Source organism: Furipterus horrens, unplaced genomic scaffold (assembly GCF_987537825.1).
Source record: "Furipterus horrens unplaced genomic scaffold, mFurHor1.1.pri manual_scaffold_3, whole genome shotgun sequence".
NCBI classification, from domain to species: domain Eukaryota; kingdom Metazoa; phylum Chordata; class Mammalia; order Chiroptera; family Furipteridae; genus Furipterus; species Furipterus horrens.
In genome coordinates this window covers 47,201,255-47,345,433 of record NW_028327173.1, presented here as the reverse complement: position 1 = coordinate 47,345,433, position 144,179 = coordinate 47,201,255, and the positions used below count along the sequence as shown (strand labels likewise).

General features: G+C 36.7%; 1 protein-coding gene and 1 pseudogene across 1 annotated transcript; both read right to left on the bottom strand.

Moving 5' to 3' along the window:
* Positions 1-42,752: 42,752 nt before the first annotated feature.
* Positions 42,753-136,861, bottom strand: LEPR (leptin receptor). Its single transcript, XM_090269572.1, has 20 exons — positions 136,763-136,861; positions 136,375-136,419; positions 107,859-107,918; positions 103,695-104,009; positions 101,348-101,471; positions 88,810-89,018; positions 81,622-81,767; positions 78,636-78,780; positions 75,382-75,672; positions 75,103-75,220; positions 74,058-74,257; positions 71,469-71,617; positions 70,545-70,704; positions 70,344-70,426; positions 66,934-67,150; positions 64,631-64,813; positions 63,138-63,233; positions 59,680-59,785; positions 58,714-58,789; positions 42,753-43,568 (listed from the first exon to the last, which is right to left on the bottom strand). Exons 3-20 carry the CDS (start codon positions 107,896-107,898, stop codon positions 42,753-42,755), a joined length of 3,474 nt encoding a protein of 1,157 aa, XP_090125698.1. The 5' UTR covers positions 107,899-107,918; positions 136,375-136,419; positions 136,763-136,861.
* LOC150015041 (coiled-coil domain-containing protein 62-like) lies at positions 112,242-137,215 on the bottom strand (annotated as a pseudogene).
* Between the last annotated feature and the right edge of the window lie 6,964 nt (positions 137,216-144,179).

Sequence of the window (144,179 nt, the reverse complement as noted above, 5' to 3'; positions counted from 1 at the left end):
TTCACTTGCCAGAGCTTCTGTGTCCTAGGTCTTTCCTGGACAGATAAGACTGTTTCTATTTTTTTTTTATCCTCTCCCAAGGATATGTTTATTGATATGAGAGAGAGAAAGAGAGAGAAAGACATTGACGTGAGAGAAACATTGATCGATTCCCTCCCATACATGCCCTGACCGGGGATCAAACCCACAACCTAGGTAAGTGCTCTGACTGGGAATCAAACCCATAATCTTTTGGCGTATGGGACAGGATGACATTCCTACCAACTGATCTACCCATTCAGGGCAAGACTGTTTCTAATTTTAATTCGTAGGAGTCCTTCTCCAGATAAGAAATTCTGTGATATCTATGAAACAGACATGCTTTAGTTGTTATGAGGACCCAGTAAGATAGCACAGGTGAAAATGCTGAGCACCATACCTGGATCAGAGTAGGTGCTAAAAAACAGTTTCTTTTCCTTAATAGTTCAGTTTGGGGTAAAGTAGGTAATCAGAGCAATTCTTCTAAAATTGTTCATGATTATTTTTAAACATTGTCCTGGGAATATTTACTAGGCCTGATTTAACATTATGTATGATTTTCTTTTTCATGTATTTTTACATTCAAATGTTAGAAAAATATCACTTTATCTCTTAATTATATTTCACAAGCATACCTAAATGGAGATCACAATTTATCCATTAATTCAACAAATATTCAGTTAGTGCTTTGAGTTACACCCTGTTTTAGACATTGGAAATACAGTCGAAAATGCAACAAGTTCCTTGCACTTACAAACTCGTCATTCTAGAGGATGTTATGAATAAAGACATAAGATATTCCTAAGTTCATTTTATGGCTAGAACCAATTAACTTTCTTCTCCTCTCTCCTTTTTAAACTAGATACCATCTCTTTATTTCCTTCCTTATTTTATTCCTTCCTTCCTTCCTTTCCTCCTTCCCTTCCTCCCTCCCTCCCTCCCTACCTCCCTTCCTTCCTTTCTTCCTTCCTTCCTTCCTTCCTTCCTTCCTTCAATTAATAATATCCAGTTATAACCAGATACCTTTCTTAGAAATAGAGATAGAGCAGAGAACAAAAAAGACAAACATTCTGTAATTCTGGGGGCTATATTTTAGCAAGAGAGGATAGATAATAAATAGTTAAAAATAAACAAATACTGAAATTAATACCTAGTGCAAGAAAAGAAATAAACTACATGATTTGATTAAAAGAGACTAAAGGATAGGAGGATACTATTGTCCTTTAGATAGGGCAGTCAAGGGAGCTAAGAACTGAAACAAGGGAAGCAATTAGCCATTTAAAAGCTATGAAGAAGGCATTACAAACAAAGAATAGCAAGTTCAAAGACCCCAAAGCAAGGACATTTGGCTTTTGAAAAAAGGAAAAGGAAATGATGTGGCTGGAGCTCAGTGAGCTAATGGGAGAGTGGGAGAGATGAGATTGCAGAGTGGGCCATGGAATTTGGACTTTATTATAAGTGTGTTGAAATACATCAAAAGGACCTTGCTCTCATATACTTGTCTTTTCCATCTGCAAACCCCTTGTGGTTCCCAGACGTTGGGACACAAGAGTATTAAATATGCATGTCAGGGTATGTAGAATAAGGCCCACATAAGAATGCCAACTTTTTTATATCAAATCAGAGCATTAAAAAAGAAAAGTACCATAAATTATTATCATCTTATTTTTTTTTCAAAAAAGCATTTTTCATTAATACCAGTTAAGCAAGAACTTAAGAATTTTCAGAATTTTTTTAATTTAATTTTTACTGTATTTTTCTCCCTTACCATTTAGTCTGCTTATACTGCCCTCCTCTCAGCAATCACTGCTCTGTTGTCCATGTCCATGAGTCCTTTTCCTTTTAGTTTCCCAAATCTAAAGTCACCTTTGCAAGGGAGGAGATTTAGACCATCAGTGGATTCAGGAAACTAGGACAGGGCAGCTGATAGCAATTGGGATCACTGTGTGAGATCCCGAGGTGCCTAATTGAAAGCAACTGAGGTGTCACTGTCCTATGTGCAATGTTTCTTGTATCTCCTTCAATAAATGTCTCTATTTTTAATATTACATGGATGGATATCTTCTGGACAAACCTCATATTCTATGGGTTTAGACAAATGCATAATGACATGTATCTATCATTATAATATCATACAGATTATTTTCACTGTCCTAAAAATTCTCTATGCCCTGCCTATTCATCCCTCCATCACCACCATCCCTGCAACCACTGCTAGTTTTACTGTCTCATTATCTTAACCTTTTTCAGATGTCAAATAATTGGAATCAGTGCATATGCACCCTTTTCAGATGGGCTTCTTTCAATTAGTAATGTGCAGTTCAGTTTCCACCGCGTCTTATGGATTAACAGCTCATTTCTTCTTAGTGCCGAATGATATTCAATTGTCTGGATGTAACACAGTTTATTTATCTATTCCCGTACTCAAAAACACTTTGGTTGCTTCCAAGTTTTGGCAATTATGAATAAAGCTGCTGTAAACATTTTTGTGTGGACATTAAGTTTTCATCCCCTTTCGGTGATTACCAAGGAGTATGATTGCCGATCACATAGTAAGACTATTTTTGTAAGAAACTGTCAAACTGTCTTCCAAAGTGGAAGTTAATTTTGAGTTAATTTTTGTCTTTCCACCAGCAACATATGAGAGCCTCTGTGGCACCACACCTCGCCAGCATTTAGTGTTCTCAGTGTTCTGGATTTGGGCCATTGTAATAGGTGTATAGTGATATCTCACCTCAGTGTTTTTTTAATTTTCATTTTTCTGATGACTTATGATGTGGAGCACCTTTTCATATGCTTATTTTCCACCCATGTATCTTCTTTGATGAGGTATCTGTTAAAATATTTAGGCTATTTTTTAATGGAGTTGTTTTCACGTCATTGAGTTTTAAGAGATCTTTGTCTATTTTGAATAATTCTTTTATTAGATACATCATTTGCCAATATTTTCTCCCAGTCTATAATTTGTGCTTCCATTTTTTGACATTGTTTTTTGCAGACCAGAATTTTTAATTTTAATAAAGTCCAGTTTATAAATTATTTCCTTCATGGATCATGTCTTTGGCATCGTATATAAAAAAGCATCATCATAACCAAGGTCATCTAATTTTTTCCCCATTTATCTTCTATGAATTTTATAGTGTTGTCTTTTACATTTATATCTATGGCTCATTTGAGTTAATTTTTGTAAAGAATGCAAGATATGTATCTAGACTCATTTTTTACACAATAATTTTTTAAATGGAGTTATAATTGACATATAACATCATACTAGTTTTATGAGTACAACATAATGATTCACTATTTGTATATATTATGAAATGACCACAGTAACTCTAGTTAAATCCATCATCTACAAAGTTATAAGTTTTTTTCTTATAATGAGGTCTTTTAAGATCTACTCTCTTAACTGTCAAATATGCAATACAGTATCATTAACTAGATTCATTTATTTTTTGCATGTGGAAGCCCAATTGTTCCAGCACCATCTGTTGAGAAAACTAGCTTTACATAGTATTGCATTTGCTCTTTTGTCAAAGATCAATTGACTATATTTATGGAGATCTATTTCTGGACTCTCTAATCCATCCCATTGATCTACTTGTCTTTTCCCAATACTGGACTGTCTTGACTACTGTAGCTTTACAGTAAGCCTTGAAGTCAGGTAATGTTAGTCTTCTGACTTTGTTTTCTCCTTCAGGATTGGGCTGACTATTCTCAGTTTGTTCAGTTATTCTATACACAGAATTTAGTTATTAATAGCTGTTCTCTCTTTTAAGCCAGGGCTTCAGATTAACTGTAAAGAAAGAGCAACGAGGACGAGAGAGAGAAGGATGATAGATTAAATAAATATATTCTGAGAAGCCAGTATGGCCTTAATGTATTAGCTCTCTCCCTTGCCCTTTTAGAAGAGACCTGCTAATGATTTCCCATTTATTCCCATAAACACTCTCTCTCTTTCATGGTTATAGCTAAGAGGTAATATGAGGACATTTCTCTCTTTTGCATGCATAACAGAATTAGGACATCCCTTTTTATTACTGGTCTCATCCTGGATATTGACATTAACACTTATTTCATTGGGCCTGAAACAATCACATTCATTATTAATGGGTGTGTCTTTTTCTCCATTGGATATAAGACAGTACATTTTGAGCTTTTCCATTTCCATAAATTTTCCTTAGAGACATTTGCTTTTGTAGACGAATATACTTGCGGATGAAAATGTTTGGTATAAGAACCATTCTGGAGAGTTTAGCTGAATTCAAATGGAATGAAACCACTATGGCTAATATTAATTACACATAACTGATACCTTCTACTGTAGGAGGGAAACATGCAAAGCTCAAATACCAACCTTACCAATTCAATTTTTAAAAATAATAATATAAAATTTAGAATTGATTGACATTAGTAGATTAATTATTGGGAAAAATATTTATTCAGAATCTAGAAAATTTAAACTTTTTTTTCCAAAATATATACACCTCTATGTCCTTATTTTTTTAAATCTCTTTTAAACTTTTAATCTTTTTGCCTTATGTATCTCAGGGATTCTCTGCTGTACACAACCATACAATTAACTGGTGATCAATAATATCCATTGAAAAGAAGATTCCAGTTTTGTTTTTTCCATTAGAACTAAGCTATATTTTTCTTATACTCATCTATATGTAATGTTGAGTGGACGCATTTTCTCTTTTTTATGTATTTCTTGATTGTGGATCACATAAAATTTGTTCATAATTCATATCTCTTATGGAAAAATTAGAAAACACAAGTAGAAAAAGGAGGTGTATTACTCAAAACCCACTACTCAGAGATAACCACTGTTAAAATGTTGGTCCTTCCTGATCTGTGTATCTTATAGATAAATATTTAAATTTTAAAGCATGGAATTTGATTCTACATATTCCTCTGTATGTGCTTTTCTTTGAACATTTATAGACTCAAATTAAAGAAATCCACAAAATTTTATTATATGTAATTAATTTAGTAAAATCTTTATTGCTGACTGTTAAGACTGCTTAACTTATAAAAATATTTGAAAAAATATCTTTGCATATTTTTTTCTTTCTTTAGGATAAATATTAGAAGAGAATCACTGGACTTAAAGAGTATGTAATTTTTAAGGTGGTTGATGCATTTTCTCAAACTATTCTTCATAAAGGCTATAACAATTTGTTAGGAAATTTTACAAGAGAAGTCCTGGAACTGAACTCCAGAGGTGGATGTGCCCAAGAGACCAAAGAAAGAGGCTTGTAACTCCAGAAATAATGAAGGGAACTTATAGACAGAAACAGAATCTTGAGCAGCAGCATAACAGTGGATCTCCTCACCAGAAAGGGGATGAAGGCTTGATATATACAGCCTCCAGGAGCACAGGTGATTTGCAGCCAAGTGGCACATGCTTTTAAGTGCTGTATATTCCAAAGCAGTAAACAACTTAATGGGCCTATTTATGTATGAAAGAACATCCCTTTCAGGTGATACGGCACACGGGCCCATGTTAAGATGGCATCAATCATGTCAAACACCAGAAACCATTTTGCCTAATACAATTACACTTCCTCCTGAATTATGTAAAAGTTCCTACTTACCCACACCTCACCAATACCAAGTATTTACATAATTATACAAATTTCATTCTAGTGAGTTATTTTTATTCTGAAGTGGTTAATGTGAGAAAAAAGAAAGAAAGACCAATAGAACTTTTGAGAATCCCAAAAGGATCATTAATTGTTCTCTATTTACTGAGCCATCAAAGAGCCTCACATCAAATCTTTAACTTGCATTTATATAAATCCATATTCCTAATTATTATTGTACTTAAATGTATTAAGAATTACTTGTTTTCAGCAAAGCCACTATTAAACTCAAAATGTTATTCATTTCAAGATCCTGTAGCTATCAATCGAAAAGGCTTTTAACCAAGTCCCTATGGCTAAGTATTGGCATTCTGTCCCAGTGGCTTAATGAAATAAGGAACAAAGAAAATAGGCTTAGATTGAGCTGCCAGTTTAACTCGGGACTTCTGCCATCTTCTGACTGAGATTTGACCCAGCTATTTTTTTACTTCTAATTGCTTCTTAGTAAGAAATTATTCTCCAGTATTCTTTAAAATTTTTCTTCAGGGGAATCCCCAGCTCCTCAATATAGCAAAAGGAAGGAAAAAATAAAACACTGTGGGCCTTTGTATTCCCAGTTGTGAGTTTAAAAAAACAAAAATAAACAAACAAAAAAAAAACCCAGAATGTTAAAATGAGTATTTTTTAATCTCAGATTTGACTAATGTGGTACATAGATATCAAATTGCAGGTACAACTTATAAAGGGGTTGAGAAAGCAAATATAGAAATGGAAGGATTTGAAAAGAAATTTCTTTGGAGACAGTGTGGCTTTGCTTTTATCCCAAAATGGGAAGAAGGTTTATATTTGTCATCTTTAGCCAGAAGACTACAGGCAATTCAACCTTCGTGGTCCAGAAGAGACCATAAGCACTTAAGATGGTATCTGAGCCACTGTGCTCCATGGAGAGACATCCCACCGCCCAGGACACAAATAAGGAAAATCACCCAGGACACAGGACCCAGGACCCAGATAGAACATCACCAGTCAACAAATGTAAGGCTGTTAGGGAAATTGCTGCACTGCAGGTTTTACCTGATTAACCTCTTTCCTGAATTCTAAATCCCTTACTTACACTTTTTCCTTCTTATAAAAAGAACTGGTTTGAAAGGAAGTATAAGACGGTCTGTTAATGTACATAACCTGCCATCTTCTCAGATCGCTGGCCATCTGAATAAAACACCCAATAAAGATTCAATCCCTGTCTTCCCTTATTGGCTCTAGTAGTGACAGGCAACATGAACGCTGACTTTTCCAGTTTCAAAAACACTAAGGAATGTTGCCTTGACCCTCGGGAGAGAAGGATGATGTGGCCTGCAGCTAAAGGTTAAATGCTGCTGCACTGCAGTAGACCAGCGCTCCCAGGTTGTCAGAGCAAGGGATGAGTGCCCTTCCTTGTGGTCCTGATATGAGCCAGGAGAGAAGGCCAACCTGGAGCCATATTATGTTCTGTCAGCAGAATTGTCTAGAAAGATGAAGTACTCCAACAAGGAGAATCCAGTGGAGATATAGCTGAAAAACTAGGGATAGGGCAGTGTGGAATTGGTCGGTGAGTCAAGACAAACTTGCCTGCATGAAGGAAGTAGTTCTGAGAGGCCACCAAAGCTCCCAGAAAAGCAAGTTTGCTTGAAACACCAAAATCACGAAGCCATCTGGTCAAGATCAGAAATAGCACCTAGCTTACTCGGGAGAAAGAGAACAAAGAACAGCTCCCATGGGGGCTGGTAGCTCACCAACTAGGGGAAGTCTGAACATTTAATTAATATGTAAGGGAAAATCAGTATCTTGGACTGCGCATTTTAAAATTATAACCCAAACTGATTTGAAACTTAAAGAGACAGAATTGTCTCTTGAGGCCTGACAGAGACAAAGTTCTACCCAGGAAAAGGACAATATTTTCTCCCTGAAAAAAATATTTAAAGAAACAGACAGATCAAGAAAACTAACACATTTAATAGGGATTCCTATGTGCCAGCACTATTCTAAACACTTGACCAATTTTAACTCTTGTGATTCTCACCATGATCCCAGGAGGCAGTCATTAAGTTTACCCCTACTTTACATATGAGGCATCTGAGGCCCAAAGTTGAATGCATCCATTAAAATTTATAGAGCACAAATATCTGAAACATAAATGGACTTGGTAAGGAAAAAGATTTAGGAATCATGGACTGTCTATCCAGCCTCCTGGCACACAGTAAAACAATACTGCTAATAGCCAAGTGATAATTAATTTGAGTGAAAAAGATCATGTTTCCCAAGTTAAACAGTAAGCTTCTTGAAAGTAAAGAAAATGTAGTGAACTTGTTTGCATAAATATTGCATATGGAGGACTATAATTAACATCTGTGGATGATGACTTGTGAATTTAAGGGGAAAAGGTTATTCTTATTCCAATTCTTTTTGATATATATGGACTTGCTGGGTCACATGGTAGTTCTGTTTTTAATTTTTTGAAGTCCCTCCATATTGTTTTGCCTAGAAGGTTCGCCACATTACCTTTCCACCAACAATGTACAAAGGTCCTAATTTCTCTACATCCTTGCCAACATGTGTCTTTTTCTTTTTTAATGATAGTCATTGTAACAGGTATAACATGCTATTTCATTTTGGTTTTAATTTGCATTTTCTTGATGATTGATGATGAGAAATTTTTCATATATCTGTTGGCCATTTGTATGTCTTCTTTGATATCTGCATCCCTGTGTTCATTGCAGCCTTCTTCACAACAGCCAGGATATGCAAACAATCTAAGTTTCCATCAACAGATTAATGAATAAGAAAATGTGGTATTAAGTCTTAAGAAAGAAATTCTACCATATGCGACATACTGTTCATCTGGATGATCCTGGAGGACATTATGCTTCATGAAATAAGCCAATCACAAAAGGAAAAAAGACTGCATGATTCAATTTAAATGGCTATCTAAAGCAGTCAAACTCATAGAAACTGAGAGTAGAATGGTGGTTGGCAGCAACTGGGAGTAGGGAGAAATGTGTAGTTCTCGCTCAATGAGTATAAAGTTTCAATTATGCAAGATGAATGTGTTCTAAAAATCTGCTATACAATATAATGCCTATAGTTATCATTAATGCATTGTGTACTTAAAAATGTATGAAGAGAGTAGATGTGTTAAGTGTCCTTACCACAAAAAATGTTGGGGAAAGGTATAAAAGGACATTTTGAAGGAGATAGAAATATGTCTTAGCTTGACTGTGGTGATGGGTCCACAGGTATATAGGTATGTCCAAACTCAAGTTATATTCATTAAATGCATGTATTTTGGTATATAGATTATACCTTATAAAGCTGTTAAATAATAAACATTAAAAATAAATAAAAAACAATAAAAGACAATGTCTTTTCTACCAGTGAGTCCAGCTTGGTTCAAGATAGGTTTCCAATGAAGTATGAACATAGGTTAGATCTAATGATAGTGAATTACGCTTTGCTATTTCCATATTTTCTATTGTAGTCTGGGAGTTATTATTGACTAGGAAAATAAGGGAGTCAATAATTACTAAGTATCTATTCTATACTAGATTATTTCTTTTTAAACATCATTATTGTATATTTTCCATTACCATTTAGTCCCCTTATACCCTCCTTCCCCCAGCAATCACCACACTGTTGTCCATGCCCACGAGTCCTTTTTCCTTTTTGCTCAGTTCCTTCACTCCTTAACCTCCCCTGCTCCACTAGCTGTCATCTGCTCTCCATCTATGAGTCTGTCTCCATTTCCCTTGTTAGTTCAGTTTGTTCCTTAGATTCCACGTATGAGTAAAATCATACGGTATTTGTCTTACTCTGACTGGCTTATTTCACTTAGCATTATGTTCTCCAGGTCCATCCATACAGTCACAAAGGGTAAAAATTTCTTCTTTATTACGGCTGAGTAGTATTCCATTGTGCAAATGTAACATAGTTGTTTTACCCACTTATCTATTAATGGACACTTGAGCTGTTTCCATATCTAGGTGATTGTAAATAACACTTCAATGAACATAGGGGTGCTTATGTTCTTTCAAAATAGTGTTTTGGGTTTCTTTGGATATATTCCCAGAAGTGGGATTGCTGGGTCAAAAGGCAGATCCATTTTTAATTTTTTGAGTTATCTCCATACTGCATTCCACAGTGGCTGCACCAGTCTGCATTCCCACCAACAGTGCAAAAGGGTTCCCCTTTCTTCAGATTCTCACCAGCACTTGTTGTTTGTTGATTTAGGGTATTAATTTTGTATCCTGCTACCTTTCTGAACTCATTTATCAGTTTCAGTAGTTTCTTGGTAGAATCTTTGGGATTTTCTATGTAAAATTCACCTGTGAAGCCATCTGATCCTGGGCTTTTCTTTGTTGGGAGCTTTTTCTTATTACTATTTCAGTTTCACTAGGTATAATCTGTCTATTCAGATTCTATGATTCTTCCTGATATAGTTTTGGAAGAGTGATTGTTTCTAGGAATTTATTCATTTCATCCAGGTTGTCCAGTTTGTTGGCATATAGTTGTTCATAATATTTTCTTTGAATTCTTTGTATCCCTTTGGTGTCAGTTGTTATTTCTCCTCTTTTATTTCTGATTTTATTTATTTGGGTTCTTTCTCTTTTTTCTTCATGAGTCTGGTTAAATGTTTGTCAACTTGTTTATCTTCTCAGAGAACCAGCTCTTGGATTCATTGATCTTTCTTATCATTTTTTTAAAGACTCTATTTCATTTATTTCTGCTCTGATTTTTATTATTTCCTACCTCTGTTCACTTTGGGTTTTGTTTGTTGTTCTTTTTCAAGTTCCATTAAGTGTGAAGTTATATTGTTTATTTGATCTTTTTCTTGTTTTTTGAAATAGGCTTATAATGCTACGAATTTCCCTCTTAGTATTGTTTTCCCAGAGACCCACAGATTTGGGGTTGTTGTGTCCTCATTTCCACTTGTTTCAATGTATGTCTTGATTTTTTTTCTTTGATCTCATTGTTGAGCCATTCATTGTTTAATAACATGTTATTTAGCTTCCATGTCTGTGTGTTTTTCAGTGTTCTTGTGATTGATTTCTAGTTTCATAGTATTGTGATCAGAGTAGATGCTTGATATGATTTCAATCTTCTTAAATACACTGAAACTTCTTTTGTGCCACAACATATGGTCTATCCTAGAAAACCTTCCATGTGCACTTGAAAAGTGTGCATATTCTGCTGCTTTGGGGTGAAATGCTCAGAAGCTATCAATTAAATCCATTCGATCTAGTGTGTCATTTAAGGCCACTGTCTCCTTGTTGATTTTCTGTCTGAAATATCTATCCAGTGAAGTCAATGAAGTGTTAAAATCCCCAACTATGACTCTATTTTTGTCGATCTCTCCCTTTATGTTCATTAAGATTTGTTTCACATATTTAAGTGCTCCTACGTTGGGTGGATAAATGTTTACTAGGGTTATATCCTCTGGTTGGATTGTTCCCTTTGTCATTATGTAGTATCTTTTGTTGTCTCTTACTATAGCCTTTGTTTTAAAGTCTATTTTGTTGGATATAAGTACTGAAACCTTAGATTTTTTTTCTTTTCTATTTGCATGAACTATCTTTTTCCACCCCGTTGCTTTTAGTCTGTGTGTGTCTTTCAGTATGAGATGGGTTTCTCGAAAGCAGCATATATGTGGGTCTTATTTTCTCAACCGTTCAGCCACCCTATGTCTGATTCAGTCCCCTGCTTCCTCTAATCTACCGTTTATTCCTTTTAGTGTATTATTTATTTCATATTTTGCATTCTTTATTTATTACTGGTCCTTTTTAAAGGTTTCTATGTCTTTTTTCATGCTATTGAGTATCCTTATAATCATTATTCTAACCTCTCTATTTGATAAATTGCTTGTCTCCATTTCATCTAGTTCTTCTCCTGGACAACAATTATCTTGTTCTTTCATTTGGGGTCCTTTTTTTTTTTTTTTGTCTTCCCATTTTGGTTGCTTCTTTGTATTATCCACCTTAGTTATTAAGCTAATCAATGATATAGCCTTAAGCTGTAATCAGGTTCTTAAACCACAGGATGGGACAGAGTAATTCCTATGAGTGTGGCTCTTGTTTCCCCTCAGGCTGCTGCAAAGGGACCCTGGAGCTGTTCCTTTGGTTCTCTTTCCAGAGCCACCAACCCCAGATTCTCCTCAAGCATCTCTAGTCCACTCTGCCCTCCCTCTGCTGAAGCCCAGGGTAAGGGGCTGCAAATGAAATTTTGTGCATTGGCTCTCTGCATCTCCAGCCATCTCTCCCTTATAGACAGAAACCCTGCTACTTTTTACAACTGGATGTTATCTGGGTTTCCTTTCGGCTCTGGTTCTGTAGACTGGGGAGACCAGTTAGGGGTTTAGACCCCCACACTTCTCAAAGGAGCCCTCTAGCCACTGAAATATCCTTTTGGAACTTCATCTGCCTTGCTTGGTAGCCCAGCCAGCCCTCTTGCATCTCCTCTGCACGCCGTAGCAGTCATATTGTGGTGAAGTGGTTTCTTCTGTCAGTCCATGGTTATAAGGCTTTTCTCCAGCTGGTGTTCAGGATGATTTCTCTACAATTTAGTTGTAATTCCCTATTTGTCCTGGGAGAAGGTTAGTAGCTTCCACTTACTCCTAAACCATCTTTGATCTCCCAGATGATTTTATTCTAAGCTATTACTTTGCAGAATTTACATAAGAAAGATAATTAAGAGGTAATTGTTATTATCTCTATTTGGCCTGGTTTAATAACAACTAACATTTCTTGAGGACTTTCCTCTCTACTAAGTATTATTTTAATGTTTAAATAAATTCATTGATTCCTACAATATTATGAATTGTTATTTATCCCATTTTACAGATGGGAAGACTACATCACCAAGAGGTTTAAAAAAGTTCACACAGAAAGAGTTTGCCACAAAAACATGGTGGAGTGAGTATTTGAACCCAGGTATTCTGTAACAAAACCCATTCAAGTGTTCAACCACGGTAGTTACTCACAGTGAAATAAATAGATTCTGGATGAAATGGACTGACTATACATTCCTGCAAAATTCTTATCTTGAAACCTGCTGTCTACAGCCATGATGGTATTAAGTAGAGGGGATTTTGGAAGTTGCTTAGGTTATGAAAGTGAAGCCCTCATTAATGGAATAAGTGCTGTTATAAAAGAGACCCTACATTGCTCTCTACCTGTTCTGCATGTGAAGTTACAGCAGAAAGAAAGCCATCTTGAAGTGTGCCTTCACTGGCCACCAAATCGGTCTGAATCTTTATTTTGGGCTTCCCAGGCTCCAAAACTATGACAAATAAATCCCTGTTTTTTCTAAGCCACCCAGTTTGTGGTATTTTGTTATAAGCAGCTCAAATGGACTAAGACATTGGGCATTCTTAGAATTTAAAAACCCTAATAAAAGACAAAGACTAGATTTAAAATCTAGTCTCTTGGATTGGCATGATTTCTTTCATGTGTTCCCTTCCTGATCTAAAAATGTCACACACACCCACTTCCCCCAAACAATATCTAGCTTTACCCCTAGATGTCCTATGTGAGACTTTATTTCTGTATCTTGCTCATTGTAGGACTCATTGGTCATCTCCCTGAGCATGTATGAGTTCAAAATGCTACTAGAACTTAATAAAACTTGTTCTTAGGGGGATTTTTTTGCCTTTTTTTATTGTTATTCTTTCACAGTTGTCCCAATTTTTCCCTCATTACTGTCCACTGTCCTGCTCACCCCCTACTCCCAGAGTCAATTCCCTCCCACCCTGTTGTCCATGTCCATGGGTCATTTATAGGTGTTCCTTGACTAGACCCTTCCCCTTATTTCCCCCATCTCCCCTGCACCGCCCACCCCGGTTACTGTCAGTCTGTTCTTTGTTTCCATGCCCTAGTTCTATTTTGCTTGTTTGTTTTGTTCATTAGTTTTCTGCTATAAATGAAATCATATGGTATTTGTCTTTTGCCACCTGGCTTATTTCACTTAGCATAATACTCTCCAGTTCCATCCATGCTATTGTGAAAGGTGGGAGTTCCTCTTTTTCTTTCTGCTGCATAATATTTTATTGTGTTTATATACCACAGTTTTTTGATCCACTCACCCACTGATGGGCACTTAGGCTGTTTCTAGCACTTGGCTATTATAAATAGCACTGCTATGAACATAGGGATGCATAGGTTCTTTTGAATTGCTGTTTCAGGATTCTTTGGGTATAATCCCAGCAGTGGAATCACTGCATCATAAGGCAGTTCCATTTTTAGTTTTTTGAGGAAACTCCATACTGTTTTCCACAGCAGCTGCACCAGTCTGCATTCCCACCAACAGTGTACTGGGTTTCCCTTTTCTCCACAGCCTTGCCAGCCCTTGTTGTTTGTTTATTGATTTGTTAATGATGGCCATTCTGACTGATGTGAGGTGGTATATTATTGTGATTTTAATTTGCATCTCTCTGATAGCCAAAGCAATCTGTAGGTTCAGTGTGATTCGTATCAAAATAGCAATGACATATTTTACAGATTTAGAACAAATATTTCAAAAGTTTATATGGAACCAAAAATGACCCCAAATAGCATCAACAATCTTGAGAAAGAAGAAAAAAATAAGAGAAACCACAATACCTGATACCAAACTATACTACAAAGCCACTGTAATCAAAACAGACACATAGATCAGTGGAACAGAATAGAGAGCCCTGAAATAAACTCAGGTTTATATGGTCAATTAATATTTGACAAAGGTGACGAAGAGGGAAGGAGCATAAAATGGAAATACGCTGATCAACAAATGGTGTTGGGAGAACTGGAACAGTATCTGCAAAAAAAAAGAAACTAGACCATCAACTTACACCATACAGAATGAACTCTAAATGGGTAGAAGACTTAAACATAAGCTGTGACACCATAAAAGTCCTAAAGGAAAACATAGGCAGTAAAATTTTAGATATCCCACGCAGCAATATTTTTGCTGATACATCCTCTAGGGCAAAAGATATAAAGGAAAGAATAAACAAATGAGACTATATCAAACTAAAAAGTTTCTGCTCAGTTAAAGAAAACATCAACAAAATGAAGAGGGAACCAATGGTATAGGAGAGCATATTTGCCAATGATTCCTCAGACAAGGATTTGATCTCCAAAATATATAAAGAATTCATATGAATCAATGCCAGGAGGACAAAGAATCAATGCCAGGAGGACAAAGAATCAATGACGGGAAGACAAAGAATCAATTAAAGAATGGGCAAAGAATCTAAATAGACACTTTTCCAAGGAGTGTATACAGAGGGCCCATAGACATATGAAAGGATGCTCAACATTACTGTTCTTAGTTTTAAATACAAAAGAAAGCTTGTTAGTGTTCTAGAAAAGGACACTCAAGAGCAAAATTTCACTTCCACTTTTAATAAGCATCTACCTAGCAGACTTTTAGAGTTGGAATTTTGAAACCTTCTGCTGATTTATAGTCATTGCCATTAGATGGACTTGGCTGTTAGACACACTGTGTTCCCAGTATTTTTTCATCATATTATTGACCTAATTTTTCCTTCAAGGTCCAACTCAAGTCCTATCTCCATTGTGAGAAGTTTCAGCGATTTCTACTTCTCTGAATTTCTGCATGGCTCCGTCTATACCTCTTTGCTGGTGTCTTGTATAAGCTACATCAAGTCAGGCTCTATCTATCATATCCTATGCAGGTCCTGTCTTAACAAGATAGAGATGAAAGATTTTGTTTTGTTTTCTTTATCTCCTGTGGCCATGTACCCTCAGTTGTAGGACTAGTCGAGAAGGAATAGATCTAGAACTAGATGGAGTGGCATCATGGAGCTTAACTACATAGCAGCTTCTAAGGGATAGTGAAGATACCCCCTCACAATGTTCAAGGGGAAGAACTGATATCCAAAATATTTATGCAGAATGGACTCCCAACCAATCAGAAAAGACACTGGCTACTAACAGTTATCAGTGTATAATGGCTAACTATTCTTCCTACCTAAAGGAATACTAGTATGGCAACTCTTTAGGGATGTGAGTTCTGGAATTAGATAACCTGAATTGAGTCAAGCTGCTGTTCAACCTAAGGAAAGTTTTCTCTACCTCTCTAGACTCAACTTTCTTATGTTTCAAAATAATACAATAAGAGTACTGCCTTCATAAGGTTGCTATGAGCATTAAATGTGCTAGAATAGACAACACATTTAGAATCATGTCAAGCACATTAGTGTTCAGTAAGTATTGGTTATTCATATTAATCTTTCTGGGATACAGGATCCAGTCTATGCATGTAGTTATAACTTTTCTGTTCTTCCCTTCTAATTTATTTGGCTAATCTAATAATCAAATTGGAATAGATAAACAGGAAAAAAAACAAATTTCATACATATGGTCACCCTAAAGTTATGAGACCAAAAGAGAGTCAGGCAACTGACATTTATACAGGGTGGTGCAAAAGTAGGTTTTCAGTTGTGAGTATGTAAAACACAGAGTTTATTCTTGTATTATTATGTACTAATTACTGTATTATTTTCCATATGAACAACTAACTGTAAACCTACTTTTGCCCCACCCTGCATGCCATCCTGAGCTAAGAAGAAGGAGGTGAAGAGTACAATTTACAGGAAAATAAGAAGAGCAAATGTTTGGTAAACAAATATCTGCTGTGCCATGCAGAGAAGTCTTTCTGATAAGAATATCTTTGGTATTACCTCTCTCCTGTACATGCCCTCCATCTAAATTATTTTAGGTAGTTAAGAGGACGGTGAAGAGCTCTTCTCAAGTCTATAGGTCCTTGCTTGTCTCCAGTTCAAAATAACCCACTTGCTAAGGTGTCATATTTGGGATCATGCAGTCTGGAGGCACCAGGCAGAGGTAAAACTTGCTGTCACAATGCCCATTAACTGAGCACTGTTGAAGCAAAACCCCTGACAGACAGAAAAAAAGGGACGTACTCCCAGGCACAGGAATGAGGCTGGAAGCATCACTCTGAGGTTTTATCAGGCACAGCAGATAGATGCTGAGCTCATAGCAATGAGGTTTACTCAAGAATCCACCCACTGGTGAGGATGTGACAAACGGCGAAGTCATTTAACACAGTTCAGGGATGGGGTAAGCTGCTACAGGCTGATGGTCATTGGTGTCTCTAGCTAAGCATAACTGGAGAAACAAGAACCTTCTTGAGTTCCCTACAAATTTCGAATACTCAAAAGGATAGTGTCAATAATGATCCTGAAAAAACATAGGGACTGCTACGATGTAGGCACTATGTTTTACAATGGAATTCAACAGAAAACAACAGACATGGTTTAGCAGGTCTAGGTAAGTTCTATGCTAATTCCAAGCTTACCACCCTTAAACTTGTACTGACAATCTAGAAAAGTAAATGTTCTTTACTTTGATGGGGATCTGCTAGCTTCTACAAATTTGTTTGGCTGATAACCTATAAATCAAGTGAAAAACATTTCAATTATAAATTTTGCAATCTGACCCCAAAGTTCTCAACCCCAGCCAGCACCCAACATTCTAACTCTTCTAAATTCAAATCATTAGAGCTTTTTAAAAAGATTTTTTTTAACCTCTTAATCCTTGTAAGTGCTAGTAATGTAGAACAGATGTGATGTTCAGAGTTCAAATATAAATAGCCATCTCACACATTTTATTTTTCTTTCTTACAAGAATTATTGCATACTGAGTACTTTCTTTCTTTTCTCCAGGGTCAGTGCAAAAGGGTCTTACAAAGTAAACATGGTGTGCCCAAGGGAGAAAAGCTTGGTACTTCTCTTGGTCTTCTCTCTGTCCTTTTTTGGTGAAAAATCATGCCTTTAATAATGTGTTACAGGATGGAACATATACTCTGCCTCTCTAGATTCTAGCTTTAACTGGAGCCAGAGAAGTGAGAGACCAAGTTGATAAAGGACACCTGAGCTTCAGGTCAGTGGTGCCTTCAAGAGCCAGCATGACAGCCACAATTTCAATTTCATGATATTGAATTTGCCCACAATGATAGATGCTTTAGAAACAGAGAAGCCCAGATCAACACTGCTGCACAGACATACATACGCTTTTGTTCTTAACCCTCCAACTGGTCAGAGGATGAAAAACACACACCTAATTAAATTTTTTTTCCCTCTGGCCTCCTAATGGGCTGATCATCTCTCTCACTTGAAGGAGTAAATGTCATCATTTTTATAGCATCAGGTAGCAAAAGGCTTCCTAGCAGGTATGTGGTAGCTCAGCAAGAAACACAGCTGGTATTAGGTTCAAGAAGATGAAACTGAGAAAAAGTTTCATTTCCAGCTCTAATCAGTGGCTCTCACAGCACCCAGACCAACAGGCAGTCTGTACTCTGTGTTCGCCTTTCCTCCTACATGAAGGAAAATGGAAAGTAGTAATGAGAGAAGGACGGTAGCCTGCTGGCGGTCCATGGCCCAGCCATTCTGGGACTGTTGCTCCCCTTTATTATCTGCCCAACATACATGTGCTTTGCTTTGTCTCATCCTACCTCCGTATGAACTTTCCTAGAGCTGAGCCCTGACAACAGATGTGCTGAGCGTATTAAAATCCATTCTGAATATCCATGTGCCCTGAGCAAAATAGTTGCTCCAGAAATGTTAGATCGCTGATCATGAGAATGGAGAATGAGGAACGGAGAATGGAAGGCTTAGTAGACTCTCAGTTTTCTGCCTTGAACAACTGAATGAACTCCAGGGTTAGCTACTCACACTAGGAACACAGAGGATGGGAGAAACGGATGATTGGCTCAGTTTGGGTTGCTTGGGTTTAAAGCAGATCAGATGGGCTTTCTAGCCACACTCTGTATTAAAACCAGGTCTCCCTCCATCACAATACAAGCTGTCTAATGCTAAGTAGAAAAGGAATATTCAAAAATGTGTGTCCAGAAGGCATTGCACAAGTTGAATAAATTAACCTGCAAACTGCAGAGAAATTTCTGGGCTAAGGACATGAAAGTATGCTTCTTCAGAAGTCAGTAACCAAAGCTATGGGACTAGAGCAGCTATTCCAGGGAAAGGTATAATTGAAAAAAATAAAAGGGCTACCATCAAGACATTAAGAAACACCAGGATAAAGAAAGAAGAGTTCTTCATAGACACAGAGAATAGACTGATGTTGTCAGAGGGGATGGAGCTTGGCGGACTTGGTGAAAAGGTAAAGGGAGGACTTCTAGTCAAGATGGCAGCATAGGTAAACACAACTCACCTCTTCATGTTACAGAAACAGGAGAGTCCAAAAATCCCCGGAGTTTGTGGCTGGGGGATGGGGAGAAGGAAGCAGCTTTCAGAATCCCTCCACATGCCTGAGGCTGATGGCCAGTGTCTTTCATTATGTAAATTGCTTTAATACATCCAAGCCTCAGGTGGATGGAAGGAGTCTTGAACCAGGTGATGGTATGGAAAGCACACAGAGCCTACGTGGGGTTCTGTGAATGGTCAGAACTATTGGCAACACCCACTGCCTGAAAGGATGCAGTCAGGGATATACAGGCAGCTGTGAACACTTTAGGGGGGGCACGCTCTGGGGCTGTCTCCCTCGCTGGTGAGTGTTCGCAGAGGTGCTCTGGAGAAGAAGAGGAGATCCACTCAGTTTACAGAAAGAAGACAGTTCGCAAGGAGGCTGAGAATCCAGGCGATTCTGCATTGAGAGCTGGAGGGCACCACAGCACAGAAAGGACCTCGCCAATCAGATTGAGTGATTGGCAGCTGCTGGTAAAGCTGAACTGTGCCTAGGAAGTAGGGAAATGGTGTTTCTGACCCCCCCCCCTAAAATTGGTTATGTTTGGTAGAGGGGAGGCAAGGATAGGTGTAACTGTTAAATAAACAATTTTTCTTTTCACTCAAAATATAATATTCAGAGTTGTAATTTTGGCAGCGGGCAATCGGACCCCTAACTAAAGAGCCCGTGGGTTTGTTTTCAATTGGAGCAGCCCAGGGGTTCTGTAACATTCACACAACCGCATCAAAATTACAATTAAATTATACAACAATCATTACTCAGAACTGTCCTAAGTTGAGCTGTATAAAGTCCAACAACGAGGAAATTTTTAAAAAACCACATCCATCCAGACGGGTAGGAGGGGCAGAGACATGGAGACATGGAGTGGGCTGGTCCCACACCCACCTGTGGTGGATAAAATTTCAGGAAGCATATCTTGGAAGTGAGGAGTCCCAACCCCACACCAGGCCCCACAGCCCAGCGTTGCAGTGCCAGGAAAATAAATCCCCATAACTTCTGGCTGCAAAAACCAGTAAGGATTGACTCAGTAGAAGAAATTTCTAGAGTCCCAAGCAGTTCCTCTTAAAAAACCCACACGTGGACTTACTCAGACTCACTCCCTCTGAGCTCCAGCATTGGGGTAGCAGCTTGAAAGGTACCAGCAGTATACAGGGAGAAACTGAAGTGTCTGGCTTCAAGGTGAGAGCTGAGTTTTCTCCTAGACAGAAAGGCAGAAAGAGGCCATTGTCACTTTTCTGAACCCTCCCCCCACAGAACCACAGAGCCAGCAGGAGGGTCCCATATCTGATACTCCATTAACCTGGCTAACACTGTTTTCCCCACCCTGGAGATCCCCTGAGACTCCATCCTACTCAACTGATGGGCCCACCCAAGCTGTTAACAGCAACTTTTCTATATGAGTGGTTGGTCTTGGCTCATGCTTCACAACTTCTTAAATCCTCTCAAACAAGCAACAGCCAGCCTCAGGGAGCCCCCAACCACCATAACTATTTCTAAGTGGCCCCAGGCACAGCACTAGCAGCAGCCAGCCTAGATTCATGGTTTGGCTTCACCTGGGAATCTCAAAACCCAGTACAAGTAGCAGCCATCTCATATTGCTTTATAGCTCATGCAGGGTGACCCTGGGAAAAACACAGGTGGGGCCTGACCTTGGCTCACACCACCTGGGAAACCTCAGAGTCTGTGTACCCAGTGGAGAGCTACAGATCACATTGGAGCACCACACTCTGCCTTTGCACAGCAGATCCTCTACAGAAGGCCAAGATTGGTGTTAAGTGGTCACAGCCAGTCCGTACAGCTGATTGGCCTGAGTAAATCTCTCCCATTGACCTACCAACATAATCAAGGCTCAACTACAAGAAGGGGTACTCAGCCCACACTAAGGGCACACCTCGAATACCCATATTGGATGATAGGGGAAGTTGTGCCACTGGACCCTACAGGACACCTATTACATTAGGCTATGCTACCAAGACAGGAAGTCACAGTAGCTCTATCTAATACATAGAAATAAACACAGGGAAGCTGCCAAAATGAAGAGATGAAGAAATATGGCCCAAATGAAAGAGCAGAACAAAACTCCAGAAAAAGAACTAATTAAAATGAAGATAAGCTATCTATCAGATGCAGAGTTCAAAACACTGGTCATAAGGATGCTCAAGAAACTTAGTGAGAAACTCAACAGCATAAAAAAGATTCAGTCAGAAACAGGATACACTAATTAAAATAAAGAACACTTTACAGGGAAATACTTGTAGAGTGGATGAAGCTGAGAATCAAATCAATGATTTGGAAAACAAGGAAGCAAAAAAACAACCAATCAGTACAAAAAGAAGGAAAAAGAATCCAAAATATAAAAATAAGTGAAGACAGTGTAAGCAGCCTTTGGAACAACTTCAAGCATTCCAACATTTGGATCATAGAGGTGCCAGAAGAAGAGAAAGAGCAAGAAATTGGAAAGCTATTTGAAAAAATAATGAAAGGAAACTTCGAAGGAAATAGATATGCAAGTCCAGGAATCACAGAGACTCCCAAACAAGATGGATGCAAAGAGGCCCACTCCAAGACACATCATAATTAAAATGCCAAAGGTTAAATATAAACAGAGAATTTTAAAAACAGCAAGAGAAAAAATGTTAGTTACCTACAGGGGAGTTCCCATAAGACTGTCAGCTGATTTCCCAAAAGAAACTCTGCAGGCTAGAAGAAAATGGCAAGAAACATTCAAAGTCATAAAAAGTAGGGACCTACAGTGAAGATTGCTCTACCCAGCAAAGCTACCACTTAGAATTGAAGGGCAGATAAAGAGGTTCCAAGACAAGTAAAAACTAAAGGAGTTCATCATCACCAAACCATTATTATATGAAATGTTAAAGGGACTTACTTAAGAAAAAGAATATCAAAACTATGAACAATAAAATGGCAATAAATACGTATCTATCAAGAACTGAATCTAAAAAACAAACTAAGCAAACAAGAACAGAGACAGAATCATGGATATGGAGAACATTTTGATGGTTGCCAGATGGGAGGCAGGTGTTGGGGAATGGGTGAGGAGGTGAAGAGATTAAGAAGTACAAATAGGTAGTTACAGAATAGCCATGGGGATGTAAAGTACAGCATAGGAAATGGAGTAGCCAAAGAACTTATATACATGACCCATGGACATGAACAATGGTGTGGAATTGCATGAGGGGGGCAAAGAGGGGAAATTGGGACAACTGTAATAGCATAATCAATAAAATATAATTTTTTAAAAGGTGAAGGGAATAAGAAGTACTAGTTGGTAGTTATAAAATAGTCTTGGAGATGTAAAGTACAGCATAGGATATATAGTCAATAATATTGTAATAACTATGTATAGTGCCAGCTTTGGATACTTGAAATATTGGGGGAACACTTCGTGAAGTGTATGGTTGTGTAACCATCTGACACCTGAAACTAATACAAACTAATATTTAATGTAAACCGTTATTGAGAAAAATTTAAACATGAAAAATGAAAATAATCCAAAAAGAGAGAGAGAAAGGAGTCTTCACAAGAGGCTAAGAACAGTGGCCAGAGAGGTGGGGAGTGAGGAGGGGCCACAAGAGTACAGCACAGAAGAAGCCAAGATGATACACTGTTTAAAGAAAGAAAATGTTGTCAAAGAGTGAAATGCTGCCAAATGATGAAATAAATTAAGATCTGCAGCAAGGAGTCTATTTTTTACTCAAATGCCTTCAAAGACTCATCTTTCCCTACAGAGATATATTCATGAGCATGTCAAGGTCTGCTCGGAGAGAAGACACATTTATTATTTAAGAGAAGACATTTCATACTGGGACTTGGTTACACAAATGTTGGAAGTCTGAAAGAGCAAAGGAGAACCCTGCAGGAACCCAGAGAATGAGAACTGCAGGAAGCTAACCATACACACCTCCTAGGAATGAGGAACTGGAAGGGAAAAAGCGCTGGTTCCAGAGCTGAAGAGCTTTCGGGAAAAGTCCTAAGGGCCTGGAATTCAGACTCCTGGAAGAAGCTTTGGGAAGCTGGAGCACCCAGCAGAGGCCTGTATTGATTTTCAGGGATTCAAGACCTCTGGTGAAGGCCCAGGGCATGGCTGGTTCACTAATGGCTGCTGGCAACCAGGAGGCCAACTGTTTGCGACTCTAGAGAAACAGGGACAGGATTAGGACAGCCAGAAGGGAGATGGCTTTCTCCCTCTCTTCCCTCTTCTTTGTAGCACCTCCCAATGGCAAATTCTAACAGAATAGCAAATGACAAAAAAGTCTGGGAAATGCAATTTGCAAAGTCCCAGGCCCAGCATCACAAATTATGTATAAAAAAATATGTTTGTTGTTGAGAGATGACAGATTTTAAAAAGCAGCCCCGTGGCACGTTAGATCCTGTATAATCTGCATCCACGAGTGATGTAGCTTGAGCTGCAAAATCCAGCTTTACCATCTGCCAGCCGCGCAAACGCAGGTTCCAGGCCTCTCAGCTCCTGTTTCTTCTTTCGTAAAATGAGAATTTAATAGTACCGGTCTGCTACTGCACTCCATATACAATCCTGAAAAACCTCATGTTCGACAAAAGCGCACACTAAATATAAAAGGACTGAGGGGAAAAATAAAATTGGGCAGATCTCTCAAAAGCTGTGGAGCATTGCAACCACAGCACTAATAAAAACAAGAGCTGGAATCTCGGGATATAACTCAACATGATCCAGGCAGGACATTCAGCATCGTTGAAGGCTGCTTCAGGGTATATTTTAAAAGCCTAAAATTATAGAGTGGAGATATTATGTAGGAGCAAAAAAAAAAAAAAAAAAAGAGCAGATAGAAGCAGACCTCTGAGTCAGGGGCCTGCAGTGAATAGATAGAGAAGGATGGGTACCTGCCAGAAGCCAGGAGCCCGTGCAAGGCGGGGCTACCCAAATGGGAACCCCAGGGCAGGCTCCTATTTTTTAATTTTCTCCAAATAGAGCAGTAAGTGCCCAGTCTAAAACATAGTAAGGCTGAGGGCTCTCTCACTTCCTGCTGAAAGCTCTAATTTTACTTCTGCTCTGCCCATTTCCCTGGCCTACAGAGAAAGGGAAAAAAAGTGTTTGCACCAACCTTCCTTCATTACGTAGAAATCAGTCCCCATTTTCCAGTCACAGGTGAGTTAACCAGGGTTATATTGTAGCAGAACAAATTCTATTAATATCATAGTGTTTTGTGAAAAGTAAAAAAGAAAGCCCATGGGAAGTGTTGCGCAGAATACCAGGCCCCTGGGAAGATATTGACATGAATGCTGTTCTTATGGCTTCAGCATCACCTTCAACAGTTTTCTCTCATGCAACCGAAGCTCCAGCTGTGCTAAACCTGTTGTAGAAGCGCCTGCCATGTATTCTTGCTGTTCCGGGCAACTGCATGGCTCCTGCCTCCATTTAACTTATTCACCAGTCCTCCCACCTATTCTTTATCTGCTCTTGGCCTGACATACTCTGGCCCAGACTCCTGGAGAGCTCTGGACATCCCCCCAGAGCACCTGTTATGCTATGGGCTGTCTCTGCAACAAGACCTGGAGCTGCTGGAGGGCAATCACTGTGTCTCACTCATCTCTATAGCCTCAGTGCCAGTTGTAGTGCCCGGAGCATAGTAGTCAAATGTGGCTGCTGGCAAGAAGGAGAGTCATAGACCACATGCCTGGGATAGGACTGGGGAGGGGCTTAAATGCCCCAGTTCGGAATTCAGATTTACTTGTTCAAGACTGGGTAACGTGTGAATGTTTTTGGCAGGGCAGTCAAAACTGGCCCTCCACAGCATCTAAGTCAGATGGGCTGAAAAAGGGTAGACAGGAAGCAGGAAACCTCTAGAGGCTGGTGCTGTCGGGGGAGTAGAGGCAATGGGAAGATGCAGGAGAGGCACAGCAGGAAGGAGAGAAGAAGGTAGAGATGTCCTGGAGACAGAATCATCAGAACCAGGCAGTTGTTTACATGGTGGGAAGAGTGAACAGTAACTCCCAGACTTTTGCTTAGGTTTCTGGAAAGATGATGGCCCAGTCTTCAGAAAGGGAAGGAAGAAAAGAAAGTTTATTGGGTGTGGGGAAGAGGTGATTTCACTCATGTGGTATTTCATTGGCTAATGGAGGAGCCTAGAAGTTAGCCCCTCTGAGCTCCAGTTAACTGTATGGGTTAACATGTCTTAAATCTTGACAACTCACAAAACTCTCCAGTGACAAAAAAAAGTCCTGTCATCTCTTCCCTCTCTCCTTTGACTTAATATTGAATGAATAATATCTGTTTCTAGCCACTTGCTTGTGGTCATTTGACGTGGCAATGGAAAGAGAGGTTGGAGTGAGGACGGGACAGTTACTGTGAGTAGGGAGGGCTGCAGACAGAGGTGGTGGCAGCAGAGCACCGGTGAGGCAGGAAGGAAAGCAGGTGGGGACTCGAGGTCAGTGCCAGGTCTCTGGACTCCAGCACCAGCAGCGTGCCATCCAGCCAAGTGAGTGATGGCATTAGAGAAAACTAGTAAGTCTGTCCTCTGTCTTCTAACTGCTGCCATGAGTGAGCTGCATAATGAAATGGAGCTGGGCCTTCCTGCCTTGGCATCTCCTGCCCAGGAGACCTGCATCATCTTATGCACACCAAAAAAAGTCCCAGGTACACAGGTCTCAGATTAAGAGACTTTTTTTTCTTAAAAAATATTATACCATTTACCCTGGCCAAGTGGCTTCGTTGGTTAGAACATCAACTTGTACACCAAAAAAGTGACAGGTTTCATTGCCCATCAGGGTACATACCTAGGTGGTGGGTTCCATCCCCTGTCTGGTCAGGGCATGTACAGGAGGCAACAGATGGAATTTTCTTTCTTCAGGTGAGGATTAAATATATATATATTATATAATATATAATATATTTATATGTTATATATATATTATATAATATATAATATATTTATATGTTATATATATATATATATTACACCACAAATAAATATTCACGTAGGGAAAAAAAACTAGGAAATACAATAAGATAAAACAACAAGCTCACCAAATAAGGACTGTTAATATTTGGTCTTCTTTCAGAAATAGTATATTCTTTGCATATGTGTGTGTATCTATAGTGTATTCACACATTATTTCTTAACATATTTCCCAGATTTGGGGTGGAAAAATAATGAGCAGTTTTCTAAAGTGCTTAGTGGATGGTTTCCAGCCCACTGGACAACTTGGAGTCTGAGTCCTCTCCTGACCACAACAGCCCACCTAGGCGGAGCCCTGGCTCATCCGGGTCGCTGCCTACAGATCTTCTAGTGGCACACAAACCCCAGGTAAAGGGGCTCCCTCTTGCGGGAGTCCACGCACTGATGTTTTTAGCCAGGGGAGTCATAACTGCCAAGAGAAGGCCCCAAGTCCTTGGGACTATGTCAGGCTCTGGGTGTGCTGCAGCTGAGAGGACTGCAGGGTCAAGCATTTCCTGGGGGAACCTGGGGTGCAAGGAGAAGAAAAAGAACTCTTTATTTGGAAAACGCCCACTAGCACTGCAGGCCGCTGAATGAAAACCATCCATCTCCTTTATACCACAGGTTTGGAGGACCCAGGGGCGAGTCCTCTGCCTGCATCCTGTTTGTAAGTTGGAACTTCAAATTTTGGAGCAGAGGTCCTTCACTCAGAACTTTTCAGAGGCACCTGGGGGCGGCGGCCAGGGTGGGGGTCAGAAACATTCCAAAGATCTCAAAACAAGCTCCTTGAGAATCACCACCGGTGGTGAAGCTTCCTTCTGCCTTCCCATCAATAACCAGCAGGTGGCAGAAGAGCACAACTCAAATCAGCATGGCTGGAGGCAGGACCTCTGCGAAAGAAGTTGAAACCATCATACATTTTTTGTGTTATTGATACTTTTTTTCACTTCTTGAATAACTTGATGCAGCGATTTTCAACCTTTTTCATTACATGGCACACATAAACTAATTACTAAAATTCTTTGGCTCACTAAAAAGTATATATTTTGCCAGTCTGACAAAAAATAAGTATACTTTTTCTTCATTCACACTGGATAGCTGTTGTTGTGCTGGCGGTTGTCATTTTTTTATTTGACGAACTAACGGAAAAGAGGATTGCATGTTTTAAAAATTCTTGCAGCACAACAGTGTGCCACGGTGCGCCGGCTGACAATCGCTGATGTAATGAGTTTTTCCCCAACTGACCAGCCCGTAATTGTTTCCTAACCCTTTGGAGATATGGAGTCCAGGAATCCTCTGTCCTCACCCACTGCCACTCCAGTTTTCACACTCCAAGTTAGGACATCTCTCCTAATGAAAAGCACGCTATTTGACAAGGTGGTTTCGATGCTGACCTGTATTTAGGCCTGGACTACTTACTCACCCATTCACTAGTTCTGAGTTGTTGGAAAAGTGACTAAGCCCCGATTTTCTCACTGGGAATACCAGGCAACACTAGCCACATGGGAAATCCTCAATAAATGACAATTATCTTGTCCCATTCAAAACAACGTAAAAATAAAGTGAATAAAGAGACTAGTGAGAGGCGTCATTTCAAAGTTTAAAAAGAAGCAGAGAAAATGATTCTGAAACCAGAATTTTCTGTTAATTCATTTTTAACTCTCCTGTGCAGTGCAAGTAGTCTCAACACTTCTTTATCCTTAACATTTCGCTCAAATTGATTTTGTTCAATGACATTCAATGAAAACTTACCAAAGACCTACTAGGTACCAGGTACTATCATAGACACTAGACGTACAAATGTAAGTAAGACATTTAATTCATTAATGCCTTCTTTCTTGTAATGTCTTTGCCATTTTTGGCATTGGGCATTACCAAGCAAGAGATCGGTACCTGATGCTTCGAAAGACCAAAACTCAAAACATCAGAGTCTGGAGTAAGGAAAGGGTTATTGATCAAGAAGGCACCAAGCAAGAAGATGAGAGAACTAATGCTGCCCCAAATCCATCTTGCCCACCTGACTAGATTAAGGGTTTTTAAGGGGCTGGGGGGACAAAAGGGCAGGTTTTCATTGGAGAACCTTGAAACTTGGTCACTTATGGTAAAGGGGCATCAACACTGGAACTTCCTGGACTGGGAAAAGAGACACAAGACAAACCTGAGGTTCAGGCCAAGACTCCATCTGTCACTGATTTGCATAAATGCTAACCTGTGAAGCACAGTGATGTTTCTGATCTCTGAGAATCAGTGTGAATTCAGAGCCAGTATCTAATAACCACTGGAAGATGTGGGTTTTTTCCTGTCTTTGGAACACTATTAATTGGGTAAATGTCTGCAGTTGCTCTAGTTGAGGGTCTTCTGTAAACTGACTTAGTCCTTAGAACTTGCTAAGACCCTGTGAATCTCTACTGTGGATCCACATGTCTTCTCAGCCGACCCCAAATTTTTCTTCCTATGTATGTCAAGCAACATCTTACTAAGCTGACCTTCTATTTCATTTCTGGTGCTTTGCTCTGGTTGAAACAATCTAGGAATTCTGTTTTTGATCAAGTTAGAAGGTATATCACAGAAGAGGGAAAAAGTGTTCCTTGGTTAAAAGTTTGAGGGTAGAACATGAGAAATATCTGAGCGTCATTAGTGATATACACACCATTTGAGTTTGCTGATTTTGAGGGAAAGTTTGTGAGTGTATGGTAAGTTTTTAGGTTTACAATAAAAAATTTGCAAGGTTATCTATCATTTTATATAGAGGAATTTCTCCCTGTGTGTTAGTCAGCATTGTTTAAAATATTTTATTTATTTATTTTTAGAGAGAGGGGAAGGGAGGGAGAAAAAGAGAGAAAGAAACATCAATGTGTGGTTGCCTCTTGCGTGCCCCCAACTGGGGACCTGGTGCACAACCCAGGCATGTACCCTGACTGGGAATTGAACAGGTGACCCTTTGGTTTGCAGGCCGGCACTCAATCCACTGAGCCTCACCAGCCAGGGCAGTCAGCATTTTTATTATTGTTCACTACAGTCAGTTTATCCATATGCTTGCTCAGGTATTCGCTGAAAAGTACATCTTGTATCTCATTCTGTCCTTCTGGGTTTTTTTGTGTTTTTTTTTGTGTGTGTGTGTGTTTTTTTTTTCTTATCTATGTCATTTGGTAGTTTTTTTCAGTGACGGTCTATCAGGGGTAAACTCTAGTGCACTGTCATTTTCTCTCATGACTACAGATATTCTATTCCGGCCTCCACTCTTGCATTTGAGAAGCCTACTTAAGAGTTTAATTGTTCTTCCTTTGTAGATTGTCATGTTTTCTGGTTTCTCTTAATATCTTTTCTTTCTGTTCATAGTTCGGATATTTCATCCTATGTCTGGGTATGAATTTGGTTTTATTCACAATTTGGTTGTGATTTCTGGATCTTATGAGTCTCCCCCCCCTCCCAACACCCCCCCCCCCCCAATAATTCTAGGTTAACATTACATGTCTGGAAGGAATTCTTATTTTGGAAAACTAATTTCCTCAAATGTAATGTTTTAGAGTTCTGTATTTTTCTGGCTTCAGGTATGTACATTTCTGGCGAAGTGAAGGGTGCTATGACTGACCTCCATCACTCATACCTTCAGGTACTACTTGGAAAATATCTCTGCCTTCCATCCAGGCCTGATTTTTCTCTTAAATATTTTTTTCTCTCTTTTACGATGCCTTTACTCCATACAGCTAAACATCTCTATTAATTCCCTTATTCTCCAGCCCCCTTGGCCTCCAGCTCTGCTGAGCTATTAAGTCCAGCTATGAATCTCAGGTGGGAGCAGTTTCTCTGCCCAGTCTTCATGACCCAAGCATGCAGGACAGAAAGCCTTGTACCAGACAATACTGGGCACATTGCTGAAGTTGTTGAAAGGGGAATGTAGGGAATTCAAGTCATGTGCCCACCACTCATTTGCAACAAGTATTCTAATGAGTCAGTTGCCCTGGAAAAAATAATGAGTATTTCTCATTTCAAGTGCCATCTACTGCTGAGCCAATACCTCTCAGCTCAGAAAAATTAGCCACCTCCTGTGTACCTTTCACCCACTTCATGATTTTACTTCCTTTCAGCATTTTCCTATTTAAAAGGCATCATTTGTTAGCTATGAATCAACCTTTTTTTCTGATGTTTTGACAACATTGTGAAGAGTAAGCAATGTGATAATCGTGTCTATAGGTGCTGTAGGGAGCCTTAGAACACACAGCATCCAGGGTCACCTCCTACCCTAAGGTTCCCCCCACTGCCACCCTGGGGACAAGGTAACGCGATTCTTTCCTCAGTGATAACCAATGATTGGATCAGTGGTGGGCACATGACTAAGGGTGGCATGCAGCCAAACATAAATCATCACAGGAGTGCTGCAAATTATGGAAACCAACCAAACTATCTTCCTCTGGTATCTAGACTGTGCAATGCAGAGAAGAACTTGAATCTACACTGATTCAGCAATAGAGATTCCGTGAGAAACAGCCAGTGTGTGGGTTAAGGATAATGAAATTAGTGTCCCCTGGAGTTGTCTCAGTCTCTGACAGATTTCCAGTTCCAGTTCCAATCTGGATTGGGAGTAGCTGGCTGGATAGATAAATGCTCATGGATCTTCACTGGGGCACTTTGAGCCCAGACCCTCAGTTCAAAGATGACTAAGAATGTAATTTTTGAAAGTAAATCTAAAGTATACCCATTTACTTTGTTAAATAACATCAGTTCTTCAAAGATTAAAGATTTTACACTCAGAACCAACTAAAGTAATAAGTGATTTTAGCATATTTTCTTGAGTTTGAAAGATTTACATTAGGTCTGAAATAGTAAAGTTGATAAAGTAACTTTTTTGCAGCTCCATGATTCCCAGAATGTTAAAAACATATCACAGAAAATCTATTTAGCTAAAGTTATTTCCTTAAAATGAAAGCGTATTTCCTTAAATTGACATAAATATTCTTTGAAATCAAAAGAATTTATCCCACTCAGAGATATGCAACAACAAAAGGTAATAGAATGGGGTCATATACTGAATAAAGTATTAACTGAAGGTATTATATACATAAAGCAGAAGGCAGGGATTCTCCTTTTAATGGGGGAGGAAAGGTAAACTAGATATTCTCAAATGGACATCCGACTGCAAAACATATAATACTGGACAAAAAGTTAATGTAATCCTCAAGGTCAAAAAACTTGGGCAGAGAGTTGAAACTGAAGATGCAAGAAAATAAAAACTCAGATGCTAAATTTATCAAATAAAAATAGAGACCACCCAGTTAAATTTAAATTTTAAGTGAAAAAAATATATATTGCATGGGACATAATCCTACTAAAAAATATCCATTGTTTACCCAAAATTCAAATATAAGCAGGTGACCTGTATTTTATCTAACAAGTCTATCTCAGGGCCATATTGTAAGGGCTCATGTGATCCTGGGGAACTAGGCTTTGCATTTGCAAACAGTGGTTGCTAAACCTGAGAGTTTCACACAAACTAGGATATGGAAATTTATCTGTCTCTCCTACACCTCTGGGTAGAGAATAGAAAATGTAGCCTTAATAAGTCTCCTCATGTGAACATAGGACTGGAATTCAAATTTGTATTTACAGTGTGGTGAAACTATAAAACCGAGAAATTAAATTTCTGAAAGATTGTTATTACCCCTGGTGCTAGGTAGGGAAAAAATGCAAGTTCACTCCGAAGGAAAGCTTCCCTAATTCAGATCTCTTAAGAGTTTCCAAAAGTGAAGTTCAGAAAAATATAATTTCATAATTTAAAAATATACAAGGGTAAACAAGTCACTGTGAATTACAGTTAGTGGAAATAATCGATTTAGGTGACTTAGGATTTCAAATATTGGCATTATCAACTACAGGTTATAAAATGATTACTAATAAGCTCTGTTTAACATAGATGCTGAGATTTTTTTTTTTTTTTTACATAAGCTTGGAACAAGATGTAATAAAAATGACTAGAAGATTTGAAAGAGAATTTCTAAAATTAAAAAGTCATTGAAATTTAAAATTCAATAAATATTTAATATGGTAAGTCTAGGCTGCTCTAACAAAATGACCCAACAATAATTCAAAGCCTTTGAGGATACTGGAGTTTATTTGCCTCTCACATAATAGTCTGAGGGAAAATTCAAAGTAAAACATTGGCTTCCTTCATTTGGCCATTCAAGAATACAATATGTTGCTTTGCTATCCTCTAGGTCTTTATTTCCCCACTACTGTCAGGATAGTGGGTTGTCATGGGTTCACCAACGAGCCAGAATGGAAAAGAAAATGGAAGAGGTACGGCTAGGCCTTACATTTCAGTCCTGGAATTGTATACATCATTTCTGTTCACTTCTGTTGACTCAAACTTAGACCTAAGCGTGCTCCATGGCAATTCTCCCTCGCACCCCCCACCAAACCACTGACCCCCTGGCAAACATTGACCATAGATTACTTTGAATTTTCCAGAATTTTAAATAAATAAAATTATATACTATTTACGCTTTTTCTTTTTGGTCTGCCCTTTTTCACTCAGTAAGATTATGTTGCAATTCATCCATGCTATTTTAAATATTATGGACAAAGAACATTGGCATCCTAATCTTTGCATGGACATGTGTTTTTGTTTCTCTGGGTGAAAAGCTTGGGTTTAAGAATGTTATAGCAACCATGCATGTTTGGAATAAACCCCATGTGGATAGAATGTATAATTCTTTTATATATTATTGGAATACGTTGCTAAAAATTTATTAGGAATTTTGGAATTTACATTCAGGGGGGGTATTGTTCCACAGTTTTCTTTAGTTGTAATGTCTTTTCCTTGATTTTGGCATCAGGAGTAGGCTGGTCTCATTAAATGAGTTAGAAAATAGTCCCTTCACTTCAGTTTTTCTTGAAGAATTTCTGTAGAATTGGTATTACTTTTTTTCTTAAATGTTTAGTACAATTCACTAGTGAAGCTACGTGGACCTGGAATTTTCTTTGTGTGAAGATTTTTAACTGCAAATTTAATTTAATAAATATTACAATGTTTAGGTTATATATTTCTACTTGAGTAAGCTTTGGTACTTTGGGTCTTTCAAGGAATTTATTCATGTCTTCTAAGTATTGAATTTATTGACATAAAATTATTTGTAATATTGCCTTATTTTCTTTTTTATATTTGTCAAAACTGTTGGATACCACCTCTCTCACTCCTGATTTGGGTAACTGTGTCTTCACTTTTTTTCAATCCAGTCTAGCTAGATTTTATCGATTTTATTGGTCTTCTTAAAAAACAGTTTTGGATTTCATTGGTTTTCTCTTTTGTTTTTAGGTTTTCTATGTCTTTGTTTTCTGCTTAGATCTTTATTAGTTCTTATCTTCGGTTTATATCAAATTTTATATGCTATTCCTTTTTTAATTTCTAAAGATTGAAGATGTTTATTTCAGAGCCATAAGTTTTCTGCTAAGTTCTTTAATTGAATTCACAAATTTTGATATGCTGTTTTTAATTTTATTCATTTAGAAATATTTTATATTTTCTCTATTGATTTCTTCTTTGTCCATGGGTTATTTATAAGTACACTATGTAGTTTCTTTGTGTTAGGAAAATTTCCTAATTTTAAAAAATAATTTATTTATTTGTTTGTTTGTTTTCAGAGAGAGGGGAAGGAGAAAGAGAGGGAGAGAAACATCACTGTGTGCTTGCCTCTCACGCGCCCCCAACTTGGGACCTGACGTGCAACCTAGTTATGTGCCCTGACTGGGAATCGAACCAGCGACACTTAGTTTGCAGGCCGACGCTCAATCCACTGAGCCACAGCAGCCAGGGCCTTATTTTTTTTGTGTGATTATATTTAATTCCATGAAGAAAAAGAACATATTTTGAATGATTTAAATAATTTTCAATTTATTGAGACTGCTTTATGGACAATAATGTGGTCCATATTGGTGAATGTTTTATGTATGCTTTAAAGGAATAAATATTCTGCTGTTTGGTGAGTGTTCTATAAAAGTTGATTAGGACAGGTTGCTTGATAGCATTGTTCAAGACTTTTATATGCTTACTGATTTTATGTTTATTTGTTCTATCAGTTTTTGAGAGATAGGTGCTAGAACTCCAGATATAATTGCAAATTTATATATGTCTCCACGCAGTTCTACCCATTTTTCTTCATGTGTTTTAAAGCTCTGCTTTTAGACACATGCACATCTAAGATTGTTATATCTGCATAATGGATTTATGCCTTTATTACTATGTCATTTCCCTTTTAATATTCTTTGCCCTAAAACCTGCCTTGTCTGATATTATGATAGACACTCCAGCTTTTTAAAATTAGTGTTAGTGTCATATAACTTTTCCATCCCTTTACTTTTAACTAATTTGTCTTCATGTTTAAAATGTGTTGTTATCATCAGATAGAGTTCTTACATGTTTCATTCTGACAAAATAAACTCCATAATAACTCCTACAGAATATTATACTTAATGGAGAATTTCTGAAAGTTTTCCCTTGGGATTGGTAATGAGATAAAGGTGCCTACTCTCACCACTTCTATTCAACATTATAATGGAGAAACTAGCTAGTACAATAAAGCAAGGAAAAGAAATAAATATATTAAGAGTTATATGAGAACAAATAGAACAAATGGAGCTGCTATTATTCAGAAATGACATCATTGTAGATGTAGGAATCTAAAAGGATCTACAAACCTTTTATTCATTAAAATTAATCAATATATTTGGAGGGTTATCAGCTAGGAGGGGGAAGGGGGAGATAAGAGGGAATGGTGCAGGGATCAAGAAGAATAACTAGTAGGGACAAAATAGGCAGGGGGAAGTTAAGAATAATATAGGAAAGGGTGAAGCCAAAGAACTTACATGCATGACCCATGGACATAAACTAAGGGATGAGGGATTTCTGGAGGAAAGGAGGGTACAGGGCAGAGGGGGGCAAAGAAAAGAAGGGGACAACTGTAAAAGCATAATCAATAAAATATGCTTACAAAATAAATAAATGAAAACAGGAAAAAAATATTTTGAAAGAATATAAGGCATATATATACAAAATCAATTGTATTTCTATATACCAACATTACTAATAGAAAATGATTATTTTTAAACTATGATAGCATCCAAATAATCAAATATCTAGGAATAAACTTAAGAAAATTATATATGAATCACCACACTGAAAAATCAAAGCATTATATAATAAAATCTAAATAAATGAAAAGCTATTTTTACCGTGTTTATAGATTGGAACATCAGATTTTTTTTTAATAAAAATGTTTTCTAATTGATCTATAAAGTCAATGAAATCCACCCTGAGCTCCCCTCAAATCCCAGCAGATTGATGGGAGAATTAACTGATTGATTCCAGGGCTTATGTGGAAATGTAAAGGGTCAAGAATAGTCAATGAAATACTAAGGAAGAACAAAGACGAGGGACTTACACTTTCATGAACCAAGATTTATCATAAAGCTGCAGTCATTGAATAATACAGGTATTGGCACAAGAGAAGACCAAAAGATCAACAGAACAAAATAGTGTCCAGATATAGACTAGACATATATGGTTAGGACAAAGTAACATTATAATTCAGTGGAGAAAATGATAGATAGTCCTGTTTGATAAAACGGACTTGGATCAATTGTAAACAATGGGGAAAAATAGAAAGAGAAAATACAATAGTAGGCGGAACGTCAAGATGAGCTGCCATCATTACTGCTTCTGGTATCCATGCCATGGTAAATTCTCCTCTTTTGAGTGTTGGCGGAGCCTGTAACTTACTTTTAATTAATAGAATATGGCAAAGGTGATGAGATTTTTAAGATGTAATTAAGGTGTCTAAACTGTTGACTTTAAATTAATCAAAAGATGAATTATCTTGGGTGGGGCCTGATCTAATCAAGTGAGCCCTTTACAATAGGATTTGGGAGTGACCAATCTGAAGTGCCATTATATCCTTCTTTCCCTTGCTCACTTTGAGGAAACAAGCAGTCATAAATTCCCCAGCTGCAAGGAATACATTCTGCTAACAATCATGTGAGCTTGGAAGAGGGCCTTGAACCTCTCATGAGAACCCAGCCCAGGGAACACCCAGAATGCAGCTGTGTAAGACCCTGAGCAGAGAAGCCAGCTAACCCATTCCAAGTTTGATAACCCAAGGAAACTCTGAGATAATAAAACATGTTGTTTTAAAGCTATGTGATTTGTTGTGCAGCAATAAAAACTAATATAGATACCCTTACTGCATACCATACCCCCAAAATCAAACTAATTTTAGATTATAAAAATAAATAGAAGAATAAATTTGTAATCCTAAACTATGTTAAAATTTCTTAAATAGAACTCAAAAAATGTTAACCATAGAGAATAATAATAGCTTATAATACAGTTATGCATTCTGCTCATCAAAAGATTTCATTAAGAGAGTAGAAAAGCAAGCCAGAGTGGTGAAATATGTTTACAATTTCTGTATCTGACAAAGGAGTCATATCTGAAATATATAAAGCACTTTTTGCAAATCAATTGAAAACAAAAGCAAACAACCAAGTAGAAAAAAAAGTAGACAAAACAACTTAATCAAGTACTTTTAAAAAGTGGATGTCTAAATGACCAAAACATATATGAAAAGATGCTTAATCTCCTATCTCATCAGAGAAATGCAAAACGATGCTACATTCACTCAAATGCCTGAAATAAACAGACAATTTCTATCATCTACTGAGATTTCATGGAAGCTCAGCCTAGAATGGTGATAGAAGGGGTTGAAAACTGTGGATAGGTTCAGGAGACACTCAGGAGATAGAAGTAGTAGGATGTGGTGATATATTGGGTGTGATGAGTAAGAGAGATGGTAGAGTCAAATTCCCTGGCCAAGTGCCATACCTTTAATGCAGAATTTAATGGCCCTGCAGCAGAAAACTGGCCATCTGGCCACCTTGGGGATTTAAGAGAAGTCTGGCACCATGTCACTAAAAAGTATTTATCCATTACAGATTCAAAAATTTTCCCTGACAGCCTTCCCATGAAATTACCTTGCCTTGAAATGCCAGGCTTTAAGGTAATAGACAAAATATTTACTAAAGAAATTTTCATAAGGACAGGCCATCAGCATTGATTTGAGGTGCTGTTATGTCTTTTTATATATGGAGAGATTTGGATATATAGATCTTGCTCTAAAATTTATCTATCTATCATCTATCTCTCTTCATCACTTATGTAGTTTTGTCAATGTAGTTTATGAGAAATTGCAAGCCATTTCACCTGTCAATATCTCTACCTCCACCTACGTCAAGCTGTTGAGAGTTCCCACTTCTGTCCACGTGAAACTTCTTTTCCCAGCTGTTTAACTCTCTATTGTGGCGGCAACACATTTGTTGCACATGGCCCTTCTTCAAAGGCAGCTGCAGGAGAGCCCTTGAAATTAAGACCAACACAGCAGAACCCAGAGTGTTGAGTCAAAAAAGAAAATATCCAATTGGGAGTGAAAAATGCCCCCTCTTGTCTTTACTGTTAAGATTGGTAAACAGGGTAAAAGGAAATAATGGTAAAAGAAACATGGTCTTAGAAATCTGGAGTTGAAAGACACCTCAAAAATTAAGTAAAACAAGTTTCTTATTTATCAGTAAAGAAAATGAAAGACCAGAGTACATAAGTTATACCTCAATTAGTAAAAATTATAATAACTCAATAGAAAATTGGGTAAGGAATATGAAAGTAGACAAATAGCTCAGAAACATAAAAACATGCTCAACTTCATTTAGTTAAAATTAAAATATCGAAAGCTACTTCAGATAATTTGAGTTGGTTTCTTACACTTGCAACCAAGAATCCTGACAAGTGTATTTGCAAAAGTAAGCCAAGATTAATTATTTATGAGAATGCTCACTTCAATATTGCCCATGATAGTAAAGGATTGGAAACAAATGTTCACCAATTGTGACCTGTTTACATAAATCATTGTACTTTGATACGATGGTATACAATGCAACCATTAAAAATAGTGAATTAGGTATATTTGAGTTTATATGGAAACACCAATAACATATATTAAGGGCTAAGGGTAATTTTATAACAGCAAACAGAATACAATCCCAACCATATAAATTTCTAAGAAAGTATTTGGTATGAAAATAACAGATTATTTTGGGAAATACAAACTAAGCGTTGGGAATGGAGAGACTTACACTTTTTATTTTCTATTTCTTGTACTGTTTGAAATTTTTCCTGTGTATTCATTTTATTTACATCTTGAAATTAAAAACAAGAAAGGGAACATGTTTAAATACTAGCCCAAGTAGTAGCTAAAAACTCAAATTGCTAGAAACCAGACAAAATCAATGTTCACAAATTACTGTAAATCAACATTTCTTAAGAAACTAAAGAGATATCGATGTCTAAAATGAGTAATTTTTCATTGTAAGTAGCTATAATTCCAGCAAGAATTTGGTGTGGGGTGATGTATTCAGTAGGCACCAGAAAAACAGTAAATGGAGAGCACTTGGATCTAAAATGTTTTCAAATCTCTTCCAAAGGCAAGGCATAATGTTTGTAAAAATTTTGAAGACACAAAGCCTAATAATAGATAAAAATGTTATATTAAGTATATAAACTACAAGGATTGTTTCTTTATATTTTCAAATATTTGCTGAAAGTAGTAATCATGCAATAGATAAAATAATCCCAAAATAACTTAAGTTCATAGTAATTCTATTTGGACTTCCATTTCTAAAATTTCTGACATTGCTTATAATTCATAATTACAAAAATTAAAACAGTTATAATTAATATTTATGACTTTAGGAACATAAAGGAAAATTAGGACAATTAAATCTTAGAGAACAATTAGTGATATATTTCTCAGCAGTTGTGTTTATAACATTTATTAACATACCAGTTGTGACTAAAGAGAAAATGTTAACTGCATGCCAAATACGTAATAACAAATATTAAAAGTACAATATCTACAATATAGGTGTTTCATTACAAAATTAAATATCTTCCAAATTTGTTCTCAGTTACAAGTTTTTTGAATGAACATGTCATTTAAAATACCTGTCAAAGATCTTCACGAAGTTGAATTTAACACCGTACATCTTAAGCGTAATTAATTGTGAAAAATAGACATCAGCAACTTTTCATTGAACATATTGAGGTGACATTGGTTAATGAAATTGTATGTTTAGGTATACAATTCTACAATACATCTCTATATATTGAGAAACCAGTAGCTTTTCAAAATAAATATTGATTGATAAACTTTGTATAAAAATAATTCAATCAATATAAATACCTATGGAAACCATTTCTTAATGCTCATATAAATACATGTAACAATGACTCAGTTCCAGCACAGACCTTTGTATTCTAAGTTGCTCTAAGTTGCTCTTTCAACATTTTGATTAGGTGGAGTGCTTTACTGTTTTAAACTAGTTGATCAAGAAAGAGTAAAACAACTGACATATCTAGTTTCCTCTTATCAATAATTCTTCACATGGGGGGGGGTAACTATATCTGTTTGTTTTTTGTTTTTTTAATGCAGTTTTTTTTAACCCTATTAGAGTGGACAATTTTAGTTCTGTGTTTTAAAATTTGAGAATGTGTTTTATCAATAATGGATACTATAGAAGAGTTTGTAACCATTGAGATGACACTTGAAAGATTAAAACAAATTTCTTTTAAAAAACTGCAAAAAATAATTAAGACAAAGATCTTTTGTTCATCCACATCGAGGTGACACATGGGTGCAGTATGTCTTGATCCATTTCGCTCCCTGTCCAATCCACGTGAGCCCCAGAGACACACCTCTTGAAGCCTAATGTGTCCTGTGTCAACCAATGTGGCTTTGGAATCCGGTACCAATTTGTGAAGGAAATCAATCTTTCCTCAGCTTTTGAGTAGTTAAGATGGATACTTCTAAGAGAATATGGCCATATGTTTGATATTTGAAAAGAGGAAATTGGTTTTATTGGAAAGGGATGAGAAGAAGTAGAAGAATATCAGGCTTAGGGCCATAAAACTGTTCCACGTCCAGGATCACACACTGGTTTGGGAATTTTACCCACGTCCTTTCACTACTTGAAACCAGGTTTAAAAATAATATCTGTTCCTATTTCTTTTATCAATATGTAGCTCACCTCTAAATGGGACCATAGGGTTCCAACAGGAGGCCCCTACTCTTCCTAAATGTACCTTGACTTTTTTTTTTCACCTTTGTTCTTGGGGGTTTTAACCTAGGAAACCTATAATTTCATTAACCTTGAAAAATACCTTATTTTCAAATGATTCTTTAAATTCGAAGTCATAGTTCAAATTACTAATTTCCGAGGGGTTTTTTTTTTTCATGAATTTCACATTTATTGAAACTGAAGAGTTACAATTTAAGGCCTTTAAGTAAAATACTCAAAAATTCCTGATGTATCCTAAGTTTAAGAGTCCAAACTCATATTTCAGCACCTTTCTCCCTCAAATTTTGTTTTTTACAGAATCTCTGGGAAGAAATGGGGAATATCTGATCATCCTGAAGTATAAAATATTCTAAATTTTATGTAAATTTTTGTGAAAATTCACTATTTAATGGCACATAATTTTCATTGAGACCCAGTAACATATAGTAATAGAATAAAATGAACTTTCAAAAGTGAAAATAGAGCCCTAGCTGACACTGAGCATATGATGTAAATCTAATAAGAGATACCAATAGGCCAAACTGTACCACTTCTCTCTCCATGAAGGAAAGTCCCTTGAAATTTCAATATTTTTTAAATGTTTGTGTTTGTTTTTGGAACTGAAGCTGCCCCAGGATGGTGTCAAAAATCTCAGGTTAATAACCTCCTTTAACTCACATCTGCAACACTCCAGCCATCCTGGGACTTCTGAGTTCACTACTGCATCCACACAGCGTGGTGAACCTTGTGCTAACTGAAACATCCATCAGTGTCTCTTCCATGTTGTTGTGAGTCCCAGACCACAGGCAAATGTTGGGTCTCAATGAACGTGCTCACGCAGATGGGGCAGAATGTAACTTTCTCTCTTCTATATACTCTATCCTCACATAAATGGCTATATTCTATGAGCAATATTTAAAATACTGCTCAATTTTACCAAAGCTTTCATATATGTAATAATTTCTGCTTTTGAATGTGTAAACCACTTACAAATCAGTGAGAAAAATATCTTTTCTCAACTTATGTTTGTATAGAACCAAGGCGTTCACACCACACTGATTGTTCAGTGAGTCTATATGGGCTCTCCATCTTCCTCTTGTAAGAGGTCATCAGTTGAGTATGTGATTTCCTGAGACATCTCAACAATACTTATGTCATGAAACAGCTTTATTCATTTTTAAGTGGCAAATGATCATGAAGTGTGAAATAATATCTAGCGACTGGGATCTGAGATCTTTGTCATTGTTTAGAACTGCTCACCTGGACTAGAGATGGCACGTAGGATTTTATTTGGCGTAACTGTTAAATCAGCAGACCGTTCTCAGTTTATGTTTGAAATTTGTGATGTTTAATAACCCATCAGCATATTTTTGAGGACTAAAGCATTTCTTTTGATGATGTTGATAATCTTCAAATTCTTACCTGTTGCCATTGAACATCTACCTGTGCAGGCTCTTAATTTACAGTAATTTGTTGACTGGTTTGCTGTCTTTCAATTTCCTTGCCATACCAAAAGCTGAAATAAATAAACTTTAAAGACTTTAAAGGCAAAGACAACATCTGGGTAATTCTCACTTAATTTTCATCCTGCATTATATTTCTACTTACTAAATTTTATTTGATTACACACCAGTTTTTGTAGGTATTTTTTTAATGGAAGGCAATGCAAGGTCTAGGTTAAAAATATAATCACTAGCATTGAAAAGACACAGGTTTAAATCTAAATTCAGGTTCCATCTTCCACTAACCCTGCGACCTTGGGCAAATTACTTAATTTCCTAATCTTTAAAAGAAGTATAATAGTAGTAGATGCCTCATACAATTATTTTAATAATTAATTGAGTTAAAGTATGGAAAGTATTAGCACAGTGGTTGGTTTACATATAGAGAGTGTTTAGTTATGTGAGGAAAACGTGTACATGCAAGTTGGGATGGAGGGAAGACAATGATTCTGGAATGATATACGGCAACCTCTGGCAATCCAACTGTATGTAGCAGTAAATGAACATTTCAACACCTTTATAGAGAAGAGTTAAGACAGACTTTTTCAAAAGTGCTTGTGTTGTCCTCAAAATACTGGCTTGTGGATATTGCCATCATAATAAGTGGTTTCATTCTATGGTACATATCTTAGATTTAATACAAAAATATTGGTTTACTTGTCAGACCAGGGCTGAATCCTCTATTTATATGCAACATTTAGTGGAGCGCTTAACATAAAGTAAGTGCTCAAGGCAAATTTGTTAAATAGAAAAATCTCTAAATCACAAAGTCTAGTAACACAAAATACAAATACATCACCTACTTTAAAAAAAAAGCATAACAATGCCTAATAGGTGTCTGTGTATGCATGTGCATGCACACACACATGCTCATAAATTATTGTAAAACAGACAACTCAAAGTAAAACAACCACATCACTGAAATAAGTTATATCTCACAAGGGTTAGTCTTAAGTCTTCTTTCAGATGTAGGTGTAGTTCAGAGCTCTTTCTACTCAAGTCTAATGTTCACAAGAGCTATTTGTTGGGCTTGTTTTTAGCTACAAACAAGCCATTGGAGACGTTCCCACTGTAGCTTGTTAAAAGAATCATTAGAAAAGTCAGTATACATTGCTAGTCTCATAAAAGTGTCTCACTTTTTTGTAAAATCTATATATGACTAAGGATAAACAGATACCATTAATTTTGAAAGTCACTTTCAAATTGGGCTGACTTTTTTTTCTCTCCCCTATCCACAGCTATAGTGGAATATATTCCACTTTTATGATTCATTGTGACATAATCTGAGATGTTTCTTGATTGAAATTAGACAGTTAGGTCACACATTTTGTTTTCCATTATCTTCTGAGTCTGGGAAGAACAAGTCTGAAATTGAGGCATGTAAGATACAGAAGTCTTCTGACCAGAAGTTCCTAAGTTGAAATTATTTTCTACAAGGTGGGAGCAACTGTCCTGAAGAATTCTGATGTCAGTGAATAAACAGTGCGCTGGAAATGGATACAACACCCTTGACTCATCGGTCAAAAACATATCACTCTCTTTTTTAATTGAGGTGACTCCTAAATAATAGACAGATTTTTCATCATTATTTTCTTCAGAGAAATTTTCCTCAAGGTTCAAAAGTTTATCCCATCCTTCTGAGAATGTAAGCTGTGGTGAAATTATATTGGGATGCTGATCTGAGAACATTAAAAATGCCTGTGTTTCTATCTCCCATGAGAAAGAATCCTTTGATAGAGAATTTTTGCTAGAGAAACATTTGCTGCCTGAGCTATTTCTAAGCCCTTGCTCAGTGTCAATGGCACTTGATTTTGAGTTGCAGAGCACAGTGGCATATTTAACAGAGGGCTGTCTCCTGCTTTCATCCTCACAGGTTATCCTGGTGCGCTCAGCCTCAGACAAGCTAGCACTATTGTGTTGGTCATTAATACAAACAGAACCCTTTTCAAGATCCGGAGCTGTCAAAAGTAGAGAAACCATAGTTGTTGGTGCCTTCTCATCTTTATTTTTCCATGATGTATCAACACTGATATCTTCTGAAATGGTTTCAGGCTCCAAAAGAAGAGGGCCAAATGTCACTGATTCTGTATGCTTGATAAAAAGATGCTGAAATGTTTCTGGCTAAAAGAAAAGACACATTTTAATGTACAATTGTATTACTTTTTTTTTTTTTCTTCACTATGACATGCATAAATGGAAGTGTGAAAGGTTAATGCTAAAGGACATAAGTCAACCCAAAATAGCTAGTTTGGGACTGACACAGATATATCAAAAATCATAAAGGAAAACCAGTAATCTTTAAAAGTAGGATAAGACTCATTTAAGTCTGAGTCCTATTTCTGTGGCCATGGATGAGGACATTAATCTCTCTGCCTTTCATTTCAGTTTCCTCATCTGTAAAAACATGTTCAATGCTTACTTCATGATATTGTGGTAGGGAATAAATTAAAGTGTCCAAAAGTGCGTAACTCTCAATAAAGATTAAGTTTTGTAATTAGAAAGCCCTCTGAAGAAGTCCTAGTATTTAATAGCAAATTTTATTTTCACAAACTAAGAACTTAAACCTCAACTAAAAAAAGTAAACTGAAATAAAATCAAATGTTGCAAAAGACTTGTCCCACAGATAGTAAAAATATCTACTGCATGACATAAGATATGATGTGTTGGTAAAATATTTGTGACTGCTAAGAACTCATCTGCCTTACATCATACTGAGAATCTTTTTAAGACTACCAGAAAATAAGAACTAAGAACACCTATTTGTTGAAAACAAAGATGATCACAGACTTTAAAATTACTATTCTTTAAAATAACTTCATATAAAAATACATACTATGGAACATGTGAAATGAAGACAAAGACACAAAAGCAAATGCATATCATATTTTTTATAAGAATGATGGTTATAGCACAAGAAAAAAAAAATCCTCCCAAGCATCTATATAACAAGAATATGTGTGCAAAAGCATAACTCATACAATGTGAACATGTTGAGAAACATAAATGCAAAGTAAATAATACTGTGGACACATCATATTGAAAAATTCACACAACTAAATGAAATGCTATTGAAAATGTGTTGAATTTATATATCATACATACAACTGAACTTTTGAATATTACAATTTTAAACTAATAAAATGAACTAAAGATTTATTGCCTGAATTCAAAATGGCAAACCTATTCTGTATAAAAATATAATTCACTTGTCATAGTTTTGAACTCTTAAATGAAATGTATTGGTGATTATAACCATAAAAGAATAAATACACCAAACACTAAATATAATAATAATGGGATAGATTTATATAGATATTAAAACACTGCATAATGACAAATACCATGTTAACATAACCTTTTCTATTATTCTATAAACATAATATATGACGAGAAACAGCTTCTGTGCCTATTTTCTTTCTGACAGAGATTTATAATCAGATTTATGATTTCCTTCAAATATTTGCTTGTTCATTTTGTTTTTTCTTAAGGTTACTACTATATAGGTATTGAATTTCTTAAGATTTAAATTAACCTAGAAATTAAGATAATCAAATAAAGGAATTACATAATATCAGTGTGTAAACAAAAAATATAGACAGCCCATAGCATGCAACTACTCAAATGGCATGTTTGGTGTATTTCATTCCCTCTAAAACTTCACAATTGGTAACTAATTATTGACACCAAATAATTTACATGTCATCAAATGCATTCATTTCAGATGGAAGATTTGACAAATAATTAATTAGAAATCACATACCCATATATTATTGAACTATATTTTATGAATAGGTCATAAACTTTTATTAAAAGTATTCTCATTAAAAATCATTTAAGTTATTATATGCTTCTAATTTTTTGAGATTTTAGAACAGTCTGGGAACATATTAAATATGTGTACACCTGGTAGGAAATAAATCTATTTAAAGTCAATGAAGGGGATTAAGGATACAGTTCTCCTGATATTGTGAATTTTCTTCTTTTTACATTCAAATAAAACTATGAATAAAATCTAAATGCAAGTGATCCATGTATCCATGTATTACCTAAATTTGAATTTTATTTATTTTTTGGTTCATCAAACAAAGACTTTGTTTTATTTTGAATATGAGCAAAATAGCACAGTTAGTATGCTAAGTTCATAGAAATAGCAGGTGGTCTTTTTCAGGGAGAAAAGTCCTGTCTTTGCCATAAAATATTTATAAAAAGCTCCAAATAGTCTCCATTTTCACATCACTGCAGACTCCCCTGCTTGCCAGAAGCTTTGAGAGGTTCAGTGTAAATAAGTTAAATTCAAGCAAAACATTCAGAAGGAGACTGAATTGAAGCTAATGTGTTTTCTGGCCAATCTGACCTTAGATATGTTGGGTCATCCTGTTATGAACTAGAACTTCCACAAGCCTATGACCAGCTCAAACTGTAATGTCTGGCTTTCTTTGAAATGAAATGGAAATTAGCACTTGAGCCATTTTTGAGATTATTGAAATGGAAATTCCCAGACTGACCACACTGAAGTGTCTAGAAAAGAATATAAAATGGAAAATTTTGGACATAGAAGTATAAACTAAATACTTTTGCTGTGTTCTGTAATTAGTCAATGTATTTATAAAGCTATGTGTCAGCAGCTGCTGTTTTCACCTAGTTACAGCAGTTTACCCCATATTTGATGATATCTAATAGATCTATAGTAAAAGCAAGTTATAATTTTTCAATGTTTTATGACCAAATGATAAATCAAAAGCCAGGTATCATGAATACTGGTTTTTAAACTTTAGATGACCTGAAAAGTAATTATACATCCAAACTGAATTGGACTCAGACCTTTATCTTGGTCCCAAATTTACCCATCTCTTTTTAGTTCTAAATCAACATAATCCATCATATTTTAGTTCTAAATCAACATAATCCATCATATTTTAGTTTTCCCCTTCTTCAAAGCGTAAGAATCTTCTAATACTCTATAGAATGTTGGGAAGTTGGTACATTGGGTTCATCTGTAGTGATCATGATTAAACTTCAAAGAATGTCCGTATGCTGTTTAGATAAAATAAAACAAAATAAGAAAAGAAAAATAAAAAAATTACTCAGAAAACAAAATATAAAAGATTTCAAACATTTTCTGTCAGGCATAGGTTCTGGATTGTAAATTCTTGAATTATACTACAATACTACATCTTTTTAGAAAAGGGTAAAATTTTGAACTAAGGTGGCTTCTTCCAATTTCTTAATATGTGCCTTAATATCACACTCTGAGGACAGTTTCCTTTCCCCAGCAATGAAAAAACTATAGAGGAATAACATAATAAATAAGAGATAGAAATACTAAGAGCTGGAACAATAAGAAGTCTGGGAAGAATAGCAATATAAAATAGTTTGGAAGAAGAAAAAAAGTAGAGCAGTGAAAACAAATAATGAAAAATTAAGAGAAAGAAGGGCTGAAGTAGTGAAAAATAGAATCACAAAATCATTATCATGATTTCTTTAATCTAGAAAAACGATCTAAGAAATCATGTGATACAACTATCCGACTATATGCAATTATCCAACTATATATACAGGTATGTACAACTATTCAACAATATATGCAGCTATATACAACTATTAACTACAGATCCAGCTTTCTCCAACTTTTCAAGTATATATACAACTATATAGCCATATACAACTATCTAAATGAATATATAGCAGCTATGTACAACTATTCAACTATATATAACTACATGAAATATCCAGTCACATTTACAGCTATATACTACTATTCAACCATATATAGTTATATACAACTATTCCACTGACTATATGGCAGCTACATACAACTATATACAACTATTCAACTATATATACAGCTATTCAACTTAATATACAGCAGCTATATACAACTATTCAACAACATATAAAACTATATACAACTATTCCTCTCACCCAAAGAAAAACAGAGAGAAAAATCATCTGGCCCATGTCTTTTCCCTTTTTTAGACAAAATAATTGAGACTTAAAGTTACACAGCTAATTAGAACAGAGTGAGGACCCTAAATTAGTTTTCTTTCCAGTCCAGCAATCTTTTTATAGCACAGTGGAAAATGAAAAGATATCCCAAATACAAATAGTCAGGAGAACATCTTTTTTGTTTTGTGATAGATATGAGTTGATTAATTCATATTCTCTTCTGGTTCCTTATAACCCAAGGGCACATGCATAAATATTAAGAAGAACAAGAAAATAAACAAAACTGAAGTCATATTTTAGAGAACTGGAATATACATTTCTAAGCTCAGGAATGTGTGAACTTCCAAATAGAACTTCTAACTCAAAAATTGCACCAGCTCTTCCATGCTTTTCAAAGCCATGCTAGCAATGTCAGGATGCTCCACCTCAGAGACTTGAGGGTGGTTCTTCCACGGGTTGTTGAGCTTCTTCTTTGGAGGCCTAGAGCAGGCTGAGGAATCTAAAATAGTCTTCAAATCACAAGGAAAAGTCCATTTTGTTTTAGCTTTAACACTCCTAAAGGTTGTTAAGTGGAGTATACTCTTATGAAAACTGACATAAACATAGACAAAAAATGAGCAGGATTAGATTTTAAAAGGCAGGTGATTTGGAATTAGAGAAAGAAAATCATAGATTTGGTAAAAATGCTAAAGAAAAGGATAAAAATTGGTTAAGGTCTTTTAAACACTGTGAAATTTCAATTAGAAGAAAAGCAAGATAGAGTCACTATGTTTTCCTACAATACAATTCAACCTTTGTCTAATATTCTAATTTTTACTTTACTTTTTAAATTATTTATTGAATTTATTGGGGTGACATCGGTTAATAAAATTATATAGGTTTCAGGTGTACAATTCTACAATATGTCATCTGTATATTGCATTGTATGTTTTAAGATTCTGATTTTTTAAAGTATCAAGAAAAAAATAGCATAGGGAAGTAATCTCATTCAAGAAGGAAGATTGGGCACATGCATTTATCTCTCATCTCTGTAAAGACTCTGTTAGAATAAAAATTCATGAATAAATCAAATACCCACAACAAAGAAGATAATCTAAGAAGGCTAAGAGGGAATGAGATTTTGAATTAGTTTTTTATAAATGGAAAACTCTTAAATGAGTTTAGACCAAAGATGATGAGCAAAGGAAGCTGCAGAACAGAATGTCTCCAGAAGGGATTATAGCTGAAGGGAAAGCCAGTTTGCCAAGATGCATGCAGTGGAGCTGGTAGGTGAAGAAATGGCAAGTAAAAACAAGGAAGAGATGAGAACTGAAACTGAAAACTGGAAACTCTACATATGGAATGGGGCTCTTTTACTCTGCTGCTGTGCATTGAAAACCTTCATATTAGAACTACCCTTCACACTCAGCTTGGGGTTTTTGTTTTAAAAAGTAACTGAGGGCAACCTAAGCCTACATCTAAAAGAACTAGAAGACAGCAACACGCAAAGCCCAGAGTGAGTAGAAGGAAACAACTGATACCACAGAAATACAAAGGATTGTAAGAAATTACTATGAACAACTATATGCCAAGAAATTGGACAACCTGGGTGAATGGGTAGATTTCTAGAAACATAATTTTCTAAAACTCAATCAAAAAGAAGCAGAAAACCTGAATAGACCGATAACAACTAGTGAAACTGAAGCTGTAATAAAAACTCTTGACACACAAAAGCCTTGGACCACAAGGCTTCATAGGCAAATTTTATCAAACATTCAAAGAACTAACACCTACCATCTCAAACTATTCCAAAAAATTCAAGAAGAGAGAACACTTTCAAATTATTTTTAACAGGCCAGTATTATCTTAATTTCAAAACCAGGTAAAGACACAGCAAAGAAAGAAAATTACAGGACAATATCTCTGATGAACATAGACGCTAAAATCCTCAACAAAATACTGGCAATCCAGATTCAGAAATACATTAAAAAGATCATATGCCGTGACCAAGCAAGATTTTTTCAAGGGATATAAGGATGGTACAATATTCACAAATAAATAAACATAATGAATCACATAAACAAATTGAAGTACGAAAGACATATGATCATATCAATAGATAATGAAAAAGCATCCGATAACATCCAGTACCCATTTATGATAAAAACACTCAATAAAGTGGGAATAGAGGGAGCATACTTCAACATAATAAAGGCCATATAAAAAATAATCTACTGCCAATATCACCCAATGGGCAAAAAATAAAACCATTTCACTTAAGATCAGGAAAAAGACAAGGGTGTCTGTTTTCACCTCTCCTATTCAACATAGTACTGTAAGTTCTAGCCACAGCAATCAGACAAGAAGAAATAAAAGGTATCCAAATTGGAAAAGAGGAAGTAAAACTGTCATTATTTGCAGATGACATGATAGTGTACATAAAAAACCCTAGAGATTTCAGCAAAAAAAACTACTTGACCTCATAAATGACTTTGGGAAAGTAGCAAGATACAAAGTCAATATTAAAAAATCAGCTAGCCAAGATGGAGGCATAGGTAGAATGCTGCAGCTCCCTGCACAACTAAGAAAGAATACAACAATATCAAAACTGGAGACAACCAGAAATTCCAGAAGATCAAGCTGCATGGAAGGCCAATAAACAAAGATATAAAGAAGTAATATCCAGACAGGTAGAAGGGGCAGAGTTAATGTGGAGAAGATGCAATCTGAAGGTGATGGAGGTGGTGGAGGCAGTGACAGCAGTGGCAACAGTGGTGTGGCCACCCGGCAGAAAGTGCAGTCGCACATTAAAAAAATAGGGAGGGATACCTGGAGAGGGGATCCCAGCCCCAGACAAGACCAGTTCCAATGCTGGGGAAAATGAGGCTTCATTGCTTCTGACTGTGAAAACCAGTGGAGGTTGGGGCAGACGAATAAACTGCCAGTCTCTCAGCAGAGTCCATTTGTTTAAAGGGCCCCCACGGTCCTAGAACATCAGCAGACCAATCTGCTCTGGGAACCACAAGCAGGGCAAGAGCTAGAGGGGTGCCAGTCCCATACAGGAAGTGGAGGAAGTGCCTGGAAAAGGGGTGAGTGCGGAGCAAGTGGCATTGTTCCCACTCAGACCCCTCCCCCACATATAGCACCACAATGTGATGAAACATGTCACCCCATACTGACAAAGGCTCCACCCCTTACAATATAACAGGTGGGACAGCTCTACCTAAGACACAGAGGCAAACACAGGAGCTTGTCAAGTTGAGGAGACAGAGAAGTATGGACTAAAAGAGAGAATGGATCAAGGTTCCAGTGGGAGAACCAAGTGAAGAGGAGATAGCCAACCTAACAGACAAGGAAATAGCCAACCTAACAGACGTAGAGTTAAAAATACTGGTGATAAAGATGCTCAAAGGCTTGACATATATGCTTGAATATGGCAAATGCATAAGGGAAGAAGTGAAGGCTAGGCTAATGAAACAAAGGGAAATCCAGATGAAACCAATGGTGAAAGGAAGAAAATGGGTTCAAATCAACAATTAGAAACATAAGGAAGAAATAAACTAGTCAACCAGTACAGAATGAAGAAACAAGAATTGAAAAAAATGAGAAGAGGCTTAGAAACCTAGGGAACAACTTTAAATGTGCCAACATCCAAATCATAGGGGTGCCAGAAGTAGAAGAGAAAGAGCAATAAATTGAAAACTTATGTGAAAAAATAATGAAGGGAAACTTCCCAAATTGGTGAAGGAAACAGACATATAAGTCCAGGAAGCACAGAAAATCCCAAACAAGCTAAACCCAAATAGGACCCCATGAAGACACATCATAATTAAAATGCCAAAAGTTAAAGATAAAATCTTAAAAGCAGCAAAAGAAAAGCAGAGAGTTACCTACAAATGGGGTGCCTATAAGACTATATCAGCTAATTTCTCAAAATAAATTTTGCAGGCAAGAAGGGACTGGCAAGAAGTATTCAAAGTGATGAAAAGCAAGGACCTACAACCAAGATTACTCTATCCAGCAAAGCTATCATTTAGAATGGAAGGGAAGATAAAGTGCTTCCCAGACAAGGTAAAGCTAAAGGAGTTCATCATCTGCAAGCCCTTATTATGTTATATGAAAAGTTAAAGGGAATTAATTAAGAAAAAGAAGATCAAAACTATGAACATTAAAATGACAATAAACACAACTATCAACAACAAAGCATAAAAAATTAAAAACAAAACAAACTAAGCAAACAACCAGAATAGGAACAGAATCATAGATATGAGGATGATTTGGAGGGTTATCAGCTGGGAGAGGAAGGGGATGAAATGGGGAAATGGTTCATGGATTAAGAAGCATAATTGGTTGGTACAAAATAGACAGGGCAAAGTTAAGAATAATATAGGAAAGGGTGAAGCCAAAGAACTTATACTCATGATCCATGGACATGAACTAAGTGGGGTGGGATTGCTGGAGGGAAAGAGGGTACAGGGAGGAGGGGAGCAAAGGGAAAAGAAACTGGAACAACTGGAACAACATAATCAATAAAATATCACTAAAAAGCAAAAATAAAAATAAAGAGAAATCAGTAGCATTTTTGTACACCAACAATGAACTATCAGAAAGAGAAATTTTTTTTTAAAAATCAACACCCTAGGAATAAATTTAACCAATGACATAAAAGACCTATACTCAAAATCTATAGGACACTGAAGAAAGAAATTGAGGAAGATACAAATAAATAGAAGCACATACTGTATTTATTGATGGGAAGAAATAACATCATTAAAATGTTCATACTACCCAAAGCAATCTATAGATTCAATGCAATTCCTATTAAAATACCAATGGCATATTTCACAGATCTAGAACAAATATTACAAACATCTATATGGAACCAAAAAGACCCCAAATAGCCACAGCAATCTTGAGAAAGGAAAACAAAGTTGAAAGGATCACAATACTTGATATCAAACCACACTGTAAGGCCACAGTAATCAAAACAGTCTGGTACTGGCATAAGAACAGACATACAGATGAATGGAATAGAATAGAGAGACCAGAGATAAACTCAGGTATATATGGTCAACTAATATTTGACAAAGGGGGAAGGAATATCAGATAAAGTGAAAAAAGCCTCTTCAACAAATGATGTTGGGAGAACTGGACAGGAACATGCAAAAAGAAATGAAACTATACCACCAACTTACACCATACACCAGAACAAACTCAAGATGGATCAAAGACTTAAATGTAAGCTGTGGCACCATAAAAGTCCTAGAGGAAAACATAGGCAGAAAAATTTCAGATATCCCACATATCAATATTTTCACTGATATAACTCCTAAGACAAGGAAAATAGAGAAAAGAATAAACAAATGGGACTACATCAAACTAAAGAGTTTCTGCTCAGCAAAAGAAAACATCAGCAAGATGAAAAGGAAACCAATCATATGGGAAAACATATTTGCCAATGATACCTCAGACAAAGGATTGATCTCCAAAATATATAAAGAGCTTATATGACTCAACACCAAGAAGACAGACAACCCAATTAAAAAATGGGCAAAGGTCCTGAACAAATACTTCTCCAAAGAGGACATACAGAGGGTCCATAGACACATGAAAGAATGCTCAACATCACTAACCATCAGAGAGATGCAAATAAAAACCACAATGAGATACCACCTCACACCAGTCAGAATGGCCATCATCAACAAATCAACCAACAACTTGTGCTGGTGAGGATGCGGAGAAAAGGGAACCCTGGTGTATTGCTGGTGGGAATGCAGCCACTATGGAACACAGTTTGGAATTTCCTCAAAAAACTAAAAATGGAACTGCCTTTTGAACGAGCAATTCCATTGCTAGGATTGTATCCGAAAAATCCTGAAACACCAATTCAAAAGAACCTATGCACCCCTGTGTTCATAGCAGCGCTATTTACAATAGCCAAGCGTTGGAAACAGCCTAAGTGCCCATCTGTAGATGAGTGGATCAAAAAACTGTGGTACATTTACACAATGGAATACTATGTAGCAGAAAGAAAGAAGGAACTCCTGCCATTTGCAACAACATGGATGGAACTAGAGAGAATTATGCCTAGTGAAATAATCCAGGCAATGAAAGAAAAATACCATATGATATCACCTAATACAGGAGACTAAAAAACAACACAAACAAATGAGCAAAATCGAACCAGAGTCATGTAAACAAGGCGTAGACTAACAGTGACAAGGGGCGGGAGGGAGAAGTGGGTAAGGACGGGAAGGGTCTAGTCAAAGAACATGTATAAATGACCCATGGACATGAACAACTGGGTGGGGACTGACTATGGGAGAAGGGGTGGGCAGGGAGAGGGGAAGCAAGAGGGGGAAAAAAGTGGGACAACTGTAATGGAAAAACAAAAAAAAGAATTTTTAGTGGAGGAAAAAAATGAAAATATAAAGAATGGAAATGCAAGTTCAGGGAATATTAGAAGGACAAGGATTTTCCTTCACACTGTATATTTTTCTCCCTATCTGATCCCTCCAGAGTTTGGCATTCTAAAGAAGTAAGTAATGACATAAGTTTCTTTGCATAAAACTAATAAGGCCAATTGTTATTAGAGATTTTTTTTTGACCAAGACTTTGACTGGAATGTCATGCCTAAAGGAGACATGCTTGGGTTCTGGTTGTTACCAAAAAGCCCTGAGGAACTGGGATTGACTTTCAAAGGTAATAAAAGCCCACGAGATAAAAGGCCTGGTACCATGGTTGGTTGTGCGGTCCACAGCATCTCTCCAGGGAAGGAACGAAGGTTGTTTTCCTAAAAGATGGCTAGAAGGGACCTTAAGGCACAATGGAAAACCAGAAGGACTTGGAAAAGACAGGTGTTTACAGGCAAGACTGAATGCCAGGTATGTGGCTTAGCTTCTTCTGTGCCCTGAAGGGCAGACTGAAGGTCACCCTAAATGTTCCTTGCGTAAGTTCCCAGCAAAGCAGAACTAAAGAGCATAAGTGATCATTTGCTGTTCTTGTTGTGTTTATGCAAATGAACAGGATAAATTAAAAATGGACTTAATGCAGTCCCTTTAATTACAAGGAGGGTAATCTTAGGGAGAAAAATCATTATTCAAGGAAAATCACAATGATCAGTGGTAGACTATAAAGTAGTGCAGCTAACCGTCTTTAAGGTTTCTTTTCATTTAAATTATGTTTTCATTTGAAAGTTAAACTATGTCTGTGGTATCATCAAAGATGTTTAATTTACAGGCAAGAAGAATGTCAAATGCCTTGCAACTGGATGTCTTTCCGATAAGACATTCCTACGGATTTAGAGACTTGTTTGTGGGTTATGTTTCATAAATTAACATGTGTTTTCTGTTTTCAAAGGGCATAAGCCTATGACCTCATTACCTGGGTGACTGTCTGTACATATAGGCCTCACTTAATCCTGTCTGCAGCGCTGCCTCCTGAGACTCAATGGTTTGGCTGAACTAAGTGGCTGGGTTGATGAAGTATGGGGTGGTCTGTGAGCTTCACTTTAAAACTGTTTTCTCTTTTCTATCCTAATGGCTTGGACAGAAAGAGCCCAGAGGCCTGAGAGGGGGGAAACCTAAAATATTTTCCTCAGCCCAAACTAAGTATAATGGGCAAAAGGGTTTTGGACAGGTGAGATTGCTTGGCACACCTACCTCCAAAAAAGCCCTTCTTTTCCCTAATGTGGGACATTGAAAAATTAATACCTGCCTTTTGTCATCTAATGGTTATGGATTGAATGATGTCTTTTAACCCTGTAGCCAAATCTGTTGTCCCCAGAATACAACAAGGATGCCAGCCTGTTAAATGAAGCACGCCGTTGTCCGGGGACAGCCAACTGACCTGGAGTCTGCACGATCCTTCCCCATGTGAGAAGGCCACCCTCCCCTCCACACCCCCACTATTATTAGGGATTTCTTGACCCAAGGGTAGGTAGGACGACAACCATGTCCAGCTTGAAGCAGCTAGAGGAGCTTGAGACCTTCGCCCATTGTCCTTTATAAGATTATAAAGGCTCATAAGTCTGAGAGGGAAGGATTGTTATTTTTTTATTGTTAAAATATTTATTTATTTATTTGTTTGTTTATTTAAAGAAAAAAGAAGAAGAATATATGAAAGGGTAAAGCGGGAGAGCTTGTATGTATGACCCATGGGCATGGATTTGGAGAGGGGAGGATTGCTGGGCGGGGGGTGGTTGCTGGGCGGAAGGGAGCAAAGAAGAAAAAATTGAAAGTATTGTAACAATATAATCAATAAACTATACTTTAAAAAAAGTGTATCCGAATACCCATTTTCCATCAGACTTGATCCTTAATACTCTAATATTTGTTTTATTACATATTGTGACACAGAAAAGATATATTATAACTTTCATACAATAAATTACTTACTGAGCTTTGTATCCCCCAGTTCCAAATCTTTATATCCTGCTACTCTTGAAAATATATAAATTAAACACTCATATTAAAATTAACTGAATAGGACAACCTGGGTGAAATTAATACATTTCTAGAAACATATAATCTTCCAAAACTAAATCAGGAAGAATCAGAGAATCTGAATAGACAGATTATACCTAGTGAAATTAAAGCAGTAATAAAAAAAAAAAACTACCCACAAAAATCCTGAACCAGATGGCTTCACAGGTGAATTTTACCAAACATTTAAAGAACTAACACCTCTCTCTCTCAAACTATTTCAAAAAAAACAAGAGTACGGAAGGCTCCTAAGCTTATTTTATGAAGCCAGCATTATCCTAATTCCAAAACCAAATAAAGACAATCCAAAAAAATAAAAGTATAGCCCAATATCCCTGATGAACATAGACGCTAAAATCCTCAATGAAATATTAGCAAACTGAATACAGAAATGCATCTAAAAAATCACACACTATGATCAAGTGGAATTTATTGCAGAAATGCAAAGTTGGGACAACATTCGCAAATCAAGAAATGTGACTCACCACATAACAAAGTGAAAGATAAAAACTATATGATCATATCAATAGATGCAGAAAAAGCATTTGATAAAATCTAGCACCCATTATGACAAAAACTCTCAGCAAAGTGGGAATAGAGGGAACATACCTGAACATGATAAAGGCCATATAAGACAAACCCATTGCCAGCATCATACTCAATAGGCAAAAACCAGACAGAGATATCCACTTTCACCTCTCTTATTCAACATAGTACTGGAAGTCCTAGCCATAGTAATCAGATAAGAAGAAGAAATAAAAGGCATCCAAATTGGAAAGGAAGATGTAAAACTGGCTTTATTTGAGGATAACATGATACTGTATGTAGAGGACCCAAAAGATTCCAATAAGAAACTACTATAATTGATAAATAAATCCAGCAATGTAACAAGAAAGAAAATTAATATCTAGAAACCAGTTGCAATTTATATGCCAATAACAAACTAACACAAAGGAAAATTAAGAAAACAATCCCAATTGTTTCAAAAAGAACAAAATACCTAGGAATAAATCTAACCAAGTATGTAAAAGGTCTGTACTTGGAAAATTATAAGACAGTGAAGAAAAAGACTTAAGAAGATATAAATAAATGGAAGCACATACTGTGTTCTTGGATAGGAAGAATTAACATCATTAAAATGTCCATGCTATCCAAAGCAATCTATAGATTCAACACAATTCCTATAAGATCCCAACAACATATTTCACAGAACTAGAACAAATATTTCAAAAATTAATATGGAACCACAAAAGGCCACGCATAGCAACAACGATCCTGACATAGAACAAAGCTGGAGGAATCATGCTGCCTAATATCAAACCATACTATAAGGCCATAGCAATGAAATCAGTATGGTATTAGCATAAAAACATACACATAGATAATGGAACAGAATAGAGAGCCCAGAAATAAACCCACAACTTTGTAGTCAATTACTACTGGACAGAAGAAGCAAGAACATACAATGGGCTAGAGATAGTTTATTCAATAAATGGTATTGGGAAAATTAGACAGATACATGCAGAAAAATTAAACTAAACCACCTTCTTACACCACACACAAGAATAAATTCAAAATGGATTAAAGACTTGAATATTACCTCTGAAACCATAAAAACCCTAGAAGAGAATATAGGCAGTAAAACCTCAGACATCACTTGTAGCAATATTTTATCAGATATATCTCCCCAGGCAAGGGAAACAAAAGAAAACATAAACAAATGGGAGTACATCAAACTAAAAAGTCTTTGCACAGCAAAGGAAACTATCATCAAAATAAAAAGACAACCCACAGAATGGAAGAACATATTTGCTAATATATTTGATAAGGGGTTAATACCCAAAATTTATAAAGAACATACAAAACTCAACACCAGAAAAACAAACAAATTAAAAAACGTGCAAAAGACCTGAATAGACACTTCTCCAAAGAAGACATAGAGATGGCCAACAGACATATAAAAAGATAGTCAATGTCACTAATCATCAGAAAAATGCAAATTAAAACTATAATATCACCTCACACCTGTCAGGATGGCTATCATAAACAAATCAACAAGCAACAGATGCTGGCAAGGATGCGGAGAAAGGGGAACCCTTTTGTATTGTTGGTGGGAATGCAGCCTGGGGCAACTACTGTGGAAAGCAGTGTGGAGCTACCACAAAAAATTAAAAATGGATCTTCCTTTTGACCCAGCGATCCCACTTCTGGGAATATATTGAAAGAACCCCAAAACACTAATTCAAAAAGCACATAAGCACCCCTGTGTTCTTTATAGCATTATTTACAATCACCAAGATATGGAAGCAACCCAAGTGTCCATCAGTAGATGAGTGGATAAAACAACTATGGGACATTTACACAATGGAATTCTACTCAGCTGTAAAAAAAGAAAATGTTACCCTTTGCTACAGTATGGATGGACCTGGAGAACATTATGCTAAGTGAACCAAGCCAGTCAGAGAAAGACAAATACCATATGATTTCACTCACATGTGGAATCTAATGAACAAACTGAACTAACAAGGAAAATAGCGACAGACTCAGAGAGAAAGAGCAGGATGACAGCTATGGGGAGGGGGGGGTGAGGCAGTGAAGGGATCGAGCAAAAAGGAAAAAGCACTCGTGGACATGGACAACAGTGTGCTGAATGTGGGGGAAAGGGAGTAAAAGGGAGTAAAATGATAATGAAAAAAATACAATAAAAAAATTTTTAATAAAATTTAAAAATAAATAAATAAAATGAGTTGAATAAAATAAGAACTTTTAAACCTTAAAAATGTTTAAAGTTCTAGAAGGCAATCAGCATCTAAAATACAATCTTACATATTTTGAGTTAAGAAAATTGAAAAGGGGACCTTTTGAAAATTAAGTCCTTGTGCCCAGGAACAATTCTTGGGGTTTGGAACATCTTCCCAAAACAGCTTTTTCATTCTACAAATGATAAATAAGATATTAAAATTAGAGAAAAACATTCATATTGAAAACATTAACAGTTAATGAACATATAAACTAGAAATTAATCTTGCAGAGCTATGCCTCGGTGGAGTTAGATTCATTTTCACATGTTATCACATGAAGATTTTCATCAATGAGTTATCTAGACCAAAGTTAATAATCAATATAATGATTTAAAATAGCCAACACTTATTGGAAACTGTGTGCCATGCAATTTGCATAGGTTTTTCCCAGAAAAAAAAAATATTAAAAATGCTTATTGAGTTTCAGAAACAATTCCACTTGATATAGTCCAATCAGCTCACTTAACTGAAAGATAAATTCTGATTCTAAAATTTACTCTCTCTCATTTTTTGCTACAAGACAAAGGTTTCTGTAGATTCCTTCTGTGAAATAAACTCATTGGTCCAGACCTCTCAGTACAGAGTAATTGCAGTACCCATACAGCCATGGGAAATTCAAGGCCTTTTGCCAAACCAGACTGACCAGAGCCACCAGTGCTGATTTTTAAAAAGCAGAATGTCTACTGATTATAAGAGAAGTGACTGTTCCAGGTAAATTTTCACCACTAAAAGTCCTCAACCTTAATTCACAACTCTGAAAGCCACTTTTGCCATCTCCAAAAACATACAGCCTAGGATTTCCTATTAAAGGCTTATTTCCTGAGTGTATTTACACAGAAAAGTTAATTTCTTCCATGAGGTTTATGTTATGTTAGTAAAACAGGATTTAGCTACTAAAGACAGGCTTTTTCTTTTTATGTCATCTTAATTCTACAAAAAAAGTATTTAGAATGAAATATTTCTGATTTGTATTTTAAATCAAGGTTTAAATATGCTGAAGTTTCTTAACGCCAACTACAGTACCTTTGATGTAGTATTAGCAATGTTCCAAGCAACAAGGTTAAAGAAGAAATAATTATTGGCACAATCACATATACACCTGCATCATTCTGGTATTTTTCAATATCACCTGAAAAAGAAATGCAATTCACAAAGTTCAGAAGCTTCAGGAAAAAATATCTTTCTGTAACAAAAATTATAATATTTTTTCCTAATTTCCTCATAAAGCTGTATTGCCTCTAAAATATAAAAATAAAAAAGGGGAAGATAAAAATATAGCTGTGATCACATTAATAAAATAATTATTATTGTGCTCAAAATTAGGTTTATTATAATTTCAGAAAATAATTTTTTCAAAATTATTTGTTGATTCCCTCCATCTGGTCACTTTTAAGTAATATGAGTCCAAGTGCCATTTCAAGTTGCTACAATGACTCTCTTAGCATCTGCCTCTAAAGAGGCCAACCTACAACATGTACCAATCTCCAGCTTGTTCATTCAAGACATAATGACCTCCGTGCTGTTTCTTGAATTACCAAGCAAACTCACTTGTCTGTACAATGCACTCCTTTGTACTTGCTATTCCTTTGCTGAAATGTTCTGCCCCTTTGTATTTGCAGGGCTCTACTCAAATATCATTTGCACAAACAAAAAGACCAATTTTGGCCATTCTAACTACAACACAACATTTAAGTCTCTCCATTTTATTTTGCTTCATGGCACTTACTAATATCTGAGATTATATTACACATGATTTGTTTATTGCCTGTCACTCCCATTGGAGTACTGGAGGTTAAGCTCCATAGGAGCAGAGAATGATGATCACTGTTCAGTCCCCAGTGCTTAGAAGAGTGCTCAATCTATATTTGTGAAATAATACATAAATTTTTACAATTATTTTAACTCTAAAGCCAAGTAAACTGTTTCTCTCTTGAAACTTCATTATTGGTGTGCTTAGATTTGAAGACAATTTCAAACATAATAGTAAAATGTGGATATGCCAAATATTATACGGTGGATCAGAAATATGAAAGGCCCAGTCTATGAAATTCTCTCCGTTTTGCTTTGAGAGGAAAAAATATTTCCTTTAGAAGACTGACTAGACTTCTGGCCAAGATGGAGGCATAGGTAGACAGGCTTCGCTTCCTTCCACAACCGTAAGGAGGATTACATCTACCTCAAAACAAATAACAACTACCAGAAAATTGAACTGCACGGAAGTCCAACAAACAAAGATATAAAGAATTAAAACTCATCCAGATGGGAAGAAGGAGCAGAGATGGGGATCTGAGGCAGAGAGTACACAGTGTGGTGAAGGCAAGGCAGTGGCTGTGACTGGCAGTGGAAAGAGCACTCACACAATATAAAAGTCAGGAGGGACACCTGGGGAGTGCTCCCAGTCCCAGGCCAGAGCACGAAGCTCATCGTTCCAGCACCAAGAAAATAAAGCCTCATTGCTTCTGGCTTTGAAAGCCAGTGGGAGCTGGGGTGGTGGAGGAAACTGCTGATCTCTCAAGAGAGTTTGTTTAAAGGTACTAGGACGTACACAAACCCACCCACTGGGAACCATCACCAGGACAACGTGTGAAGTGATTGGAAAAGGGGCAAGTGCAGAGCAAAAGGCATTGTTCCCTCTCGGACCTCTCCCCCACATATAGCACCAAAGGTGGTGAAATAGGTCGCCCAGCACTGAAGAATACCTATGGCACCAACCCTTACAATGTAACAGGTGCAGCAGCTCTACCTAAGACACAGAGGCAAACAAAGGAGGCTGTCAGGTTGAGGAGACAGAGAAGTATGGCCCAAAAGAGGGAGCAGACCAAGGCTCCAGAGGGAGCACTAAGCGACAAGGAGATAGCCAACCCAATAGACACAGAGTTCAAAACACTGGTGATAATGATACAGAAGTGATTGAGTACAGCAAATGCATAAGGGAAGAAGTGAAGGCTATACTAAATGAAACAAAGAAAAATCCACACAAAACCAATAGTGAAGGGAAAGAGGCCAAGGTTCAAATCAACAATTTGGAACATAACAAAGAAATAAACAGTCGACCAGCACAAAATAAAGAAACAAAAATTGAAAATAACGAGGAGAGGCTTAGGAACCTCTGGGACAACTTTAAACATACCAACACCCAAATCATAGCAGTGCCAGAAGGAAAAGAGGAAGAGCAAGAAATTGAAAACTTATTTGAAAAAATAATAAAGGAAAACTTTGTTAAGTTGGTTAAAGAAATAGACAGTCAAATCTAGGAAGCACAGAGAATCCCAAACAAGTTGGACCCAAAAAGAACCACACCAAGGCACATCTTAATTAAAATGCCAAAGGTTAAAGGTAAAGAGAGAATCTTAAAAGCAGCAAGAGAAAGCAGAGCATTACCTACAAAGGGGTTCCCATAAGACTATCAGTTAATTTCTCAAAAGAAACTTTGCAGGCAAGAAGGGACTGGCAAGAAGTGTTCAAAGTGATGAAAAGCAAGGACCTACAACCAAGATTACTCTCTCCAGCCAAGTTATAATTTAGAAAGGAAGGACAGATAAAGTGCTTCTCAGACAAGGTAAAGCTAAAGGAGTTCATCATCGCCGAGCCCTTAATATATGAAATGGTAAAGAGACACATTTAAGAAAAAGAAGAATATCAATACTATGAACAGTAAAATGACAACAAACTCACAACTATCTACAAATGAGTCTAAACAACAAAAACAAACTAAGCAAACACCCAGAACAGGCACAGAACCATAGATGTGGGGATCATATGGAAGGTTATTAATGGAGAGGGGGAAGGGGAAGAATGGGGGAAAAGATCCAGGGATCAAGAAGCATAACTAGTAAGTACAAAATAGACAGGAGGTTGTTAAGAACAGTAAAGTACATGGAGAAGCCAAAGAACCTGTATGCATGACCCAGAGACAGAACTAAGGGAGAGGAGGAACTGCTGGAAGGAAGGGAAGTACCTGGGAGAGGGGCCGGGGGGGGGGGGGGAATGGAAAAAAATTGGGACAACTGTAATAGCATTATCAATAAAATATATTTTAAAAAAATTTTTTAGAAAGAAAACTGATTAAAATTTATAGATTCACAAATATATGCCCCCAAATGTATTTGGAGGGAAAGGTGCATTTATATACCTTATATAAATATATACAGAAAATTAATATATTTATAATTAGTCTTTATGATTATGTACTTTATTGCACAGCTATATATTTCCCTTTATTTTGTTTATATCAACTTTTTACCCAATTTGAAACTGAAAATTTTATTTACCAATGCAAGAATTCAATACCATGACTGATTGTTCTCCTTCTTACTACCCCATGGAATCATGTAGTCTGACTGTATGCACCCATGACACATGAGACTCTGGACTCTTCCACAATTTCATCAGAAAGGGAATAACCAGATGTCAACATTACTACTAAGTAGGAAACCACCCATCTGTACAAAAAAAAAAACGAGTAAAAGTAAAAGTTTTACCTTGGGTAAAACTATTAATTATCTTCGGTTTCCCCACTCCTTCCATAAATACTGGGTAAAGACTGAATTGATATTTCTCAATGGGGATAAAATGATCTGAGGAGAAAAACACATTAAAGCGTCATTCTTACTGAATTAATATGAGTAAAATCTATGTAAAAAAATTTTTAAGTGACCTTTGTATATTTCCAAATATACACATTAGTTGTTATTTATGGATTGAAAGTGATAATTAAGGGAATTTCAGAAACAACCTAAACAATACAAATTTTCCTACTAATGGCAATAATTATACAAATAATATTTTTTTAAATATAACCCAGAGATAGAAGATAGCAATTTTCCAAAGGCATGTTCCAGTGACAGTTCCTCTGTTCAAGTTTAGGGTAGGAATTTTTTATTTCCTTGTCCAGGACAATACACTCTACCTCCTCTCCTGTATCTCCAAAGTAAGCAATATCCCCTTTACATAGGAATTTCCTTTACTTAGTTCCCCATCCAAAGGCAGCTGGAAGATTCGTCTTGGGAAATCCTATACAAAAACGATTGGGGTGGGAACTAGGAATCTCCTTGCAATATCCAGGAGTCTAATTCATGGAGGGCAACCATCTCCATAGCAAAGCTCAAAATGAATGTATCAAGTATTATTAATATACAAAAAAATTATTTCACAAGAGATAATCTCTTTGAAGCCTAAATTCCACACGGTTTAAAGAAAAGCACAGAGTAACCACCTGGACAACAGTGGTAATTAAATGAATTTAGTTCTCTGTCAATAATTTGTTTCTTTTTACCCTAATGCTAAATTCTGTGTCTTTGAAATAAATAAAAATATGAGCCTTTAGGGTGATATTACATAATAAGATCATGGCAATCCTTAGCTTAAACCTAACTCAGAGTTAGAGATGCTGTACTGTGCACTTAAACTTTGTAATCACCTCCTGGGGTGACAAGTCAACTTTTGGGAGTTTGTGCTGGTCTGTGTCACCATGTCCTAGATTCTCAGATCTTCAGCATAGCACTCCCACTCATTGATAGTGAAATTATAAGTTGCTACACAATCTGGAAGGACAACTTGGCAGTAGATATCAAAATCCCTTACTAACTGGTGTAAAGATAAAGGTAAAGCTGAAAGCAACAAAAGAAGTCCTGAAATACACAAACAGTTTAAGTAAATTTTGGAATAAAATGCAATATGTTCATTGAAAATAATGGTTAAAGGGAAAACATGTTTGTGATATATCAAAGGAACAAATCAGAAGAAAAGTGATAGATCATATGGTATGATGACAACTGTGTAAAATATTTAATGAAAAAGGATCAAATGAAGTAGAACTAAATGTTTATGGTAAGATGGTAAAATTACAAGTATTAAGATGGTAGTGTCATCTCTGTTTTTTAAGTTTCATTTAATTAACTGGCTCTATTAATTGAATTAATAATTAGTATCATACTAATATATAAGGGAAACTTAATAAAGTACCATAACTTACCATGAATATAATACCTGGTAACAGATGAAGGGATTCTATGCCATTTAATTTCATTGTCTCCATCAAGAATTTTCCACTCAAGTATAAAATACATCAAATTGTAATCACTAAGTGATAGCATCCAGGAAAGAATCACACAAGTGCTATTTAAAGGATAAGCATTGAGTGACTGCACGATATTTACTGAGGGAAAAAGAAAGAAATTTTTTTAAATAAAAATTAATGGAAATCTCCTAATACCCTTGAAGAATATATAACCTACTGGAAAAAGGGAGAAGGCAGGCATTTACACAAATAAATATAATGCATGGCCATTATTTATGTATTGCGAGAGTCACATAAGCAGAGAGACATGGGAGTATATGCTATGGAGGAGAAACAAGATGCTACCTAAAACCTAAAAAAGGGATCTTTGGAGATGGCCAAAGTTGTTCTCCTCTGGAATGCTGCACAGGTTTCTGAGCCACCCTTTCAAACTCCCTCCACCCTCTACTCTCTCTCTCTGATGGCATCATGCTTTCAGAGCACAAACCTAATCATTTCACACCCTCTGCACAGAGCCCCACTTAAGAGCCTCCAGTAGATTTCCACATATGAGGACAAAGTCCCTGTCAGGCGTAAAAGGCCCCGAGGACCAAGCCTCAGCTACCTCTTGATAGTTGAGGATTTCCTGCCCTGGAGCACACTGGGCCTCCCTCCCGTCCTCTCCTGTGTCCTGAGGACTTTTGTTCAGGCTCAGCCTCTCTCAGGAGCCAATGCTCTTCCCTCCTGTCCTGGGGAAGTTCAGTTCCTGTAACACTTCCTCAAGAAAGCTCTCACCCTCAATACCAGATCAGGTGCCTATTTTCTATTCTTTTATACAATTATATTCCTTTCCTGGGAACACTTACCTCAGTTTGTAAATAGGCACTCACTTGTATGATTATCTGATCACTGTCTCACCTACTGGACCCTATGAATGCTGAGACCATTATACTTTTTCTCACTTTGGAATTTGCACCACCTAGCACAGCACAGCATTCAATAAACGTTTCTAGAACATAGCGATTGAAAATATTTTTGGTAAAACCGTGTGTCAGTTCTGTAGAACTTAAAAGAAGTTAATACTATATGTAGGAAAATAAGCATAATAGAGTTTAGAAAAGGATACAACATCTGATTAAAGTAAAAAGCAAAGGTTTCATGGAGGAGATTGGTAAAGGTACAGAAATTTGCATTCTCCGTTAAAAACTTATACTTTGAATATATAATTCAGATTATATATTCTGAATATATTGGAAATGGTTCTTAATTCTCTGATTAATCAAATACATCAAAATTAGCTAAAGAGGTTTCATCTCTCATATTAAATGAAGTAAAGGTTAATTTTCAAGTCTAAGAAATTACTTGTATCTATATAATATGTCATACTATTACCTATATATGTAATCTATATAACACATGTACGTGTACTTACTTTTACATATTTATATAGAATCACTAAGTGATAGCACATGTATATACATATGTGTGCATATGAATATGTTTTTATATTATGGAGAGAGAGATTGAGATCGATTTACCTATGACACCCATTAGTCCAAAAGCATCAGACTTATTAGAATATTTTCACTTATTATAATACCATTTCAACCATGTGCTACCATATGAAAACCCCAGGAACATATTACATAACCAGTGTGCAATCCAGTTTGTTATTTTTCAGACAAAGAAGAGATAAAGGTAAAAGAGAGACTTTCAGATTCAGAGAATCACAGGGTTCTTAGAAGACCAATTAGAATGGGAAGAGTTTGCAAAGATTAAATAAATAAAAGGGCACAGGTTTGTGGGGACTGAAGAAATTTAAAAACTAAAAGTAAAGTTCATTTCTTTAAAAATAATTATTGGGGGAATATACTGTTTTTAGACTGATAGGCTATACACTTTTAAATTCAAGAAAGCATTCATATTCATCTTTTTTAACCTAAAGCATAATCCTAAATATTTTTAAGGAAACCAATAAAACCAATTATTCATAGATCAGAGATATAAAAAATAAAATCTCCTCCAGTCACCCATATGTCAGAATGTTTTGAACAGCTGGGGGTGTAGGTGAGATGACATGGAAAATCTTAAAGTATGCTCCACAGAACAAACACACAAAGATTTATGTCTTCTATTCCCATAGCAGTACAAAATTCTATGATTACTGGACACGTCCATTTAACCTCCAATAATGCAAAACAGCCCTTATAATACACTAATATGCAAATAAAAAATAAAAATAAAAGGACACAGGTTTACTACTCTATACTTGTTCTTACCTTTGCTCATAGGCTGTGAGAATGTTAAGTTAAAATTGGCAGAAGAGGCACCAATTGAATTGATTGCCAGGACTGTAACAGTATGTGTTTGCTCTGTCCATTGGAAAGTGAATTTGGTGTGATTTCCCACATCCTCTGACCTCATTCCATTGCGGGCAGTGTGATGTTTTACCACATATCTTCTCACGCTGCACAACGAGTCATGTTTCATCAGGGGCTAGAGTAAACATAAAAATGGATTAGCTCACGGACTACAGTGCTTTTTATACCAAGTGAACTCATGGAGCTCTTATTCTACACTCCCCATTGGGAGGCAGGGCGCAGACCAGAGGCAGCACTGCCTATTTCCAGGCTGAAATATGGGGAGCTGGGGTCAGGGGAAGGGGGGTCTACCTCTGACCACAGGCCCAGTGAAGGTGTCAGGTGGGTATAGAGCATAGGAAAGTTATTCCCCACCCCCACTGAGTTTTTCTTCTTAGGAGTCAGAGAATAAATCACTGGAAGACAATGAAATATGGATACAAACAGGAAGTTTTTCTACCAAAAAGTTTCACTCTAATTCTACAGAAAAGGAAGACTGGCAGAGAGTAGAGAATTTCCTCACCTAAAAGGGAAAAGAAAATAAATAAATAAAAAGGATAACCCTTTCATTCCATAAAGACACAGGAAAGGAAAGTTTGAAAATGTTAATCATCACATATATTAATACCAGTAAAATATGTCACTCTTTTTCCCTTCCCCTGATTTGCTGCCTCTTCAAGTAACAGAGGCCATCAGGACAGTGTGCATGACCCTCTAAAATTTTGGTCCTACAGTTTAAAAATAATCATACCAGGTCACTGACAATTCCAGGGTCAAATACAGATTTAGTCTAATTCCATTCCTCCATTCTACAGAATACAACACTTCTCCCATCACCTTCACCTGTGTGAGGTAAGAATTTAAGTGCTGCCAATCCTTTGTAAACCCATAGGAAGCTTGACTCTATACAAGACTAGACCAGTGCTGCTCAATTTCTTTTTTTTTTTCCTTTGTCATTGAGATTCCTATAAGTCAGAAATATTAGAAAAAAATAAACACAAGCACATATACATCTATCCCTGCAGGGATTGAAATAATCTGGGTAAATGGGGAATGAGATTTTTGCAACCACTGCTGAGAATGAAATGTCTGAAAAGTCATGCAAATTTTGCATTTTGTTTTTAAAAGTCTATGTCAGGCTGTCAGGGGGGAGGGGGGAGGGGGCCTGGGATGAAAGAAGGTGAAGGGGTTAGCCAAAGAATATATATGCATAACCCATAGACACAGAGAAAAGGATGCTGATGGCCAGAGGGAATGAGGAGCCCCGTCTGGGAGGATGAGGGCAAAGGGGTGACAATGGGGACGTCAACAATAAAAATAAAGAAAAAAATCAATGTGAGTTTTCATATACAAATATTTACTTTTGTACACATCAATTAAGAATTGAGATAAACTTTCTTAGTTTTTGGTACTACAATGTTGCTCTAGGCTCATCTTGTGTATTTCCTGCCCCAGCCCTAAATCAGCCACTTTTCAAGGAACCTTGGTTCGTTTTATTGGAGAATGGAATTACAAACAAATCAGGGTGTGCTCCCTGTTACTGCAAGGCCCTCTCAGCTTACAAACTAAGGAAATACATGTGTGTGCACTAACTCCTGTATTGCACATATTTATAAATATTTCTAAATAAACCCATCTGTAGCCATATTAAGCTAAACAAGAGTTCACACTGATGTCTCCAACTCTAATCCCTTACCACAGGGATCATTCTGGTCTTTTGCCCCGAGCTTCTCTATAACCAGTCCAACAACAAGACACCTGGGTCTCACCATCCACATCCGTTTCCTTAATTGTTCAATTCCAATTTACATGAGTCGTCGCACAAGAACTGTTAATCCATGCCCTATGATAATTAACTTTATAGACTAAAACCCACTGCATAGTACCATTTCTTTTGGCTTTATCCACTAACTCACAAAGTTAATTAGGCCTGCACCTTTTTTAAAACCCACCTGCTTCAGTGGGGTTTTTCACAGACTTGTGACACAGATTCATTCATCCCCACCCAGATTCCATCCCAGGATCCTCCAACCCCCTAAGTGATGTATGTTTAATTTGCATACATTAAGGGTTGCTCTTTGTGCTATAAAGTTCTATGGGTTTTGACAAAATGCATATGTATTCATCATGCTATGTACCCACCATGGCAACATATAGAATAGTTTCACCACCATAAAAAAAACCCCTTGTCCTTTTACCTATTCAAACTTTTCCTCATCAAACCCCTAGAAACCACTGATTTTTCTATCATCTCTATGGTGATACCTTTTCCAGAATATCATGTATGTGGAATAAATATGTGGCCCTTTCAGATAGGTTTCTACCACTTAACTACATGCATTTAAGGTTCATCTACGTCTTTTTGTGGTTTTATAGCAATTTCTCTTTGTCACCAAATAACATTCCATTGTATGGCCATCCCATAGGTTGTTTATCCACTCATCTATGGAAGAGTATCTTGATTATTTCCAGTTTTTGGTGGTTATGAATAAAACTACTATGAACATGTATGCACTAATTTTTATGTGAACACAAGTTTTCAGATCAGTTGGGTAAATACCTAACAGCACAATGCTGGATGCTATGGTATGACTATGTTTAACTTTGTAAGAAATTATCAAACTATGCTCCAAAGTAACTGTACCATTTTGCAGTCTCACCAACAAAGAATAAAACTTCTTATTGCTTTGCATCTTTGACAGCAATTTATTGTCAGTTTTTTAAAATTTTAACCATTCTAAGAAGTGTGTAGTAGTATCTCACTGTTCTTTAAATCTGTAATTCCCTAATGACAGATAAGTTTGCTGCAGATTGAATGTTTGTGTCTCCGCAAAATGCTGACCAAAAAGAAAATTTAGTCACTTGGGTTAAAAGTCAATACATATGGGAGAGAGACTGCTTTGAAAACTGTTAGGCTGAATATCCACTGTTTATGGAAATACCCATTATTTATATGTCACCATACAAAAAGAATACCTCTTGTTTTAGATGTCTTTGATGTATGTGGGGAAGGCCACATTTACTTTGTTTAGGATTAAATATAAATAGAATTTTTGAACGTGAAGGAACACTAGATATCGTCTAGTGCAATCCCACTTTTATAGAGATGAGGCTAGAGTCTAGGTGACTTTGCCAAAATAATACTGACATAACTATAATAAGTTAAGCTGAGAAGAGAATTAAAGTATTCTAACTCCATGCTGGCACACCCTCCACCAGGAATCTTAGCTCTCTGTGGTCATCTCTCAAAATGGAAATGAAATACGGGATTGCAGAGCCTCAAAATGACAGGATTATGAACAATGAAGAACATAAAAAAGCATAAATACTTTCCAAAGTAGAGTGACATTCCTCTCTTTTTTAGTGATGTCTTCATTAATTATTCTCCAAAATTCAGGTCCTCTGAGAGGGACTGCAAAAGAACAAGGAGCCCAAGTTGTACGTGTGTTCTCGGAAAGAATATTTTTCGGTCATATTTGAAACACACACTTAATGCATTTTAAAGACACATTATCAAAATCTCTACTGACCTTTTACATCCATGACAACTGTGTAGGCTGGAGTACTCCAATTACTCCAATATCCCAGTCCATCCAGCCTCTTACAGCGCACCTGAGCAGCATAGACTGCACACAGGTCTGGCACTGGGAGACTGGCAGATTCAGATTTTGCATCATATACCTCATACGTCTGTAACATAAATCAAAGCATCAGACTGATCATTACTAACACATAGGTAGCTAAAGAACCCTGAAGTGCATTTTATTTTAAACCTTAATACTATTCCAAAATTAAGAGGGAACTGACTCTGTGTCTTCTGGCTTCAGAAATGCTCCTATTAACCCTGAAGCATGAGCTTTCAAGTTAAGGATTGTCTTAGTTATCTTGTTGTTTCCTTCTAGTAACCAGATTTGGACTGGTTCACTTGCTCTTAAGAATTTTAACCTAGTAGTTAATAGAGCCTGCTGTAGAGAATCTCTGATATTCAGTCTCCTCAACAAGGAGGTAAATAGTGACAACTATGGATATAGTTTTGGTTGTTTGATAAAAGCAGCTTCTTCCGAAATGTGTTCCATTGAACACATGTGTACTAAAGAATATTATTAGATGTTAGAGGACAACGGGTTTCTTGGTGAAATGAATCTGAGAAACATAGGATGAAATAAAGTCACAAATGTTTCTTTAATGCAGGACCTCTTCCAACCTTTAATATGAAATACTATGACTCTACAGTAGGAACATACAGTAATACAGGGTTTCCTAAACTTATTTAGCCATGCAATTTTTTCTTAAGGAACATTTTATGGGATAAGTGTTCTATAAAAACTCACTTTGGGAAATAGTAGACTGCAGGAAATTTTATTCCTTTAAAGGAGTAAACTTATATCACTCTAATAAAAATACCTACAGAACACAGAAGAAGCAAGCTAAAGAAATTTCTAGATGAAAGGTACCTTCCATTGTGTCTCTTTTCCATTTAAACCATAACGAATCTGAAATTGAAGATTATCCTCTAGAAAAATTGGCTTTTTCCAAGATATTTTCAATAATCCGGTATTTAAAGTAATTTCTGCTTTCACATTAAATGGAGGCAGTGGTTTCACTAGAAATTTTAAAAAACAGTATGTGTAACAGTAATAATGTTTAAAAAAACATTACTATGATGCTATAAACTCCATACCTTATATCAGTGATTTTAAACCTTTATTAGCGCATGGCACATATACACTAATTACTAAAATTTTGTGGTACACCAAAAATAAAAAACATATATTTTTTTGTCGATTTGACAAAATAATAGGTATAATTTGATTCCCTCACACCAGGTGGCTATTATTGTGTTGGCTGTTGTCAATTTTCATTTGACAATCTAAGGGAAAAGAGGTCCATGCTCCTGACTAGTCAGATACTGCAGGTTTTAAAAATCTTGCAGCACACCGGTTGAAAATCACTGCCTTATATTTATAAAGCAATATCTCTTTTTCAAAAATTTCACATTCCTTACCTCATCTGATCACCTACAACTTATGGAATGGTTAAGAAAGGGATTATTTTGCAAACAGAGAGGGTGCCCATGTCACTGCAAGTTTATAGTAAAGATTGAGTAGGAATTGAGCCTTTGGCTCCTCATGCAGAAGATACCATAATGAACATATGATATGTGTCAGTAGCAAACTCTGTTCTATGTAGAGCTTTAATTCAAAGCAACAAAAACCCAAAAACAGCCATGTACTCTATCCATTTCCACATGTGTGAGTTTCAAACTCTTCTACTATCTACTATTAAGTGTTTCTGGGTCAAGATCAGGGTAGTCTTGCAGAGTGAAGACTTTGTTCTCTAAGAAAAACAGGCTTTTAAGGGGCAGAAATGAAGACAGAGGTGACTAGACTAGGAAGAACTTTTTTTAAAAAATAGAAAAAGACAGTATACAAGCTTGATGTATTTGGAAACCAAGTCCCAATGTCCAAGCACGACAGCATAAGCCTCTGAAGCTCCGCACTTCAGCGACAATAATGCCATAAACTGTCGATGACCAAAACACCTCAACGTTGCCATTAGTACGCAGTTTCTCTTGATTATTCAATTCTTCATATACCAAGAAGGCATTCTTCACCAACTTGTAAAATGACACATATTACACCTCTTAAAAAGAAAAGTCCTCCTCAGGAAAGGAAGTACAGAATAAATGTCTGAGAGATCCCAAGACATTAAATCTGTAATTGTACTTGCCTAGATGAGATGGATATCATACAGATATATTCCATGAATATTCAGTTTGCAGAAAAAATGCTTGTAAGTACAATAGTTTATGTAGTCCCCACAATACTCACACTGAGAAGTATGAGGAGGGAGCCACATTTACTGGGTGATAAAACAGTCACTGAGTCCTTATCTGGCTAGCCCAAGTTTATAAAGCTTGTAAAAAGAAGTGCTGGCATCTGGATCCCAAAGTATAATCTCCACACCGTTTTCTAGCACTTAGTAGGCAATAGAAACCCAATTTAAACTCCTTATTTAAGTACTGAAAAGAGTAACATCAAGGTTATTTAGATATAGAACTGAATACATGCTACATTTGTTATACATTCCATGTGAAGGTATATCTGTGCATGTTTGTGGGATGGGGAGTAGAAGGGTTCTTTGCTATCCTAGGATATTTAGTACCAAATAGGTACTGCCTATGGTAAAATCACTTAACATGGAACAAAACTAAATTGTGTGTGTGTGTGTGTTGATAAATTGGGACTTTATGTTGAAAAAGAAATCTAAACATTATGAGTGTTTTTTATTTTTAACAAAATGCAGGTTTTAATTTTGATGTGTACTAATTATTTGAAAGTTCAATATTTCAAATAGTAGTTTTTGGCATAACTTCCCAATAAAATAGTATATAGCACCAAAATATATTCTTTTACCTCTGCTACACAATCATAAATGGGTCATTTCTCAGATTCCACAGTAATACCAGAGGGATATATCAAATTTTCCCAGGGCTCTCTTCATTATTTGAAATCAAAATATCTTTTTAAAAGAGTATTTAAAAGCTCAGGGTGGATGTCATCATTTCTTGTCTATTTTCTCTTCTTTACTTGATTTTAGCTCTTTTGAATTCTGCTCCCTACATACCTTGTAAATTAAAGCCTTGGGTTATTACTCTTCAGATTACAAAAACAATCAGGACACCTAAATTAAACATTGAGATTTAAAGACATGAAATGTTTCCATAAGTACACAGAGGGAAAAATACAAAGTAGTGCACTATTTAGAATATTATTAAATTTCATTCCCAGTGACCAATATAATTCATAATATAGTATGCTGAAATGGTTCCTATTGCTAAAATAATTGTGTTTTGAATAATATAAAATAAAATCAAAATGGTAAAACTTTCTAAGGCTGATTGTCTTCCCAATTCCACTGTGAACAGAAAAAAATTTAAATCTAATATGATGAGAAAATGGTAAAATAAAACAATTACTCTGAATCAACCTAAATCCTAATCTTCTGATAAAAATAAAGACACATAACAAAATTTAACATACCCACAGAATCAGGAACAACACATGTTGGAGGAGAATCAAGTGAACCCAAAGAGTGATTGACCCTTATCCACATTGTGTAGCCGGATAATAGAAAGATTGGCTGAAATATGCATTCATAAAAACCATCTCTCTGCAAATGGCAATCTTTGGGTTCAGATGTGGGATGAATAGATGGAACATCAGAACAGTAAAGACTTCTCCTTGAAAGATAGAAAAACAGTCAATTAATATACAACATTGATGAAAGCAGTAAGATATTTGAGGATTCTGCTTTGTGGTTAAAAGGTACAGTTCTTGCTCCATTGGAAAATAAATTAAACAGGTATTTTTGAATTTCCAGCTGTATCATAATCTTGCTATCCATAAAAGCAGAAAGTAACCCTTATTAGATATTTCATTAGGCACTAAGTGGAAATGCAAATGAAATTAAATGGCATTGCTCTAACAAGGACATAATGGCCCAGTTAGAGATAAAACCTATAACACTTTGAAAGCGAAGCTAATATTATATGTAAGTAATACAATTTTAAGACCAGAAGTAGTAATGAGCGTCCCTGAGATGGAAAGGAAGACAAATTTCTTACACTTTTAATACAGATTAAATTCTATAACAAACTAAAAACATAGTCAATAGTAAATTATAGCATAATTACAGTGTCCTAATATTTTCTAGTTCAAATCAATATAATTTTTAAAAATACCAATTCTTGATTTGCATATGAATCATATAGTCAAGTATATCATCCATCTTTTCAGAGAAGAAAATCAAGAAAATATTGTTTTATAACTGAGTCTCTATCAACACCCCACCTCAAAACATTCAAAGTATTTCTGTTCTTCCTTGAAAGAGCCCTTTGGCCACTATTTGCTCTTACTGTGACATTTAAATGGCTAAAGTAGCAGTTACTATTCCCTAATTAAGTATATTCTACCTTCTTCTTTCAAGAAGAAAATCTACAAGAATACTATAATGGTGATATTTCTATAGGAAATGTTTATCTCACTATGTCCTCAGAAAAGTAAAAACAGCAAAAATAATACATACCTATGATACCTCAACTGCAAAGTACTTCCCACAAGTGACTGGATTGCTTTGGCTGACCATCTGCATGTCATTTTAGTTAAGTACCCATCAGTTTCACATAATATATTGATATTCACATCTATTTAAAACACAGAAAAATATTAGTATGTAGCAAAAACACCAAAAACATTTTTAATGAAAATAAAATTTCCTTAACATCTTTCTTCAATGGGACTCTAATATAGGGTCCATAAGATAAATTCATCTTGTGGAGCAAAATGAAGACATCAGTCTGCTTACCAAGCACATACAGCTCAGCATAGCGATGGTGGCACTCGAGCTCGCTGCAGCAGTACACGGCGTCATAGGTGAACTTGCCCCGAGGTCTGGTGGCATTCAGACGGGGCAGGGTAACTGTGCTCACATGATCACTCATAATATCATACTGGCTTTCAGGAATTTTCTCAGCTAAATTCATCCACCAAACAATCTTTTTAGAGGAAAGAACTTGGTTTTCATTTTTGTAGATGCAGTGAAAGGAAACATTAGACCCAACACTTGTCAGAATTTTGGGTGGAAAGTATACGACATCTGTAATGAGGGAAGACAGGCAGAAAATCAGATGACAGCAAACATCATGTGAACAATAAACCCTGTAAAAACAAATTCACAAAGCATTCAGGATTATACTGCCAGAAATAAAATGAGTGTACCATTTTATTTTTGTAAATGTAATTGCCTGTTTGTGTACAGTTATTTAGCGTCCCAAGCACTCCCATTCTCAAATATGTGAACTTCCATAATTGTCATCAGTATTTTCTCACACATTTTTATTGTAAAATGTTTTAGTGACTAATGGTCACTTGGCTAAGCGATAGGTAGAAAACTAATGAAGATGAAATATAGTCAAATTTCACAATGACATATCTTCCATGAGATTTTGCTTCAAGAATCAGTGAAGCTTAGTGGGAGTTCTTAAATCACTGTAAGATAAACACTCCCCCCCCAAAAAAAAGTTGGTTGTTAATGTCTCATTTGAATATATGAACATTTCAAATGAGCAAGGAAAGTACAGAAATAAACTTTAACTAAGGAAACTAGTTAGAAAAAAAAAGAAATGTAAAATTAATAATTCACCAATACACAAAGCAGGTCTGTAGTATCATTTTGAGTTATTTAATGACAGTTCTGTGGGTGAAGAAAAGGGGAACCAATATCTTTCCAAAATATTATTTTTAATGACTACACACTAACTATTCTATACTAGTTTTTCAGACCCTTATTTTTGGAAACATAGTTTGCCTATACTTTTTAATTAGAGATAGAATAAAAGTCAACAGCTGTTAACATAGGAAAAAATTATTTCTGCCAGAGTGATTGCAAAATCAGTATATTTTGATTGTACAATTTAAGGTAACCTATTTTCTGCTAATAGAATATAAATATCTGTTTCTTACATAGCATCTGGATTAGCCTCAAAAAATCAAAAACACTTAATTCGTTTTTAAGTTCTCTATAATAGCATGCTAAACTCCAATTTCTTTATATGTATAATCTGTATAAGTCACTGGTATTTTGTATGTCTACAGATAAGCATAAACAGGGAAAAACTTAATAGCATGAAATTACTGGACAGAAGCCGGTCCATTAGAGCTATCAGCTAGCGTGGAGAGGCATTCCAGCCTCACTGGTACATTACTTGATGCACACAAGTACCTAGCACTGACCTGAGAGATTATTAACCTACCTTCCATGCGCTCCACATCTCATTACTGAACTGCTTCAAAGATCTCAGAATAATCCATTTTTAAAAGAGTACAAATGAACTTTCAAAAATTAAGTTGAAGCTTTCAGTTTTAAAGGCCATAAAAACTCAAAACATTTCACTTCAAAATCAAATGCATATAATTAAGGCTTAACTGAGAAATAAGATTAAAGTCAAAGTATTTTGGCATTATTAAATGCTAAAATATTAACTTAAGAAAAAACAATTTCTTAAGAACTTCACAATTTGTAAAATTTACATCAAACAAATGTATTGAAATTGATGAGAGGTAAATGTTGACTACTTAATTTTTTAAATAATATAAATATGTATTTTATTCTATGAGATACTATACAATGTTTAATGTTTAATGTTTAATGGTGTGGCTCAGCAGATTGAGTGCCGGCCTGCAAATCAAAAGGTCACCAGTTCAATTCTCAGTCAGGGCACATGCCTGGGTTGCGGGCCATGTCCCCAGTTGGGAGTGTGTGAAAGGCAACCAATCAATGTTTCTCTCCCTCTCTTTCTCCCTCCCTACCCCTCTCTCTAAAAATAAATAAATAAAATCTTTATAAAAAAACAACAAACAATAATGTTTTTCTTCTCATGGCCAAGTAGCAAAACCTTTTCAGGATCTACATTAATGAATTTTACTAAAAGAGGAAATTCTACTGATAATTATTAGTGAATTACTCAAAAGAATATATATCATAATATTTAAAAGTCATTTTAAAATGTGTTTCTTCAATATGAAAATTGATTTTTTAATTCTTGGAGATTACCTAATTTTTTATGGGAAAAATATGTTCTCTAACCTGTTACAAGAGCTACCATGTGTGAAATGTAGATATTATCTATTATCTACTTATCCTCTTCTTTGGCAACAACAAGAATGTAGTTCATAAAAGCTTTACAAGAATTCAGCACTTCTAAAATTATTTTCATTCTGTAGCATAACCTCAATGCAATATCCTTGGACTTCATAAGTTATGGCAAGGTCCTAGATTTTCCTCTAAAAGTCCAAGACCTCCAAGCAGCTATAGAAAAATAACTTAGCCAATACATTTTCTAAGAATCAATAATCCCCTGATTAGGAACAGGCAATTCTTCATTTACTGTGCACTTGGTAGGTACAGCTTTAATACCAATAATACCGATGAATAAAAAGGTGGTAGCAATAATGGTACTTATAATAGCCTTCTGTTTGCTATAGCAGCAATATATCAGGTAACCCCTGTCTAAATAAATAAATAAATAAATCCAAAGTATTTGGAAATGATGAAGCAGGTATGCTAATTCATTCTAAATAAAAAAACTATTTCAAGTTGTGAATAAGCTACAGTTTTTCTGATATTAAAGATAATTGAAAATATGAAAACAAAGTGAAAATTCTCAAAATCAAGCATCTAGAGTGAAAATATTACTTTATTACATAATATGTAATATTCAAATAAAATTTTAATATTTGAAGTTTACATCAAAAAATATATCTCATTTTAGGAAACAAATACAAGTGGTGTTTTGAACATGTGAATTTGAAACTTTATATTAACTCTAGTTTTTGAATGAGAAAATAATTCAACAAGATATTGCTCTAGATGCACACAAACATGGAAGCTCTTACTCAAGAACATTAGCAAATTAACGTTTCAAAATTTTAGTAGAAAATTAATATTATATTCTTCTTTCTTGCTTTAGCACCACAAAATTTAAGAGTCTTATAATATGGCAAAGGCAACTTCAGAAATCATATTTCCTTTTTAATAGAAGGTACTATTATAAAACGTACCGTGTGTGGTAAAAATAAGAGGGGTGCTCCAGTCACTCCAGATTCCTGGGCCATCCAGTCTCTTGCTCCTCACTTGAGCCTCATATGAAGACCCAGGAAGCACACTGTCTATTAGCAGAGATGTAGCTGAGACAACCTCATATGCCTGTTAAAAATTATTTGAAAACACCAGAGCAACAAGTCAACATGAACCCTTTACAAAACTGATCACAAGTAAGTCTCAACAAATTTCAAAGAATTAAAATCTTATAGAACAGTTAGATGGCCACATTGCAATTAAACAGAAATCAATAACCAAATAACAAAGGTTGCCACATTAGTCAATAAAATTTTACATAGGCCATGAGTCCAAGAAAAAATCACCATGACAATAAATAAATATTTTTAACTGGATGATGATTATTGACTTTTAAAATTTTGAGATACACGAGGTTTGGTCAGAAGTTATCCAAGCATGTAAAATGAAAAACAGGGACATTTATTAAAGAGGATACAAGGAACGTTGCACACAGGACAATGACTCCTCAGTCCCCTTCAATGCAGGCACCTTTGGACCTCACACAGTTCTCCCAGTCACCATCAGCTACTCCGTCATATTTTCCTCAATCTCATCAAAGGTCTGAAATCTATTCCCTTTCAAAGGTAATTATAGTTTTAGGAAAAGCCAGAAGTTGTAGGGTGCCAAATCTGGGCTATAGAGGGGCTGAGTCACCTGGGCGCTTTCATGTTTCACCAAAAAATTCTGTACAAGACATGAAGCATTGTCGTGATGAAGCTGCCAATCACCAGTTACCCATAGCTGAATCATCTGAATAGTTTCTATGGAGGAATAGTCAAGCTTAATGCAAAATATGATGAAGATTCATTGCTCTACTCGCTCAGTTATTTTGAATGTGATGGCCACACAGTGAACATGCTCACTTAACAGTGTCTACTGCCCTCACTGACTAATACAGTGAAGTCATCATTGTTCACACATGTGCATTCCAGGCCACTCTCCTTGGCTGCCAAGTCACATCAGTGTCATGCAAATTGTTCTCATTATATTAACAATGTCTGGAGTTTTTCCAGACAGACCTCTTACAGCTAATGTTGGTGGAAAGTGTCAAGCTTCTGTTGACAACTGTAAAGCACATGGTAGAAAACTGTGAACAGAAAACTATAAACTTTCCTAGAGGAGAACAGCACAGAAGGAAGGCATGAATAATTTTTAAGAATCTGAGCCTGATGATAAACTACAGTGAATGAAAATACAGTTTACAAAGTAGAGATAGAATATTTAAGAGACCTAACTCTGCATTAGACAACCACCAGCAAAGAATTGCTTAGTGAACAAATTTGGTTTAAAAATATTTTTTAATATGTCTATAGATTTTCAAGGGAGAGAGAAAGAGAGAACATTGATTGGTTGCCTCCCATAAGCAACCCGACCAGGGATCGAACCCACTGCCTAAGTATGTGCCCTGACCAGGAATCAAATCCCCGACATTTTGGTATATGGGACAATTCTCCAACCAATTGAGCTACACCAGTCAGGGCTCTCAAAATGTACTCCAAAACTACTGAATTCCCCTGTCACGTAGACTTTGGGGAGCCATAGGATGAAAATGGTGAAAAGCATTAAGAACCCATTAAACAATATCTGATCACTTATAGAATTAAAATACTGTTTTCTCCATTTTACAGATCAGAAAGCTGAAGCCCAGAGAATCCTTAATTCCGTTTTTCCACACACAACATTAAGAATTCCCATCCTGTTCTTTATGAAAATAAAGAATTAATAAGTTAGCCCAGATCTAAAAAAACAAAACAAACAAAAAACGTGTTTAATTCTAAATTACATAACAGTTAGTTTCACAGAGTGCCAACGTCCTTGCACACCTATGAGTTCTTTACAATTTCCGCCTTCTCTTCCCCTACCCCCTCTTTGTTTTTATTGCAGGTTGATTTAGTGATTGATTGGTTTTTACTGAGGTAGCATTGGTTAATAACATTGCATGGTGCTGGGAAAACTGGACAGCCAAAGGCAACAAAATGAAGCTGCATCGCCATCCCCTACACTTCTTTGATTCACACTCCTCTTACGCTCACTCACTCCCCTGGCTGCCAGACTGTCTGTCAGCTTAGAGCCTCTGATTGGCTGTTCTCTCTATTGGAATCCAATTCCCCCAGATATTCATATCACCATCTCCATGAAATGTCACCTTCTCAATGAGATCTTTCCCCACCTCTGTTTAATATTACAACCTACCATCTCTCACCAGCACTCCTAAACTCCTATTATTTTGGTCTGCTATCCCAATATATTCTTATGCAAGCAGAACCATTCTTGATATCCTGTAGGTGCTCAATAAATACTGAAAGAATGAGAAAAGGATTTGATGCACTTTACAGTATAAATGCATGCACTGTACTGTGTATAAACAAATATATTGAACAATTTTTCTAAAGGATTAATTGTAAAATCAGAAATCAAATATCTGTAGGTGAAAATAACTATAAATGAACTAAAGTTTGTGTAACTGAACTTCCTGTAGCCATTTAACTGTATGTGTGTGTCTCAGTATGTGTGTGTATAAATGAGAGGTAGAGAGAAGAGAGGAGAGAAGGGAGAGAGAACAGTGAAGAGGAGAGGGATCAACCTAATATACTAAATATTTTTGGAAGAGGAACTTTCTCTGGCACTAAATTCCAGAAGAAATTTGTCATGCTCCTCAATATATAACATGGATCCATACATAAGCAACACTGAGTAACATCAAATAATTCTTCTAAAAGCATTTTATAGAAAATGCAAAAATGCCATTCATATGGTAATTTCCCATGCTGATCTTAAATGAAAGCCAGCGGTATAATATTAAATTATAATTGATTCTGTTCTACAAGGAGCAGGCACATTTGGTATGCAGAGAGCAATTTCAATGGGACTTCGATGGGTCTCACTTTTCCTTTAGTTGTGTCTCAATCTTTCCTTGTATTTACTTACTTCTCTCATGCTTGTTGTAGAATTCTCTGAATATTTCACTTGATACTGAAGTTGAAATGGTACCAATATTGAACTGGACCAAGAAATCTTCAAGTTACCACTGTCTGTGATTTCCATATGCAAACCTAATGGTGGATCTGGCTTCACTTAAGAAAAAATAAAGAACACTTTTAAGTCAAGCAATTTTTATGATAATCATAAAATGAAGTCAAACTGAAATTTTAGCATATCCCATTCTTTCAACTACTTAAAAGGTGACCTTATTCAATGGCTAATTACATAACCAAAATATTGGGTCTATTCCTTGTATCTTATCATAGCAATCTCATTTTCTTCTTCCTAAGTGGTAAAAACTATAAATTAGTAGATAAAATTATTTTGATAAATGTGAATTTCTGCATATAGAAAAGTCTGCTAAACTTCATTTAATTTAGCCTCCCCTACACTACATCCACCCACTTGTTTTGGTGGATAACAAGGGAAAAAGCATTTTGCAGAGCCCTATTTAAAAAATGTTTACAGATTTTGCATGCAAATCTGCACACAAATTAATGTAAATAAGCATGCAAAAGTCAGAAATCTCCCTTAACTTTGAAATACGACAACCCAGATATAACTATTGAAATAACCCACAGCATGCACATTTCACATGTAATAAACACAGCATGAGCAGGCCATGGCTTGTCACCAGAAATGGGGATGGAGTTTCTCAACATAATGGGCTGTCTAACCTGGTAAATGATTTCTGAGTTCATATGCATACATGTGTGTTTATGTATGATATGTATTTTTGTATATAAATATGTGGGATTATGCATTTGTGTGTAGTTCTAAACATATAACCTTTAAATTATTTGCAGAAACAATATAAACATCTTACAATAAAGAATTAATTGAATAAATGTAGGGTTTATCCCTATAAGGGAAATCTATATAGCTATTAAAAATTATACTAGTGAGACTTCCAGCCAAGATGGAGGCCTAGACTGACATGCTCCGTCTCCCTCCACAACTAAGAAGGAATATAACTACTGCAAAACCAGAAATAACCAGAAGTTCCAGAAAATAAATGGAAGTCCAGCGTATGAAGTTATAAAGAACTGGTGCTCATCTGGAAAGGTGGTAGGGGCGAAGCCGGGGTGGAGAGGTCAAGCTGTGCTGGCAGCAGCAGCAGCAGTGATGGTGGTGGGACAGCGGTAAGCACAGACACCCATATTTAAGGGGAGGTGAGAAGTGCCTGGGGAGCAACTCCAGCTGCAGACCAGACCTGTTGGCTTGTGATTCCAAGGCCAGGGAAGACAGACCCCCATTGCCTTGGACTGTGAGGCCCAGAGGGGGAGGGGACAGAGTGGGAGGCTCTCAGTATCTCAGCAGAGAGTGAACGGCAGGAATCCATCTTGGACCCCCACCCTCGCAGAAAACACCACAGTGTGGTGAGAGGGGTCGCTCGGTTGTGACAAGTGCATGGGGCTCTGCCCCCTACAGTACAGGAGGTGTGACAGCCCCGCCCAGGAAGCAAAGGTAAACACAAAATGATCAGGATCGCACAGATCATGATAGAGATCCCAGTGACGAAGCAGAACAGACAGCAAATATCTAATCTAACAGCTCAGTAGATTGGAAATCTTTCTGAGGCACAGTTTAGAGTTTGGGTTACAAAAATGCTTACAGACCTAACAGCAGATCTTAAACAAGATGGGGAAGGAATGAAAACTAGTCCTGCTGAAATGAACAAAGACACATATGAAACTAGTGGTGAGGGAAAGAAAACTAGGGATCAAATCAACAAATTGGACTATCGTCGTCGTCGTCGTCGTCGTCGTCGTCGGCAGCCGTCCGTCTCGAGAGACGATGGTGTAGCTTCTTAAGAGTCTATCTGCACCGCCGAGAATGGTTGTGCAGTCCGACTCGGGAGTGACACGGTATCTGTCTCCTCCCGTGTTGAATCGACATCTTGCGATGACGCTGGAGTGTCCTCTCCAGTGGAGCTGAAGCTACAGAGCCTGGGCAGGGTGATATGGAGGGTCTGCTGTTGCCCATGCAGCAGACCCCCCCTCTCTTCGCAGCTGAAGGGTCCAAGGGAAAGACGGAGTCAATACAGCTTGGTTTCAGGTGCGCCGCAGGAGTTGCCGGTGTTGACTACAACGTCAAACCGCCTTAGGGACTCCGGCTCCGGATTTTCTGTCGGGGTTTACTCCCTTAGCCTTTCCCCTGAAGAGGTATGCCGCAAGGCAGCGGAGGTTTTTTGGAATCAGAATTTTCCAATTGGACTATAGGGAAGGAAAAAATAGTCAACCAGTGCAGAAAAAGTAAACAAAAAGTGAGGAAAATGAGGAGAGGCTCAGAAAACTATGCGACAACTATAAGCGGGCCAACATCTGAATCATAGAGTTGCCAGAAGGTGAAGAAGAAAACTAGAAATGGAAAAATTATGTGAAAAATTAATGAAGCAGAACTTCCCGAACTTGGGGAAGGAAATAGACTTACAGGTCCAGGAAGCACAGAGAGTTCCACAAAAACTGGACCCAGAGAGAACCATACCAAGATACATTATCATCAAAATGTCAAAAATTAAGGATAAAGAGAGAATCTTAAAAGCAGCAAAAGAGAAATACAATACAAAGGGGTCCCAATAAGACTGTCAGCTGAATTCTCAAAAGAAACCCTGCAGGCAAGAAGGGACTGGCAAGAAATATTCAAAGTAATGAAAAGCAAAAACCTACAACTACGATTACTCTATCCAGCAAAGCTGTCATTCAGAATAGAAGGGCAGAGAAAGTGCTTCCAGGACAAAGTAAAACTGAAGGAGTTCATCAGATCCAAACCACTGTTATATGAAATGTTAAAGGGACTTGTTTAGGTGAAAGAGGATCAAAACTATGAACATTAAAATGAAAACTGTATCACAACAACCAACAACAGAAGCTAGGGAATTGAAACAAAAGCAGACTAAGTAGGCAATGAGAGTGGAAAAAGAATTATAGGAATGGGGAACATTATGGGGGGAGGTCAGCATGGAGGGGGAAGGGGGAAAGGGAGGGAGATGGTACAGGAATTAAGAAGCATAGTAGGAGGGAGTGGAGTAGACAGGAAGATGTTGAGAAGAACTATATACACAACCAATGGGCATGGACTAAGGTTGGTGGACAACTGGAGGGAGAGGGTCACTGGGTGGAGGGGAACAAAGGGGAAAGAAATTGGGACAACTCGTCGGCAGCCGTCCGTCTCAAGAGACGATGGTGTAGCTTCTTAAGAGTCTATCTGCACCGCCGAGAATGGCTGTGCAGTCCGACTCGGGAGTGACACGGTATCTGTCTCCTCCCGTGTTGAATCGACATCTTGTGATGACGCTGGAGTGTCCTCTCCAGTGGAGCTGAAGCTACAGAGCCTGGGCAGGGTGATATGGAGGGTCTGCTGTTGCCCATGCAGCAGACCCCCCCTCTCTTCGCAGCTGAGGGATCCAAGGGAAAGACGGAGTCAATACAGCTTGGCTTCAGGTGCGCCGCAGGAGTTGCCGATGCTGACTACAACGTCAAACCGCCTTAGGGACTCCGGCTCCGGATTTTCTGTCGGGGTTTACTCCCTTAGCCTTTCCCCTGAAGAGGTATGCCGCAAGGCAGCGGAGTTTTTTTGGAGTCAGAGTTTTCCTTCTCTGATGTGCCCTGACTGGAAGATCGAACCAGCGACACTTAGCTCGCAGGCCGACGCTCAATCCACTAAGCCAAACCAGCCAGGGCTAATTGGGACAACTATAACAGCATAATCAATAAAGCATATTTTAAAATAATAATAAATAAATAAATAAACAAACAAACAACAAGTGCTGGTGAGGATGAGGAGAAAGGGGACCCTTTTGCACTGTTGGTGGGAATACAGACTGGTACAACCACTGTGGAAAGCAGTATTGAGATATCTCAAAAAATTTAAAATGAATCTGCCTTTTGACCCAGCAATCCCACTTCTGGGAATGTATCTGAAGGAACCCAAAACACTAATTCAAAAGAACATAAGCACCCCTATGTTCACTGTAGCATTGTTTATAATTGCCAAGATAAGGAAGCAGCCCTAGTGTTCCTCAGTAGGTGAGTGAATAAAACAACTATGGGACATTTACACAATGGAATACTAGTTGGCTATAAAAAAGGAAAAATTTTTACCCTTTGCAACAATATGGATGGACCTGGAGAACATTACAGTAGTCGCTCTCTATATTGCGGTTCACTTATCGCAGCCTCACTGTATCATGGGATTTTATAAAATATTATATTTAATTATTTATTGTAGGTTTTTCTCTATATCACGTGATCTTGCGGTACTGTGTACATATATTGTTAAAGTTATGTAGGTTTAAGAGTGTAGAATATGTTTAAGAATATAAGTAGTGTTTATAAAAGTGTGGAAAAGGTTAATAAGGGAGTGGGAAAGGTTAATAAGGGAGTGGGGATGGTTTATAGGTGTGTGGGGAGGGTTTATAAAGCCTTAAAATATATATAAATACTAAAATAAATGTAAGGTTCCTACTTCGTGGATTTTCACCTATCACGGGGGCGTCTAGAACGTAATACCCGCGATAAATGAGGGAATACTGTATACTAAATGAAATAAGCCAGTCAGAGAAAGACAAATACCATTAAATAAAATAAAAATTATACTGGAGAAGAATATTGAAAATGTTTTAATATTGTCAGTTTTAAAGTTTATTAAACAGCATCTATACTTGAATTCCTGATTTGTTAAAGTTAAGTAAAAAGCACATGTATAAATGTGCCTGAAAAATAGGATAAATGGCAAAATGATAGAAAACAGATGATGCATTTTTCTTCTTGCATCTGTTTCAAGATTTTTACAATTGACCAAAAATAATCATTATATTGAACATTTACTGATTTAAATTTTACTTTCAACTAAAAAATGGTATAACTATTTGTCATATTCTATATTTTCAGAAATTTGGATATAGTTTTTCTCTTTTCCTTGAGTCAAAATTAATAGTTTTTACGTCAGACAACATATTGCAAATTGTATTTACTTTAAAGAAGAGATACCTAAACACTAAAGTCTAAAAAAACAAGTGAAATTCACTGATCTCCCATGACCAAAAAACAAAACAAAACCAAGACATCATCATAAAATATAAGCTATACAATCCCATAAACACTTATATGATAGAGACTCCCAAATATTTATCTCCTCTGAACTCTTGGCTCATATATCCTACTGCCTACTCAATATTTCTTAGATTTCTAACAAGCATCTCAAGCATAATGTGTTACACACCTAATCTCCCAAAATTTCCCCATCTCAATGTCTGGTGCCCCATTCACTGGCACACTCAGGTCCAAGCCTAAGTGTTATTCATGATTCCTCGCTATTCCTCACACTCCATACCCAACCCCCGAGAAACTTCAGTCCACACCATCTCCCAAATAGATCCCAAGTCTGACCACTATTTTTCTTCTTCACTGGCTTAACCCTAACCCCCCAGACAAGTCCAACAGCATCTTACTGGTTCTCTGCTTCCACTCTTGCAACTATTCAACACCTCTTCCCCATCAATTTATTTCTCCACAGAGTAAATTATAAATATGCAGATACCCTACAAGATACACACACATGCATATACCTGATCATATCACACTCCTGGTTCAAAAGCTCCCATTGCAACTAGAATAAAATCAAAACTCTGTAACTGTGGCCTATGAAATGATCTGGACACAGATAACTCTGACCACATACCCAAATATTCTATGTCATTCACTCTAAGCACGAAGACTTTCTCTTTGATTCCTCCAACAACCAAGCTCATTCCATTTCAAGGGTTTAGTGAGTGCTATTCTCCTGTTTGGAGCACCTTTTGCTCTGGATTTTTACATGGCTTTCTCTTCTCCATCAGCTCAAATTCTATGTCCTAAAAGAGATTCTTTGTGACCTCCAGAGCTGAAATAATAACCCCCATGCTTAACACTTTCTATCACTACTTGTCATTTCATTCATGACACAATTTTTAGACATTATCATATACACTCAAATAAGAGGAAAAAATCCCCAAAGTTATCCTTAAAGAAAGATAAAATTCTTTTTTAAGTTTTTATATAGTCTATCATAGCACTTTCTCTTTATTTTAAAAAACATTTCAATTCAGTGCTAGCTTCAAATGTTTCTGAAAAATCACCTGATAGAATTGGTTTTAAAAAGAGATGATAATATTTAGTATACATTTTATATCTTTTTTTCCAGAGGTAAAACTTCATGACTGACTTGCTTAAATATCATTGTAATTATGCTGTGACGATCATAAATATAGTCATAGAGGACAAATTATATATATGAAAGCCCTAATGTTAAAATATAATGTCATATGCAGATTCAAAAGTGATATATCTCTAATAACTTAAGAAAGTGGAGGAAAATTATATCAGCTACCTAGAAAAGTCCCTCTAGTGATGTCAAAACAATGGTGCAAAGATGCATGTAAAGAGCTTATACATAATTATTTAAGAAAATATGAATGAAAAATAGAAATATAATTTAACATATACACAAAACTGAATGAATAAGTTAAACACTTTAAATTGACATTTACTTATATTAGTCATATTTGTAGTGATGTATTAAAGTTGATCAAAAAAAACTGGGAGGAACTTCATAGTAAAAATATGGGGAATTACCTATTATTTGAGTTTTTCTTGTGATCAGATTTGTATAGCAAATCACTCCTGTTTAGTTTTTTGTTTATCACTGTGCACTATTATTTGTCCCTACTCTATGAGGCAAGAACTTTGACTCATTCACCACTGTTTTCTGCAGCTCCCAAATCATGAGCCTATAAAAAAATCTTTATTGAAGAAATAAATTCAGGCCAAGAAAGCATCTAATTATTTTCATAAATAGTTATCTAAGATATAAAAAAGTGACAATCAAACAATTCATATCCATTACCCAGATCCAGGATTTATAGAAATCAAACTGTTTTCAAGAAAGAATTTAAGTTACAGCTGCAAAAATAACAACACTACTGTTACATCCTTCCAGAAGCTGCTCTTGGTCCTCCCTTGCACTACACTTATTGTACCATCATTACAGCATTGGTCAAAGCAAGATAAACTAGTAATAGATTTTGTAAGCAAGCTTTAACCTGCTCGTATGACTGATGATTTAGATCTGTGATCTTTGTTACATACAACTTACCAATATTTATAGGTTCAACTGACATTAGAGGTGACTGAAACACTACTCCAGCAGATGTGATTTTTAAGTACATAAAAAGAGTGTCGTTGAGTCTGGCTGCTGGCATAGACACATGGCATTCACAACCTTCACGAGCACTGCAGTGGCATGGAGCAAGCTGAAAACTGCTCTTCTCAGGGACCAGCGGTGACTCTTCTAAGACGTCGGGCCTATATGAAAAAGAAGAGCTAAATATTAATATAGATGTGAAGGTGCCGGATATATTTAGAATGTAGGATACAAAATCCAAATTGAGATCAGCTATTTTGGACACCCAGCTTAAAGGGCAATGGCAAAAAGATATATTATATCAGGGAAACAAAGATGAGGATTAAAGTAGCTTAGCCATCAGAAATAATATAAGCAAGAAGATAGTCAAGCAATGGGGAAATACTAAAAGGTAAGAAAAATTGCTATCCTAAAATCTTATACCCAGTGTAAATATCTTTCAAAAGAAGTGTGAAATAAAAGCTTTTTTTCAGATGTACCAAAACTGAAAGAATTCATCACTACGAAGCCCACCTGCATTATAAAACATGCTCAAGAAAATCCTTCAGCAAAAAAAAAGAAAATGAATTATAGCAGATGAATGTCTGGTTCTACACAAAAAAATAAAATTTATCTAAAAGGGTATTTTACTGACAATATGAAGCAAAAATAATTACCATGTATGTGGGGTTTATCAGTAGAAGTAAAATGTATGACATTAGTACCAAGCTTGGGGACAGGGGAGGAGATATGTTAGTATGCAGTGAAGTGGCGTAATATCTCTTGAAGGTATAATATCAAACTATAATAAGTTAACAACCTATATTGTAAATCCTAAAACAATAAAACAAGTTATAGCTAATAAACTACAACAACCAAGTCAGTGGAGTACTGGTGGAAAGATAGAAAAATAGATTACCGGAACAGAATAGAGATCAACACCTATATGGACAACCAATTTTCAACAACAGTAAAAAAGCAGTTCTGTGAAGCAAGGGTAATCTTTTCAATGAACTGTGCTTGAACAAAGGGATATCTATATTTCGGGGGAGGGGGGTGGATTTTCAATCCCTGTCTCACACCAGATTCAAAAATTAATTCAAAATGGACCACCAATTCAAATGTAAAACCTAAAGCTATGAGACTTCTAAAATATAACATTGGAAAAAAATGTGTGACCTTGGACTGGATAAAAATTTGTCAGCCTCAACACCAAAAGCATGATTCACAAAGAACAGATTGATAAAGTGGAATTCTATCAAGACGGAATACTTCTGTTCTTTGAAATACATTGTGAAAAATACAAAAAGACTAGCCACAGATTGAGAGACTATATTTGCCTGTCCTCTACCTAATATAGCACTTGTATCCAGAAGATATAAGGAATGCTCAAAACTCAATAATACTAAAATTAACAATCCAATTAAAAAATAGGCAAAGCCCTGGCTGGTGTGGTTCAGTGGATACAGGGCCGGCCTGCGAACCAAAAGGTCCTTGGTTTGATTGCCAGTGAGGGCACATGGCTGGGTGGCAGGCCAGGTCCCCACTTGTGGGCATGTGAGAGGCAGCACTCAATGTTTCTCTCACACGTTGTTGTTTCTCTCCCTCTCTTCCTCCCTCTCTTTCCCTCTCTCTAAAAGTAAGTAAATAAAATCTTTAAAAAAAACAGGCAAAGATGTCAACAGTCAGTTCACCATCAAAGATATAAGAATGAAATAAGGCCCTGACCAGCGTGGATCAGTGAGATCAGGAAATAATATTCATAGGCCTTTTAATGTGCAAAGCAGTCTGCTAGACACTGTGTAAGGAAGAATATTGTGGTAAAAAGCACACTAAACACTGAGACTTAAACAAGTTCTTCTGTTCACTTATGAGCCATAGACCATACCCAAGTTAAGGGCATTTTGTGAGCCTCAGCTTCCATAATCAATAAAACAGTTTTGGTACCCATAATAATTTATAGAATACACATTCTGTCCTCTAACCTTTGGTCAAATTATTTGTTCACCAAAATTTTTCTATGAATATATTAAAACTTCCAGATATTTATACTAAATATTATAGAAATAACACCTAATTGGTGCCACCCAAGTTTCTGATTGTGACATAAACTTAGAGCAAAACATAGTGGACAAATCAATTAATAGGAATTGGAAAATTTAGTATCAGCTTTGTACATAATTTAATCGTCACTTATTTTAAACCTCAGACTAGTAATCTACATAAATGTTACCCAAAAGGACTACTTTGCCAATCCCAAATAATTACAAAGATCAGATTAGTGTCCCAGACCTGTCTTATCATAAGAATCACCCAGAGACTTGTTTAAAAATATATTCCTACATCCTCCTTAAAGAATTCAGTAGGTCTGGGGCTAAGGCACCTGTTTTTAATAAGACTCATTGATCAGTAGTTGCCAAATAAGTCCCCAAACCAGTCACATCAGCATCACCTGGAACTTGACAGAAATGTAAATTACTCGCCCCATGTCAGAGCTCCTGAATCTGGTCCAGGTGAGATGTACTGACCTAGATAAATCTTATCAAGGAGACAAGTTTAAGAAGCATTTTGTAAAGCACAAAGTACTCTCCAGATATAAAATATTACCAAACAATGAAAAATCAATGAGGATGAGTGGAAGAAAAAAAAGGGGGACAGGGCAGGGGGATGGGGGTGGCGGATGGAACAAAAACAAGTGGACCTTAATGCATATCAGGTTAATAACATAACCACAAGGTGTGGAAGGAATCCTAATTAACTTTGGAATTAGTATCTTGACCATGTAAACTTTAACCTTAGAAAAGACAAGATAAGTTCAAACAAATATACTCTAATTAGTATGTTTGTTTTTCATAGTGGTATCAGTTAGCAGTTTCAAAATTACTTTACATGTATTCTAGGACTGAGCAAATAGGTAATATATTGTGGGAAAGGGAAGCCAAGTTTCTTACTGCTGGAGAAAGGACTTACAAAACAGAGGAAGGGAGGAAGGAGGATGGAAGGAAGGAAGAAGGACAGAAGGAAGGAAGGAAGGAAGGAAGGAAGGAAGGAAGGAAGGAAGGAAGGAAGGAAGGAAGGAAGAGGGAGGGAGAGAGGGAGAGAGGGAGGGAGGAAGAAAGAAAAGGAAGTCTAGAACAGATCCTGTGGTTTTAGACTAGAATGGGAGATATTAGTATGGACACATGCTTTTAATATATGTATATACAAGTAGATACAGATATGTAGATTTGTATATATTATGTATATACATCATGTGTATATTGTATGTGCATACATATAACTAGCTATGTAGTGGAGAGATCTTAGCAACAATGCAACCCAAGTAACAATAAACATCTAGCCCCCAGATACTGCTTTGTAAATACCATTCTCCAATAAAAAGGAATCAGGGCTCCTTAGAAAAATGGTAGATTTCACTGTTACAGCAAGAAAAAGTATAAAATCAACCTGAAACATATTATAGTGCCAGAAAGTAAAGAAGTCATTTTTTAAAAGTTAAAAAGTTAAGACACATCAAAAGGACGCAGGCACTAACTTAAATAAGCTCCCATTGGCCAAATATGAAACAATTTGAGAAATAAAATAATGGAAGTAACTAATCATAGCCCATAAATTAAAATAATCCATGAGTCCATCTTAATAGGGAGGGAGGAAGGAAGAGAGAGAGAAAGGAGAAAAGGAGGAAAGAAGGAAGGATGGAAGGAGAATGGAAAGTATACTTCTCAGAGAGCCTATCACTATAGCTTGCACACACTAAATGTTTCTTGACTGAATAACACTATTTTTAAAATGACCCAATTAGCATTGAGCATTCTTGTTTACTTTACAATAATGCATTTTTCTTCTCTAAAAATTTCAGTTGGTCTTTTTTTTTATCATCAATTTCTCTCATTATATTCATGTTTTCCTTTATATCCTTGAGCATGTGGAGCATACTAATAATAGCTGTTCTTATCTGCTAATTCTATAATCTCTGTCATTTCTGAGTCTGTTTCTATTGACTAATTTTTCTTTTTCTCATGGTTACGGGTTACATTTTCCTGTTCCTTCATATATCCAGTACTTTTTACTTGATGCCAGACATTGTGAATACTATTTTTTTGAGTACTGGGTGATATTGTCTTACTTTAAAAGAATAGTGTATTTTTTTCTGGCAGTCAGTTAAGTTACTTTTGTTACAGAACCAGCCAATGGTGTTCTGGAACAGCCATGGGGTTCAACTGCCCACCACCAAAAAGCATGACTCTCAAGGCAAGAATTTGGTGAAAAAGGAAAGGGGTTATTTATTTAAAAGTTATACAGATTTAGAACAATGGCAGATGTCTTCTGTTAAGTCACACTTCCTTTAAAAACACCCCAAAACAAATAGTCCTGCCTCCCTCTGCCAAACCAGGCCAATTTCAAAATACACCACTTAGAGGAACCATCTTTCAGAAAAGCAGAAGTCTACGGCTTAGCATTCCCAATCACAATTCAGCTCCAAGCATCTCTCACACCTCTGTGTGACTGGCCAGGAAGGTCTCCGCAGCACTGCCAGCTCTGCTGCCATCTTCTGCATGTAGACCTTCCAGAAAGACCTCCCAACCTTCTTTGCTGATGTTTTTGCAGACATCATGGCTGACCTCTCTGCAGACCTCGTGGTGGACTGACCTTCACATTTCCACTCCATTTTTAAATGCTTGGCTCAGAACTTCCTGTGTGATCTAACATCTAGCTCTTCCCATGGAGAGTTAGTGTCTATTATTTTTGTCAGTTCCCCAGTGTCTTTGACCCTGTTTCAGCTGCCATCTTTAGTCAGGGCAAGAGTGCCCAGTAACACACAGGCATCCACACCACCCCACCGCTGCCCCCACCACAGCCTATGCAGGCATGCTGTATGAGCTTTCCCCCTTGCTATGTCATGAGTCACTGCACATTCTTACAGTCACATACACAATTCTGCTGCTTCTAAGATTTTCAGGAAGGCACAGGCTGTTAACCTGTCTTTGTTATGCAATGTGTCTTAAATTCTGTACTTTCCATCTATGGGCACCCCTCATACCCCCTTCCTGCCCCCCTGCAGAATCTGGGGGCGTTGGTGGGGTTCCCCCTACCCTCAGGGGATGTATGATCTATACCCTGTTATACTTTGGCACCAATTTAAAACTTTAAGCTTTTTTAAGTTCTTTTGGAGATAGTATAGAGAAGTCTTGATTCGAGGACTAATCTGGCCCCACTTAAGAGTAGGTTATTACAGGCTTTCTACTAAATGTCATTGATCTTCAACAAGGTCTGCTTGGTGGAAAATTTAATTATTCTTGGCCCTGTGTGACTTCTGGGAATTGTTTAGCTTACAGCTCCTCGTAATTGTTCTCTTCCTAGAAGTTTTTCTACCTAACATCACAGACAGACTCATATTCAGCCAGAATCAAGGGAATCCCTGTAATAATTTCTGTGTACTTCCCTGCTTCAAGTACTCTGCTTCGTGAATTCAAGCCCCTTTATATTCCCTGAATTTCTATCTCTGTCTTCTTGAGTCATCAATATTTCTGGGCTCTGCTTGAGTTTCCCAGTCCTGTGCCATATTCTAGAAATTGTCTCTAGTTTAGAAAGCCTGAATAATATGACTCACTTTGTTTCCTTCTCTCAGGAATCACAGTTCTGTTCTGAGTTTGTTCAATATCTGAAAATAAATGCTTCCTACATTTTATCAAGTTTTCTAGTTGTTTATGACAGAAGAGCAATCTCAGACCCTAATTTTCCCTCATGGCCAGAAGCTACTTTTGTTGACTACGTACATTAACTTCTAAAGACATAACATATTCACACAGTCTAAAACTTGGTTTTGTTAAAAAAAAAAAAAAATAGAGTAGTGAAATGCGGTGCTTTTTTTAATGAAAACGTGTGATCAAGGAAATCCATATTTTAAATGGGAGTTATTAGGTATGTCTATCAGCCGAGAGGAAAACTTGATAATGCCAGAAAGGGAGGGGATCATTGTAAGAACAAAGTTCTTGAGTAAGCAACAGGGGATGAGATTGAAAACCTATGAGAAAGAGTTCACTTTAGACTGGAACACAGAGACATCACCCACAATTTTAAAAAAACATTGTATCCACAGTTAAAAAAGAAAATTGCATGGGCCTTGACATGAGCAGGCTGATAGAATTTTATGAAAGCAATCATAAGGGAACCTCCCTCACTCCTTTTTTTCCTGGTGAAAATCAAAAGCAAGGTCCTCGCAGATCTCTGTGGTTCTCTCTAAGGGGAGCCAGTTGCAATGCTGTAAGGTGTCCCAGGGAGAAACCCACGTCACAAGGAACAGAAGGAGACCTCCAGCTACAGTCAGGGAGGAACTGAGGCCCTCAGTCCAATTACCTATAAGGAACTTGGAAGCTCAGGAAGAGAACGTAAAAACAGATCCTCCTAGGGTTAAACCTTGAAATAACTGCAGTCCTAGCTGACGCCTTCATTGCAAACCTGTGAAAGACCTTCAGGCAGATGTCCCCAGGAAAATTGCGCCGGGATTCCTGACTCCCAGAAACCCTGAGATCACAAACTTTTGTTGTTTTAAGTCACTAAATTTGGGGTGATTTATTATGTAGCACAGATAACCAAGGCAGATATTTGAACATGGGAGTTAGATACGGCAGTAATAACTAAAAACATGAGAGTGGTTTCAGAACCAAGAGATGGACAGAGACTGGAGGGAATTGAAGAAGCATGATAGAGAAGCCTAAATTGCCTTGAACAGACTTTCGGCAGCCGTCCGTCTCGAGAGACGATGGTGTAGCTTCTTAAGAGTCTATCTGCACCGCTGAGAATGGTTGTGCAGTCCGACTCGGGAGTGACACGGTATCTGTCTCCTCCCGTGTTGAATCGACATCTTGCGATGACGCTGGAGTGTCAGACCCCCCCCTCTCTTCGCAGCTGAAGGGTCCAAGGGAAAGACGGAGTCAATACAGCTTGGCTTCAGGTGCGCCGCAGGAGTTGCCGGTGTTGACTACAACGTCAAACCGCCTTAGGGACTCCGGCTCCGGATTTTCTGTCGGGGTTTACTCCCTTAGCCTTTCCCCTGAAGAGGTATGCCGCAAGGCAGCGGAGGTTTTTTGGAGTCAGAGTTTTCCTTCTCTGATGTGCCCTGACTGGAAGATCGAACCAGCGACACTTAGCTCGCAGGCCGACGCTCAATCCACTGAGCCAAACCAGCCAGGGTCCAGACTTTTAGTAGAAACCTGGATTTTGAGGACACTGTCAGTGAGGGCACAAAAGGAAGTGAGGAACATGTTATTAGAAACTGAGGAAAGGGGATCTTTCCTATGTAGTAGCAGAAAGCTAAGTAACACATTTGTAGTTATGTGGACAGCATAGAATGTGCCTGATGCACTGGATGATCTACTTCAGATTTCCAAGCAAGTGTTGAAGGCATCTCTTGGCTTCTTCTTGCTTCAAGAGGAGAGATGTCAATTGAGGAAAGGGCTGCTAAACAGAAGGAACCAGGACTTGAGAGCTGGGAAATACCCAGCCTCTCCAGATGGCAAAAGACATTGAAATTAAGAAATGGCTTCTCAGCAAGGATCAACGAGAAGGCAGGGAAGGGCTTATCTCTAAGAGACCTGTGGAACTTTTAACTAATGGAGTGAATCCACATAAGATTCACAGGAAGCTGTGGTCTTGGGAGAGAATTAGAGTAGCAGAAACACTGCTAGCTTCCACGGAAAGAGTACAAAATGCAACAAAGCCACCAGGCTCCCAAAAGTGTGCTGACCAGAAGCATGCTGAGAAAACTACCCAGCTGCAGAGATGTGCAATCTGTCACAAAAAAGGGAGGGTGATACAGATGGCAGAAGCAGGTACCCAAAAGACAGAGTCACGAAAAATGGAGAATTACTCCTGAGGTAGAGGTAATGGATGAGGCTTCACATGAAGTGTTGGGGGAGAGAGGGTCAAAGTGTGGTATCCTTGAAACTTAGATTATAGAAAGAATATGCTTGTCATTAATGACAAGGTCTAGAGTATGTCCATGAGAAATGAGTTAATTAGGTGTGGTGAAAAAAAATAGTGAAATTAAAGCATTCAAGACATTGAAGATCATCCATGTAGATGATGAAGTCACCAAGAGAGCTGACAGGAGTAATAGTGAAGAGACCAAGTAAACCAGGTGTTAGCAGTTACAAAAATCCAGACTCCCTGGATAACCCTTGCTTAGTCAGCCACCTTGGTTTCCCATCATTCCCCAGCTTCCCAAGCCAACTACATTTAACTTTTCAAGTCTTCAAATGTCTGTACATGCTACTGGCCTTTACAAATGCTCTTTACTCATCTGGCTCATTCTTCTCTGTCCCCTCATAATTTTGGCAGATACTTGTAGTATATTTCCACAAGTCCTTGTATTTATTACATGACAGCATTTTCAAACTTTATTTTGTCCTTCGTCTTTACTGTTAGCTCTAGGAGAGCAAGGACTGTTGCGTGAATATTTGTGGAAAGAGATGCTGAGATTAAGTCCAGCAAGCAGGATGAATGGCCAGCAACAAAAGGAGGGCTATAACTTTCTCTGGTTATCGGCGATTGTTCACAGCCCGACCCTTCCTTTTATTGAGTTGCAGAAAAGATTTTTTTTAAGTAAAACTAAATAGAAACTAAAAGACTTACGTGATCCCACTAAGAGGAATAAACATTAACCTATAGGGCTACAGAGCAAAGCGGTAAATCACAAAGGTCCAAGGGTCTGTTCCACATCCGATGTTATCACTATGGGAAAAGGGGGTTAGGTCTTCAGCCCTCTTTGTTCCCTGGCTTTCGTAACTCAGTCACCAGGAGCTGCGTGCAGCTGCTGGCTTCAGCAAGACTCACTTGCAAGTTCTTGCAGGCTGAGATCACAGGACACCTGGGTAGGGGGGCCCGCTTGCAGGCCCCCCAGCAGAGGGCCTGTGACTTTCGCCTACAAAGGACTGAGTTTGAGTTGCTTAATATTATTCCCACACTCAGCTCAGTGCCTGGTGTACACAGTAAGCACCTCATGATGGAGGAAGAAGATTTCCATCCTAGGTCTAAGATAAAAGATCTAAAGCAGTTCCAATAGAGCACATTTCTTTGGTATCTCTCCTTCAGATTTTCTGACAAACATTAATATCTGAGCTCAAACAATGCTTTCCCTTAAGGGATATATTTATAGAGCTTTAAATCTCTTATAAACATTAGATGTTAGATCCTTTTAAAAATATAATTATTTATACAAGGAAGTATTTGGAAGTTCTCTCTAGTGAATTCCCTAATGTCCAGAAAATGTGATTTTGATTAAACAGTTATCTATAGTAGCTGCCATTATGGATTTTCTCTTTCATGGAGCTCTCATTGGTTATACTGGCCAGCTCTTCCTCCTGATCCGAAGAGTCCGATTTAAATTACTTGGAGATACATTGCCCAAAAACATGCACAAAAATAGAACTCAAGGCAGAAATAGTATGGAACAATTGGCAAAATATACATATTACCCAAATTAACCAAACCATATAAAGGATAAAACAACTAATGTGGCAAAAAAAAAAAAAAAAAAAAAGAATGTTTCTCAAATTGAATGGACTTAAGACAGGTTTTTCTGTACTAATATTTTTAGAAACCTCAGTTCACAATAAAAGCAGGTGAAAAGAATCTGCTAAATTCATCATATAAACAAGGTCTAAAAATTTGGTTAATTTATAATAATTTTCTCATTTTTCTGGGTCCTACCATTTAGATGACCAGCCCAATGACTACTCAGCTGATGAAAGTTAAAATTCTCAGCTGTAGCTAAGTTACTATACAATTTTGTAATGCTCTGATATATTCATTAAAAATATCTTTTTCAGAAAGTGAAGACCTCAAGACATATCTACAGTCTACCCATAATAAAATTTAAATCCTTACATATGGTCTCAGAGCTTTAAATCTGAGTACATTGCCCTAGTCTGCTGATAATATTTGAAATTCTCTCAAATAGGGACCCAGTGAGTTTTTTGATCATCGTCCAAAGTATTTAGGTCACTGTATAAATGTACTACATTGTAAAGGGATTCTTTTCTCTAAGCTAAAATTTACTTTACCTAATGGAACAGGAAACTTTCTGCCCCAAACTTCAAATACATCTTCACCCCCACAGTGCTTCCTTTATTCTCTCAATACACAGAAGACAAGGTGAACCTTCTTCATTTTAAGACTAACCCTCTATCTGTGCTCTTTTTCTGGAACTTGCTTATTCAACTATTCACCATCATGTATCTTCAATAGGTCCCTTTGTATTATAGCTTCACTATTCTCTCCCTATAGGGTCATTTTCTATAGACTAGACAAAAGCTCATTTTTTCTCATACTTTAAGTGTCCACCCTTGGCCCTGCATTCCCCATATACCTCCACCTTCCCCACTTTATAATCTCAGCTAGGCTTCTGGGACCTCTAGATGTTTCTAGTTCAGCCATTTCTGTTGTAGACATTTATCTAGGTGCCATGGCCGCCCAGCATCAGAGTGGAAAATCTACCACTTTGTAAGGCTGAAACACTGGCAGCTAGGACACGTTCTCACCAGTCAGATACCCCCAGTCAGCACTCTGGCCCTAATGAGAACTGCACAAAGAAGCAGGGACCAGCAGGGGCCTCTAGATTCATCAGTGGTACCATCTAGTGACAGCATTTAGATGTGGGAATTATTACCAGAGACATTCAATCCCTAGATGTGACAGCAAGGGCACCCTATCTGGGCTACTCCTGGTGCAAGTTTAAGAATTAATTCAATGTAAGGTAACCACAGTCTGATAATGAGTACAAAAATGAGGATGATGTCAGTTAAGCATATTTTCTTCCTTTTTTGTATACATTAACTGTATTTTGTATATATTATTATATATGTATTGAATATTGTATATACATATTATATACAAAATACATATATTAACTACTTTTTATTTTTATTTTCCTTTTATCCTCACCAAAGGATATTTTTTTCATTGGTTTTAGAGAGAGAAGAAGGGAGAGAGAGAAGGAGAGAGAAAGAGACAGAGAAGGAGAGAGAGAGAAACATCGACTTGAGAGAAAAACATCAATTGGTTGCTTTCTTGTACACCCCCTGACCAGGGATTAAACCCACAACCCAGGCACGTGCCCTAACCATGAATTGAACCTGCAACCTTTTGGTCTATGAGATGATGCTTTAACCATTGAGTCACACCAGCTAGGCCTTATTTTTTTTTTTTTTTTTGGTTTTTCAATTACAGCTGTCCCATTTTTCCCCCATTTCTCTCCAACACCCAGCCCACCCCTTCTCCCGCAATCATATCCCTCCCCGTTGTCCGTTTTTAATATTTTTATATTAAATAATTTCCTCTGAATCATCATTTCACATAAAAGGATTCTTGGTGGTGATAACTTTACAATTTAGTATTTAGTTTACAGAATATTCATTTAAGTGGGACTGTGTCTGACTGAAAAGAGAAATTAGTGTTGTCCAGATATCAGTACTGTAAATATAGCCCAGAAATGGATACAATGACAACTGGCACATGGCATCACTCCATTTTGTCTCCTTTTGTTCAAAATGTAGTTGCGTTTTATTAAGTGAAAGCATGAAGCTATAAGGAAGTTGTAGTTCAAGTAGGTATAGAAAGGCGTGTGGGGATGCTATGTAGCCAGTAGGGTGAGTTATGCTGGTGATGAAGCGCTTGTTTCTCGGCTTCAAACCCACCCTCTATACTCTGCTTTCCCAATCTGTGGCTAGAACTCTGCACACTCCTGGATGTTGGTTAATTTCTACCTATAGGGGGCGCCAGGAGACTAGAAGGTTGATGGAGGGACGAGGGACAAGGGAAGCTGCAGTTGATTTCAGTAACCAGGTTTTTCCCTCCCACATGCTCAGAACCAACCATAGCATGGCTCCTCAGAGACCCTTCACTACCAGTCGTCTAGCATCCCCTCCTCAGTTACCTGCATTCCAGCTCTGCAGGCGCCCTCCGTCAAGTGCCTGAGGAACCAGTACCAACTCCTCAGAATTCAGCTCTTCAGGATCCTTTCTCTTTGCTCTAGCTTCCTCCCTTTCCTCTCTCTGGCAAAGTCCCCACTACTTCCACATTGCCAAATCCATTGATATTATTCAGATCTTACTGTACCTTTCTGTTATATCTGGCACAATTTACCTCTCACTGGTCCCACCTTTAGACAATATTATTTCTTCATCAATAATTTTGGATTCGTTAATACATTTCTGGAGGATAAATTGACAAAAAATTCTTAGAAAGCATTTTAATAATATTGATTCAACAAATAATTTGAAGCATTGTGTGAATATTCCCAGTAGTTAATCAACAGGAGGAGAAAAGAGAAAACCTAATGGAAAAGAAGGTTGTATAAAAAAATATATAAACTGTCACACGGAAATTTACAGACATGAAAGGAAATGTAGTGATAGGAGAGGTTTCACAATCTGCTTCTGCATATGGGCGCTCTTTCATTTTTTTTTAAATGTGTCATAAAAATGTGTAAATTAATTTATTTGGTACTTACAGAACATATAAAAGATGGGCCTTAAGGTCATAATTCTTGAAAGAATTCTTAAATAATGGCTCTATATAACAGATGAATAATTTCAAGTCCTCTTTCATCCAGCACTGAATGTTCCAGTTTGCACCTGAATTAAAAATAAACTACTTTAAATCTGAAAAAACATTCTGAACAACTCACTGAAAGAGAAGAGCTAAATTAAATTTGTCAGTGTTCTGATACAACTTCCATTGCCCATTCTAAAAGGGGGGAAAAAACAGGCTCTACCTAGTGGTATGTCTTTGCCCAAGTCATTCAGTCCCTTTGGCCTTCACTTTCCTTTTTGTGTAAAGTAAGAGAATTAAATTCAATTATTGCTTCTCACACTTTACCCTGAACCATGCAAGTAGGACAAATCCTAAAAACAAAATCCTCACATAGCTCAGTTCATGCTCAGTTTCCAAGAGAAAAGAGAACATTAAATATCAAAGTACAAGCAAATTTGAAGCAGTATTTATATGTGTCTACTTTAGCAATAAAGGCACAATGATTCACATCTGATGCGTGTCAAATTCTTGTTATTATAATACTAGAGGCTCCAAATATAACTGATGAAAGTTTATTCCACTGCACACTGAAAAACTCATCTGATAATGTAAGATAAATTATAGAGGTGATTTGTAATTTAGAAAGCAATAGCAATGACTGAAAACCAAGACTAATGTAAGACAAGACTAAAACTATCTTAAGGCAACACAAACATATTTCCCCAAACCTGAGGGATTTCTATCTAGGAAAAGGAATTACAATGTTCTTGAGCCCTATGAAGTAATCAGCTTACATGGCAGAATAATAAACAGAAATCCTCAGTAACCACTAGTTAAATTAGTAATTTTAGTAATAAAACCTTAAACTCACTTAGGAGTAACTAGCTATTAGCTTTTATTTATATGGTATATACAATTGAAATCTACAATACCATATTCATTCCTTATAAGTGAAGAAAATATTAACTTTTTTTTTTAATCATTTCAAAGCCTATCCCAAGGACCCTGACTTCTTAAGTTCATTTTTAGTACATTAGTAAATGTACTAAATCACTGGAATGGCTAAATTTCCTTACAAATTTTTTTAAGTGCTTCATTTTAATGACAATGCAGTGGAATAAAAATTTTATAACAAAATTAAATTAAATGACTATAGATTCCATTGGAGGCACTATTAATTTGTCCTAAAACTCTTGATTTTATTGCATATTTATGCTTCATCCTTATTCCTAAATTGATTTCAACAAACTGGAGTGTCTCTTTCATCTAATCACTGGTACTCCACCAGGGGTAATTTGGTCCCCCACGGGGCATCTGGCGAAGTCTGAAGATATGTTTTGATTGTTCCAACTGGGAAGGGATGCTACAGACATCTAGTGGGTAGAAGCCAGGGATATTGCTAAACACCCTACAATGCACAGAACAGCCCCTCATAACCAAGAACTATCTGGCCCAAAATGTGAATAGTGTTGAGGCTGGGAAACCCTGATTAACCCTACACAGGGGTGCTTTACTCATGTGTGCCTTTATTCTCACACTGCAGGCCTCTTAATATTGCTGAGTCAACTGACTCTGCGCTATTAGCACTTCAAAAGGAGTGGAAATAATGTTGTTGTTTAGATCTTCAGATGCAGCAGTTTAAAAAATATTTATTTTACTTTATTTTAGAGAGAGAGGAAGGGAGGGAGAAAGAAAGGGAGAGAAACATCAATGTGAGAGGGAAACATTGGTTGCCTTCTCTTTCCACAAGCACCCTGACAGGAGCAGAGCACAGAGCCCACCACCCAGGCATGTGCCCTGACCAGGAAGCAAACTGGCAACCTTTCGGTTTGCAGAACGATGCCCAACCAGCTAAGCCACTCTCACCAGGATGCAGCATTTTTAACTACACTAGCCACATTCAGTATGCATTAAACTTAAAAATCCTAGATTAAAAATACATATTGGTTACAGAGCGATTCTTGGCTTGAACAAATACTATTCATAAATGCTTTAAAATTTAACTAATTTAAACATTTTATCCATTTAACAACATAAGGTGTGTTTTGCTATTTTAAGGCAAATTTAGAAGACTACAAGAAATGTATTTATGGGTGAGAAAAAGTTTCTTATATTTTTATTTTATTTTTATGGGATATAAAATAACTTGAGACTTAATAGTTTGGTCACATGATAAATCCTAATTTTATTACTAATATAAAGTGCTGATATGGGTTAAGAATCTCATGCATAAGAAATCTATTCCATACAGTTTTCAGAGGATGAAAACATTTTGTTCAATACAATTATATAACAGCTAAATCTTGGAACATTAAAATACTTACCTATTTGTTGAAAAACTAAAGAATTTACTGTTGAAACAAATGCCTTCCCTTCAATGTTGTCCGCATATACAGAGCAGTTTTTATCTTCCTCACTCCAAAAGCAACAGTGGAAAGTCGTTTTGGATAATAAGTTAGAAAAGTAGGTACCACTTGAATTAAATTTAGCTTCCAAAAGTGTCTCATAATATCCATTCAAATTTGAGTTGTTCTTTGAGATTCCAGCAGGCAAAAGGAAGTCATGGGTTGTATTTGGTGGCATGCAAAACAACTTAATGGGATATGCCAAGTTAAACGCCGTTATCATATAAATAAATTCTGTTTGGACATTAAAAAAGATGCATAGAAAAACAATTAATCATTTTGACTAAGACATAAATAGGCAGTATTCAAGAGTAAACCATGTAGTACTCAATAGTAATTATTTAACTTTCCAGGTGTTCCACCAGTTTCTAATACATAGCTCCGTACTTTCATTGTACGACGGGTTGTACTCGAGAAGGTACATTTATTTATAGATACGACTTCACACACTAAAACCCCTTTTTGGAAATTCATGCTTCCCTTTCCTCATTAGTCTAACATATTTATACTTTAAAGAAAGGAAACTATAACTAAATATTTTAATTTCCTTTTCTAAATAAAGATATTCTAATGAACTCCAGCATAAATAAGAAATATCTGGATGGACAATTACATAAACAAATACTAAAGTGTTGTTTTAATATTTCTTAAAGAGAATAACACCAAAATGTTAACAGTACTTTCACTGAATGCTTTTAGAAAGGGTTTGTCTTTGACATCAGGATAACTGGATGATCTGACTCTGCCATTAATCCTCCAGATATACGACATCGTATAAGTCATGCCCTTAACGCGCTCTCCAAGAACTGATGCACAATGACAAGACTTCTTACGGGAATCTTCCATTGCTAATTAAAGACAATTACCATTTTTAAGACACATAACGGTTAAGAACAAGTATATAACCCTGTAACAAAAAAATCCTCAAATTTTAAATCAGTAATTGTTTAAAAATAAAATAACAATTTTCCATAATTCTTTCTTTTACAAGTTACCCAAATAATCCAACAGCTGCATTACTTCCTATACAGACTAACGCAGAATGAGAATTCTGAGAATTCTGCATGGATTTATATGGAATAAATATTCTGAAGGTTTAGCGTAAATGTAAAAATGTAAGAAAATAAAAATTTTTTTAAATCAATTTACAATCATTTTAAGTTGGAAAAATATTTTTTAAATACATAAGTAATGACTGCTAACAATTTGGTTTCTAAATCCTTCCTATAAATATACATTAACATAAATGTATCAGATGCAAAAATTAAGGCAAAAATTATTAGCATGACTAATATTTGCCCAAAGTGTTAACAGTTATCTACCATAACATTACTGAAAGTGAATCCTAATTGCAATTGTATTCCTTTGTACATCAATATTTCTAAGATGTTTCTAAAATTATAATATCTCAATGAAAAGGGAATAAATTATGTCTTTGGTCTTAAAAAACCATGAATATGTAATGGTACTAATTAAAAGCATTATATTTTCTAGCTGCAAATGGAGGATTCAGTTGGCTGAATTGAAATTAGCCTAAATTCCTCAAAGAAGAAATTTAAAATGTAATAATAAATGTTACAGACATAGCAACTATTGAAACAATTTAATTAAAAGATGATTCTATTTTCTTTGCAATGCTTCCTTGGCAAATGATATTTGTTTCCATCCAAATGAATCCTAAACCTGCTAAGAGTCCAGAACTTTACTCTGAAAGCATATGTTATCATAGTAACAATATCCCAGGGCCTTTTCTCATTCAAAAAACTTGAGCAAACTGCAAACTTTTTGGAAAGCTAATGTGAAACATGTGAGTGGAACCTAACAAAAACTAGATAAAGACTACAACAGAGAATTATATAAGGAAGAATATGTTTTTACTTTTTGATAGTATTTTGCGGCATATATTTTGCTGAAATCTGTAACAGTGGAGGTATCCTGAGTATTTTCCGTAAATATATAAATGGCGACAATGAGAAAGAACAGAAGACTAACAGAGAAGCTCATAAGTGCACCTTGAGATTGGAGTGCCAATGAGATGTTCAGAACTGGCTGGCACATAGGTAAAGATTGCCAGATAAGATGGTTTTGTTAAAGTTAGCTTAACTTTAATTTAAAAAACTAGAAAGTCAACCTAATTTAGATGATGATTTTTTAAACACCGGAATAAAGCTAGAATGCAGTAAGAAACAAGTGAAAATAGTACACTCAGGAGTGTATGACTAATTTCAGACAGAAGCCTGATGTGATTCAGAGCAGTTAAAATCACAGGATAGAAAAAAGAACACTTGTTAGCTTTCTCTTGAGGATATTCCTGCAATGGGTAGGAAAAAAGACTAGTATTATACACGTTTAATTTCTGAAAGAATTCCTCTGGTGTATTCAAGATGGAAATTTTTAACATGCACCATCCCTTGATAATATCCTTTTATAACATTATATTTGCTAGTGTTTACCAGAGTTATAATGCAAAATAACATTTTAAGTGGCATCTCCATTCCATTTGAGAATAAAACCCATCATTTTGTGTCATAGTCATTTATTTTAAATAATATCATACATACATATACTTGTAATTTAATAGTGCTACATTTGCTGAACAAAATTAAGATATTAAGTATCATTATATCTTGTTTCTAAATATGTATAAGGATGTCACTGTGTATATATTAATTTTGGGGGCTGTAAAAGAAAACAAAGTTAAAAAGTGAATGATGGTCAGAGAGAAAAAAATATGCAAAACATAATAAATTGTCAGAGCTATGATAATTAATGTTATGAGTCAATTTGGAGATGCCTACAGGTTACCCAGACATTTGGTCAAACATCATTCTGGGGGAGTATGTGAGAATATTTCTGAAGGAACTTAACACTCGAATCAGTGGACTGAGTAAAGCCGACGGCCCTGCCTCATGTGGGTGGGCCGCATCCAATCAGGCGGCGACCTGATGGGAACAGAATGGCTCCGTTAGAAGATCCCTTACTGCCTGCTTGACATCAGTTTTTTCCTTCCTGTGATTCTGAAACATTGGCTCTTCTTGGGTCTCACGCCTGCCGTTGTTTACAGTGGAACTTACACCACCAGGAGACCTCCTGGGTCTCCAGCTCGCCAACTGCAGATCTTAGGGACTTAGCCTAAGATAAAGGTGTGAGCCAATTCCTTATAATTAATCTCTTCCTGGATATATATAAATCCTACTGGTTCTGTTTCTGTGGAGAACCCTGACTACCACTACAAATCTAAATATTACATTTTTTAAATTCCTAAAAATCATCTAAGGCCAATAAAATCCAACAAAAAAAAATTATCAAAGTTTATGAATTAGAAAATCACATAAATACAAATGATCAATAAATAGTGCTCAACCTCAAATAAATAAAATTAAAATGAGATGCCATCTTTTGCTTATCTGACAGGGCAAAAAGGTAAAATAATGATAATATGCTTCTTTGGCAGAAATGCAATGGATAGCACTCATATACTTGTGTTCAGATTGCAAATGGCACAAAGCTTTGTGGAGAAGATTTCACAGTATTCAGCATAAACATCCTTCTTTAGGAATTAATCTACAGAAATATTCTCCCAAAAATACAAAGATGTAAGGATGTCAATGCAGCATTACTTGCCACAAAAAAAGAAATTTCTACAAATAAGAAATCGGTCAAATAAATTAATAACTTCAGATACATTTAGAGTTTATTGTCATGTGACCATTAAATAAGTGTATCAGTAAATACTGAAAACTTGGCATGATAAATTGAAAAGCTGTTAAGTAGAAAAAGAAAACTGCAAAGCAGTATACATAAACCAATTCTATTTTTACAACTATAGATATGAATTGTGTGTGTGTGCTATACTTCTGGAAAGATATACACATATATCGCAAGAGTTTGGGATTAGTTTTCATTTTCACACTATTTTCAAAAGGTTAGAAGGGGCTTCACTGTCATACTTTCATTCAGTGGGCATAAGCATAAGAATTCCTAACTGGAAACGGAAAATTCTATTAGCCAGTAAAGGAAAGAGCACCTCAAAGGGCAAAATCTCTACCTTACATATAGATGTTTAAAAGGCAAATAACTTACCCCAATATAACAAAGCCACACAAAATTTTTGACAAGTCATTTTCCTTCAGAGAAGTACACCTGAAAAACAGTAAATCTAAAATTAACATTCATGATACATACACACACACACACATACACACACACAAACCCCTGACATTTATACAAGTTGTGAAAAATATAAAAGGAAAAGGATTATAAATAAGTATTTAAATTTTAATAATCTATAATACTCTGGATCAATATCAGGAAAGTGTCTCACATTAAAGTACAATGGTGTCATAGATTTATTCTTGTGCACATGCAATCTTACATAATTAAAATAAGCCGCATATACATACATGACATAATTTTTAAAATTGCCTTTGTCTTTCCTAAGATACAACAAAGCTAAATGGTTGTAGCATAGATAATGACTGCATATATATTTCCAATAAAGAGGAGGAATATTTTCAGTGTGCTTTTGGAAACCCACTGTTCATTTGCAAATGAGGTAATATTCACATTGGAGAGTTATCAGAGTAATTCAAGGAAAATTTGATGGCTTAACATATCCAAATGATAAGGTGACTTCCTCATGAATTCTACTCAATTTGAAACATATAATGAATAAGATTGTTTGTACTAGTATGTCATGAAGTAGACTGCTGGTATTGTTTTAATATATTGGGCTTAGATTTGTAATGACACACTAAAAGCTTTTGATATTCAAATTTTTTATTATCTCAAATTAGGGATTCAGTTCACTACACCCAAGTTAATCTGATGTCCAAAGCCCTGAAGTAGATGTCAGTTGTCTTGGGTGCCAATCTAGGCTCTTTTACTAATAAACTATAGGACTAGGGACTTCAACACTCTAGACCTCACGCTCCTCATCTACAAATCAGACTGATCGATAATGCCTACAGCCACTTTCAGAGCTTCCCATAATTCTGGGTGATTTTATCTGAAAATAGAAGTCACATCTTTATCACAAAAAAATATTATAAGATATTAAGTGAGAAACATGTCTCATAAGTCATATCTCAGAATTGGTACCATGTGATGAGAAACACAGGAAAAGTGTTTGTTTCATTCACAACTTAATAATGCTTGGGAAGAAAATAGTTGTACATAAACATTTTGTAGTCTGGTAAATTTGTTTTTCATACTATCAGTTTTTTATCAGAACTTGGGTTCTTTATATACTGATATCACAATATTTCTTTGGGATTTTCTAAAAAAGGTACAGTTTGGAATCCTCATTATCTAATCATATGAAAGATGTGCAAATTCCTCCTAGTTTTTTCTATGATACCTGTTTCTGACACAAAACTTTCTTATAAAATAAACCCAAGGGCAACTTTCATAATCAGGATGTGTCATACATACAACATATCACTAGACTAAGTATTTCAAATGAACTGACTAGTGACTAGTCATTCAGTCCAACAATTAGTCTGACTCACTTTTAACTCAGCTGAATATTATCTGCTGAATTAGTGACAAAAATAGATCAGTTGTTTTTCCTTACATAAGCCAACCATTCTTTCATTTAATGTTCCATGAAAAACAAGCCATTCTTATGGTTTGAAATCTTGCAGTCAGGTTTTGCTCTTATATAACAAAGAAACAATCACAAGTATGAGAAGGACATAGAAGAGGATATGAAAGGTGGCACCTTCCACAGACTCAAAGAGAAATATTCATATGCACCCTAAATTGTACCAGAATAGAATATAAGGTTGTTTATAAGAACAAATATAACAGAAAAAAAATGACAGAAGTTTTTAAACATGAGGGAAAAAATCAAGCAAAGGAGAAACTAATAGTAAGGTAACCAAAATAAGTCTAAAATATAGAATGCTATTAACTGAAATTAATTTCATAAGAATGAGCTATTAATTTTCTTTAAACTTTCTTATAGTCAAAATTTTCAATTATAAATTCAGAGTACTTAAAATGAGAGCAACAGCTTAAAGGAATGCACAAATAATACCAATATGAAGAACAGGGAAAAAAATTCCCTAACTTGAAGATAACAGGTATCATGAATAACATCCTCATGAATATCCTAACAGTAGCACAGTTGCATGGGAATTTAAAAATTCAATAATTTCTTACCCACTCTGTTGCCAATATCCCATTCTAAGCCACTACTATCTCCTCCCTGGAAGATCAGAAGAGCCTCTCAATTGGTCTCCTTGCTGCTTGCTGCCCTTGCTCCTCAATGCAGCGGCCAGAGCGGTCTTGTTAACATATAGGCCTGATCATGTCTCTCTTTCCCAAACCACTGCAGTGCTCCCCTTTTCACTCAGAGTAAAAGTCTCAGTCCTGCTCAGAACGACAAAGTCCTGGATCTCTGATACCTTCTGACCTCATCAACCTCTGCTCTACCCTTTGCTCTAATCACCTGCTCTGAGGAGCCTCCCCTGACAAGCCTATAAAATTTCAACACCTTCCCCAGCCCAATATGTCATATCTGCTGTTGTGCTTAATTTTTTTTTCCTTATTAGTTAACACAAATGTGAATGTGATTTTCTATTTGTCGTGTTTGTTGTCTATTCAGGTCTTCTGCTCACTTTTTAATTGGGTTGCTTTTCTCGTGTTAAGTTGTCTGACTTCTTGATAAATTTTGGATATTAACCTCTTATCAGATGTATCATTAGTGAATATGTGCTCCCGTTCAGTAGGTTGTCTTCATTTTGCTGGTTTCCTTTGTTGTGCAAAAACTTCTTAGTTTGATACAGCAGCATTTGTTTATTTTTTCTTGTTTTCCCTTACTCAAGAAGATGTATCAGAAAAATGTTGCTAAGAGAAAAGTCCAAGATCTTATTGCCTGTGTTTTCATCTAAGATTTTTATGGTTTTGAGTCTTACATTAAGTCTTTAATCCATTTTGAGTTTATTCTTGTGTATGGTGTAAGAAGGTGGTGGGCTAGTTTCTTCCTTTCTTTCTTTCTTTTTTTTTTTTTTTTTCGCACCTATCTGTCCAATTTTCCCAACACCACTTATTGAATAGACTCTCTCTACCCCATTGTATGTTCTTGCCTCCTTTATTAAATATTAATTGACCATAAATGCATAGGTTTATTTCTGGGCTCCCTGTTGCTGTTCCATTCCATTAATTTCTATGTCTGTTTTTCTACTGGTACCGTGCTCTTTGGATTACAATGGCCTTGAATTATAGTTTGATATCAGGTAGCGTGATACCTCCAAGCTTGTTCTTTCTCAAGATTGCTGATGCTCCTCGGGGTCTTTTGTGGTTCTATATAAATTTTTGGAATATTTGTGCTAGTTCTATGAAATACACCATTGGTATCTTGATAGGAATTGCATTGAATCTATAGATGGCTTTGGGTAGCATAGACATTTTAATGATGTTAATTCTTACTACTCATGAACACTGTTATATGCTTCTGCTTATTTGTATCTTCCTCAATTTCTTCCTTTTCAGAGTGCAGGTCTTCTCCCTTCTTGATTAAATTTATTCCTAGGCACCTTATTTTTTGTTGTTGGAACTGTAAATGAGATTGTTTCTTAATTTCTCTTTCTGATAGTTCATTATTGGTATGTAAAAATGCCACCCACTTCTGAATATTAATTTTGTACCCAGCCACTTTACTGAATTCACTTATCAGTTCTAGTAGTTTTTTGGTGGAATCTTTAGGGTTCTCTACATGCAGTATCATGTCATCTGCAAGTAATGCCAGTTTTACTTCTTCCTTTTCAATTCAGATGCCCATGGTTAGGACTTCCAGTACTATGTTGAAAAGAATGGTGAAAGTGGAAACCTCTGTTCCTAATCTTATGGGATTTTTTTTTTTCTTTTGTCCATTGAATATGATGCTGGCAGTGGATTTGTCATACATGGCCTTTATTATGTTGAGGTATTTTCTCTCTAATCCCACTTTGCTGAGAGTTTTTATCATGAATGGATGCTGGTTTTTATCAAATGCTTTTTCTGCATCTATTGACATGATCATATGATTTTTATCTTTCATTTTGTTTATGTGGTGTATCACATTTATTTATTTGTGGATATTGCACCAATCTTGCATGCCCAGAATAAATCCAGTTGATCATGATGTATGATCTGTTTAATGTATTGCTGGAAGTCATTTCCTCTCATAGCATAATCCCAAATTTGTGGACACACAACAGAGAATGAGGTCTAACTTCCTACACATGAAAAACACCTGACTTGTGCAAATAGTTAACTTCAAAAAACAAACAAAATATAGATGTTTAAACATGAACTTTCAATTTCTGCTCCCCTTTGGTATGAAATGTTGCTTATGAAGGATTCCAGTCCTACTTTAGTTTTCAAAGTTTTAGGTATTGATATCTGCTTCCTGCCTTCCATATAGATAAGAAATCTGCTTCCAGAATACTGAATATTAAAGTAGTCTTTTGTTCTCTTCAATTACTGAGAGGTGTTTATTTGAGCTGACTCTCCTGAGACTTCTACGTTATGTTTCGCAGTGCTGTTGAGACTCTCAGAGCTGATGGGGAGCAGAGTATTCCAGATCTGTAACCATCTGATGAGATTCTGCCTGCAAACACTAAAGATGACTTGTGGGAGAAAAATCATCCTCTTCACTGAGCAATGTTGCATCTTTGTTCACTAACAAAATCTTAGATGAATTCTTTGTATCAGAAGAGGACTCTGTTCTCTACCAACTTAAAACAGAACCCAAACAGCAGGAATGCTGGGTGACAATTAGCTTTCTCGAGCAAGAGCTGTATTTTGTTCCATTGGCACTTTCTCAACAAGTGCACACAGACCTGTAGTGAACAACTCTCTACAGTTTACAAGGCCTGAAAATACTCAGCCACTCACGTCAGATATATGGCCTGGGGCCTCAATGAAGTTACTAGAGTGGCAGCACCTGAACTCACACATGTCATTTTCACCCAGACAGGCTTCTTTTTTATGGCAACATGAGACTCCCGGTCTTTCCATGTGACCTTGGCATTCAGCATACAGCTTTTCTGGTCATTCTGAATGAGAACAGTCAGCCAGGCCCAGGTAAACACTGGCCGCATGCCATGGCTTTTCATCAGATGAAGTTAATATATTGCGTAGGGGTGGCGAGAATTCTCTTCATTTCTAAACGGCATTTAAATTCCCTGGTACGCAATGTGTTAATGTTTCTGAGAGCTGGTTCTCTTCAGTCTGAATCTCAATTACATTACCTTTAGGGGGTTTTGCATGGATTTTGTACAATGTGCTTTTGTTTTTAGGTTCTATCTGGAGTTTTCCTCCCAAAGACCAAGATTTTTTTTCTCCATTAAGTCTGGACTCCAGGGCCTTTGATTCTTTTAACTTTTGAGTTATATATCTATATTAATTTCTAAGAATTTTCCACATTGAAATTAAGAAACTACAGATCATTCTGTTGTTTTAGGTAAGTCTGTCTCAGACTATGCAGTTCTGAGTTTGTACATTCTTGCTTTTGACTTGCAATGCAACTCATCTTCCCCTTTTTCTCTATCTGCAGTAAAAACTAATTCATTGCATAAGCAACTCATCTCTTCAGCAAATAATCTCTTCTCATTGTTCATCACTTTCTGTTGTCTTTTCATTTAGATCTTCTTTTAGTTTATTGGTTTCAACCTTAAGGTTCTTCAGTTTCTGTTTATAGTCTTGTTTTTCTTTCACAGTACAAGTCTCCACCATCTGAGCATCACATAAGGCAGGCTCTAACAATTTAAATTTATCTGTATAGTCTGCAATGTGATTGACCGCCTCAATAATATCTTTGTCCTCAAGGTCTCCAGAGAGAAGAGAGGGATGGGTTGCCTTCTGAGCTACTTCCTGAAGCTGTAGTTGAGTCTTCCAAAGAGCTGGTTGGCATTCCATTTGATTAGACTTGGTTGTTTTTACTGTCTTAATAAGTGACCTGATTATTTCAGTTCTTTTATGTAGTTCACCTTCTACTTTTCTGCAATGGTCTCCCAAAAGTCAATATTTTCTACCAAGCCTCTTCTCCCATGGAAGAAGTTGTCTCTGATGTACTGCAACCATATCACTAAGCTCTTTATCATGATCCTTCAGTTCTCCAATGAGCAACTGTAGCTCTTTGCACTGTTTCTAGGTAGTGGAAATCTCAACTTCTGATCTGATGTTCTGGTGCCTGGGAGGTCGCAGAGAGGTTCATAGAAGTTTCCCTCAGTGTCACCTTAGAAATCCTATAGGCACACCAGCCCAGAGTGGCAGGGGCAAGCCCAGAGCCCCAAAAGCCCTGTACCCTCAACTGGCCCAAGCAAGCCCCAGCATATAGTTCTTCATAATATTTTCTTAAATCCTTTATATTTCTACGGTGTCAGTTGTTATTTCTCCTCTCTCATTTCTGATTTTATTTGTTTGGGTCCTTTTTCTTTCTTTCAGTATGGTTAAAGGCTGTCAGTCTTATTTAATTTTTCAAAGAACCAGCTCTTCATTTTGTTAATCCTTTTTTTTTTTTTTTTTTTTTTTTTAGTTACTATGTCATTTATTTTTGCTCTAATCTTTATTATTTCCTTTCTTCTATTACTTTGGACCTTGTTTGTTGTTCTTTTTCTGATTCCTTTAAGTATAAAGTTAGATTGTTTGAGTTTTTCTTGCTTCCTGAAGTAGGGATTGTATTGCTATGAATTTCCCTCTTAGGACTGCTTTTGCTGTGTCCCATAGATTTGGGGTTGTTGTATTTTCATTTTCATTTGTTTATTTCTTCCTTGATTTCATTGTTAACCCATTCATGGTTTAGTACCATGTTATTTAGCCTCCATGTGTTTGTAAGTTTTTTCAGTTTGTTTCCTATAATTGATTTCTAGTTTCATACCACTGTAGTCAGAGAAGATACTTGATATGATTTCAATCTTCCTTAATTTATTAAGGCATGTTTTGTGTTGAAACATGTAATCTATCAGAGAGATGTTCTATGTGCACTTGAAAAGAATGTATATTATGCTGCTTTGTGATGGCTTTCAAAATATCAATTAAATCTATCTGGATATCTGATCTGGTGTATCATTCAAGGCTGTTGTTTCCTTGTTGATTTTTTTGTCTGGAAGATATACCCATTGATGCCAATAAGGTGTTAAAACCCCCTTCTATGGCTATATTACTGTCAATCTCTCTTTTTATGTCCATCAAGATTTGCTTTATATACTTAGGTGCTCCTATGTTGGATACACAAGTGTTTACAAGGGCTATATCCTCTTGTTGGGTTGATCCCTTTCATGTCCTTTGTCTCTTGCTACCCCTTTGTTTTGAAGTCTATTTTGTCTAATATAAGTACTGCTACCCAAGCTTTTTTTTTTTTTTCATAAAATACCTTTTCTGTCCCTTCACTTTAAGTCTGTGTGTATCTTTTGTCCTGAGGTGAGTATCTTGTAGGCAACATATATATGGATCTTGTTTTCTTACCCATTCAGCTAGCCTATGTCTTTTGATTACAGCATTTAATCATTTACATTTAAATTAATTATTGATAGGTACTTATTTATTGCCATTTTATTCTTTATATCTATGTTCCTCTCTCTTCTTCTTTTTCTTTCTTCTTAAAGAAGATCCTTTGCAATTTCTTGTACTACTGGACTGGTGGTAACGAACTCCTTTAGCTTTTTACTTTTTGGGAAGCTCTTTATTTCGCCTTCAATTTTAAATGATAGCCTCACTGGGTAGAGTACTCATGGTTGTAGGTCCTTGTTTTTTATCATTTTGAATATTTCATGTCAACTCCTCTGGCCTGAAATGCTTCTGTTGAGATATCAGCTGACAGGCTTATGGGAGCTCTCTTGGAGGTAACGGTCTTTCTCTTGCTGCTCTTAAGATTCTCTGTTTATCTCTAACCTTTGCCATTTTAATTACAATGTCTCTTGGTGTGGGTCTCTTTGGGTTCATCTTGGTTGGAACTCCGTGCTTCCTGGACAGGTATGTCTTTTTCCTTCATCAGGTTAGGGAAGTTTTCAGCCACTGTTTCTTAAAACAGATTCTTGATCCAGTGCTCTCTTCTTCCATATCCCTATGATGCAGATGTTGTTATGCTTGATGTTGTCCCAGAGGTCACTCAGACTTCCCTCATTTTTTAACTTTTTTCTTTTTGTTGCTCTGCTTGGATGTTTTCTGTTACCTTGCTCTCTGACTTGCTGATTCAGTCCTCTATTTCATCTAACCTGCTGTTGATTCCTTCTAGTGTATTCTTCATTTCAGATATGTATTCTTCATTTCTTATGGTTTCTGTGTCCTTTCAAAGCTTGATGTTGATAAACAAATGGAGTGTTCATTCCTCAGGCAATCCTCCACAAGTCTAGCTCCCTAAATTGAGTGACTGACAGACACCAAGCTATCAGGATTTTGAGATAATACTGCCTAACATTCCCCTGGTATGTAGTCATTCTATGTTGACAATTAAAAAGAGTAATGTATCTTATCTGATATGTTTGAAGAAATCTTCCTGAAGCATTCAAGGACTCATCCATAGTCTGATCTAAATGATGCATCCATGATACCTGGATGTGGAGGCAATAATTCAATTTGCATAACACTCAGCACAGTAAGCACATTAAATGTATCGCTAACTCTTTAGTGATTACCGTAAACTTTAAGCAAAAGGAAAATTAAAATATACATTTTACTGAATTATGATATCACGAGTTTTCAGAATAAAATCAGACTATTTAACTTCTATCATAGGGAACTGTCTTTGTGTTATTTTTATGTATCAAATTCTACTTAAATATAAAACAGAATAGTTTCAATCAGTGTTTGAATGGATAATTGGGCAGGAAAGAAATTATCCACAACTTGCTCTAATAATCTCATAAAGTCTCTAGGTTTGTAGAAAAGTTTATGACTAAGAAAAGCAATTCTAACAATTCTTTGCCTTGATGAATAAGCTCAATAAACTCCATCTGCCACTAATTTTTGCTTTTAATTTTCTGCAGAAGCACCCATCTATCTTCCACTTTAAACAACATTTAAGCATTTCACTTAAATATAAATGAAAAACATTATTCTTTGAAGTGTCAAAAATTTAACAAAATAAATATTGTCTGGTCTATTTGTGGTAACCTTGTCATTTTAAGTATGTTTACTTCTATTTCTTCACTTAGGATAGAAATTGGTTGTTATTCCCATCAAGTAGTTTAAAGGCTTAAATTATTTTTGAAATTAAAACAATATTTTTCCATCATCCTACCACATAGCATATCACTTTGAAAACACACTTTCAAGTAATTTAATTACTAAAATGACTCTAATTACATGATCTTGTCTGAAATTAACTCCTTGAAAATGCTGAGGGATCAGCTACAATTCAAAAATTTTGTCAACAAATTTAAGTCAGAACAGGCATCTTACCTACAAAGTAATTTAAAAATCTGTACCTAAATCAACTCATTTAAATATTAACTGAATATCTGATAAAATGTAAGTTATCAAATAAGGTGATAGAAATTAATGAAATCATAATTTACTTTAAGAAACATTATTCTTATAATTGTTTACATGTAATAGTACTATAATACCAATATGAATAAAGTACCATATGACTTCAGATTCAAGATGGCAAATTGAACAAATAAATTGATCTTCTCTTCCTCCTGAGATGCACTTAGAATTATAGTAAAGTAAATCATATTAACTCATAAGAACAGAGAGTGAGAGGGGACCAGCAGCAAAAGAGAGATTTAAACAAATTTTTGGATGATGAAGCAAAGATTAATGAAGTAGAATGGAGGGAGTAACTACCTAGGATATTTGGGGAAGGAGCTGTTATCAATGAGGAAACAACTTTACTTGGCAAAACCCTGGAGATGTTCTGAATGGCAAAGAGCAAAGGGTGATGATATAGGGCTAAAAGAAGAGGACATTTTGGTCTGTATAGGTAATACTTGACTTCCTCATCCCCTTATAGACAATTCACAGCAGCCAAATTTCACTCCCTATAACTCTCAGGGAAGTAGTTTACAAACGACTGAGGAGGAATAAAAAACATATACAATCCATTTCTAAACATATCATTAAGAAATTGTAGAAACACAAGGAAGAGAAGATAGGAAAAGTTTTCAGAGAAGAAAAAAATCACTAAAGGAATAAGGAACAGAACCGAAATAAATGTTTTATACCCAAACACTGAATGCTAGAGGACAACGCAGTAATTCCTGATGGAAAACTATTTACAGATTAAAATTCTACTAGCCAGTTAAGCAAGTATCAGAGCAAAACAAACATATTTTCAATGCAATGACTTAGAAAATTTATATCCTATGAACCTCTTAGAAATACCTTTACAAGGTATTCCAACAAAATGAGAAGTAAACCAAGAAAGAGAAAAATATGGATTCAGGAAAGCATGACTATAGCCCAGTTGATGGTTCTGCGGGCTTAAGTATATATAACCAGTACAGGTAGCAACTGAAGTATAGGTGGCCCCAAAAGGATATGGCTGGAGGAAAGTGGGAATGGAAGCAACTCAGTACATAATATGATTCTGAAACTGCAGAAAAGAAAACAAAACACAGAATAGAATAAGAAAAAAGGAAGTCATAGCTCAAAATGGAGGCCACCATTCCAAATAAAAATATGAGTTCAGAGGTCTTCAAAAAGAAGAATGAAACTGAGTCTACATAATAAAATAATAAGTTAAAAACTGAAAAGTAAGGAAATAATGAATAAGGCCCACATGTCTTCTTCTCTCAATAAGAAAAAATATAGTTAATTGAAAAACACTTTACAGAAAGTCATTATCTAAATACAAACCAAAATAAAATATAGCATACATATGAGCACATGCTTGATTTAAAGATTCCATTTTTAAAAAATGATTTTTTTTTAAGCAAAAAGTAATTTATTTTCAATGCACCTCAATTTATTGATCTTTTTAATTTTTGGCTTGACCAATGCACAGAAATGAAAGATTTAATTAATTATATTATTAAACATAAACCATTATTAATGCTCTCACCATAGTTGTCAAATTTGGGAGGTATAATTATAAGGAGAGATAGTGGAAAGGTACAAGATGAACTATCCCAACCTCATTAATTAGGGGGGGTCTAGAGAAGTTGTAGAGAATGGAACAAGAAATAGTGGTGGGAATTATCTCTGTACCAATAGAAGAGCTCAGAAAATTAATATAATTATATGTAGAGGAGGGAGAAAGAAAGGTGAAATTAGTAAGCTAAATTCTCTTCTACCATGGTATCTGTTAAATGAAAATAAAAGAAAAAGAATTATGAGTATATTATATAGCCCTGGAAAGGTAGCCATATATCTAAGAACCAAAACCAGAAATAGTTCTAGTTGTTCCCAGGATCAGGACTGGCATAGTGAGGGTAGTGGGCCTGGGGACTGTGCTATATCACAAATATTCTTCATAACCCAGAGTATGATTATTATCTGGGAAAATATGAACAACAACAACACTGAATTGTAAAGTGATTAAAAAGAAAACCAGATTCTGAGTATAAAAAAGAATTCCTTAACCAATTTCTTTTATTTATGTTTTTTTATGAAAGTGGTAGGATTTAAACAAAAATTCTCATACAAATATTTCTGCTCTTCTGCTCTCCCAGTAGGTATGAAAAAAAATTCTAAAGGATGAAAAAAAATTGTGAAATAATTGAAAAATTAAATAGCATTTTAAATAGTCAAAAGTCCACAATGTCTAGATTTAGAGAATCACAACTTCCAAAAGAGAGTGGTAATTAGGAGAAATCAGAGAGATTACTTCTAGTTTGAGGAAATCATAACAGATCCAAAAAAAAAAAAAAAAAAAGTGAGGATTTAACTGCCCCTTTGAAGAATGGGGCAGTTATGAAGCATATTGTATTATAAAAGGGATTCAAGATCAGCCAAAAGAATATCAATAAAACGCAATAGGAACTTCTGTGTGAGAACTGATTTGCAAATTTGGAATCAAAAGACCAAGACGCCACTTGTGCAGGTGACTGTTTTTTTATAGAAAGAGTATTTTTACATCCTGTTTGTTCTGTGCAAAAACCTTCACCACTAAATCAAACCTGTGACTAACAGTGTTGTTGTAAGACACTCGGGTGGCTAGAGAAATACCCAGCAACCTCCTAGGTAATTTTAATATGATAAGTACGTCAAAATTCGAAGAGTAACATCTTAATAATGCTATAGCAACACTTACTGGGAGCTTATTATGAATGTGTCAATATACTTTCTGTTCAGTATATGTGTGTGTTTATCTATGTGTGTTTATAATTTATTTTCTCTTTCATCTCCTAAACACTGACCAGTTTGGCTCAGAAATTTTGTTGGTGCATACAAAAATCTAATTGTTTGATTATCTCATGTTTATGGTTTGATTTTCATAGGTTTAAACACCCAAGTAACAGCTGTTAGTTAAAGTAAAATAAGATCCTGTAATTCTGAGAAAAACTAAGTTGTCCTATGCCTTCACAAAATAGATATTTGGCAACAGCTGTTCTTAAACATGAGTTCACATTTTTAAAGCCTATTATAATACCATTATAGAAGCTCATGAGAATCTCTATTTGGCTCAAATCTTTAGCTATTATCCAGTACAAACAGATAAAAATGTATATATTCCCATAAACTGTATGGAAATTATTGTCCCAGGAATAGTCTCTCTCTCTCTCTCTCTCTCTCTCTCTCTCTCTCTCTCTCTCTCTCTCTCTCTCTCTCTCCCCACCCCCCCGTACCTACTTTCCTTCCCTTCCTCTTTCTCTCTCTTTTTCATGCATTATTATATACATATGTATACACATTTGTAAGACTATGTTATTTCTAGATTTCCCCCCACTAACCCACAAAGACTTTAAAATTAATGTTAATACCACAATGCCCCACAATAGTCTCCAGTAGGTCATTTTCATTTCCTATTCCAAGTACTCTAGTTTGATTTAGTAAGTCCATAGGGTAACACAAAACTTTTTTCAACTAGTTCTCAAACACATGACTCTCCATTAAGGTCACCCACAGCCCACCAGGCAATGGCTCCCCACAGCTCTGTTCTCCGTGCTGTGCTAAGCAGAGCCACAACTGACCCAGCTGAGGGGATTACTTAAACATTTCGATGACCAAGCAAATGCTCTCCCACGCTAACTAAAAGTGAACTGTTTTCACTTTTGAGGAGACTTTATTTGTATAAAATTGTATAAGTGGGAAGAATCTAGCCTCCTAATTTTATGAAAGAATAAGTGACTTGTTTTCATTCAGTGAGAATCAATATCCCCTCAAATTACCCATAGCCTACTTTAAACATATTAAGTGTTCACAATTCTAAAATAGATTTCAAACTTCCAGTTTCATGGCACTTAAATTTGAATATGACTTTTACTACATAGTCAGCATTTCTGTCTCTGATATTTCTTATACTTACTAATATTCACTTGAAAGTATTATAATGACATTAATCACATCTTTAAGCTTAGCACATCAGATTCAAGGGATATAGATGTCAATAGGAAGTTTGAGGCTAACACTAAATCAGAACTATTTTAAAAGGTTGTTAAATAAGTAAATATGCATTTTAAATAGTATCTCCCCAATATAATCCTACAGAAGCAGAAACAGTGAACCAAGAGTCACTCCAGTTGATGAAAGCTTTCATTCAGCAGGAATATATAATTTTAAATGTGTATATAAATTATAATATAACCCCAAAATAACACTATGTAGCTTCAAAATATATCAAGTGAAAATTCAGAGTACCACAGGAAAAAGGCAGAAATCCATATAGATGGTGAAAGATTTTAACATTCTTTCCTAAAGAATGAATAGAATAAGCAAAACAATACATATAAAATACAAAAGGGATACCTGAGATGGGAACAACACTAACAAATAACATAGGAACAATGTCAACAAATTTGATATACATTGGATACTGCTCCCCCAAAATGCAGATTAAACATTATTTTCCAGCACCAATGGTGCATTTACAAAAACTAACCAATCACAAAGACACAAAGGATGTTACAAACAAAATCAAAGGACTAAAATCAGACCACATTCTCTGACCACAGAGTTTTTAAGGCAAAAATAAATAGCAAAAACATAACTGCACAGATGCAGTTATGTTAGGACATTAAGAAAAATATTTTGAGCAAATCACTAAACAAAATATATAAAATAAAAATAAAAATACATTTTAAACTGATAACAGTGAAAAAAGCACCTCACACTTATTTGATGCAGATTAAGGAGTCCTTAAAGGGAAATTCAAAATCATAAAAAAATTATTCCAAAAAGAAAGACTGAAAATTAATGGGCTACCATTCATTTTAAGATGTTAGAAAAGAATAGGAAAAAAATCAAAGAAAGGAAAATGGATATAATGAAGATAAGAGTTACAATTATAAAAAAGGAAAACATACAAAAGTAAAAATTAATAAATATAAAATTGGTGTTTTGAAAGACAAGTAAAATTCTGATAGGATGAAAGGAGAGAAGGCACAAATAACCAATATCAGCACCAAAAAGGGGATATTAACGCAGAATTAATCAGGACCAACTTTATGCCAATGTATTTTGAAATTTTAAATGTAATGGACAAATTCTTAGAAAACATAATTTACCAAAGCTGATGAGAGAGGGGAGGGAGGGAGGGAGCAAAGGAAGAAACCTGAATGGCCTGATAACCATGAAAAAATTCAATTCATGGTAAAAAGTTTGGTTTCACCAAAGATTTTTACAATACAACAAATAATTTTATACTAGGAAAAAATTCTTTCAGAGACTAGAAAAAGTACAACACTCCACAATTCAAATTTAAAGTTGATAACCTTAATACCAAAATCCAACAAGTACAATTTGAAGAAGGAACATAATAGCCAATCTTTATACATGAATACAGACTTTTTAAAAAGCTTAACAATGTATTAGCAAACAGAATTTTGCAATGAATAAAAAATGCATATAGCATGAGTAGGACTGTTAAAGTAAAGATGGTGGGTTGGGGACTACTATGATTTAATATTTTAAAATCAATTAATATGATTTACCTCATTAATAAACTGAAGGAAGAAACGCATCTGATTGTATCAGTAAGTATAAAAAAGCATTTTATAATAATCAACATCCATTCATGACCAAAACCCAAAACTATTTGTAAGCTAGAAACAGAGGGAACTTAGTAAATCTGAAAAAGCATACCTAACCAAACCCAAAGCAAACATCATTCTCAATAGTAAAATTATTTCCCCTGTAAGCACCTGAAATCAACATTATACTTGAGGTCCTAGTCAATGCACCAAGAGAAGGGTAAAAAAGTTTATAGATTATAAAGGAAAAAACAAAATTGTTATTATTGAAGAAAAGTAGAAAATCCAAAAGTATCCCTACGTAAATAGTTTGACATTTGATTTTAAAATTCAGCAAAGTAGCTGGCAGAAAATATAACTATAGGAAATCAAGTGTTTTAAATAATACCCAACCTATTCTGAGGCCAGCATTACTCTGGTACCAAAAAAAAAAAAAAAATTACAATAAAAGAAAACTCCAGGCTAACATCCCTTATGAATATAGATGCAAAAATACAAGCAAACCAAATCCAGCAATATATAAAAGGGATTATACACTATGACCAAATATAATTTATCTCAGGAATGCATTTGGTTTAAAGTATAAATATTACTGTATCAATCAATAAATCATAATAATAAAATAAAAGACATAATCAACTCAGTAGAGAAAGCATTTGACAAACTCCAACACTATTTAATGATATAAACAAACTAGGAATAAAAGAGAACTTCCTTACCTGGTAACAGCTACATATGAATAACCCCAGCTAAGATTATATGTAACGGTGAAAGATTAAATGTTTCCCTGTTAAGATCAGGAACAAGACAAAGATATTCATTTTCACTTATTGTTCAATATTGAACTAAAGGTTCTATTCAGGGCAATTAGCCAAGAAAAAGAAATAGAAGATATCCAGATCGAAAATAAAGAAGTAAAACTATCTCTATTTTCAGATGACATGATCTTGTACGTAGAAAATACTAAAGAAGTCACAAAAATATATATTATACCTAATAAAAAGTTCATGAAGTCTGTAGAATACAAAATACAAAAATCATTTGTATTTCTATACACTATAAGGGAACAACTGGGAAATAAAATTTAAAAAACAATTTCATTTCCAACAGCATGAGAAAGATAAAATACTTAGTAATAAATTCAACAAAAGAAGTGCAAGCCCTGGCTGAGTAGCTCAGTTGGTTAGGGCATACACCAAGGTTGCAGGTTTGATCCCTAGTCAGGACAGATACAAGAAACAACAAATAAATGCATAAACAAGTGGAACAACTAATCTCTCTCTCCTTCTCTCTCTCTCAAATCAATAAAGACAAAAAAAAAAGAAGTGCAAGATTTGTACATTGAATACTATAAAACATCAATGAGAGAAATTAAAGAAAGCCTTATATAAATGAAAAAAACATCCTGTGTTCATGGATTGAAAGACCTGGTTTCATTAAGATGATAATACTCCCCAAATTGATTCAAATTCAATGTAATCTCTTCAAAATCCTAGTTATGTTTTGTGCAGAACTCAGGCTGATTCTAAAATTCATAAGCATACTTAAGAGAATAGCTAAAATAATATTGAATAAGAACAAAATTGAAAGATTCACACTTTCTATTTCAAAACTTGCTTGAAAGCCAAAGTAATCAACACAGTGTGGTACTGGTACAAGGATAGAAATGTAGATAAATGGATTAGAATTGAGATCCCAGAAATAAAACCTTACATTTTTCACAAACTGGTTTTTGACAAGATGCCTAGATATGGGAAAAGAGTGGTCTTTTCTTTTTTTATATATTGAATGTAAATGGGTGATATTGGTTAATAAAATTATAAGGAATGGTCTGTTTGACAAATATTGCTGGGACAAATAGATATCCACATGCAAAACCTAACATAAAGCTAAAATTATAAAATCCTCAAGTAAAACACAGAAGTATAGGCATATCTTGGAAATATTGCAGGTTTGGTTCTAGACCACTACAATAAAGTGAATCACATGAATTGTTTTGCTTCCCAGTGCATATAAAAATTGTATTTACACTATACTGTAATCTATTAAGTATGTAATAACATTGTCTTTTTTAAAAAATGCACATAACCTAATTGAAAAAATACTTTTAAAAGAACAAAATTTTACCATTTGCAACAGCAAATACCTAGAGGGTATTATGGTAAGTGAAATAAATCAGTCAGAGAAATACAACTACCATATGATTTCACTCATATGTGGAATCTAAAGAACAATACAAATGAACAAACAGAACAGAAACAGAATCTAGACACAAAGAATAGAGACTAATGGTTGCCAGAGAGGAGAGAGGTTGGGGCTCAGATAAAAAGGTGAAGAGATTGGGAAGTACAGGTTGTAGTTACAAAACAGCCCTGCGGATGTGAAGGACAGCATTGGGAAAGTAGTCAATAACACTGTGATAACGGTGTGCGGTGCCAGCTGGGTACTGAAAATATCAAGGGAAACGTTTTGTAAAGTATATGATTGTCTAACTACTATGTTGTACATTTGAAACTAATACAAAATAATATTAAATGCAAACTATAATTGAAAAGTGTGACTTTGGTCAAGATGGCAGCATAGGTAAACATGGCTCACCTCCTCACACAACCACATCAAAATTACAACTAAATTATAGAACAACCATCACTCAGAACAGTCAGAAATTGAGTCTAATGGAATTCTGACAACTACAGAATTAAAGAAATCACATCCATCCAAACTGGTAGGCAGTGCAGAGACATAGAAAGTGCTGGTCCCACATCTGGGTGTGTTGTGTAAAAATTCAGTAGGGCTATCTAGGGAGTGAGGATTCAAAGCCCCACACCAGGCCCCCCAGCCCAGGGTTCCAGGGCAAGAAAGATAAGTTCCCATAACTTCTGGCTGAAAAAACCAGCAGGGATTGAGTCAGTGGAAAAAGCTGCTGGAGCCCCAAGCAGTTCCCCTTAAAGGACCCACACACAGACTTACTCAGACTCACTCCCTCTGAGCTCCAGCACTGAAGTAGAGGTTTGAAAGGCACCAGTGACATACAGGGAGAATCTGAAGTGTCTGACATCATGGTGAGAGCTGGGGGACAACTTTCTCCTAGACAGAAAGACAGGCAGAACCACAGCAGCAGGCAGATGCCATATCTGAGACTCCATCAACCAGGCTAACACTGTGTGCCCCACCCTGGAGATATGAGCCTTCGTCCCACCCAACTTACAGCTGTTAACAGTGGCTTTTCCATATGAATGACTGGTCTTGGCTCAGGCTTCACAACTTCCTAACTTGTTTCAATCAAGCAACAGCTGGCCAGCCTCAGTGGCTTCCAGATCCCATACCTCTTGATAAGTGGCCCAAGCCACCACACTAACAGCAGCCAGCAAAGATTCACACCTTGGTTTCACCTGGGAATCTCCAAGCCCAGCACAGGGTAGCAACCATCTCAGATTGCTCTATATGTCAGGCAGGGTAGCCAGGGCAAAACACAGGTGGGGGCTGACCTTGGCCTGCACCTTCAGGGAAACTACAGGGCCTGCACACCCAGTGGAAAGTTGCAGACCTCTGGGGAGCACCACCACCCTGCCCTTGCATAGCTGATCCTCCACAGAGGGCCAAAGTTGGTGGTCAGAGAGGTCACAACCAGTCCTTTCAGCTGACTGACCTGGGTGATCTCTCTCCCATTGACCTGCCACAGTAACTAAAGCTCAACTATAAGAGGAGGGTGTACTCAGCCCACACAAAGTGCGCATGTGAGTATCCAGCTTGGGTGATAAGGGAGGCTGTGCCCCTGGACCCTATAGAACACCTACTAAATGAGGTCATACTACCAAGACACAGAGTCAAAGTAGCTCTACCCAATACATAGAAACAAACACAAGGAGGCTGCCAAAATGAGGAGACAAAGAAACACAGCTCAAGTGAAAGAACAAATCAAAACTCCAGAAAAAGAACTAAAGAAAATGGAGATAAGCAATCTATCCGATGCAGAGTTCAAAACACTGGCTATAAGGATGCTCAAGGAACTCAGTGAGGACCTCAGCAGAATAAGAAAGATCCAATGAGGAATGAAGGATACACTAACTGAAATAAAGAACAATTTATACTGAAACAACAGTAGAGTGAATGAAGCCAAGAATCAAATCAAAGATTTGGAACATAAGGAAGCAATAAACAACCAATCAGAACAAGAAGAAAAAAAATCCAAAACAATGAGAATAGTATAAGCAGCCTCTGGGAAAAATTCAAGCATTCCAACATTCATATCTTAAGGGTTCCAGAATTAAAAGAGAAAGAGCAAGAAATCAGAGATCTATTTGAAAAAAATAATGAAAGCAAATTTCCCTAATTTGGTCAAGGAAATAGACACGCAAGTCCAGGGAGCATAGAGAGTCCCAAACAAGACTGATGCAAAGAGTCCCATGCCAACACATCATAATTAAAATGCCAAAGATTAAACATAAAGAGACAATCTTAACAGCAGCAAGAGAGAAGCAGTTAGTTACCTACAGAGGAGTTCCCATAAGACTGTCAGCTGATTTCGCAAAAGAAACTTTGCAGGTTAGCAGGGACTGGCAAGAAATATTCATAGCCATGAAAAGCAGGGACCTACAGCCAAGATTGCTCTACCCTGCAATGATATCATTTAGAATCAAAGGGCCAATGAAGAGCTTCTCAGACAAGAAAAAACTAAAGGAGTTCATCATCACCAAGCCATTATTATATAAAATGTTAAAGGAACTTATTTAAGAAAAAGAAGATGATCAAAACTATGAACAATAAAATGGCAATAAATACATGTCTACCAACAATTGAATCTAAAAAACAAATCAAGCAAAAAAGAACAAAGACAGAATCATTGATATGGACAGCATTTTGATTGCTGCCAGATGAAAGGGGGTTATGAGAGAATGAGTGAAGAGGTGAGGGGATTAAGAAATACAAATAGGTAGTTTCAGAATAGCCATGGGGATGAAAAGTACAGTATAGGAAATGGAGTAGCCAAGGAAGTTATATGCATGACCCATGGACATGAACAATGGTGTGGGGATTGCCTAAGAGAGTTGGGGGTTCTGAGTGGAGAGGGGAAAAGGGGGGGAAATTGGGGCAACTGTAATAGCATAATCAATAAAATAAGTTTTAAAAATATGTAATTGAAAAAAATTGTTTTAAAAAATGTAAAATAAATAAATAAATAAAATTTCAAATAAATACTTTATTTTTGCTGGTGGAGGGTCTTACCTTAATTTATAAAAAACATAGTACATGCAAAGCATCACACAGTAAAGTACAATAAAATGAGCATGTCTATATAAATCTTCATGACCTTGAATTAGGTAATAGTTTTTTAGATATTACACCAAAATAAATACAAAATATATTTAAATTGGACTTCATTAATTAAAAACTTTGGATCTTCAAAGGGCACCAACAAAAGTGTTAAAAAGAAAACCACATAATGGGTAAAAATATTTGCAAATCATTTCTTACAGGGGATTTTTATCTGTACATAAAGAACTCTTACAGCACAAAAACAGAAAGACAAATAATCCAGTGAAAAATTAGGCAAAGAACACTTCTCCAAAAAAGATATATAAATGGCCAATAAGCACATGAAAAGATGCTCAGCATCATTAGTCATCAGGAAATGCAAATCATAACCATAATGAGATACCACTTCACATCCTGGAGGACAGCTATAATCAAAAGTACAAACAATAGCAAGTGTTAACCAGGGTGTAGAGAAATTAGAACCCTTGTACATGCTGGTGGGAATATAAAATGATGAAAGTTACTTTGAAAAACAATTTTGCGGATTTTCAAATATTAATCATAGTGTTACCATAAACTCAGCAAGTCTACTCCTTGGCATACAAGTATACCCAAGAGAGATATATACATTCACACAAAAACTTGTTCACAAATGTTAGTAGCAGCAGTATTCATAATAGCCAAAAAGTAAAAACTACCCAAATCTTCATCAACTGATGAGTGAATAAACAAAAAGTTCTGTATCCATACAATGAAATATTATTTGGCCATAAAAAGGAATGAAGTACTGATCCATGCTACAACAAGGAATGAGGTGGCATGATTATCCCTAATCAGAATCAGTAAATCATAAGATATATTCATACAATGTAATACATCTAGCAATAAAAATGAACATACAATAGCCATGGTCAGCAACAGCATTCAATAAACAAAAAAATTACTGAGCACCTCTTAAATGCTGGGCCCTATTTCAAGTACTGTGGATACATTAGTAAGCAAAAAACAAAACAAAACAAAATCTGCCTTCATGGGGTTTACATTCGACTAGAAACAATACAGGCAAAAATGATAAGAAGTCATACAGTATTTTAAAAAGTGATAAGTACTATGGAGAAAAGCAAAGGAAAGGAGAAAGTAAGAAGATATACAATTTTAAATACAATAATCAGGGCAGGCCTCATTGAAAAGGAGACAACTGAACACAGACTTAAAGGAAGTGATGATAACAGAGTAAGCCATGTGGATATCTGGGGGAAGAGCATTCCAGACAGAGAAAGCTAAAGTTCAGACATGGTCAAAGAATAGCAAGGAGTCCAGTGTGGCTGCAACTGAGTGAGTGGGAAAAACAGTAGGGAATGAGATCAGATAGTAAAGGAGAGGGGATAGATAAATCATGGAGGGCCTTGTAAGCCAGCCTGAGGACTTTGGTTCTTGCTCTGTATGAACTAGAAAGCCACTGGGGAGTCTGAAGCAGAAAAGTGACATGATCTGACATATGTTGTAAAAACAGAAAGCTCTGATTGCAGTTTTAAAAATGGATTATTGAAGGCAAAGGATAAAAGCATGGAGACCAATTAGGAGGCCCTTGCAATAATCATGTGAGATATGATGGCAGCTCAGGCCAGGGTAACAGCCATGATGGTGATGAGAAATAATTATATTCTGGATTTATTTTGAAGATAGAGCAAAAAAAGATCTCTTGACACATTACACCTGAGGTGCTGAGGTGTAAGGCAATGGGAGAAATCAAAAATGTCTCCAAGATTCTGGGCCTAAGCAATTTGAAGGATGGAGATGGGAAAGCGTGCACATAAAGTAGGCTTGGGCAAGATGAAGATTCCATTTGTAGTACGTTGAACTAGAGAGGTCTAATAATGGAAATCCTGAGTAGGCCATTGGATAGAGAGGTCTGAAGTTCAGGGAAAGAAGTCAAGGACTGAGCTTTTATTTTGAAGTCATCAGTATAAAAATATAAAAATCAGAGAGAAAAATAAAGAGGTTGCATGAAATCATCAATGAGTATAGAGAGAAAATGGCTCTCAAGGACTTAACCTTAAGGCATTCTAAGCTCAAAACCTCTGAGAGAGAAGAAGAAATCAGCAAAGGAGACAGAAAGGAGTGGCCTGTGAAGGAGAAACATCAAGAGCGCATACTGGAGCTCTGCCTGGGACACGGAAGCAAACAAACACAGGAGACTTCCAGCCAAGATGAAGGCCTAGACTGACATGCTCCATCTCCCTCCACAACTAAGAAGGAATATAACTACTGCAAAACCAGCAATAACCAGAAGTTCCAGAAAATAAATGGAAGTCCAACGTATGAAGTTATAAAGAAGTGGTGCTAGTCCGCACAGGTAGGAGGGGCGAAGCCAGGAAGGAGAGGTCAAGCTGTGCTGTCCGCGGCAGCAGCAGTGACGGCAGGACAGTGGTAAGCACAGACACCTGCATTTAAGGGGATGTGAGAAGCACCTAGGGAGCACCCCTGGCTGCAGACCAGACATGTCAGCTTTCGATTCCAAAGCCGGGGAAGGCAGATCCCCATTGCCTTGGACTATGAGGCCTGGTGGGGGTGGGGACTGAGGAGGAGGCTCCCGGTCTCTCAGTGGAGATTGAACAGCAGGAATCCATCTTGGACCCTCACGCTCGCAGAAAATGCCCGGTTGTGACAAGTGCACAGGGCTCCGCCCCCTATAGCAAAGGTAAACACAAAACTGTTCAGGATGGCACAGACCATGTTAGAGATCCTGGTGATGCAGCTGACCAGACAGAAAATTTCTAATCTAACGAAGCAGCAGATAGGAAATCTTTCTGAGGCACAGTTCAGAGTTTTGGTTATAGAAGTGCTTATAGACCTAACAGCAGATCTTAAACAAGACAGGGAAGGAATGAAGGCTAGTCCTGCTGAAATGAACAAAAACATATATAAAACTAGTGGTGAAGGCAAGAAAACCAGGGATCAAATCAACAAATCGAAACACAGGGAAGGAACAAACAGTCAACCAGTGAAGAAAGAGGAAACAAGAAGTGAGAAAAATGAGGAGAGGCTCAGAAACTTATTAGACAGCTATAAGCAGGCCAACATCCGAATCATAAGATTGACAGAAGGTGAAGAAGAAGAACTAGAAATGGAAAAATTATGTGAAAAGTTAATGAAGCAGAACTTCCCGAACTTGGGGAAGGAAATAGACTTACAGGTCCATAAGGCAATATTACAACTGTGACAATACTATCAATGGGAAAAGTAAGATCAACACGGACAACTGATTATTGGTTTTAGTAAAGATGGTGTCATTGGTGACTTTGATAGCAATAGCTTTGGCTAAGTTTTGAAAACAGAAAGTTGGTAAGAATGGGTTGAAGAGAGAATGTGAGGAGATAAATTGGAGAGAAGGAATATAAACAACTTTTAAAAAATTTTTGCTTTAAAGGGGAAAAAAGAAATGGCTTAATCTTACAAACAATGACAAGTAAAGGAATTTATGAAAGAATGCCTGCTATATTTATATAAAATTCCAAAAACAACTTGTGATCAGTAAGAAACAAGGGAGAGTTTTCAGAGTATTAGCAATGTTCTTTTTCTTACATGGTGAATAGTGGAGTATTTTCCTTATATTTATCCATAATATTACTTGTCAACAAGTGCATTTATTTTATGAGATTTTTTCCTATAAATGTAACAGTTCAGAGTGATTAAAAGAAATTTTAATTAATAAGACCATGTATATGAAAAGACAACAGATAATATCACTATTATCACAAAGTTTTAAAATGTATTTGAGAAGGAATATTCCAAATTATAAGCAGACCAAATTTAAATTGAAACTTCAGCTATCTATTCATGATGGCAGCATAGGTACATCTTTGCACAACCACATCAAAATTACAACTAAATTATAAAACAACCGTCACTTGGAACAGTCAGAAATCGAGTCGAATGGAAGTCTGACAACTACAGAATTAAAGAAACCACATCCATCCAAACCGGTAGGAGGGGTGCAGACACAGAACAGGTTGGTCTCTCACCCACGTGTGGTGGATAAAAATTCAGGAGGGATATCTCAGGAGTCAAAGCTCCACACCAGGCCCCCCAGCTCAGGGTTCCAGTGCCAGGAAGATAAGTCCCCCACAACCTGCAAAAGCCAGCAGGGATTGAATCAGTGGAAGAAACTGCTGGAGTGCCAAGCAGTTCCCCTTAAAGAACCTACACAAGACTTACTCAGACTTACTCCTTCCAAGCTCCAGCACTAGGGTAGCAGCTTGAAAAGCACCAGTGGCATTATGGGAGAAAATGAAGTGTCTGCCATCTAGGCAAGCAGAGGCCATTGTCCCTTTTCTAAACCCTCCCTCTACAGAGCTGGCAAGCTGGTGCCATAACTGAAACTCCATCAACCTGGCTAACACTGTTTGACTTGCCTTGGAGATCCCCAGAGACTCAATCCCACCCAATTTACAGGCCATCCCAAGCTGCTTTTCCATATGAGTGGTTGGTCTTGGCTCATACTTCACAACCTCCTAAATCCTATCAAACAAGCAACAGCTGGCCTCAGTGAGTTTCAGGCCCAGCACTACCAGCAGCCAGCTTGTCTTCACCTGAAAATCTCCAAGTCTGCACAAGTAGCAGCCATCTCAGATTGCTTTATAGCTCAGGCAGGGTGACCCTGGGAAAAACACAAGTCGGGGCTGACCTTGGCCCACACCACCTGGGAATCCCCAGGGCCAGAACACTCACTAGACAGCTACAGACTACACTGAAGCACCACCAACCTGCCCCTGCACAGCTCATCCTCCACAAAGGGAGGAGGTTGGTGGTCAGTGGTCACAGCCAGTCCTTGCAACTGACTGGCCTGGGTATATTCCTCCCATTGACCTGCCAACAGCAATCAATGCTCAACTACAAGAGGAGGGTGTACTCAGCCCACACAAAGGGCACACCTCGAGTACCCAGCTTGGGTGACAGGGGAGGCCGTGCCACTGGACCTACTACATTAGGCCATATTACCAAGACATGGAGTCAAAGCAGCTCTACCTAATACACAGAAACAAACAAAGGGAGGCTGCCAAATTGAGGAGGCAAAGAAACATAGCCCAGATGAAAGAACAGATCAAAACCCCAGATAGAACTAAATGAAACCGGATAGCCAATCTATCAGATACCAAGTTCAAAATCCTGGTGATCAGGATGTTCAGAGAAATGATTAAGTATGGCCACAAAATAAAGAAAGAAGTGAAGGTTATATGAAGTGAAATAAAGAAAAATATACAGGGAACCAACAGTGATGGGAAGGAAGCCAGGATTCAAATCAGCGATTTGGAACAAAAGGAAGAAATAAACATTCACCCAGAATAGAAAGAAAAAACAAGAATTGAAAAAAAGCGAGGTAAGTATTAGGATCCTCTGGGACAACTTTAAACATACCAACACCAGAATCATAGGGGTGCCAGAAGGAAAAGAGGATGGCAAGACAATAAAAACTTACTTGATTTGAAAAAATAATGAAAGAAAACTTTCCTACTTTGGTGAAAGAAATAGGCATACAAGTCCAGGAAGCACAGAAAATCCTAAACAAAATGGATGTAAAGAGGCCCATGCCAAGATACATCGCAATTAAAATATCAAAGATAAAGAATCTTAAAAGCAGCAAGAAAAAAGCAGTTACCTCCGAAGGAATTCCCATAAGACTATCAGCTGATTTCTCAAAAGAATCTTTGCAGGCAAGAAGGGACTGGCAAGAAATATTCAAAGTAATGAAAAACAAGGGCCTACAACCAAGATTACTCTATCCAGCAAAGCTATCATTAGGATGGAAGGGCAGATAAAGTGCTTCCCAGACAAGGTTAAGCTAAAGGAGTTCATCATCACTGAACCATTATTATACAAAAGGTTAAAGAGATTTATTTAAGAAAAAGAAGATAAAAACTATGTACATTAAAATGACAACAAACTCATAACTATCAACAACTGAATCTAAAAAATAAAAACAAACTAAGCAAACATCCATAACAAGAACAAAATCATAGGTATGGAGATCATTTGGAGGGTTATCAGTGGGGAGGGGGAGGGGGGTAATGGGGGAAAGGGTGCAGGTACCAAATAGCATAAGTGTTAGGAACAAAATAGACGAGGAAGTTAAGAATAATATAAGAAAGGGTGAAGCCAAAGAACTTACATGTACAACCCATGAACATGAATTAAGGGAGGGTATTGATGGAGGGAAGGGGGGTACTGGGCCAAGGGGGACCAGTGGAAAAAAGTTGGGACAACTATAATAGCATAATCGATAAAATATACTTAAAAAAGAAAAAAGAAACTTCAAAAAGTTATACATACTAGGTTGGCCAGTAGGTGAACATTTGTGCTTTTCTGACTTAATTAAAAGCGAAATTTATAAATCACATAACATCTTAAGAATTAAAGCAGACTATAAGCCATTTTCTTCATTTTTAACTGTATTGTGTTTGGCTCTGAGTATGAAAAAATGCAGAACAGTAACTGCCAAGGCAGTTTTTTTTTTTTTTTTTTTTCCCTGGATATTTTAGTTTTATTTCCTAGATACTGCACTTCAGACACAAACCATTTGGTTATATAGTAGTGATCTAAGGGTGTAGACATGACTTTTTTCTTGGTCAATACATGAGAGTAAAATCGCCACATTACAAAAGTGGAATACAGTTTCTGCCAACTCTAATGATGATGCTTAGCTATGAATGAGTTGGCTGAAGACTGTGAACAGTCAGATTTATCCACTGTCCCTGGATGTTTTCCAACAAGCAACGAGAAGCCAGGGTATTTAAGTTTTACTACTTTGCGTTCATTCAACAGTTCGCTGAATTCTTTGAGCATCTGTTTTAAAGGAGATGATCATCTACTTCACCAGAGGATATGAGGGAAGACAAATGCCTGAATGACTGATTGATGACACTTCCAGTCCAAAAGCAAAAAGGCACTGAAACTAAATTCAGATGTATTCATAAAAGAGTACTTCAATTCCATTCCACTCTCCCAAATTGCATACAACACACATGCTGATGGAAACACTTTATTTTTTATCAAAGCCACCAAACAGAGCCAGACCACTTCTAGATCTATCCTAATGACAGATGACAAAGTCTTAAATAATTTTGAATTACAAGTAACAACAAAAGCCATTCTAACATTCTCTGTTTGCTTACAATAATAATTGCTTGTTGTTGTTTCTTTCTTTTTAAAAAATATTATATAACTTTGTGTGTGTGTCAATGCCTAATTTCTGGTTTATAGGTTTAGTTAACCTCTGCTATTTTCTGGGATTAATTCCAAGGCAACTAAAATGCATTACTAAAATTGGCATCTCTGCTCCTGAGCTTAATTTCAGAGAGGCTCTGAAGTGGTCTGAAACCATTTTTTTAATATTCTGCACACAACTTTATGCTAAAAAGTAACAAACACTGTTCAGGATCAGTAATTGATAGAAGTGAAATTTTTGTTTTCCTCCGGAACAAATTTCATGTATTCCAAAAATAAAAGACTGAAAGAAAATAAGTACTACACTGAAACCCCATGTTTTTGTTGCAGTGTTGTAAATACTGACTTAAAATTGATCTCATGATTCTTTTCTTTAACGTGATTCTTTAAGGTAGCATCAGAGATTAGCTAAGTATTTACATATAAACTATATACTTCTGAACCCTTTTATATGTGTTTTTCTCTTTAATTTTTGTTTGAAATACCCTAAAGGTATAAATCATAAATGCATATAAACAAAAATGCCAAGAGCAATGTCATGAAATTATGAATCTAACATGTTAAAGAGTTGGAGAATTATACATTTTTAAATTGGGTAACATCTTGGATATTAGATCATACCAAAATTGTTACTCCAACTCCAAAGCTCTGAAAGAGTATCTGTTTCACTATACTTTAATATTTATGTAAATAGTGGTCCTGGAAGACACTCCAAGCAACCCCTGAATATAAGGAACTTCCTTAGGCTTAAAAGAGCCAGTGTTACCCCTGTTTGCAAACACAAGTCCTAGGGAAAGCACCCACAATAACCAATTTCTTAGCCAGCCTCACCATACCTGAGGTTTCCAAAGTGATTCCCCAGTTGGGTCTCTTTTTCTCACCTCTACAAATCCCTTTAAATAAGTGCTTTGGTCGGGATTGCGTCCTGTTATTTTGTTTTTAATTTGCTTGAGGACAGCAGTAGAGGGTGGAAAACAAAGGCTCGGGTCTAAAACACAATTTTTTCCTTTTGTCATCCAAACCAGTAAATCCTTCCTCCAGGCCCCATGGCTTACCGATTTACCTCGCAGTCCCTTCAGTTTCCAAAGTCGGACGGAGATCTGGAAAAGAAGTTGCCCAGTTGGCAAGTCCTTTTGGTGGCGCCCGGCAGGTGCGCCCAGGATCGGCTGCCTGCCCTCAGCCTTGCCCATGCTCTGTTCCCCTCGCCACCGGGGCCTCCCGATCCCCAACACCCAGGAAGCCGAGAGCTCCCCGGGGCCCCTTCAACCGCCCCCAGGACGCTGGCCTCTCCAGTGGCACCGCCCGGCTGCACAGAACTCCCGGTCCGCACGTAGCCCACGGGCTCCGCGCCGGCCACGCGCGCCCCAGCGCCCCGCTCCTGGAGTTGCCTTGAGCCGGAAGAGGTGGCAGCAGGGGAATGGAGTAGAGAGAAGCGGGTCCCACCTCGATGCCGGGGTCCAACCCCAGCGGACAGTAGAGATGGCGACGGCACCGGGGCTCTGGCACTTGCGTGGCTCACGCTCAGCTGGTGTGGACTCTGCCGTGGGGCGGCTCCAAACTCGGCGCAGAAGGAGCAGGGCAACTCTTAAGAGAGAGGAGCAGTGTGTGGGGAGGAGGGGCTGAGGGCGTGGGGAAGTGGATAGGGTGGGGAAGAGGGAGGGGAGCGAAGGGAGGGAGAGCCGGGTGACTACCAACGCCCCCCTCTCCACGATCTCTCCCCGGCTGAAAAAGCGGATCGCGAACGGCGAGGGCCGGCGCGCAGGTGACCCAGGTGGCGGCGGCTAACACCGCCGCCTGTGGCCGAGGGCCTGGGGGAGGAGAACCCGGAGCCTGGGAAGGAGGACCCCCCGCGTGCCCGGAGGCGAACCCAGCAGGAAGGCGGCGCCACCACTTCATCCAGCAGTCAGCTACCTCGCGCCAGCAAGAAGCCAGTGGCTCCCAGACTCTGAGTTAAGCAGGGAGTCCCCCTGTTCCTCCCACCTTCGCTTTTGGGCCTCTGCCCTGTTAGGTGTGGAAAATGCTACCATAAAGATTGCAGTGATTGGGAGGAGTAGGAAAGGAAAGCGAATGGAGAAGTAGTGAGTTTTCTGTAAACAAGAATGGATGTTTCAGCCAACGATTTTGGTCAATCTTGGAAGGAAGGCTGAAGAGGCCACTTATGCATCGAGTAGGGAGTTGAACTAAATAACCACTTATCTTTCAATCTTGAAATTCAATGGTTTTTGACATAGCAAAAAAAGAAGTGTTCTTGAACACTCTAATGATTTCGACCCAAAGTAGCCAATACACATTTTCTTGCTCTCCACTCAAAATGTTCACCCGTTGATTTGTTTATTTATAAAACATTTTTATTGATGACATACTGTGTATCAGACAATATCCTAAGTGATTTATTATGTTCCTTGAACTCGGAGTTGTGGCAGACAGACGAGCAAGTGTTCATATAACTACCAATTGTGATAGGTGATGCTAAGGAAACCCACAGGGTGAGGAAGAATGAATGAAGGGGAGTGGACATACTCTAGGCTGGGTGGATAGTTCATTTTTAGAAAATGAAGTTGCCAAAAACACCCTCATAGGAAGAGGCATCAGAGACACAGAGAGAAAGTAGCCCAGAGCTACATAGAGACATAAGCAAGATATCCTAGCTCCCTGACCCAGTTACTTTGTCAACTTGTGGGACTTTGTAAATGAAACAATTCCTCCATAGAAATATCATCTCAGGACAAGTGTCACTTTTCTTAAAGAACACTTGAATCTCCCGACCACTTGTTGAAACTACCTTATTCAGAAATTTCATATTTGTGCACTGAATGGACTTTCTGGAACATCTATGGTAAGCAAAAATAACCCAGAAGCATGAACCTTTTGGTTTTCATCAAACCTCACAAAACAGATAATGTCTCCACTGGGTGGAGACAAGAACTGAAGTAGAGATACTGACTTTCCCAGATTATTTTGAAATAAAACAACATAGTAGAATTCTTAATTAGATAATTGGTATAAAACAGCATATTGGTTTCCTACCTTAACAAATGACCACAAACTTAATTTATTCTCACACAGGTTTGGAGGCCAGAAGTCCAAAGTGTGATCAAGCCTACATTCCCTCCCAAGGCTCTAGGGGAGAATCCTTCCTTGCCTCATCCAGCTCCTGTTAATTCCAGGGATTCACTGATTTGTGCCCATGTCACTCCAATCTCTGACTCCTCTTGTGGTCTTTTCCTCTGTGTCTGTCTTCTTCTCTTCTGTCTCTTATACTTGTCATTGGATTTAGGGACCGTCCAGATAATCCAGGCTGATCTCAACTCAAGATTCTTACTTAATCACATCTGCAAAATCCACCACCCCCCCCTTTTTTTTTTCAAGTAAGTTTCTGATACCAAACTCAGGCTGCCTGCCGCTTCGAAAGCCAATATTCAAGAGACAGGTGTGGTGCAAGGGAAGATGGTTTATTCAAGCACCAGCAGCCTGAGAAGATGGCGAACTCCTGTCCCAAAGACCACCTTAACATCTCAGTGCAGTAAGGGGTTTTATTAGGAGGGAGAAAGAAAGCAGGACAAAGGAATCAAGGGGAGAGAGGTTAAAGTTCTTTACATGAAAGTCAGCACCGTCCATTCCGATTATTATCTCAAAACTGGTCAAGCGGAGGTCCGGTTTTTATGGTCTCCTGGGGACAGAGCATCTGGTTGCTGGAGTCAACCTCCTACCCCGAATTACACAAATATGCCGCTTATCCACAGATTACATATAGTTAACAATTCATCTTTTACAAAAACACTTTTAACAGAAATAATATTGATACATAGAGATCTGATCAGATCACTGGGAAGAAGTATGGAGGGGCCAGAGGAGGAGTTTGTTGGGGAAGGGGTAAACAGTCTAGGACAGGATTGACTGAGAAACTGAATGCCTCCAGGGCGCATTGAATTATGGGCAAGAAGATCTGAAATAAAAGAAGTGCTCTTGGACAGGTGGGCGGGGTTCTCTCTGGCTCTCAGGCTCTCTCTTCTTCCAGGAGGCCTGAATGATCTTGCTGCAGCTGCCTGCATTTCCCAACAGACAGTATTTTGGCTGGGAAGAAACTCCAGGTGCAGCCTAGGGTCAGGCTGGCCTGGCAGAGGGTGTTCTAGAAGGGACGACCTCTGAGACAGGAGCCTGCCATTCTTCCAAAATTGTGTAGCTTTTGTATCTTATGTTGTTTTAGTTTGTAAATTAATCCTATAGAAATAAGATCATTAAAACTGACCCAGGGAATGCTAGGAGAACTCAGGTGTTAGAGTTTAGCCTTAAACTGATAGGTTTAAGTGATTAAAGCTATAGCTAAAGAGTAAAAGAGTTTAACCTTAACAGGCTTAAGTGACTAATTCTTGTGGAAAGCTGTTATTCCAAAATTGTGAAGCATTTGAATAAAGACTCCTTTCCTTTATCACCAAACCTTTACCTCTGGAATTTTGCCTAAAGGGTGGCAGCGGGCAGCAGGACCCCAATAGCTGTTTGGTAACAATATTAAAAGAATGGAGGGGTGGGTTACAGTCCCATTAACAGGTTCTAGGGTTTAGGATGTGGACATATTTTGGGGGGAAGCCACCATTCAACCCACTAAGTTAGTAAACTAATAGGGACCAAAATCATTGTCTGCTGTGGAATCAGGATGTCATTCCAGTGCCATTATTCATCTCTATTCACAATGAAATGATGAAAACTTTTAGATTCAAGAATTATGTTTTCAGATTTGTAGGAAGGAAATCACATCCTGCATATATGGCAGAAAAAAATAAGCCAAGATCCAGGGTAACAGAAGAGATTAGGCAATCACAGTGCTTCCCAAACTTCAATGTGCAACTGAAGCAAACTAGGAATACCTACAGCACGGATCTGATTCAGGAGTGCTCGGTTACGGCCCTGGAGTCTGCATTTCTAATAAACTCTCAGGTGATATCAATGCTGCTGGGGACCAGTCCTTACAATCATATAGCCTTACAGGGTGCAGTAGATATCTTACTATATCTCCTACTGGTTCTGCTTCTGTGGTTGAACCCTAACAGATTTTGGTTAGTGGAAGTGGGGTGTTGCTGTAACAAAGAACTAAAAATGTGGGAATGCCTTTAGAATTGCGCAATGGGTAGAAACTGGAAGAATTTTGAGGAACATGATGGGAAAAGCCTATCTTGTCTTAAACAGATTGTTAATAGAAATATGAGCATTAACAACTCTGTGAATGAGTATTCAGAAGGAAGTGGGGAGCATGGCATAGAAATATACCTCATCCGATAGAATACCTAAATCATCACGAACAGACTATTGGTAGAAATATGGGCACTCAAGTGGCAGGTGGTGAGGATTCAGAAGTAAGTGAGGAACATGTATTGGAAATTTGAGGAAGAAGATTCCTTGTTACTTAGGGGCAGAAAGCTTAGTAGAATTGTGCCCTGCAGTTATGTAGAAAATGGAACTTGCATAGAGTGAAATTGGACTTAGAGCTGAGGAGATTTCTAAGTGAAGTGTTAAATATACATCCAGCTGCTTGTTGCCAAGAGTGAAATGCAAGGAGAGAGAGAAATTGAGGAAAGAATTCTTAAATGCAGAAGAAACAGGACTTAATGATTTAGGAAGTTCTCAGCTTATCCAGTTTTAAGGGATTCATTGCCAAAGAAACATACTGTAGGCAAAAAGCCAAGAATGTAGATGGTCAGCCTTTTGATAATATTTTAGAAAGTCTTAAAAATCATAGTATTCAATTGTAAAAAAAGAAAAAAAAAGCTTTTTCAAAAGATTAAGTATGTAACTCATAGATCTCAGAGCCCCAAAATAGAGATGGGATTATCTAGGCAAGATTATCTAGGCAAGCCTCGTTTCTTCAGGAGTGAATTCTTTTTTACATGTATAGGACACCTACAAGGTTCTTGAGAATTTTATACCAAGAGCTTGAAATTAAAGAGCTAGAGTACACAATGAAAGAAAGCCACTCGATCCCCAAAATTCTACATAGAGAAAACAGGTTGATGAAGCTACAGAGCTACAACCACAACTCACACTACAAAAACAGACAAAATTCCTGGGGTCCATCATAGATCGAATGAATAAAAGCCTCTGGAGGTGAGGAAACAGAAATCTGTTGGAGAATATTCACTTTTGGAGGAAGTCAAGAATGATAGTTTACTTCAAACACTAGAAAGACAATCATCAAGAAAATTGTGGTAGATTTTTCTATATAGCTGCTGTAAACCAAACTAAGCTCAGCAAGTGGAAAGCATAGCTAGCCAGGTTTAAACCAAATCAAAGGAGTAACTTCTCATTTTTCACAGCCATTAGAAATGTAGTGGGCTACATGATAAGTCCTTCATTGCCAGATATTTTTCAACAGAGACTAAAGGAATGCTCACCAGGAATATTATAGGAGAATATTGAGTGGGAAAGAGGTTAGACTAGAGTGGTGATAATTAAGAGCCCCACCACATTAAAGAATCTATGATTTGGTGCTGCAACTTTAGAGTGTTTATATGAAGATGTTTTGGAGGCATAAACAACAAATTATATGTTACCTATATTTACAGAGGAATTGACTCACCATTTATATAACATGAACAATTTTTCCCTCCAAAGGTGGTGATTGCTGCACTTACTTTGCCCTTGTCTGTTCTCCATTGTAATAAATAAATAAATTAGATGTGTGTGTGTGTGTGTGTGTGTGCAAGCTCATACATGCGCGCACGTACACGTATATCTTATTTTCAAAACAGTTGGGGTAAATCTTAAGCAGGAAAATTAATTGATGCAGATTGTTATCTAAACATACATACAGAGGTTTTGACTTTAACTGGTTCAGTTAAGCAATCAAAGGGGCATTAACTAATTTGACAGCTTATGATGTACATGCTCTGCTGTGACTTCTAGATTGATTGTGTATGAATCAATCTAGATCTGGGCACCAATACTCTGCAGAAACACAGCAATGAAAAGACATTACTCTTAGTGTTAAATTACTCAAATGTTAAAATTTCATGAGAGTAATTTGAGACTCTCTGGCTATCATGATATTAAAAGCATCACAGAGCTCGGTCTTTATTTTGTGATTTTTATGTTGCTATAATTGCTCTGATTTATTCTTGCCTTTGGAAGGGAAAAGAATGATGGAGTAGCAAAAGTGGTATCTCAAAATATCTGATGAGGTTTGTGAAATGGGTACAAAGGTATTTGGATCTAACAATAAAAGAATTGTATTTGCTAACTTAAAAGGTGCTATGGTAAAAAAATAATCAATACAATTAATTACAAAAATATTCAAGTATATTCTTGGATTTGAGTAAATGCTTTCTTATACTTAATTGTACTGAATTGCATTAGTTGTATTAAGAATACACAGCTTAGTTAAGTAATAGATTCTGAAATCAGAGAAAACATTAAAAGGCTTTTACATAGGGTGTTTAAACTTTGGGGTTACTTGACTTGTCATTGCAGATAATTAGCAGGTCAAGTTATTTGATTGAGTAAATGATAGCCAATCTCACTGACTACACCAGAAATATGTTTCACAGTGGTAACTTTAAAGCAGATAATGTAAAGCTAATTTAGTAAAAGCCTAAAATCAATTTTCTACATTAAACATAAACAGTTCCCCTAAAATACACTTCATGTCCTCAGAAGGTTTTAGCTACTCACAGTTAAATGAAGTACTTAAGAAGCAATGAAAGAAAAACACTTTAAAAATGTAGAGAGGATATTGAAGAATAATGAAAATCTGAGTTTCCAAATATTTAACAAATAGAATAATTAGTATCAGCTATAAATTTGCCTACATTTAGTGCTAGCAATTTTTTCCTTAAATGAATGATATTCCAAATTCCTCTTACTAAAATGCTAACTCCATGCCCAGAACTTAATCAAAATTACCCAGGAGACATAGTTCCTATAATATAATATTCTGCTCATATAGTTGCTGCACAAACCTTTTTGAGGCAATGAAGTATTTTATGAAAGAAAGACAAAGGGAAAAAATATATGCACAACGAATAAACACTTCATTGTCAAGTTATAAATAATAAATAAATACTAATGACAAGGAAGTTTAGACATCAAAATATTTTAGGAAATTTTTATGCTTACCTAAGAAGTTCTAAAAAGATATTCAGAAAGAAAAATAAGAACATATCTACTATTTATATAATAGAATTAAAAGATATTTAGAAAACAGTTTATGGGAACACTTACTTACACATAAATGGGTATATCATTCCTTTTAGGAATTTTAAGTCCCGTATAATATTCTTAAGGTACAATCCTGATCACTCAGAAATATCTGTGGTTCTCTACTGCCTGCAAAATACAGTTTAAACTCAGTCTGGCATGCAAATTCATTCTCAGCGTATTGTCTGAGACTTCATTTACCAGTGTTTTCTCCCACTACAAAAGACAACTTAGAGTTATCTAAACATACCTTTGCTTTTTTCCTTTTTCACCTTTTGCTTTTGTTCAGCATGCTATTCCATCCTGAATGTTCCTCTATTTCACAGCACCCCTCTCTTAACCATGACCCATCACCATCGTTTTATGGTTGAAATCTAAGCCAATATGCCAAGATCTGACTAAATCGACCCTTATTTGTAATCTCCCAAATTGGAGCTATGCTATCTATGGGCTATGATAATTTGGAAATTTATTTTGTATTGACTTTATCATAAAATGCTTTCCGGTTCATCTAATTATACACACGCACACACACACACACACACACACACATATATACATATATATATCAGAGAAGGAAAACTCTGATTCCAAAAAACCTCCGCTGCCTTGCGGCATACCTCTTCAGGGGAAAGGCTAAGGGAGTAAACCCCCGACAGAAAATCCGGGGCCG

What these genes read in the sequence shown, in the direction of transcription:
- LEPR (XM_090269572.1), bottom strand. Translation starts at nt 107,898, where the DNA reads ATGACTTGTCAAAAATTTTGTGTGGCTTTGTTATATTGGG. An exon ending in GAAAAGAGACACAATGGAAG is followed by an intron (nt 70,705 to 71,468) that starts GTACCTTTCATC and finishes TTTATGTTACAG; the next exon opens with ACGTATGAGGTATATGATGC. An exon ending in CTCACAGCCTATGAGCAAAG is followed by an intron (nt 64,814 to 66,933) that starts GTAAGAACAAGT and finishes TTTTTCCCTCAG; the next exon opens with TAAATATCGTGCAGTCACTC.